This window comes from Nuphar pumila, chromosome 1, assembly GCF_984573655.1.
Source record: "Nuphar pumila chromosome 1, dmNupPumi1.hap1.1, whole genome shotgun sequence".
NCBI lineage: Eukaryota > Viridiplantae > Streptophyta > Magnoliopsida > Nymphaeales > Nymphaeaceae > Nuphar > Nuphar pumila.
The window spans coordinates 149613852-149758030 of NC_143249.1; positions in this window are offsets into that span (position 1 = coordinate 149613852).

A 144179-nucleotide genomic window follows, 5' to 3' on the forward strand; every position below is an offset into this window, starting at 1 on the left:
ATCCAATTTTCTTAGGATCCGGAATCCAACCTCATATTGGATCTTAGACTTCAAGATCCAAGATTCCCTTTAGGATCCAGAATCCAATTTCACCTTGGATCTCAGACTTCAGATCCAAAATTTCCTTTAGGATCTAGAATCCTATTCTACTTTTGGATCTTAGACTTCAGATCCAATTCCACTTTAGGATCTAGAATCCAATTCTACTTTGGATCTCAGGATTCAGATCCACAATCCATTTAGGGTCCAGAACCCAATTCCACTTTGGATCTCAGACTTCAGATCCAATTTCATTTTAGGATCCAGAATCCAATTTCACTTTGGATCTCAGACTCCGGATCCAATCCCACTTTAGGACCTAGGATCCAATTCTACTTTGGATCTTAGACTTCAAATCAAAATCCATCTTAGGATCCAGAACCCAGTTTTATATCGGGCCTTAGATCCCAGATCTTAAATCCATTTTTAGATCCAATTCAATTTCAAAACCTGAATTTCAAATCCAAGTCCATTTCCAGATCTCATTGGAACTCCCCAAATCCATTTCTATTCTTAAATACCATTTGATTTTCTCAGGTTCATTCTAAGATTCAAATTCAATATCACTTCAAAGAACTTCATCTTCTTCTCCCAAATCCATGATTAAATTCAAAGTCCATTTCTGACTTTAAAACTTCATTTCCTTTCATTTTTAAAAACTTCAAGTCATTCTTTTTTATTTTCCCAACTCTGATTTATTTCAAAGACTTAGAACTTCTCTGATCTATCTCAAAGTTCTAAATTAGATTCAACATTTCTTCACTCCCTTATCAAGTTCATCTCAGAATACTTGGAAATTTTCAAAATATCTTTCAAAAAGAGCAGACATTCTTGCATTGCACAAGTATGATTCTTTGTGCATTTAGAGTTAGAATAAATTCTTAGATTATATTTAGGCAAAGCGAAAGGCATATATTCGATCATTGGTTCGATTACCCCTGGTAAAGGCGCCAGGAACGGTCGAACCTCGTACCGACGAGCGAATCCCGTCTCTCCATTTTTCCCGCAATATTTTCAAAATGGAGGCGAGTTAAATTTCTAAATATTTTCAAATCAAGGTCAAGTGAGACCGCGCAAAAGATTTCCTCTTCTCTCTTTCTTTCTCTTCTTTTCTCTTCTCTTTTTTCTTTCTTTTATTCTTCTCCCTTCAAAAAGGAGGAAAATAGAGGCTGGAAAAGGAAAAGAGAAGGAAGAGAGAGAAAACCACAAGAGAGGAAAAATTTTGCGATGATCACACCCCCCTCTAGTGCTCGTTGCCTCGATCCTACTGCACTTTCATTTGGTATCAGAGCAGGTTTACATTTATTTTGATTTGATCATCTTCTAGCATGGCAACTACAACATCTCAACACAAAGAAGGAAGCTCCTCTGTTCGTCCTCCTCTTTTCGACGGAACAAACTATGGATACTGGAAAGTGAGAATGACAATATTCTTGCAATTCATGGATCTCGATATTTGGAGAGTTGTTTCAGAAAAATACCAAACTCCATCAACTGATTTCAGTTAATGGACCGATGAAGAAAAGAAAACTGCTTCACTGAATGCCAAGGCGATGAATGCATTATATTGTGCCGTTGACAAGGTAGAGTTCAATCGCATTTCTCAATGCTCTACAACAAATGAAATCTAGCATACTCTTCTCGTGACTCACGAAGGTACATCAAAGGTAAAGGAATCCAAAATTGCTTCTTTGGTTCATAAATTTGAATTGTTTAAAATGAAGCAAAATGAATCTATATCGGACATGGTAACAAGAATGACCGATATAACTAACACTCTGAAATCCCTTGGAAAAGAATATTCACAAGTGGATTTAGTCAGAAAGATCCTAAGGTGTTTAACTCCTGAATGAGAGAGAAAAACCACTGCTATTAAAGAGGCAAATGATTTAAACACTCTCACTCTTGAAGATTTGGTTGGTAACCTTATGGCATATGAAGTCCAACTTCAAGACAGACAAGAAGAAGAGCCCAAGAAGAAATCTCTTGCTTTTAAGGCTACTTCTGACTCAGAAAATTCAGAAAAAGATGAAGATATTGCCCTCATTACAAGGCAATTCAGAAGATTCATCAAAAAGGAAAGATTTCAAAGAAAGGTAAAGAAAGCGAATTCTTCCAATCCAAATGAAGTCAATTGCTTTGACTGCAAAAAGGCAGGACATATCAAGAAAGATTGTCATCTTCTCAAAATTAAGCCCAAGGACCAATTCAAGAAGAAAAAGGCATTTCAAGCATGTTGGGATGATAGTGACTCATCTTCCGATGAAAAATCAAATGAAGAAGTCGCCAACATGTGTTTTGTAGCACAAAAAGATTCGGTAAGTCAATTCGATTATGATGAGTTATTAGAAGCATTTAATGATTTATATGATAAATTTCAAAGTTCTAAAAACAAGGAGTTAAAAACTGAAAAATTAACTCTTGACTCTCAAAACAAAGTGTTACTTCAAGAGATAGAAGATCTCAAGAAGGAAAACTCTTGTCAAGCATTTGAGATAAAATAAATTGGAATTAGAACCAATCTCTTACAAAAAGAAATAATTAGTCTAAAAGAAAAATCAAATGATCTTCTTTCTATTGTAACCAAATTCACAAATGGAAAAGAGAATCTAGAAATACTTCTTGGTTCTCAAAGATGCATGGTTAATAAAACCGGATTGGGATATAGCTTCTTTGATACTCAAAATAGACCAAACTATGTGGTGAAAAATCAAAGACAATATTCTCAACCATTTGTTCAAAGAGCTAAATTTTCTAGAAATGCATCTAATCATGGAACTTATAAAGCTTATAATGCTAGACATAATTACTCTAGAAATGCTAAATCTTTTTATAGAAAGAATATTTATTATCAAAGGAAACCAAAATCCAAATGGATATGGGTTCCTAAGACTAACTCTCATGGACCCGAAAATAAAAAGTGGTCAAATGATTTGTCTTCTAATTTTGTTGTAGGTACACAAAATAAAGAGAAAATGGATATTGGATAGCGGTTGTTCCAAACATATGACTGGAAGGCCGAAGTTATTTTCCACCCTCCAAAATAAGGATGGAGGAACCGTCACCTTTGGTGACAATAACAAGGAAAAAGTAATAGGTATTGGTAATATTGGTAATGCAAAATTTTCCTTGATAGAAAATGTTCTTTTAGTAGATGGTTTAATGCATAATTTATTATCTATTAGTCAATTATGTGATAAAGGTTTTCATGTTTCTTTTGAAAATGATTTATGCTTAATTTCTGATTTTCAATCTAAAAAGATCATTTTTAAAGGTAAAAGAAGGAACAATGTGTATGAACTATATCTAGATGAGTTACCCACTTTTAATGAAAAATGTCTTATTGTTTCAAATAAAATTCAATGGTTATGGCACAAGAGACTTGGACATGTTAACTTTAAAATAATTTCCAAGTTATCCAAGAATGATCTTGTAAGAGTTCTACCTAGAATACCATATAAGAAAGATCACTTATGTGATCCTTGCCAAAGGGGTAAACAAATCAAGAGTTCTTTTAAAGCAAAAGATATATTTTCAACAAAACGTCCTCTTGAACTTTTACATTTAGATCTATTTGGATCATCTAGAATTCAAAGTTTGAATGGTAGCAAGTATGCTTTTGTTATAGTAGATGATTATTCTCGATTTACATGGGTGATTTTTCTAAAAGGAAAAAATGATGCTTTTTCGGAATTTTCTAAACTTTGTAGAAGAATTACAAATGAAAAATCTACATCTATAATTAAAATTCGTAGTGATCATGGTGGTGAATTTGAAAATGAATCTTTTCAAAAGTTTTGTGATTTACATGGTACATCTCACAACTTTGCTTTTCCTAGAGCGGCTCTACAAAATGGAGTTGTTGAAAGAAAGAATAGAACTTTGCAAGAATGTGCTAGAACCATGCTTCAAGATAAAAATTTACCAAAATACTTTTGGGCTGAAGCAATAAATACATCATGTTATGTTTTAAACCGTGTTCTTATTCGACCAATCGTACATAAAACATGTTTTGAATTGTATTATGATCGTATACCAAAGATCTCATATTTCAAAATTTTTGGTAGTAAATGTTTCTTGTTAAATACCAAAGATAATCTTGATAAGTTTGATTCAAAATCAGATGAATCAATATTTCTTGGATATTCTTCTAGAAGTAAAGCTTATCGTATTTTCAATAAAAGAACATCTTGTATTGAAGAATCTTTACATGTTGCATTTGATGAGAATTGTGAGCAGGTTATACCTCTAAGCGAAGAAGAAGAAGTAATACTTCAAGAAGAACCCTTGATAGAGAATACTTCTCAACAAAATATTCATTTTCAACCGGTTTGGAAAGAAGTTCCTAATCATCCACATGAACAAGTTATTGGTGAAATAAAGAGTGGTGTCCAAACCAGAAGGCAATTAGAAAAATATATTGCAAATGTTGCTTTCATATCTAAATTAGAACCAAAGAATATCAATGAGGCTTGTGTTGATGAATTTTGGCTTTTGTCCATGTCTGAAGAACTTAACCAATTTACTAGGAATGATGTTTGGGATCTAGTTGATAGACCAAAGGATCATCCGGTAATTGGAACAAGATGGGTCTTCCGAAATAAGCTGGATGAAAATGGTGAAGTCATTCGTAACAAAGCAAGGCTAGTAGCACAAGGCTATAATCAAGAAAAAGGCATAGATTTTGATGAAACCTATGCACCAGTGGCTCGATTAGAGTCAATTCGAATGATGCTTGCATTTGCTAGTTACATGAACTTCAAGTTATATCAAATTGATGTTAAGAGTGCATTATTAAATGGACACATCAATGAAGAAGTTTATGTAGAGCAACCTCCAGGCTTTGAAAATGAGAAATGTCCAGAAAAAGTCTACAAATTGAAAAGAGCTTTGTATGGACTCAAACAAGCACCTAGAGCGTGGTATGAAAGACTACAAAATTTTCTAGAACAATCTGGTTTTTTCATTGGTCGGGTAGACTCCACTTTATTTATTAAAAATCTTAATTCAGATATTCTTATTGTGCAAATTTATGTTGATGACATAATATTTGGTTCTACTAATGATTCTCTTTGTAAAGAATTTGCTAAAGCTATGCAGGAAGAGTTTGAAATGAGCTTGATGGGCGAATTAAACTACTTCCTTGGACTTCAAATAAAGCAAACTGAAGAAGGAATCTTCATCAATCAGGCTAAGTATACAAAAGAACTTCTCAAGAGATTTGGCATGGACTCATCGAAATCAATAAGGAATCCTATGAGTACAACTACTTCTCTTGATAAAGATGAAAATAGTAAAAGTGTAGATACTAAGCTCTACAGAGGTATGATCGGATCTTTATTATACTTAACTGCTAGTCGACCTGATATTATGTTTAGTGCTTGTATGTGTGCAAGATTTCAAGCTAATCCAAAGGAATCTCATTTAACTGCAGTAAAACAAATTCTTCGTTATTTGAAAGGTACTTCAGATTTCAGTTTGTTTTACCCAAAATCATCTTCCTTTGATTTAGTTTCATATAGTGATGCAGATTTTGCAGGAAGTAAATCTGATCGCAAGAGTACTAGTGGAACTTGTCATTTCTTAGGAAATTCCTTAGTCTCTTGGTTTAGTAAAAAACAAAATTCAGTGTCACTCTCAACAACTGAAGCAAAATATATAGCAGCTAGTTTAACGTGTTCACAAGTACTATGGATGAAACAGACCTTAAAAGATTTTGGTTTGAATTACTCAACAACAACTATTTATTGTGATAACACTAGTGCTATAAATCTTTCGAAAAATCCTGTTCAGCACTCAAGAACTAAGCATATTGAAGTTAGACATCATTTCTTAAGAGATCATGTGTTAAAAGGAGATATTTCGTTAAATTTTATTTCCACTAAAGAACAACATGCCGATATCTTCACTAAACCTCTTAAAAATGAAGATTTTATGAGAATTAGGAGAGAACTAGGTATTTGCTCATTTTTTGATTTATAAAAATGTTGATTTTTGAACAAAATCTCAAAATAGCACTATATTAGTCGACCGATAAAATTTTAGTCGACTGATGCTTTAAATTTTTAGAATGAATCGCACCATATTAGTCGACCGATATATTTCTAGTCGACTGATGTTTAGAATGAGTCGCACATTCTTAGTCGACCAATAAAGTTTTAGTCGACTAAATTTTTTTTTAAAATTTTAACTGAAGGGACCCGATACCCCTTGGATTTTTTTAACACCCATTTTTTTTTTTAAAAAGGCATCGTTTCATTTTGTTTTCACACCTTTTTGTTTTTCTAAAAAATGAAACCCTTAAAACGAAAACCCTCTTTCTCTTTCCTCTCTCTCTTCCGAAAAACCCTCGGAGTACCGTTCGATCCTATCCTCGCCAAAATCTTCTGGCCGTGACCAGGAAACGTCGGAATCCTCTTGCAGTAACTGGCGCATCTTCAAAACACGCCAGAACCCTCTTGCCGTGATGGTGTATCTTCAGCCATTGCCGGAATCCCCTTGTGGCAGCCTTCACACTCGCTGTCAGCCACCGTATCTTCCTTTGTTTCTGTTTCACAACGCGGGACAACATTTTCCTTCTGCCGAACATCGTTTGGAAGCCGACATTTTTTTTTTTGGTAAATCTGTTCTGTTTTTTAACCATGCCTCATTCAAAGTCTGCATCTGCAAACGGTTTAGGTTCTCCTCCTCCTACACCTTCTTCAAGACATGGATTTTCACTCAGATTACTCTGAAATCCTCTTTCATATGATACTTTTGGATCAATTTATGCACTGCCTATTTTACCAGGCTGAAATGTCCTGTTTCACATGTTTTCTCGTTACAAAATCAGAGAATTATTTCCAGGAAATTCACATCTTTTTGATGCCTGTGCAGATACCCTTCATTATCCTTTTCTGATTCACTTATTTTATACGAATTTACATTTTGATCATGAAACTGGAGTTCTGTCATCTCTTGTTCGTGATGTTGAAATCGAATTTGATTCTAAACTACTTGGAGAAATTCTAAAAATTCCATATTCAGACACTCTTTTCAACACTGTTGAACTGAACGATGAGAGAATTTTTGAACAAATTCTTCTTCCAGGTGCACCTCACTGCCCTCCTTTCAAAAATACTAATCTTCAAACTCGTGCACGCATTGCTGGACGAATCTTTGCCCACAATGTTCTACCTAAAACTGGTTCTTTTGATTACTATTTCACAGATCTTTCTACGGCTCTTTATGTTTTATTTGGAAATATTTTTGTAAATTGGGACAATGTGTATTTTACAAATTTGTGAAAACACAAACCATTTCTTCCTTATGGTTGTCTTCTAACTCGTATTTTCAGACATTTCAAAGTTCCTTTAACAAATGAAAAATATATTGAGCAAAAAGAGTTCTTTAATCAAACTATTTTTAAAAGAATGAAAATTAAATATCTGTCTCCTTTAAATATTGATCAAACTGAACCATCTGATCCTACTGAACCATCAATTTCTGAACCTTCACCTTCTGCGACACCTTCATCTCATGCAAAAAGAAAGAAATTTTCTACAAGTCAAGACAATGATGAAGTTTTGTAGCGACTGGAAGCATTGGAGCTGCATCAATGCACTTTTTGTGAAGATGTGACTCAACAACTTTCTTCGATTCAGAAAGATGTGACTGCAATTAAGGATTTGCTCAACCAGCTTTTCTGATCTTTATGATCTGTCTTTACTAAACTTTAATACTTTATGGGTTGTAATATTTTTAAACTTGTATTTACATTTTGCTTATGCTATTTCTGCCCTTATTCTTTTTTATTATGACAAAGGGGGAGAAAAAAATAAAAGATAGCATTTCTGCCCTTATTCTTGCATTAGAATTGCGAAATAAAGAGAAAAAGAAAGCATTGAAATTGCATTTATGAAAAAGTTTTTAAATGCATGAAGTAATGATGAATGGAAATGCAAACCAATCAATATGTGATTTAAATGTGCTAACTTTTAATGTTTTGCAGCATATTGATAGGGGAAGTAAAATCTTCATCTATGCATTTAAATGCTTCATCTTTGATTAAGTTTGTCATCATAAAAAAGGGGGAGATTGTTACGACAATGAAGCCATACATGATACTTCAAGTACAAGGTTTTGATGATGAGCAAGAGAAATAAACTACATTTCAGCTAAGGCAATGAAGACATTGAAGAATTTGATGAAGAATCTTTGAAGACTAGTGTGCAAATGTTAAATTCATTAAAAGTCTTAGATTCTTGTAAGAGCCTTACTTAAAGTGCATATTTAGGTTGCATTTTACCTAAAAAGTCTTTAGAAAAACTTTTCTAAAAGAACCCCTCTTAAAAATCTTTTTAGAAAACTCTTTTCTTAAATTTTTATGTTTATTAGTCGACCAATAGACTTACCAGTCGACTAATCCTTTCGCGCCATATTTTCTAAAAAGTCATTTTTGTCAAGTTAGTCGACCAAAGTTTTTATCAGTCGACTGGACAAAATGTCTGTTTTCTGGAAAATTAGCAGCAGTCGACTAACGGTTTTATCAGTCGACTGAACAGAACATGTGTTTTTTGAAAAATTAGCAGCAGTCGACTAATGCTTTTATCAGTCGACCGGACAGAAAGTTTGTTTTTCAGAAGATTTTAGCAACAGTCGATTGAAAGGTTTTTCAGTCTACTGATGATATTATCAGTCGACTAATTTTATCTCTAGTTGACTAAGTTTCAAAAGTTTAGATTTTCAAACAGCTCGATTAACAGATCAGTCGACCGACGATAACTGTCAGTCTACTAATAACTAACTATTAGTCGACTAACTATTGTTTCAGTCAACTAATTTTGTCATTTTTCCTGAAACTTCAAAAAGGCGTGTCTTTTCATTTTTCAAATGTTTTGATCATTCAAAATGGACTGTTTTGACACCCTTTCATACTCTCAACGTATGAAAACTTTCAACTATAAATATGAGTGCATTTTACACTCAAAAGCACTTCAATTCAATCAATTTGAATCAATTACTCTTTATTTTTCACTCATATTCATTTTCTCACTCACGTGATATTTTCACTTCAGTTTTTCACTCAAATTCCTTTGAGAGATAGTGAATTCGTGAGTAGAGTATTTCAACAACCTCAAAAGCCAATTGCATTTTATTTGCATTCAAAAGAAGAACTCATAAGTTGTATTGTAAGTTGTTACTTATTTTCTGTAAAAGGAAGGACTCCTTGGTTTAAAGGAGTTGTTTGCTTTCAGTAGGAGTGTTACTGGAAGTGGGACCGGATTTGGTATGTATGATCTTGTAGTTACACAAGGTTGATAGTGGAAATCTCAAGCGGGTTTTGCTTGGGGACTGGATGTAGGTCGGGAAAGACCGAACCAGGATAAAATCTTGTGTTCCTTTGTGTGATTGCTTTTCAAATTGCAAAATACGTTTATATTCCGCAGACAATTTTTAAAAGCACTATTCACCCCCCTCTAGTGCTCGTTGCCTCGATCATACTGCACTTTCAGGATCTGAAATCTGAGTTCCAAGATTGGATTGGGTTCTAACTTTGGATTTGGTTTTTGAAAGTCCAAATGGGACTTTTGAAGATGGGTCTGGGTTTTGAAAACCCAAATTGAATTTAAAATTTAGGAAGAGTCAAATTTTGAGATTCATAATCGATCTCGATCTTTGATTTTGATTTTGAAGATAAGAAAATAAACTTGATTTTGAATTTGAAATTGGAAGATGAATCAGAAGCTTCAAAGTTAGATTGAACTTTGAAATTGAATTTTGAATTTGAATCTTGAAAAAGTGAATTTGGAATTTCAAGGTTGATTTGAACTTTGAAATTTGACTTGAATTGGAAATTGAAATTTTTGAATATAAAATGAATTTGAAATTTCAAAGTCAAATTGGACTTTGAAATTGAATGTTGAATCTTGAAATGAAATAGAATTGAGTTTGAATTTATAAATAAAGATTGATTTGAGAAATGAAAAAGATATTCAAAAGATCACTTGGGTTTTTTAAGAAGAATTTTGGAAACGTGATGCAATTCTGCCTTAGATGATGAATGAATCTAAAGAATGTGAAATTGGATTTGAAAATCATATTTCATTCTTTAAGTGAATTAAAATAAGATTGAAGATATAATACATTCCTGACTATGGTCATTGAATGTATTATATAACAATCGTATTTAAAATCAAATGGAGAATAAAATACATTTTGGTGCCTTTATGAAGTTTAAAATGAAAATAACCCTCAATATATTCTAACTATGGCCATTGATATATATCTTGAGTTAATTTCTAGATTAAACTCTAATAGAGGAGGAAAATATTTGAAAATATGATGATTTTGAAAAGGATCCAGTGGGGATCCAATGTTATTCCATAAAAGATGAAAACCATAAGTTTTGTTCACATCCTGACTATGGCCATTGATGCAAATCATCAACTTAGGGTTTAATCACCTCTTATTAGAATGGTGCATGTGCCATTCGTGTTCCCATTTGTGAATTTTCGGAAATAAAGGAGAATAATGAAGCATATGTTATTTACATGCTCATCCATTCTAATCTAATGCAGAAAATGTAAAATTTTCATTAACATCTAACTATTACAATGTTGAGTTTAAATCAAAATTACAAGAGTTACTAATTCTAGGCAAGGAAATAGCGATTCTTATGAGTTTTCCTGAAAAAGAAAGTGAATTAGCATGATATGATGGAAATACAAAGCATAGAAAGACCCATTAAGACTGCCTAAGCTCATGCCTATAAGTGGCCATGCTTATGATGAAATGTATATATACACACCCTGTGAGAACATATGAGTACATATATACATATACATGATATCTGAGGTTAGTGAAAATTTACATATGAGAAGGCATTCAAAATTGCCTTAAATGGATGATAAGATGCACATTTACACAGCGATTTGTTGTATAGTGAATGATTCAGCAGGTATGTGGGTGTAGCAATAGGTATGCAGGTGCTAGTGAAGTGTTTAGCAACCTTTGTGGTGCTTTTCAGGGGTGAGGGCTGGGAATGTAGTGTTGTTGAAGGTAACAGCAGGGTGCTTCAGCAGTGTAGAGATGCTGTCAGGTGTGCAGGAAATAATGAATACGCATACCCAATGATGAAATAAAATCATTGTTAATAAAATACTATGTAGATATCATCAAGCTAGATCACCATTCACTCATATGCAAAACCAATGTATACCAGAAGGTAACGAAATGTAAAAAAGATCGATGAATCTATGCACAGTGTATTTCACAGAGAATGCTTAAATGTATAGATAAAGAAAAAAATGGAAAATTTTGCCAGTAATGCATGTTGAAACGCATAAGGGCAGGCTGAGATATGAAACAATGACAACACACAATATATTGTATGAAAACTCGGGTATATGTATAATATAATGAAAATCAGATCATTCAATGCCGAAATATGATGCTGAAAATGTGATGAGTGCAGATGTTTGTGGATAATCATATATATGAAGGTGGGTGAAGTGATGGTTTTTACACTGTGGTGCAACATATATGACAAGTAATAGGAAAAGGAAGGCAAGGGACGTACCTGAGGATGTAATTTTGAAACTAGTGGTCTGGGAATGGCTAAGAGACAAATCACATACCATAATGTATTTGAACTATAATACACAACTTGTGTAAAAAAAAAAAGGAAATGCATAATACACAGTGTATATATGTTGTTTCTGCACCCAACTTTGCCAGGTTATATCTCTCGGCACATGAAGCGTTTTCTCAGTGAAATACAACACATAGGTTCATTATATATCAGCAAATGGACCCACAGAGGGTGACCCCAAAATCGCGAACAACCACCGTCACATTCAAATGAGGATATGGCTTAAAATCGCTATGGCACACTTGCAGCTGGAACAGTTTGTCACATCCTGCAAACTTCTAATAAGTTGTCCATCAACATACTCAAATATCTGAGGATCACAAATCAAACCTTGAACATGCATGGGTCTGCAAAATGGTCCAGCAAAAGTAATGATTCTCAAAATGCGCAGGTGCACAATGGTATGGAGATGATGATGTGAGGGGTACTAACCAATGGTAATTGTGACCGGTGCCATCTGCAGTATGTGAAGTAGAGGGGTGATATCGTAACCAATAGAATCAACTTCAACAGATTTTGGCAACATAGACTCTTATGGTTTAGCTGGAGATCAACTGATTCCAATGGTTTCAGCATTTTGAATTTAGCCTGATTCTCTTGGCAGCAAACCATGCCATCGCAACTTGTGTTTTTAGATGGATGATTCTGGATTCAGGCCTAAAGAGGCCCAATCAAAAGCTTCACACACAATATGGTTACCTCTTAACTTTGAGATGACACACTCCTTTGACTTAGACGAGTCATTGCATCTGTCACACCAGAGATTACTATGTTCATTAGTTATAGTAATGAAGACGCCTGAAGAAGGATTTATCCTTACTCGTCAATCTAAGGATATCAAGGAAATCTGGCCAGGCACCTGTAGACATTGCAACCTATAACCTGCTGGAGAAAAGAGTGCTAGACCCTTGGCGCTGGATAAAGATTCTAGACAAGATTTTGATGGACTATTGTTATCCAATCGCAGACAATTCAAATTCCCCAATTCTACTAAACCAATTACTTGAGAGATTTGGAATTTGTAACTTTGTAATTTTCCAATGTTGGCTGGAATGGGTACTGCAATAGCATTGTCTTGCAACAACACAAACCGCAGTTAATGAGGTTTCCAAAATACCTTAAGGCTAATAGTGGGCTTACCCTGCGATAATTGAAAATTCCTATTCTTCCCATGTTAGGCCTTTTCAAAAACCTACACTCCTCACTATTCTTCTCACAATTCAGAAGAACAGGGGAAAATAAGCAGAATAAACTTTATGAACCCATCATCTTCGTTCTGGCTCCTTCCTCAAAACGCACACTACCTCCCCTATCATCTCCATGATATCATTAGGCCAGCTGACTCGTAGTGGGATGAAGGTTCTGTAAAGGGAAAGTTCAGTACTAAACATTCCTAGGGTTGCCTAAACAACTTGCTAGTTACTCCCCCACGCTTTCAGCCTATACTCTACAAGGTAAGTAATGCCTAAGTTTTTACAGGATTAAGGCAGAAAATTGTACAAACCCGAATCAAAATATCAAAAGGATGCTTTAAACCAAGATCTTGAAACGAACTAGATGCATGTCAACCCTAGGATGAAAAATGATAAACTATCATACAATACTGTAGTAAGGTTCAAAACTTTGTTAAAAGCAAATCAGGACGAAACATCCAGAAATGAGGTTCGATATGAACCCCATTTTAATTCAGAGAGGCCAACTCTATTATTACTGATATAGACTTTTGCAGGATGTTAAAACATGAATGGTAAACAAAGGAAGCAGAAGAAAAAAATGATTATCTGATATAATGATGGGGTAAGAAGTAATGCTTGATGAAGCTGGATGCTCAACAATAACACTACCAACACCGTCAATGGAATAGAATATACAGAAACTAACAGAATATCAACAGGTAATTGAAAAAAAAATGCTGGAATACCAAGAAAATGATGATATGATGCATGCAAGGCGCACAAACGTCCCTGGAGGGGTTAGAAAGAAAGCAAAATGACAATAATATTATGCGATGCAAAAGCATAAACCATGAAATCTCACACAGATCGATGCCTAATAACTGCAAAATGTTGTGGCATTTAAGCAAAGATGTAATCCAACACTACAGAGTTGAACCAAATGCTAATGTATGCAAGAACATGAACCACGAAATGTCAAACAGATTGATGAGAGAACTAAATTGAAACAGAACAATAATGAGTCGCAATGTGCAAAATAAAATAATAAAAAAAATAACGAAATCAAGAAGGAATTGTAGGAACATCCTGCCCAATGAAGGAAATGTGTCGTTGATGTTGCATAGGGTAGATCATTATTGCATAGGCAACCCAACACTACCTGATATGCAGCTATGGGACCAAAAACAACAAAAAAAAAGGAAGAAGGGAAAGAAAATAGAACAAACAAATAAAAGGGGGGGGGGTACTCATCGTACTTCTCCGGAAACTCTGAAGGATGGATTAAGTTTTTCTTTCGTTTTCTTTCGAAATTCTCTCTTCAACGGGGAGAGTGGATTGCAAGATTTATGGACCGAATCGTTTTGAGTTTCTGAAGGAGGGAATGGAGCTTTTCTTCTCTACTGCAGAGATCAGTTGTTGTATTTCTGTCAAAGGGGGGGGGGGGATTGGGAGGCAAGAAGTTGGATGCTAATGACGATGGTGCTCGACAAGGGATGGAGTTACAAAGGAAATCGATGGATGGCTCGTTCACCTCATGCCCCATTTATAGCAGGGGAGGAAAGCGATAGAAGGATCTGGAGGAAGTTGGGGATCAAGGGCGGAGAAGAAGGTTGTTGGCGATGGAGGGTTCGCTATGGAGAATCCCATGGAGGAGCTTCCAGAGGGTTTGGTGATGGTAGCACCATAGAGAGAGAAGAGAGAGGGAGGGTCTGAAGAAAACCCTCACTCAATCTTCTAAAACCAAGGGTTGTAAAGGGGCCTTTTTCAAAATTTTCTAAAAAGGGGATCTTTTTAAAAAAATGTTTTTCTCAAAACGGGTTTTTAAAACCATTTTTTTTGTAATTTTCTTTATTATTTTGATTTTTTTGTTCTTTTCTCAGTATTTTCTGATTTTTTTTGTTATTTTTGAAATAAAACCCTAAAACCTAAGCAATACGAGAGACAAAACTATTTTTTGTATTTTTGAGAAATATTTACAAAAAGAGGGGTTTTCTGAAAATTTGGGTTTGATTTCTTCAGAAAATGAGTTTGGATTCAAAATTTGAGAAGATTTTTGAGTTTTTAACCTTGAATTGAGGAATACCGAGCAATGAATTAAACGGATGCCAGATGGACTGTCTGAGCCATTCAAAAACTATTTTTGGTATTTTTGTAATCTCAATTTGAAAATTGGACAACGAGGCTCAGATTTGGATTTTGGCAAAGGATCCGGATCCGAAACTGAGTCAGATGTATAAAAAAATGAATTTAATTCCAATAAAATCTGAGAAATAACTGGAATTTAGATTTAAAACTGACTCGATTACTCAGAAATGGGGTCAGGGGCAAAAAGGGAATATTTACAACATTTTGAAAAATTTTGGAGTGTTCACAGATGCCCCTCTTTGCTACTAAGCCGGTTGAAAGCCGAACTTAGTGGCAAAGAAACACTCCAAATTTTGAAAAATGCCCCAGTGAGCAGATCTGAGTTGGGTGTGGAAGAATTACTTCGAAAACATGGCTTTTCAGGTTTAAAACCTTATCCTGAATGGTTCTGGGGGGATGAAATCCTCGAAAATGATATGACTGAATAATAGAAATGAGGAAATCGTGATGGGACTTTGTTATCATCGCAAAATTTTTCCCCTCGCGAGAGAGAAATGAATTTCGCGAGTCAAACTCGACCAAAGTTTTAAAAATGGTTTTTGAAAATTAACTCGCCTCCGTTTTGAAAATTTGCGAGAAAATTCCGTGGAATGGGATCCGCCTGTCGGTACGAGGTTCAACCGTTCCTGGCGCCTTTACCAGGGGTAATTAAACCAAGGATCAATTATGTGCTTTAACTTGACTCAAATATTTAAATTATGCTCTATTTTTCCTAGAATGCACAGAGAATCAGTCTTGTGCTATGAAATTTTGAAAATAATGCAAGTTTGAGAAAATATGATGTTTGCTTTGTAAAATTGAAATGCATTTGGAAAATGATTGGAAAAGTGCTTGAAATTGGAGTTTCTGGGAAAATCATTGAATTTCATTGGAAATCAGAAATTTGCATTGGAAAGTGATTTCTCAGGAAAACTTGAAAATCTGAGAAAATTGGTTTTGAGATTGGAAACTTGGAATTGATTTTATGAGAAAATGGATTTGAGAATTCTGAGAAAATCAAGAAATTCATTGGAAATGACTTTTGAAATGGAAAATGGATTCTTAGGAAAATGAGAACTCTGAGAAAATCGATTTCTGAAAACTTGGGATTTTTGAAATTTGAGAATGTTAACATTGGAAAATCTTGATTTGAACTTGGGAAATACTTTGAAATCTCATTTGAAAATTTAGAATTCTGGGAAAATCCAATCCTGAGAAACTTGGAAATTTTTGGGAAAACTGATTTATCTGAAATTGAAATTGGAAAATGAATTTGAAAATGATGCAATTTGAATGATATGAATGAATGAATATGAATTTGAAAAGGGAATTTCATTGAGGAATTGGGAAATCCTTTTAAAACTTTGAGAAATGCAGTGCATTTTAAAGTTAGCCTAAGAGTGTAGGCTGAATGTGACTGATATAAAGATCATAAATCTTGGTTTTTTTCGAATTCTGACTATGGTCAAAAATACAAATCCCACCGAGTTTATAAACTCCATAAAAGCTTGTGCACGTGCCATTCGTGTAAACCATAGTGGATTTGAAATAAATGCACATGGATCATACATCAGATATTGGAATTTTGCAGAAATTAAACTATATGCAATGCAGCCCTATTCTAAGCAGAAAAGTAACTCTTATTCCAAATATTACATTGATTTTTACATTGAATTGAAATAAAAGAAGTAAAAGCCAAATTTTCTTCTTGAATGTTCCTGCAAAACTAGAAAACAAGGTTAGCACAAAAATGTAGGTTTTTCTGAATTTTTCCGAAAATATGGGAAATTATCAGATATTATTCAGATATAAACCCAAAATCATACCCCCTTTGATATAAACATAATAAATAATGAATACATTTCGAAAATAAACTTGAAAATTCGAAATTGGGGTCAAAATGACCAAAATACCCCGGATGACCTTGAAATCAGGTTTTTCTGAAAGAATTTTTGTAAATTTTGGAATTTTGAAAATCAAATTAAATAAATCAAACATAATAGGATAAAATATGATGATACGCATGAAATGGAGAATTAGAAATTGAAATTTCAAAATTTAGGTCAAAATGACCAAAATACCCCCGATAACAAGACTATGGCCTTGAAACCAGGGTTTTCTGAAATAAATTTTGCAAAAATGAAAAATGTGAAATGAAAATGACATTGAAATTAACCCTAATATAATTATATATGCTCATGTACATGATAAAAACCTTAAAATGACGAAAATATCATAAAGTATCAAATTTAACCTGATTTTCGCCTGATTTTCGCTTCTGAACTTAAAGATAAACTAACAGATGGAGCAAATGAACTTGGAATTAAGCCAAATTTGGCATGGACACTTAAATTATCCCTAAAAACAGAATGGAGCTCGAAAATCTAATTTTTTTGTATTTTTAAATATGGAAATTCAAGTAAACACCCTAAATTTTGTGATTTTTGCCTAAAATGTTGATTCTAAAGGGAATTTAGGATATCAAACTTCCATAAAAATTTCCCAAATTTTATAGGGTGACAGAGAACAGTAAGTCAAGGATTTTTTTCTTTTACACCTTTTGGTTTTTACCTATTGTCGGAGCTGTGCCACTCCGGCAAGTCGGATCAGAATCCGGCGACTCCAGTAAATGAAGGAAACAGACAGGTTTCGGTAGAAAATGTGGGAAAACTAGTAAACAGATGGGAAAAAGTCTGAAATTGTGGGACAATGTCCCTTACAAACAGATGGAAATTTTGTTTTTTTACAGAACTGGGATTCGGGTTACAGTTTGGAAAAGGCCACATTGTTATTAGAGACCTAAATCTCTGGAATTTCTGGACATTGGAATATGTTAGACAGAAAAAGAAAATCCGAGAAAAATACTGAAACAGATCCAAAAATTCCCAAATTTTGGGAAATGACAGGAAATAATGTTAGAAAGAACTTTTGTGTTAAATGTTTTCACAGACGAGCTATGGATTTGGCGGAATCGGTGCATTAGGGTCTGTCTATACCCTGACAAAGGAAAATCGAGATTTTCTCAGAGGTCTGGGAAATCAGATTTTTGAGAGAGATCAAAACTATTTGGAAAAACCTCAAAATCTCTAGATCTTTAGTAGATTCAATCATGAATCTACTGTGATTTTTTTAGGACAATTCGAATCCACCACAGGGATGATTTTGGGCCCTAAATTCTGCTAAAAGAGAATTTGGATTTTCCATGGGGTTCAAAACCCAATTTGGGTTTTAGATTTATTCAGTGGGGTTCAAGAATCCAAATTGATCTGTTTTTTTTTTATAGAAACAAAGATTAAATGCCAACATCCACTATAAAAATTTTAGGATTTATAAATGGGAAATCATGCATGAAATAATGATGATACTTGACACATAAATCGAAGTTAAGCAAAAGCTACATTACATGAACAAAATAATTAAGAAGTAATAAAATGAGTCTAAATGCAACTACGAAATTATGAAACATATATGAAACTAGTAAAAAGGAAAATAAGTACTCAAGGAGGCATGACCTTCATTTAATATTAGCTTTTGATAAGAGGGGGTCTGATCCATCCATCGGACGGATCCCTTTCTCATATGTAGCTTCAAAAATAAGAGACATAGTCACTTTTCTTCATTTTGCAATATGGATTCAGTCCCAAACTGATCCTTTTTTTTTATAGGATTCATCAAAAGCAAGAAATAAAACAGATCTTACCTTGGTCTCACTTGGATTGACAGGAGGAGGAGGTAGAGTTGAGGAGGGTGCAATGGTTGGGCCGGCTGGAGCTTGATGGAGGGCGTGCAGTTATGGTTGAAAGGTTGATGCTGATTGCAATGGAGCAAGGAAGCTTGCTTCTTTGTTGAGGCTGTAGCGCCGGTTGGAGGGGACTGGCTGCACCAAATGGAGCAGCTGCACCTATTGTCTGAAGTCTACACCAGGTTGAGGGTGTGCTTCAAAGGGGCTGGAGCCGTTGGTGGAGAGTCCAGCTGCAATCAGAGGTGGCTGCAATGAAAGGGAAGGTTGTTGTGGCTGCTGAAACAGAGGAGGTTGCACTGCTGGAGGTGGCTGTCTTGCTGCAATCAGAGGTGAGTTGTTGTGTAATGAGAGAGAGAGAGAGAGACGTGAGATGAGTTCTTGGGCAGCCGTAGCCTTCTTTTTCTTTTTCTTGTTTTTTTTTTTGTTTCTAACTTAGGTTTTTATTGCCTTCTAACCTAGGTCTTAATGACCTAATGAAAAAGGAGATCCCCCCTTTACGTGAATGGGTTGGAGGTTGGGGAAAAAGAAAGAAAGAAGGAAGGGAAGAAGGAAAAGGGAAAGAAGAGGAAGAAGAAAAGGAAGAAAAAGAAAGAAAAGGGAAAAAGAAAGGAAAGAAAGAAAAGGAGGGAAAAAGGAAAAGGGAAAGAAAAATGAGGGAAAAAAATGGAAAGTGGGGCTGGAGGCTTGGGCGACCACCTTGTGGGTCCCACCTCTCTAAAACGCAAAATAAATAAAAAAAACAAAAATGAACAAATAAAAAGAAAATTGAAAGGAATAAAAGAATTTTTTTTTTAATAAAACGAAAATGTAAATGAGTGGGCCATCTCAGAGCGGGTTCAAATTCCACTTTTGAAATTCATTTTGACGATTAGAGGGGTAAAATAGTCTTTTCAAAAAATTTCCAGATGAAATGAGCTATTTTTGGCTGTTTTTGAAACGAGCTAAGATTTTGAAGTTCAATACCCCGTTGCGAAGCAAATCCAATGTAGAATTTAAAAATGTGATTTTGAAAGAAATCCAGATTGTTTTTCTTGAGAAAATACTTCCAAATTTATTTCTAGACGAAACGAGCTATTTTTGGCAATTTTTGAAACGAGCTCGGATTTTGAAGTTCAATACCTCGTTGCGAAGCAAATCCAGTGTAGAATTCAAAAATTTGAGTTTGAAATAAATCCAGATTATTTTTCTTGAGAAAATATTTCCAAATTTAGACTCCCAGGGGTAAAAATGTCAATTTTGAAAACCCAGGGTTTGAAATTAATTTCTGAAAGCTTTTAAAACTCGATCTGGATTGAAATTTATAAAAATGAAGTTCTGGACTTCGAAAATGAAATGAAATGTGATGAAATGTTATGAAATGCTGAGAAATGATATGAAATGATGAGAAATGACATGAAATGCTATGCGAAATGCTAACCTTGAATAAAGAATTTTGGATGTCAGACCCCGATTGACACTTCTATCAGTTTAAAAAGCATTAAAATTGATAAAATTTGCAAAATAGCTCAAGAAATGGTTTTCAGGACTCTACTGGGTCAAAGTGACACTGAAAATTGGGGTTCGAGCTGGATTGAACTGATATGAGCTAGATTGAGCTGGGTTTTAGAGTTTCAGAACTCAAATGAACTCACCAGACACAGACTCAACTGACCTTTTCGACTAAATTTTTAAGAAAAATTGTCATTTTTAGAGAAATGGTATGGAATGATCACTGGAGCGAAGTGAATTACGAACTTGAGCTGGCTTTGAGCTTAAACAGAGGTTAGTAATACTGACATGAACTACAATCAAAGCTTGAACACTAGCTCAATTGACTGAACTCAGCTCAATTTCAGCTGAAATGGACTAAAATGGGCTCCTAGACACTTAGAAATGGTTTTGAACAGAAACTGGAGCACTTGAACTCCTGGTGAGCTCAAGTTAGACTCTGGGGAACCTGACTGACTGAGAATGACTGACTCAGAGACAATTGGTTTGGATTTGAGTGAGAAATGAGCTCATTTCTGAAGAAATGATCTCATTTTGGCAGGAATTGTCATAAATGAAAATGGTCTGTTCATTATGAGCTTAGATGAGCTTGAGATAAGTGATATTCTAAATGTTCTGAACTGACCAGTGAGCTTTGTTGACTCCAACTGACTGAGGTCCGGGATGACCTAGGGGTAAAATGGTAATTTTCTAAATGAAAGTTGGTAAAATAATGATTTTCTGAAACTGACTCAGGGTTTGACTCCTACACTGACCTAACAGGGTTGGCACTACACGAGGAGGGTTGTTTGAGAATGGATGTGGAAAATTTGGGGTGTTTACAGACTTTGGGTAAAGGTCCCAAAATGGTGGAAAATCAGAATTTTGATCAAGTCTCATGGGTGAGACAAAATCAACCTTTGGAATAACTCAGGTTTAGCCCTTAACCTGGATGAGACGAAGATAGGTCAAGATGAATTGAATGAGGAGAGGAATATAAGTGGACCTCGATGGGACATTTTTGAGAGAAATGCCTCGTGAGATGAAACTCAAGTATGATTCTTTCCTAAATGGGTATATATAGAGCATGGATTCCTTTATAGGGGAAAACCATGATGAGACCGAAAGGATTACCTTGTCGAAACGAGGCTCAGGTTTAACCCAAACTTGAACGGAAGATACTTTGTGGAGCGAGTTTCAGGCTTAACCCTTATCCTGAAAGGGACGACCATACAGAATCCTCGAACAAGGAATCCATGATGGGACAACGAAATGCATCGCCAAAGCAAGATTCAGGTTTAACCCTTGACCTGAGTGGGGGACCGTACAGAATCCTTGGATGAAGAAATCGTGATGGGACTAGAAAGGATATCTAGCCAAAACGAGATCCAGGTTTAACCCTAACCTGAACGGAAGATACCTCGCAGAGCGAGGTTCAGACTTAACCCTTAACCTGAAAGGGGCGACCATACGGAATCCTCAGATGAAGAAACGATGATGGGACCTTCGGAGTTTGGACGAACAAATCCGAAAGGGGTTTGCGAGAAGAGAAAAACAAGGGATTTCCTAAAGCTTGGAAAATGGATGATCGGGGGCGTCTCATTGTTGAGACTAAATCAGCTTTCTAAAAACAGACGACCTCTCGCAGAAGGTTTGGGTGATTCCTAGAGGAGCGAGGTAACAGGTTTAATCCTTAGCCTGAATGGATACAGAATCCTCGAAGAGCGAGAAAAAACTGTGATGGGACCTCTAGACTTTGCACAAGAAGTCTAAGAGGGGTTTGCAAAAGGATGAAAATGGGGGTCTCTAAAGCTTGAAAAGGGGTTATTCTTGGGAGCCTCATTGTTGAGACTGAAAATAGCTTTTGATAATAACAGACCTTTTATAGAAAGTTCAGGTTTAACCCTTATCCTTAGCGGAAACTGTCTATGGCGGGACAGTAGGGAATGTAGGGAAGCGTGCAAATCTGAGAGCGCTTAGATCAGACGAAAGGAAAGGACTTTCCAGTCCTAGCGAGGGATGACATCAGGATACGTCAAAACGAACGTCAAGTTCTTACTTCATGTTGAGGAAACAAGAAAATATTGCCAATAAGATGCCAAAATTTGTAGTTGATTCAGAATGATTGAATTGTGCATCTATGTGTGAAAATATCACATCTTTCTACCTAGAGTATTAACTCCAATTGGGCTAACTCTGTAGGATCAAGAATCAAACTCAAATTTGTCGTTGTTGAGTTTCTTCAAGGAAGACATCAATTTCCTTGATATGAAAAGAGAGGAAATATTCTTAGCTTCATAAAAGCAATTGGGTGAAAAGATATTGATAAAAGAATTTTACATAGATAAAGGTGATTCCTGGCAGTTTTGGGCAGTTTGATATCCTGGGGCTTGTCCCATGATGATTTGTTTGCACTTTTTTGAATCATGGAGCTTTCTTGGGCTTTTACATGATCCTTCATTTTGGAGATGTCCTGACTTTTCTCTCTTTTTCGGGGAAGGGTACGTTACAAACTCCTTCATCTTGGAGATGCTCTGATCCTTCTTTTTCTTTCTCAAAAATTAGGCTTGATGATATTGGTCCATTGGTCAAAAACTCTCTAGATGATAGCAGAAATCAAATATCTTTTAGGGTTTGTCAGGAGGCTGATCGCAGTCGCCTTCATCTTGACGGTGCTCTAAACATTCTGTGGAAGGATCCATCACAAACTCTTTCATCTCGAAGATGATCCAAATCTTCTTTGGCCCCGGGGGTCTAGCTCGCATATTCGTCTTCATCTTAACGACAATTGAGAGATCTCTTTTGCGGATATTTGATTGCAGCTTAGATGACTGAAGAGATATGGATTGGGTAGGTTCTTTTTACTACCCAGGATATTTCCATTGTCTTACTGCCAAAAGAATGATCTTTAAGAATGCGCCATAGTTATGATCGATATTAATTTCACTTATGGCTTTTCAACATCATCGAATTTTTCCTTTGCCGGTCATATCGAAGATTTTTTTCTTCATCCTCTTGGTTGACCAACAGAAAAAGCTTGAATTTAGTTCTTATTTCGCGAAAGTGTTGCTCTTTTGGAAATAATACTAAAGGTAGTTGGAGGTAATTCTTTTATGTGATGAAAGCTTTGAGATCAACACTGGTTTTTTATAGCAAATTGGCAAAGTATTCTAGAAATCCTCGATGAAAGAGATTGCTTGACATCGAATCGACACGTCCGTGACAAAATTCTCCTCTCTTTTTCCCCAAAAAGAGAGACTCAGGCTTAGCCCTTACCTGAATGGGAAGTTGGAAATACTCCTCTCTTCCCCAAAGAAGAGGTGTTTGCAAAATGGAACTTTCGAAGAGAAATTAAGTTTTCATCAAAACTCTCTATCTCTAGGCTTCTCTTATGGAAAGGCGGCCGAAAACAAAGTTGAGAAAGTATCACAGAGGAACGAGTCCATCACACTCTCCCTAGAAGAGGGTCCTCTGTGAAGGGGTTGGCCAAAGATGCGAAAAACGGGGGCCACAAAAAGAAATGAGCTTCCGTCGAAGCTTTCCCTAGAAAAAGGGTTCTTTTGTGTAAAGTTGGTTGTTTGTTTTGCAAACTTTTCACGAAGAAAATGAGTCCCTTCAAACTCTCCTTGGATAAAGGTTCTTGCGAACGAAAGATGGTTGCATACGAAAGGAACGAGCTCCCTCGAACTCTCCCTGAAGAGGGTCCTTTGTAAGAAAAAAAGATTGATTTTTTGAAAAAATGATAACTCGAATGTTGAATTTGAGAATTTAGAGCTTGAATTGTTGATGATTGGTTAGTACAAAGACTGAACCTGGAGGGCTAACTTGATTATTCAGCCAGACACTAGCACAAGCGCTAGATGTACCAGCCCGAGCGCTGGATTTGAAGATATACCAGTACGAGCACTGAGTTTTGAAAAACACACCAGTACGAGCACTGGATTTCGAAATTGCACACCAGTACGAGCCCTGAGTTTTCGAAAGTGCACACTAGTACGAGCAGTGTGTTTCAAAATTGCACACCAGTACGAGCACTGGGTTTTGGAAAATGCACACCAGCATGAGCACTGGGTTTTTCGAAAATGCACACCAGCACGAGCACTGGGTTTTCGAAAGTGCACACCAGCACGAGAACTGGATTTTCGAAAATGCACACCGGCACAAGCACTGGGTTTTGAAGATGCACCAGTACGAGCACCAGTTTTTCAAGAAATATACCAGCACGAATACTGGGTTTTGAAAATGCATCAATACGAGCACTGGTTTCTCAATGGAGAGTTTGAGGAAGAGACCGACATTCAAAGATACTTGAGAATTAAGCGAGAATGATTGTCGGTGCTTCAGGATTATCCCTTATCTTGAAGGGGAAGTTCAGGTTTGTCCCTTAATCTGAAAGGGAAGTGTAGGGAAGACTTTGGTCAAATACGAGCATCGGATCAACAAAAGGGAAATTCGAGTCGGAACTCAAAAATCGCAAAAATGGAAGATAAAAGGGGAAAACCCGAGTCAGAACCCGATTTTTTGAAATAAAAGAATGAATGAGAAAAATCAAGTTTTGAGAACTCGAATTTTCACAGGAACGATCGGTTCCAACACGAGCATTGAATCCGATAGGAAGTCCGAGTCAGAACTCAGAATTTCGAAAATAAGAAATATATATAAAAGGGAAAACCCGAGTCGGAACCCGGTTTTTCAAAATAGAGATAAAAGAGAAAATCAAATTTTTGAAAACTCGAATTTTCAAAGGAATGATTGGCTCTAACATGAGCGTTGAATCTGATAGGAAGTCTGAGTCAGAACTCGAAACTTCAAAAATCAGAATATATACAAAAAGGAAAAACTTGAGTCAGAACCCATTTTTTTTTCAAAATAAAAAAATGGATGAGGAAATCGAGTTTGAGAACTCAAATCCTTGACGTAACAATTGGTCCAATGCGAACATCAAAACCAAAAGGAAGCCCGAGTCAGAACTCGCAACTCCAAAAATAAGAATATATACAAAAGAGGAAACCTGAGTCAGAACCCGGTTTTTCAAAATAAAAGAATGAATGAGAAAATTGAGTTTGAGAACTCGAATCCTTGACGTAACAATTGGTTCAATGCAAACATCGGAACCAAAAGGAAGCCCGAGTCGGAACTCGCAACTCCGGAAATGAAAATATATATATAAAAAAGGAGAAAACTCGAGTCAGAACCCGGTCTTTCAAAATAAAAGAATGGATGAGGAGATCGAGTTTGAGAACTCAAATCCTCGATGTAACAATTGGCCCAATGCGAACATCGGATCCAAAAGAAAGCCCGAGTGGGAACTCAAAACTATGTAAACAAGAATATATAAAAAAAAGGAGAAAACTCGAGTCGGAACCCAGATCTTTAAAATAATAAAAATGGAATGAAAACAAAAACATGAGTCGGAACTCAGATGGGAAGGAAATAATTCCTACCCGAGAGTCGGATTCTGGAAAAATCAAGAATAGATTCCGACGATGAAGATGAGAAACTTATTCAAGATCATCGACCCAAGATGACCTAAGATTTGAGTTTTATTTATGATGGTCTCCAGGATTATCCCTTATCCTGAAGAGAATTTGACAAAATCGAAAAAGATTGATAGAGATTGATAAAGGATAAAAAGAATTGATAAAAGAAAAAGAATAAAAAATTGATGAGATTGACAATAGAACAAGGATTGGTAGAATTTTGAGGAAAATTTGATGATAAAAGATCTCAGGACTATCCCTTATCCTGAAAGTGGAAGGACCTCGCGGGACGAGGTTCAGGGTTATCCCTTAACCTGAAAGGGAAAAAAAATAATAAAATTTATAAAAATTGAGAAGAATTTAAAGAAATTTATTGAAAATTTATTTTGGAAAAGAATTCTCATGGGTAGCATCAGTGCTCCTATGAGGGGTATCAGGATTATCCCTTGTCCTGAATGGGAACACCTCGGAGAACGAGGGTCAGGTTTTTCTCTTAACCTGAGCGGGTAAAAGAATACCTCGAAGGCCGAGGTTCAGGTTTATCCCTTAATCTGAAAGGGGAAAATAAAGAATACCTCATGGGAAAGAGGCATCAGGTTTATCCCTTAACCTGAAAGGACAATAAGAATAAAAATTGATAGAATTTAATAAAATTGATGAAAAATTGATAAAACTTGACAAAACTGATAAAATGGATAATAAATTGATGAAAAAATGATTAAATTGAAAATGAAATAAAGTGAATGTAATTAATAAAAATAACAAGATTAACTGAAAATTGACGAGGTTTGAGAAAATGAGTTTTTGTCTGATCCTGCCTGCATATGATGAAGGAAGACAAGTATAGATCAAAATAAAATGCCCCAGTATCACGGAGAAGAATGTGAGAATTTGATAAAAGATTATTGTTTTATTGCAAAAGGCATTTTGAAGAGTACAAAAAGGCTAGGATGAACAATTCAAGTGTAAAATCTCTTCAAATGCAGAGCATTGATAGGATCTGGCAGTTCCACCCTATTTGCGTTGATCAAACGATAGGAATTGCGAGGCAGTGCTTCCTTCACCACATAAGGGCCTTTCCAATTGGGTGACCACTTGTCCCGTGGTCGATGCTTGAGAGTTGTCGATCTGAGCACCAAATCGTTATCTCGAAATCTTCTCTCAATAACTGACTTGGCATAGTTCCTATCTATCCTCTGGCGATAAGCTTGAGCGTGCTCTATTGCCTTGAGTCTTTTCTCGTCTAACAGATCAAGTTGTACCAACCTCTGCTGATACTGATCAAGCAGGAGTTCTATAAGCAACACGAATTTGAACGCGGGCTTTTGAACATGAAGAGGTAATACCACCTCGGTTCCATAAACAAGCTCCGAAGGAGTAGCATTGGTTGGGGTCCGAATGGTGGTTTGGTACGCCCAGAGTGCATCATGCATCTTCTCGTGCCAATCGCGGCCTGTTTCCACAGTTCTTTCTAGAATGCGGATCAAAATATTATTGGTGGCCTCTGCCTGGCCATTCCCTTGAGGATAATAAGGAGCTGAGAAGTGATGATGAATCCTGAACTTCAAGCAGAAGGTCTTCATCATCTCATTCTTGAAGTGACTTCCATTGTCTGACACAATATCATGTGGGACGCCAAAGCGGCAAAGAAGATTTTTATGAATAAAAGAAACTACATGTCGGCCTTCTACCATTCGCAGAGTTACAACTTCAACCCATTTGGTGAAGTATTCTGTAGCTGCGAGGAAATATCTGTTGCCATTAGAAGTTGAAGGAGTGATTGGACCTAACACGTCGAAGGCCCACGTTGAAAAAGGCCAAAGAGAAACCACGGACTGCAAATACGAGGTTGGCGCATGAATAGAAGGTGCGTGCATCTGACATTTGATGCACTTTCTCACAAATCGGTGGCAATCCTGCTGCATGGTTTTCCAATAATACCCTGCACAGATAATTTGCTTGACGAGTGTTTGGTAGCTGACGTGGCCACCACAAATTCCCTCGTGCGCCTCTCGGACAACTTCCATGGCTTCGTATCTGTCTAAGCATCTAGTGTACTCAGAACTGAACTCACGACGGTAAAGAGTATTGGCAAGGATAAAATAACGGGCTGACATGCGCTGAATCGCACGTTGCTCCTTTCTTGGCATTTTTTATGGAAATTCACCAGTTTCGATAAAGTTTTTGATGTCTTGATACCAAGGCTTCTCTTTCTGAGTGGCTTGATTCACTTGCTCAGCTGGGATGAAGGCAGGTTGATCAAGTCTGTCAATCTTGAAGGAACGACAGGATTCACTGTTTTTGAACGACAAGATAGAGCCTAAACAGGCTAGGCCATCTGCTATGTGATTGTATTCCCTCTTGACATGATTGAGCTGAAATTCTTCAAAGTTGCCTATGAGAGCTAAGGCAATCTTCTGATAGGGAATTAATTTTGAATCCTTGACTTTTCATTCAGCATTAACTTGGCTAACAAGTAAAGAATCGTCGAAGACATGTACTCTCTTGACATTGAAGTCTTGCAAAATTTTGAGGCCTTGTATTAGAGCTTCATACTCGGCCATGTTGTGAGTACATTGAAAGCTGAGCTTGAGGGAATAAGGGAGCATCTCCTTTTCGGGAGTGATTAATAAGATCTCAATCCCTATACCAGACATGTTTCTTGGCTCCATCAAAGAAAAGGGTCCAAACTGGGGACTCCTGAATACTGCAGATGCGATCATCGGGAAAATCATCTTCCGCCTTGATCTCTTCTGTCAATGGGAAATCTGTCAACTGATCTGCGATAGATTGACCCTTGACTTACTTATGAGAAACATACTCTAAGTCATATTGTATCAAGAGGGCTTGCCATTTTGCAATCCGTCCAGTAAGGAAAGGCTGCTCAAGGATGTACTTAAGGGGATTGAGCCTCGACAAGATTTTGATTTCTGATGCCAATAGATAATGTCTCAACTTCTGACACATCCACACTAAGGCTAGACATGTCTTTTCTATCTGAGAGTATCTTTTCTCATAGTCGATGAAAGTTTTGCTTATGTAGTAGATGGCGTGCTCTATCTGGCTGCCTTCCTCATACTGTGCAAGAAATCCACCACAAGCATTCTGGTTGACAGAAATATACAAGAGAAGTGGCTTGAACCTCTTTCTAAAAAAAATCGCATTTTCGTTTAAGAGCTCTGTTACGTTTTTGAAACTTTTGAAACTGAAATTTTGAAAATCCGCCATTTTGGAGGGGGACGAAATCTTAGGTTTTAAAAAAAAAATTGGTTCATTTACCTAAGGTTTAGTTAAAATGATTTTTTTTTAGGAAAGTATGGTTGTGTCGCCATCTTAGGCTGCTCTTTTTAAAAAAAAAATGAGTAATGAAACGAGATAAATAGGAGATTTTAAAAAAATGCCACATCAGCCAGTTTTAAAATCCTTTTGAATTAAAGTTTATTTTTTTTTGTTTGGTTTCTTCTGCAGAGAGCTTAGTGGGCGCCACATGTGTGTTGGCCCACTAACATATTTTAGAAGATAAATAAAAAAATTTACAAAGATGAATTTGCCACATTGGTGCCATCTCCGGGTGGGTCCTGCTTGAAAATAAGAAACTTACTTGAGAATCTAAGCGTGATGCTAGTTCAAAGGCGGTCCCACACCATTTATTTGAAAATAAAAAAAAAAGCAGAAGAAATAACTTCTTTTTAGAATTTTTATAATACGAGATAAAACTTTGTTTTTTTTCAAGAGTTTGGAAGAAAAAGAATGGTTTTTCAAGGCAAAAATATGGATAACGGAGATACAGAAATTTTGTAAAGAGATTTAAAGTCTTTTTGTAAGAAAAGTTTTGAGATAAAATCAATATCCAAATTGTTATGACAATGAAGCCATACATGATACTTCAAGTACAAGGTTTTGATGATGAGCAAGTGGAATCAACTGCATTTCAGCTAAGGCTATGAAGAAATTGAAGAATTCAGTGAAGAATCTTTGAAGACTAGTGTGCAAATGTTTAATTCATTAAAAGTCTTAGATTCTTGTAAGAGCCTTACTTAGAGTGCATATTTAGGTTGCATTTCACCTTAAAAGTCTTTAGAAAAACTTTTCTAAAAAGAACCCTCATGAAAATCTTTTTAGAAAACTCTTTTCTTAAATTTTCATGTTTATTAGTCGACCAATAGACTTACCAGTCGACTAATCCTTTCGCGTCATATTTTCTAAAAAGTCATTTTTGTCAAATTAATCGACCGAAGGTTTTATCAGTCGACTGGACAGAATGTATGTTTTCTGGAAAATTAGCAGCAGTCGACTAATGGTTTTATCAATCGACTGAACAGAACATGTGTTTTCTGAAAAATTTAGCAGCAGTCGACTAATGCTTTTTATCAGTCGACCGAACAGAATGTTTGTTTTTCAGAAGATTTTAGCAGCAGTCGACTAAAAGATTTTTCAGTCTACTGATGATATTATCAGTCGACTAACTTTTCTCAAGTTGACTAAGTTTCAAAAGTTCAGATTTTCAAACGGCTCGATTAATAGATCAGTCGACTGACGATAACTGTCAGTCTACTAATAACTAACTATTAGTCGACTAACTGATGTTTCAGTCGACTAATTTTGCCGTTTTCCTGAAACTTCAAAAAGGCGTGTGTTTTCATTTTTCAAACGTTTTGATCGTTCAAAATGGACAGTTTTGACACCCTTTCATACTCTCAACGTATGGAATCTTTCAACTATAAATATGAGTGCATTTTACACTAAAAAACAACAATAGAAACAAGAATTCAATCGATTTGAATCATTTACTTATTGCTTTTCACTCCTATTCATTCAAATATTTGTTTTCTCACTCACGTGATATTTTCACTTCAGTTTTTATCTCAAATCACTTTGAGAGATAGTGAATTCATGAGTAGAGTGTTTCAACAACCTCAAAAGTCAATTGCATCTCATTTGCATTCAAAAAGAAGGCTCATAGGTTGTATTGTAAGTTGATATTTCTTTTCTGTAAAAAGAAGGACTCCTTGGTTTAAAGGAGTTGTTTGCTTTCAGTAGGGTTGTTACTGAAAGTGGGACCAGTTATGGTCTGTGTGATCTTGTAGTTTACAAGGTTGATAGTGGATAATCTCAAGCGGGTTTTGCTTGGGGACTGGATGTAGGTCGGGTTAGACCGAACCAGGATAAAATCTTGTGTTCTTTGTGTGTTTTCTTTGAGATTTGCAAAATCATTCTATATTCCACAGAAAATTTTAAAAGCACTATTCACCCCCCCCCTCTAGTGCTCGTTGCCTCAATCCTAGTGCGCTTTCATTTGGTATCAAAGCACAGGTTTGTTATTACTTTGATTTGACCATCATCTAGCATGGCAACTACAACATCTCAGCACAAAGAAGGAAGCTCCTCTGTTCGTCCTCCTCTCTTCGACGGAACAAACTATGGATACTGGAAAGTAAAAATGACAATATTCTTGCAATCCATGGATCTCGATATCTGGAGAGTTGTTTCAGAAAAGTACCAAACTCCATCAACTGATTTTAGCCGATTGACCGATGATGAAAAGAAGACTGCCTCACTAAATGCCAAAGCCATGAATGCATTATACTGTGGCATTGACAAGGTAGAATTCAATCGCATCTCTCAATGCTCTACAACAAATGAAATTTGGCATACTCTTCTAGTAACTCACGAAGGTACGTCAAAGATAAAGGAATCTAAAATTGCTTCTTTAGTTCATAACTTTGAATTGTTCAAAATGAAGCAAAATGAATCTATATCGGACATGGTAACTAGAATGACCGATATAACTAACACTTTGAAATCCCTTGGAAAAGAATATTCACAAGTGGATTTAGTCAGAAAGATTCTAAGGTGTTTAACTCCTGAATGGGAGAGAAAAACCACTGCTATTGAAGAAGCAAATGATCTCAATACTCTCACTCTTGAAGACTTAGTTGGTAACCTAATGGCATATGAGGTTCAACTTCAAGACAGACAAGAAGAAGAGCCTAAGAAGAAATCTCTTGCTTTTAAGGCTACTTCTGACTCAGAAAATTCAGAAGAAGATGAAGATGAAGATATTGCCCTCATCACAAGGCAATTCAGAAGATTCATCAAAAAGGGAAGATTTCAAAGAAAGGCAAAGAAAGCAGATTCTTCCATTCCCAATGAAGTAAAGTGCTTTAACTGCAAAAAGGCAGGACATATCAAGAAAAATTGTCCTCTTCTCAAAATCAAGCCCAAGGACCAATTCAAAAAGAAAAAGGCATTTCAAGCATGTTGGGATGATAGTGACTCCTCTTCCGATAAAGAATCAAATGAAGAAGTCGCCAACATGTGTTTTGTAGCACAAGAAGATTCGGTAAGTCAATTTGACTATGATGAGTTTTTTGAAGCATCTAATGATTTATATGCTAAATTTAAGAGTCTTAGTTCTAAAAATAAAGAGTTAAAACTGAAAATTTAATTCTTGACTCTCAAAATAAAGTGTTACTTCAAGAAATAGAAGATCTCAAGAAGGAAAATTCTTGCCAAGCACTTGAGATAAAAGAAATTGGAGTTAGAACCAATCTCTTACAAAAAGAAATATCTAGTCTTAAAGAAAAGTCAAATGATCTTCTTTCTATAGTGACCAAATTCACAAATGGTCAAGAGAATCTAGAAAAACTTCTTGGTTCTCAAAGATGCTCGGTTAATAAAACCGGATTGGGATATAGCTTCTTTGATACTCAAAATAGACCAAACTATGTGGTGAAAAATCAAAGACATTATTCTCAACCTTTTGTTTATAAAACTAAACTTTCTAGTTCTAATAGAAATGCATCTAGATATGATTATTCTAGACATGTTTATTCTAAATCCTTTTATAGAAAGAATATTTATTATCAAAGGAAACCAAAATCCAAATGGATATGGGTTCCTAAGACTAACTCTCATGGACCCGAAAATAGAAAGGGGTCAAATGCTCTGTTTTCTGATTTTGTTGTAGGTACACAACGTAAGGAGCAAATGGATATTGGACAGCGGCTGTTCCAAATATATGACTGGAAGGCCGGAGTTATTTTCCACCCTCCAAAATAAGGATGGAGGAACTGTCACCTTTGGTGACAATAACAAGGGAAAAGTGATAGGTATTGGTAATATTGGTAATCCAAAATTTCCCTTGATAGAAAATGTTCTTGTAGTAGATGGTTTAATGCATAATTTAATATCTATCAGTCAATTATGTGATAAAGGTTTTCATGTTTCTTTTGAAAATGATTTATGCTTAATTTCTGATTTTCAATCTAAAAAGATCATTTTTAAAGGTAAAAGAAGAAACAATGTGTATGAACTATATCTAGATGAATTACCCTCTTTTAATGAAAAATGTCTTATTGTTTCAAATGAAAATCAATGGTTATGGCACAAGCGACTTGGACATGTTAACTTTAAAATTATTTCAAAATTATCCAAGAATGATCTTGTAAGAGGCCTACCTAGAATACCATATAAAAAGGATCACTTATGTGATGCTTGTCAAAGAGGTAAACAAATCAAGAGTTCTTTTAAAGCTAAAGAAATAGTTTCAACAAAACGTCCTCTTGAACTTTTACATTTAGATCTATTTGGACCATCTAGAATTCAAAGTTTGAATGGTAGCAAGTATGCTTTTGTTATAGTAGATGATTATTCTCGGTTTACATGGGTGATTTTTCTAAAAAGCAAAAATGATGCTTTTTCAGAATTTTCTAAACTTTGTAGAAGAATTACAAATGAAAAATCTACATCTATTATTAAAATTCGTAGTGATCATGGTGGTGAATTTGAAAATGAATATTTTCTAAAGTTTTGTGATTTACTTTGATTTTCCTAGAGCGGCTCCACAAAATGGAATTGTTGAAAGAAAGAATAGAACTTTGCAAGAATGTGCTAGAACCATGCTTCAAGATAAAAATTTACCAAAATACTTTTGGGCTGAAGCAATTAATACAGCATGTTATGTTCTAAACCGTGTTCTTATTCGACCAATTTTACATAAAATATGTTTTGAATTGTATTATGATCGTATACCAAAGATCTCATATTTCAAAATTTTTTGTAGTAAATGTTTCTTGTTAAATACCAAAGATAATCTTGATAAGTTTGATTCAAAATCAGATGAATCAATATTTCTTGGATATTCTTCTAGAAGTAAAGCATATCGTATTTTCAATAAAAGAACATCTTGTATTGAAGAATCTTTACATGTTGCATTTGATGAGAATTGTGAGCAGGTTATACCTCTAAGCGAAGAAGAAGAAGTAATACTTCAAGAAGAACCCTTGATAGAGAATACTTCTCAACAAAATATTCATTTTCAACCGGTTTGGAAAGAAGTTCCTAATCATCCACATGAACAAGTTATTGGTGAAATAAAGAGTGGTGTCCAAACCAGAAGGCAATTAGAAAAATATATTGCAAATGTTGCTTTCATATCTAAATTAGAACCAAAGAATATCAATGAGGCTTGTGTTGATGAATTTTGGCTTTTGTCCATGTCTGAAGAACTTAACCAATTTACTAGGAATGATGTTTGGGATCTAGTTGATAGACCAAAGGATCATCCGGTAATTGGAACAAGATGGGTCTTCCGAAATAAGCTGGATGAAAATGGTGAAGTCATTCGTAACAAAGCAAGGCTAGTAGCACAAGGCTATAATCAAGAAAAAGGCATAGATTTTGATGAAACCTATGCACCAGTGGCTCGATTAGAGTCAATTCGAATGATGCTTGCATTTGCTAGTTACATGAACTTCAAGTTATATCAAATTGATGTTAAGAGTGCATTCTTAAATGGACACATCAATGAAGAAGTTTATGTAGAGCAACCTCCAGGCTTTGAAAATGAGAAATGTCCAGAAAAAGTCTACAAATTGAAAAGAGCTTTGTATGGACTCAAACAAGCACCTAGAGCGTGGTATGAAAGACTACAAAATTTTCTAGAACAATCTGGTTTTTTCATTGGTCGGGTAGACTCCACTTTATTTATTAAAAATCTTAATTCAGATATTCTTATTGTGCAAATTTATGTTGATGACATAATATTTGGTTCTACTAATGATTCTCTTTGTAAAGAATTTGCTAAAGCTATGCAGGAAGAGTTTGAAATGAGCTTGATGGGCGAATTAAACTACTTCCTTGGACTTCAAATAAAGCAAACTGAAGAAGGAATCTTCATCAATCAGGCTAAGTATACAAAAGAACTTCTCAAGAGATTTGGCATGGACTCATCGAAATCAATAAGGAATCCTATGAGTACAACTACTTCTCTTGATAAAGATGAAAATGGTAAAAGTGTAGATACTAAGCTCTACAGAGCTATGATCGGATCTCTATTATACTTAACTGCTAGTCGACCTGATATTATGTTTAGTGTTTGTATGTGTGCAAGATTTCAAGCTAATCCAAAGGAATCTCATTTAACTGCAGTAAAACAAATTCTTCGTTACTTGAAAGATACTTCAGATTTCGGTTTGTTTTACCCAAAATCATCTTCCTTTGATTTAGTTTCATATAGTGATGCAGATTTTGCAGGAAGTAAATCTGATCGCAAGAGTACTAGTGGAACTTGTCATTTTTTAGGAAATTCCTTAGTCTCTTGGTTTAGTAAAAAGCAAAATTCAGTATCACTCTCAACAACTGAAGCAGAATATATAGCGGCTAGTTTAGCATGTTCACAAGTACTTTGGATGAAACAGACCTTAAAAGATTTTGGTTTGAATTACTCCATAACAACTATTTATTGTGATAACACTAGTGCTATAAATCTTTCGAAAAATCCTATTCAGCACTCAAGAACTAAGCATATTGAAGTTAGACATCATTTTTTAAGAGATCGTGTGTTAAAAGGAGACATTTCGTTAAATTTTATTTCCACTAAAGAACAACATGACAATATCTTCACTAAACCTCTTAAAAATGAAGATTTTATGAGAATTAGGAGAGAACTAGGTATTTGCTCGTTTTTGGATTTAGAAAAATGTTGATTTTTTGAACAAAATCTCAAAATCGCACTATATTAGTCGACCAATAAAATTCTAGTTGACTGGTGTTTTAAATTTTGGAATGTATCGCACCATATTAGTCGACCGATATACTTCTAGTCGACTGATGATATTTTTAGAATAAGTCGCACTTTTTAGTCGACCGATAAAGTTTTAGTCGACTAAATTTTTTTTTAAAAATTTTAAATGAAGGGACCCGACACCCCTTGGATTTGTTTTAAAAACCGTTTTTTTTTTTGGCATCGTTTCACTTCGTACCTTTTCATTTTTTTTCTCTTAAAAAAAAATGAAACCCTTAAACCGAAAACCCCTCTTTCTCTTTTGCCTCTCTCTCTTCCGAAAAACCCTCGGAGTGTCGTTCGATTCCATCTTCACCGGGATTTTCTTGCCGTGACAAGGAGACGCCAGAATCTTCTGGCCGTGATCTTGAAAACACGCCGGAACCCTCTTGTGTGACAGTGCATTGCCGGAATCCCCTTGTGGCCGACTTCTCACTCACCGTCAGCCATTGTATCCTCCTCTGGTTCTGTTTTCACATCGCCGGACAGCGTTCTACTTCTGCCGGAAATCATTTGGAAGTCGTCATTGTTTTTGGTAACTCTATTTTTTTACCATGCCTCGTACGAAGTCTGCATCTGCAAAAGGTTTAGGTTTTCCTTCTCCTACACCTACTTCAAGACATGGTTTTTCACTAAGATTACTTCAATCAAGGATTTGCTCAACTCACTTTTCTAATCTTTGATGTCTGAACTTTCATACTTTATGGGTTGTAATATTTTAAACTTGTATCTCTATTTTGCTTATGCTATTTCTGCCCTTACTCTTTTTTATTCTGACAAAAGGGGAGAAAAAGATGATAGCAATTACATTACAGGAGATCTTGCATGAGAAATGCAAAATTAAGAGAAAAAGAAAGCTTTGAATGAATGTATTTCTAAATGCATGAAGAAATGATGAATGGAAATGCAAACCAATCAATATGTGATATATGTGCTTTAAATGTGCTAACTTTTAATGTTTTGCAGCATATTGATAGGGGGAGTAAAATCTCCATCTATGCATCTAAATGCTTCATATATGATTAAGTTTGTCATCATCAAAAAGGGGGAGATTGTTACGACAATGAAGCCATACATGATACTTCAAGTACAAGGTTTTGATGATGAGCAAGTGGAATCAACTGCATTTCAGCTAAGGCTATGAAGAAATTGAAGAATTCAGTGAAGAATCTTTGAAGACTAGTGTGCAAATGTTTAATTCATTAAAAGTCTTAGATTCTTGTAAGAGCCGTACTTAGAGTGCATATTTAGGTTGTATTTCACCTTAAAAGTCTTTAGAAAAACTTTTCTAAAAAGAACCCTCATGAAAATCTTTTTAGAAAACTCTTTTTTTAAATTTTCATGTTTATTAGTCGACCAATAGACTTAGCAGTCGACTAATTCTTTTGCGTCATATTTTCTAAAAAGTCATTTTTGTCAAATTAGTCGACCGAAGGTTTTATCAGTCGACTGGACAGAATGTATGTTTTCTGGAAAATTAGCAGCAGTCGACTAATGGTTTTATCAGTCGACTGAATAAAACATGTGTTTTCTGAAAAATTTAGCAGCAGTCGACTAATGCTTTTTATCAGTCGACCAAACAGAATGTTTGTTTTTCAGAAGATTTTAGCAGCAGTCGACTAAAAGAGTTTTTAGTCTACTGATGATATTATCAGTCGACTAACTTTTCTCAAGTCGACTAAGTTTCAAAAGTTCAGATTTTCAAACGGCTCGATTAACAGATCAGTCGACCGACGATAACTGTCAGTCTACTAATAACTAACTATTAGTCGACTAACTGATGTTTCAGTCGACTAATTTTGTCGTTTTCCTGAAACTTCAAAAAGGCGTGTGTTTTCATTTTTCAAACATTTTGATCGTTCAAAATGGACAGTTTTGACACCCTTTCATACTCTCAACGTATGGAATCTTTCAACTATAAATATGAGTGCATTTTACACTCAAAAACAACAATAGAAACAAGAATTCAATCGATTTGAATCATTTACTTATTGCTTTTCACTCCTATTCATTCAAGTATTTGTTTTCTCACTCACGTGATATTTTCACTTCAGTTTTTCACTCAAATCACTTTGAGAGATAGTGAATTCGTGAGTAGAGTGTTTCAACAACCTCAAAAGCCAATTGCATCTCATTTGCATTCAAAAGGAAGGCTCATAGGTTGTATTGTAAGTTGTTATTTCTTTTCTGTAAAAAGAAGGACTCCTTGGTTTAAAGGAGTTGTTTGCTTTCAGTAGGGTTGTTACTGAAAGTGGGACCAGTTATGGTCTGTGTGATCTTGTAGTTTACAAGGTTGATAGTGGATAATCTCAAGCGGGTTTTGCTTGGGGACTGGATGTAGGTCGGGTTAGACCGAACCAGGATAAAATCTTGTGTTCTTTGTGTGTTTTCTTTGAGATTTGCAAAATCATTCTATATTCCGCAAAAAATTTTAAAAGCATTATTCACCCCCCCACCCTCTAGTGCTCGTTGCCTCGATCCTAGTGCACTTTCACAAATATCCAGATTGTTTTCCTGAGAAAAACTTTTGCAATTCAAAGTCCTGGGGTAAAATGGGAAGAATTGGTAATTTTGAAGACCCAGGGTTTTGAAAATCAATTTTAAAAAGTTTAAAAATCAAATCTGGATTGACAGTTTTGAAAATCAGGAGTTCTGAATCTCAAAATGACATGATGTGCAGTGCGGTGATATGAAATGCTCATGCAATGCTATGCAAAGACATGTTTCAAGAAATGCCACTCTAAATTTAAAATTGGAAACTCTGACTTCTTGTCAAGCATGAGATTTTGAAAATTTGCAGTTTGAAGATGTTTCTGAACCGAAATATAGAAATTTTGAGGGTCAAGAATGAAATTTTAGACTTTCTGCAAGGTTGAATCTCAGAAAATGACTATTTTGCCCTTCATTGCTTCCGAAGAACTGAAATATGATAATTGGTAGAGATGTCAGGAAGGTGAGTGAAAATTTGGGGTGTTTACAATCATGGGCTACGAGAGCCTTTCTTCTGGGTCTTCTCCCAATACAGTTGTGATCATCCCACCTTTGGACCACTTTATGCATTGATAAAGAGTGGAAGGCACTGCATTTGTATGGTGAATCCAGGGTCTTCCGAGAAGCAGATTATAGGTGGGTGGCACATTGACCACATGAAAGAGCATTGAATGCACTGAGTAATTGATAAACACTTCTAAGAAGATCTTTCCTTTTTTCGTTTGACCATGGTTGTCAAATCCAAAATTGGTAATTGGATCTGGAATATACTCTTCTTCTTTGATGCCTAGTGCATTTACTGTCATCTCGGGACATATATTGAGGTTGTTGCCTCCATCGAACAACACATGGGGTACTATCATTCCCCTTGCTCGAACGACGATGTACAAAGCATTGTTATGGAAAGTGTGAGGCTTTGGAAGGTATTTATCTGAGAAGGTGATTGGCGCGTTCGTCATGGCCGAATTCACAATTTGTGCCATGTCTTCAGGTGTGGTACTGGGCTTAACTTTAATCTTTCTAAGTAAATCGTCAAGTACTTGTTGGTGCTTGCAAGAGGCTTTAGCTAAGTCCAAAATTGAAACATTGGACAAAGCAGTTAATGGCGTTTGAGTTGACTTTTCTCCCTTTTTCCAGCATGGGCTTGATGAACTGATTAAGGAATTTGGGAATTTTGTTTACTTTCTTAGGGGAAGTCCTTATAGGTTCTTCAGATACTTTCAACTTGCCAAATGCTGAAATTATATCAATCTTCTTAGTAGTTGGGGGTGCTTTCCATAGCACCAAAACCTGATGTTGAATTTGTAGATCTTAAATGGAACACGACTTGATGTGTTCTTGAGGCTGGAATGGTTGTTCAGTGATCACTGCCGTGGTGTGCGGAGGAAATAGTTGATTTAGAATGTCCATCTTCTCATCTTATTCTCCTTCCACCAAGAGATTCTTGTCGATGTAGTCCTGGACAATATATTTTAGAACGAAGCAGTTCTTAGTGTTGTGTCCCACCGTTCGGTGGAATTTACAGAACTGGTCTTTCATTCTCTCCATGGGCACAGGGGAATCAACTAGTCTAGGCAACTTGATCTTGTCTAGTCCTGTCTCGAGCCACTCCGCTCTCTCAATTAACTTAATAAATGACTTGGTTGGGGATGTGGAAATGAGATTCCTTAGAGTCTGGGCAAAGTTATTCAGAATAATTTGCAGCGCGTTCTCCTGTGGGATGGGAACCTTCATTTTGTTACAGGTGCTCCTCCACCTGTGGATGAATTCGCCAGCTCTCTCGTTCTCATTTTGTTTCAAATTGTACATATGGTTGAGAGTTGGTGAGGCCTCAATGTTGAACATGAAGCGCTCAATGAAAAGGTTCATGACTTTATCGAACTCTCATAGTTTGATAGGGTTAATGTGGTCTGCATACCACCTGGCCGTTGTTCCCTCTAGGCTGCAAGGAAAGCAGATGAATAATGCCCTGTTGTCTTTTCTGAAACGGTCTCACTCTGCATAGAACGTGGCCAAATGAGCCTTGGGATTGCCCGTTCCATCAAACTTGAGGAACTTGCGAGGAAGATTTTTCAGATTGTCATCCTCGTCTAGGCCGTTATAGAAATCTTCACCAGAATAGGTTTGTTTACCCTTGCTCTTGGCCTGGATGTCCTTAATTGCCCGAGTCATTTCTCTCATTTGCTCATGCATTGGATCCTCAACTGGAATAGGTTTGTTCATAGATTCGGGCTCTACGGTGATCTTCACAAACTGTCGTGGAGGATTCTGATTGTAGACAAACTGCTCTTCCTTATCTGACTCTTCATCGGTTGATTCTGATTCCTTAGAAGTGGTGTCAGGCTGGATCTTCTTTCTGACAATCCTGACTTGCTTTTTCACAACTTTCTTTTTCAGTTTGCTTTTCGGAATAGCCTTCTTCTGACTGGCCTCAATTTGCCACGAGCATAAGAGTAGCGAGGAATTGACTCTTGCATGTCAAAGTAATCCCAAAGGATCTCCTCCTGATGCAGACTCTCGATCGAAGCTCGATACTGAATGGCAAACTTTGGCTTCTTGCTGTTGAACCTAAAGGAACTGGCTTTTGATGGTACATGTTGCAGGAACCAAGACTGCAAAGCATAAGTGCATCCTTCCACCAGAATGGTCTCCCCTAGGGCGAAACGAGCTAAGCCTCGACAGAGAAAGGCTAGAGCGGCCATGGACACTGAAAGTTGACGTGTTTGCCTGCTTTCCCATCTTCGAAAGAGTTGGGCAACTCTGACATCAATGAAATTCTAACCGTCTTGAAAGAATGCTAATCATAATGTGCATAGGACCATGGCATGCTGGATTCTTTCTTTTGCTGCTCGAGACAAGGTGTAAACTTCCTCGTAGGCTCCATACTTGCGATAGAGTCCGAATAGATCGATGAACTGACTTTCGTTGACCTCAGTGAGAGGCCAAGATCTGCTCCCTGTAGCCCTGGATAATGCTTCTTGAATGTCTATCTGTGATCATCGCAAAAATTTTCCTCTCTCTCTTGTGGTTTCTCTCTCTTCATTCTCTTTCCCTTTTCTAACCTCTATTTTCCTCCTTTTTGAAGGGAGAAGAATAAAAGAAAGAAAAGAAAGAGAGAAGAGAAAAGAAGAGAAAGAAAGAGAGAAGATGAACTCTTTTGCGCGGTCTCACTTGACCTTGATTTGAAAATATTTAGAAATTTAACTCGCCGCCGTTTTGAAAATATTGCAGAAAAAATGGAGAGACGGGATTCGCTCGTCGGTACGAGGTTCGACCGTTCCTGGCGCCTTTACCAGGGGTAATCGAACCAAGGATCGAATCTATGCCTTTTGCTTTGCCTAAATATAATCTAAGAATTTATTCTAACTCTAAATGCACAAAGAATCATACTTGTGTAATGCAAGGATGTATGCTCTTTTGAAAATTGATTTAGAAATTTCTAAGTATTCTGAGATGAATTTGATAAGGGAGTGAAGAAATATTTGAATCTAACTTAGAACTTTGAGATAGATCAGAGAAGTTCTAAGTCTTTGAAGTAAATCAGAGTTGGGAAAATAAATGATTTGAAGCTTTAAAAATGAAAGGAGATGAAGTTTCAAAGTCAGAAATGGGTTTTGAATTTAATCATAGATTTGGGAGAAGAAGATGAAATTCTTTGAAGTGATATCTTAGAGTGAACCTGAGAAAATCAAATGGTATTTAAGAATAGAAATGGATTTAGGGAGTTCAGATGAGATCTGAAAATGGAATTTGGATTTGAAATCTAGAATTGGGAATGGAATTGGATCTCAAGATCCGATGTAGAATTTCGGTTTTGGATTCTAGGATAGATTTGGATCAGAAGTCTGAGATCCAACATGTGATTGAATTCTGGATCCTAAAATGGAACTGGATCTGAAGTCAGAGATCCAAATGTAGAATTGGGCTCTTGATCCTAGGATGGATTTCGGATCTGAAGTCTGAGATCCAAATGTGAAATTGGATTCTGGATCCTATAAAGAAATTGGATCTGAAGTCTGAGATCCAAAAGTGGAATTGTATTTAGAAGACTAGATCCAAATTGATCCGATTTTGGATTTGGAATTTCCAAACTTGATTTGAGAATTTTGATTTTTGAATATGCAAATGAATTTCAAAGTCAAATTGGACTTTGAAGCTTGAATCTGGAATTTAGAAGATGAATCCATATTTCCAAGTTTGAATGAAATTTAGGAATTTGAATCTTGAATATACAAATGAATTTCAAAGTCAAGTTAGACTTTGAATTTTGAATTTGAAATTTAGAAGATGAAGAGAATCTCAAAGTTAATTTGAACTTTGGATTTGGTTGGAGTTTTGAATATAAAATGAATTTCAAAGTCAATTTGGACTTTGAATTTGAAGTTAGAATTTGAATATTGGATATAAGTTAATTCTAAAGTTTTCAAAGTCAAATGGGACCTTGAAATTGAATTCTTGAATCCTTTTGAGAAATAGAGTTGAATTTGAATTTATGAATACGATTTGATCTGAGAAATGAAGGAAAGAATCACTTGGATTTATGAAAAAGAATTTTTAAAAATATGATGAACTTCTATCCTAAATGATGAATGAACTTAAATTTTTGAAATTGGATTTTGAAAGGCTATCCCATTCTTTAAATGAATTAAAATAAGATTGAAGATATAATACATCCTTGACTATGGTCATTGAATGTATTATATAATAATCTATATTTAAATTCAGGTGAAGAATGAAACACATTTGGTGCTTTTATAGAATTTAAAATGAAATTAACTCTCAATATACCCTGACTATGGCCATTGGTATATATTTTGAATTAATTTTAAGTTAAATTCTGATAAAAGAAGAAAATATTTGAGAAAATATGATGAATTTTGAAAACGGATCCAGTGTGGATCCAGTGTTATTTCGTAAAAGATAAAAATGCTAAGTTTTGTCCACACCCTGGCTATGGCCATTGATATGGATCATCAACTTAGGATTAATTTACCTCTTACGAAATGGTGTACATGCCATTCGTGTTTCACCAATGTGAGATTTTGAAAAATAAAGGAAGAAAATGATATGAAAACAAGTAATTCATGCTTTTTACAATGCTCATTCATTCTATCTAAGACAGGAAAATGTAAATTCTCATTTAGCATCTGGTTATTACATCAATTGCAATTACGAGGCTTCTAATCTCAGGAGGAGGATAACCTCACGTATTTCCAAAACAAAGTTAATACCAAGCAGGATATGAACATGAAAAAGAAGTCATATTGAAAGATTGTAATGTGATGATACTAAAAAGCGAAAATATATGTGCAACGATTATACTAATGAGCAAATCCACACAAAGATATATATTTGATACATTATATTGAGGGAAACAAACATGTCAATGTACTAAGCTACAAGTCATCAAGATTAATCATTAAGGTATTGCACATTGGTAAAAGATAAGATACACATGACAGTGCTGTGGTAACAGCGAACTAAAGAAGGTTTTTAAGTGCAAGTAAATGCTGCAGGAAAATTTTACATTGTGACTAATATACAAGGTGGGCATAAACATGGTCCATAATGAAAGCATGCAGTGAGATGGTGTGTGTGCTGAAGAGTATCATGAATATGCCATGGGAATACATTCATTATCAACAGGAGGATGAAAATATTGGGATATATGGCTATAGCAATATATGGGATATGACTTACAGCAGAGTAGACCTGCAGTTGTAAGGGTTGAAGACAGCAAGTGGCTGGAGCCTTGCTTAGCAAAATATGTAGTAGGTATTGCGGTGGTTACACAGCAAATGGCTAGAATATCACACAAAGAATACTAAGGCAAAACTGGGGTATATATCCTACTTTGAATGTTCTGGAGCTACTCACTACACAAACATATGAGTCAAAGAGCTTCTAATAACAGCTCCTGTTAAATATGGCTGCAAATTGATTTCTGCCAACAGAACCGCCCATGATGAGTGACCTTAGGGGTTGTAGCAACATTATCAAGATAAATGACACAGGCCTGGTGATGACAAACTACGGGATTCAATACCTGATGAGTTGTGATGGTCCAGTCAGTTTGTGTGTGGCTGCAACATAGTTATAGAGAACGAATGATGGGTTGATCTGTCTCTTCAGAGAGAGCCTAGTAGCATGCATGTTCATCAATACCACAGTTTCACAGCTCCCCAACTTTTTACACTGAAACCAAAATTTTTGTTGTTTTGGCATTTTCCACTATTAAGAATTTGAAAAGGTTCATCACTAGGATGACTGAAAGTTGGCATCATATCATCAAGATGATTTATTGGAGTGGAAAATAATGAAGCATGTGTTTCATGAAAAAGAAATACCCTGTGCATGAAACCCTAGCAGATTCCACAAGAACATGTGCATGCTGTTTGAAAATTAGCTATATTTCATGACTGAAACAGAATGTATATATCGGATAGAATGGTACGTACCTGTAACTCCCGTGTGTGAATAGTAATGCAACAAGATGAAGGGTGCTGTACTAATGTGATGACAATGCTGTGTGTTGCAGCAATTAGTTCATAAAACAATTATCAGCATAATCCATGATTCCCAATCGGTGAAATCTTCAGCACCACCTGTCTTTATTTGCCGACTTCTGTAAGACCCAAAAGATGGGTTTTAGCACTTTAGGTAATGAACTTCAATATTTGATTCTGCAAGGAAAATAATTTCTTCAGAAAAGGGAAGCAATTCTAGGTTTTTGATTAGGCGATGCTGAAAACAACAATGTCAGGCCTAACTCCTCTCTAGTATTGACCAGAAGTCTCAAACAAGAATATCATTCCATCCAATCTGTATCTCAGAAAGGTACATGCAACAACTGGTATCCCCAACAAAATAACTTCAATTGATGCTGATAACATATTTCAGGTTTTGTCCACACTGAAGATATCAAGGGGACTGTCAAATAAACAGTTTGTAAGTCAGTCCACGTCAATCTGTAATTACAACTGGTTATGGGTAATTCACAATGTGCGCTGGCAGATCAGGTTAGCAGCTGCTATGCCATTTTCCATGGATGCATCAACCTGAAAATGTCTTGAAGGGCATATTTCATGAGCCAATTGAACCTAAGCTCACAACAAGCAAGGAGTTCATTCTAGCTACATTCAGCAACTGGTTGTATGTTCAAAATTTCTGCACTATATTCTTGCTGGTATGATCCTTCTTTTACATAGTCGTTGACCAACACAGACCATGTCACAGTATTGGGAGAGATTCTATTATCAATACCTCTACCTAGAAGCCAGAAGGCATCTTCAAACATTCCATTCTTGCAGTGCTAGCTAATGATTGTATTATAAGGGATTGCATCAGGAAAATTTGAATGAAACAAAAGAAATAAACATACTGATAAATTAGAAAATTCCAAAAGGATGCTTTAAGATGACTGCAAATGCTGGAAAATATACTGTGAGATGCTGTTAAAGAAATTATGATGAGAATGGGATGCTGAGGTAAAGTTAAAATGAACCCTGCTGCGAAAATGATATTGACAACTATAAACCAAAAACATGTAATATATTAGGCTATGCTTATGATGAAGTAAAAGAAATATAACTGCTCAGCTGAATATATTGATCTGATGTTATGAATATATATATATGAAGAGAGTAATTCATTGCACAGCAGGTGTATATATCATTAAAATGAGTATACCATGCACACAAGTACTTGATAAAAACTAATAACAAAAAAAAAAAAATTATGTAACTAACGATGGTGAATGTGGCCGAAAACACGATTCTGATGCTTACACTTATCAAATGAAACCCAGGTTCTCTCAATCGTCAAGTAGAAATTGAAACATAATGACAATAAAAGGGGAAACAGAGGTATTACTAAACAGAATGAAAGCACACCTTACAGCCAAAAATCGGCCTGACTTTGCAACCTGAACAAAGCATTGCTGCATCAAAAACAAAAACATAACCCACAATTTTTGCAATGAAACCCACCGAGGATTGCAATTTCACTGTGGGATTAGATGTAGAGAAAACGTCAGGACTCCCAACATATGGGTTTTACAAATAATGAATGACGAAGTAAATGAAATAAAACAAAACAAAAAAATTAAATCGAATGTAAAGAGATATTCGAACAGGAGAACATGATGCTCAGATATTAAGCCTGGCAATCGGAACTAAATTGAGAAGTCAGCATGAACAGCGAAGAAACGAAATGCAAATAAGATATCAAATGCGAAATGGGACAGGAAGTATATGCCTGTGATGCTGAAGTGCAAGGTGGACATTGAAAATGCATGGGAATCGGGGGAAAGAATGTAGGAATGGCAATATTCCATTAATGTTGCATAGGATGGGTCGATCCTGCTATAGGCAGATCGACCTCACCATTATGCCTAAAAAAAAATGATAACAAATGAAAAGAAAGAAAGAAAGAAAAAAAAAAAAACGAAAATCCAAAGAAGATAAGATGATATTACGAAGGGAAAAGGAGATTTCTAAAGGAGTCAGTGAGAGAAGAGTCACTTTACCTATAACCTTTGGGGATCGATCGACTCCCTTTAGTCAATTTGGGGAAAGAATCAGAAGACCTGCGCAACCAATTGATGCAAGTGACACTCTAGACGAAATAGAGTCGAGGGTAGCCAGATATCGGACTTGCTTGCAGAGATTTTGAGGGAGGGAGCTCTTCCTTGATTCAATCGGCTGAAGATTTCCTCATTGGTTGCTGAAGAAGAAGTGGTTGTTTGATATCCTTGGAGGTACCTTTGTAATGAAGCTGACTTACCTCAATCGGTGGAGAAAGCCAGAGGAAGAAACAAGAAGGGGATGGTGCAGAAGAGAAGAATCGTAAAGGGGAAAGATGGGACCGAGTGTGAAGAGGGAAAAAGAAGTGGGGAGGTGAAGAAGATGGATCCCGATGCATGAAGAATAGAAGGATGCTGGGGTGAAAACGGGTGAGGAAAAGAGGTCTTTCATGACCCTTTTTAAAGAGGAAAGAGAGATCTCTAGAAGGGGAGGCTGTTAGGCATCGATGGTGGAGGAGGAAGATGGGTTCGGAGATGAAGGGTGATGGCATCGAGCGTTTGGGCGAGAGAGGGAAAAGGAGGAGAGAATGCAGGGAGGCGCCAGCCAGCCCATGCCCTACGAAAACTCTCAAAACCCTAAAAGAAATCCGTAACGGGGGCCCTCGGGTCTTTTTATGAGTTTTTCAAAAAGGTGCTCTTTCAAGAAAATTTTGCTAAAAAGAGTTTTTAAAAAAGGCTTACTCCATTTTTTTTTCTTCTTTTTGACTTTTTTTTTTCTTTTTCCTTCAATTTAGTATATAAAGTTATGAAATTAAGAAAAACGAGAGGTTTAAAAGTCATGTTATAATTTTTCAGAAATATTAACAAAGAGAAGAGTTTTATGAGAGATTTGGGTTTTTATTTTTGAAACTTTTCTTGGAGAGGGGTTCGGATCCGATTCGGATCAAAACTGGGTCAAAGATAAGACTTTGGGTCTGAATTCTAACGACTCCAAGGAATGAATGGAGTTTTTGGTTAAAAATTGACCCGATTACTCAGATGACGGAGGTTTAGGGCAAAGAGGGAATTTTCGGATTTTTTAGAAAATTTGGGGTGTTCACAGATGCCCCTCTTTGCTGCTAAGTCGGTTGTAAGCTGAGCTTAGCGGCAAAGAAGACACGCCAAATTTTCTTTAAAAATGCCCCAGTCAAATGGTCTGAACTGGGTATGGAAGAATTGGCTTTAAAAAGCTTTATTTTTTAGGTTTTGTACCTTACTCTGAAAGGGTTTTGGGAAGAGAACTAAATCCTTGAGAACGAAAATAATCTGGAAAGAAGAAAATGAGAAAATTGTGATGGGACTCTTGGGATGAATGTCCCAAAATGATAAAAGGAGAAATTTTGAAGAAGTCTCAAGGTTGAGACGAAGATAAGGATCTTTGTAATGACACAGGCTTAGCCCTTAACCTGGATGGGACATTTTTGAAAAATACCTCGTGGGACGAGGTTCAGGTATAATCCTTTATTTGAAATGGATATACAAAGCATGGCTTCCTTGACCGGGAAAACCATGATGGGACTGGAAGAAATACCTCACCGGAATGAAACAATTCTCTTTGAAAAATATAAAGAATGCTAGGTTGTATTAAAATATATATTGAGCATTTATTTCATTTTTGAATAACCAGAAAATTTTGCCAATAAGATGAAATTGCAATTGATTCAAATGCTTGAAGTGTGCAAGTATGTGCGAAAGATGTTCCCTCTTTTACCTAGAGTATTTCCTCCAAAATGAGGTTAACTCCTTGGATTCTAGAGTTAGATTCAAATCTTAAAGCTGTTGAGTTTCTTTAAGGAAGTTATCCATTTTCTTGACATGAATAAAGAAGAAATACTCTTAATTTCATAAAAGCAAGCAGTGAAAAGACATTGATGAAAGGATTTCGCATAAGAAAAGATGATTCTTGGCAATTTTGGCAAGTTTGATATCCTGAGGCTTTTCCCATAATGATCTTTTGGTACTCTTTTTGGGACATTGAGCTTTCTTGAGTTTCTACATCATCCTTTATTTGGATGTCTCCTGATTTTTCTCTCTTTTTCGGGGAAGGGTACGTCACAAACTCCGTCATCTTGGAGATGCTTCGATCCTTCTTTTTCTTAGGGATTATATAGGCTCATTGGTTAAAAATGATAGCAGCAATCAAATATCTTTTAGGGTTTGTCAGGAGGCTCAGCGCAGTCGCCTTCATCTTGGCGGTGATCTGAACGTTCCCTGGAAGGATCCGTCACAAACTTTGTCATCTTGGAGATGTTTCAAATCTTCTTTGGCCCCGGGGGTCTACTCGCTTAATTCGCCTTCATCTTGACGACAATTGAGAGATCCCTTTTGTGGATATTTGATTAAAGCTTGAATGAATGAATGAGGAGATATGGATTGAGTGGATTCTTTTTAACGCTCAGGATATTTCCACTGCCTGATTGCCAGAAAGTTGTCTTAAAGCATGCATCATAGCTATGATCAACATCGATTCGCTTCTAGCTTTTCCACATCATTGAATATTTCTTTCGCTAATCATACCAAGGATCTTTCTTGCATCCTCTTGGTCGACCAACAGAGAGAAGATTTGAATTTTCACTCCTTTTCGTAAAAAGCTTCACCCTTTTGAAAAGAATACTAGAGGTAATATGAGGTGATTCTTTTTGTGCAGTAAAATATTGGAATCAAGACATATTTTAGCAAATTGGCAAAATTTTCGAGAATCCTTTGTGAAATAATCACTCAATATAGATTTTGATAGGACCCCGGGCTGAACATCTTTTATTTTGGCAATCTTGATCAGTAAAACTGGTTTTTACGAGACCAACTTAAAGAATGAGGTTAGGTAAAGAATTTTGGTAGAGAATCTTGGTAAAACTTTGCAAAGGATTTTTTTTTTTTTTTGGTAAAAAGACTTTGGTAAAGGAAGATTTTGGTAAAAGACTTTGGTAAAGGATTTTGGTAAAAAGACTTTGGTAAGGACCAGTGCTAAACTGGAATTTGGAAGGATCAATTTTTGGGAAAATTAAAATTTTGAAGGACCAATATATACATTGGAATTTTGAAAGACTGATTGAGATTTTGAAGGACTGATTGAAATTTTTGAAGGACTAGCATAAAACTGGAATTTTGAAGGACCAATTTGTGAAAATTGGAATTTTGAAGGACCAATGTAAACATTGGAATTTTGGAAGGATCGATTCATAGAATCGGAATTTGGAAGGACCAATGTAAACATTGGTATTTGATGACGGACCAATTTGGAATTTTGAAGGACCAGCGTGAAACTAAAATTTTGAAGGACCAATTTGTGAAAATTGGAATTTTGAAGGACCAACGTAAACATTGGAATTTTGGAAGGATCGATTCATAGAATCGGAATTCGGAAGGACCAATGTAAACATTGGTATTTGATGAAGGACCAATTTGGAATTTTGAAAGACCAGCGTGAAACTGGAATTTTGAAGGACCAATTTGTGAAAATTGGGAATTTTGAAGGACCAATTTGTGAAAATTGGAAATTTTTGAGGAACCAATTGGGATTTTGAAGGACCAGCATGAAACTGGAATTTTGAAGGACCAATTTGTGAAAATTGGGAATTTTGAACGACCAATGTAAACATTGGATTTTGATGATGGACCAGTGTTAAACTGGATTTGGAAGGATGAATGTGAGAATTGGATTTTAATGAAGGATTTTGTGATGAAGGACCAATGTTAGACTGGATTTGGAAGGACCAATACGAGAATTGGATTTGGTGAAGGATTCTGATGAAGGACCAGTGTTAGACTGGATTTGGAAGGATCATTATAGAAGGCTGCGCTGCTTCTATGAATGGTTTCAGGATTATCCCTTATCCTGAACGGGTAATGAAGGGATTTTAAAGAGAATAAAACTCAATTTGGATATTCAAGGAGATGGAATATATAAAAGAGAAAAACCCGAGTCGGAACCCAGATTTTCAAGATGAAAGATGAAAGAGAAAATTGAGTTTTGAAAACTTAAATTTTTAAAGAAACAATTGTTTTCCAATGCGAGGATTGGATTCAAAAGGAAGTCCGAGTCGGAACTCGGAACTTCGAACGAAAAATAATAGAAGAAAAACCCGAGTTGAAACTCGGTTTTCTAAAGAAATGATTGATTTCCAATGCGAGGATTGGATTCAAAAGGAAGACTGGGTCGGAACTCGAAACTTCGAACGAAAGATAAAAAGGAAGATCTGAGTCGGAACCCGAATCTTTAAAAGGAAAAGATAAAAGAAAACAATTGGTTCAATCAGAACCAAAGGGAAACCCGAGTCGGAACTCGAAACTTCAAAAGAAAAGATAAAAGGAAGACCCGAGTCGGAACCCGAATCTTTAAAAGGAAGAGATAAAAGATAATTAAAAATTTGATGAAAATGAAAGATGATTCAGGTTTATCCCTTAACCTGAGAGGGAAATGAGAATTGACAAATTTGACAAAATTGATAAAAGGGTTGGTAAAGGATTGAAAGAATTGATAAAGAATGACAAAGGATCAATAAACTTGATAAAACTTGATGAAAAATAAGAATTAATAAAGAATTGACAAAAATCTAGTACAAATTGGTAAGATTTGAAGGAGAATTGATAATGCTTGAAAGATGATAAAAGACTTCAGGACTATCCCTTACCCTGAAGGAAGAAGGACCTCGTAGGCCAAGGTTCAGGTTTATCCCTTAACCTGAGAGGGAAAATTCAGGTTTATCCCTTAACCTGAGTGGGTAATTGAATAAAATTTATAAAAATGGGGAAGAATTTAAAGGAATTTATTTTGAACAAGAATTTTCACAGGTAGCATTGGTGCTCCTATGAGGGGTCTCAGGATTATCCCTTATCCTGAATGGGAAAGAAGAAGGAAAAAGGAATACCTCATGGGAAAGAGGCATCAGGTTTATCCCTTAACCTGAAAGGGTAACTTTTGAAAATGAGAATTTTGACGAGAAAAATTAACAAAATCAATGAAGGATCAATAAAATTTACAAAATTAATAAAAAATTGATAAGACTGATAAAATTGCCAAACAAATAATAAAAAGAAAGAGTTGATTGAGAAGAAAAAGAATTTTGTTTGATCCTGCCTGCAGGTGGGATCTTTTAAGAAGTAGGAAAAGAATACAAGGAAATCATTTTTGAAAAGAGGATCAACTGCGAGAGCTTGATTTCAGAAGGGGGATCATTCACGAGAGATCATCATGAAGGTTAATTTTTGAAGCAACGATTTTAAAACCAATTTTTAGAAAATATGACCAACGCAAGGGTTGATCTTTGAATGTAATGATTCGAAACCAATTTTTAGAAAATATGATCAACATGAGGGTTGATATTTGAATGAAATGATTCGAAATTAATTTTTTTAGAAAATATGATCAACACAAGAGTTGACGCTTGAATGTAATGAAATCAATTTTTTGAAAATGAGATCAACACAGGGGTTGATCTTTGGAATGCAATGATTCGAAATCGATTTGTAGAAAGATATGATCAACACGAGGGTTGATCTTTTGAATGCAATGTCTCGAAACCAATCTTGGAAGATAAGACCAACACAAGGGTTGATCTTTTGAACATAAATGATTTGAAACCCATTTTGGAAGATAAGACCAACACAAGGGTTGATCTTTAGGTATAAATATTTCGGAATCAATCTTGGAAGGTAAGACCAACACAAGGGTTGACCTTTTAATGCGATGGTTCGAAAACTTATTTTTGAAAACATGATCAACTCGAGGGTTGATTTTTCAATGCCACGGTTCGAAAACCTATTTTCGTCAATATGATCAACACGAGGGTTGATTTTGACAAAGGTTGGACCAAAGAGTATTTGAACTCTTTGGTCATCATAATGAAGACTTTCAAAATTTCATGATTTTTGGAAAAACCCTCATAGGTAATATCATTTCTCTCATGAATAGTGTTAGGATTTTGCCCCATATTCTGAAAAAGAACAGGAATTTAATGACAAGAAAATATTTTAAAGTGTAAATATAATTTTTAACAAAAAATGCCCCAATATGGCGAAGGAAGTAAGAATTGAACACAAAGGTATGAAGGAAATTGATATTTCATTTATAAGTAACTACTGAAAACAAGAACTTGACTATTTACAAGCATATGACCAAAAAGATCACAAAAGACTAGGGTTGACTCGCCCCTACAAGACGACGGGAAAAAGCAAAAGAAAGAAAGCAAGAAAAACTTTGATATCATCAGTTCTTTGAGTGATCTGGGAAAGGCTTGGTCAGGACAGCGGGCTGCTCTTCTTTTTCGTCCTCTATCAGAAGATTTTTATCAATGCAATCCTGGATGATGTTCTTTAGGACGAAGCAGTGCTCGGTGTTGTGCCCCACTGCCCGGTGGAACTTGCAGAACTTGTCCTTCCATTTTCCCAGGGAGACCGGAGGATCAGCAACTCTCGGGAGTTTAATCATATCTTTGCTCAACATATACTCCAGAACTTGCTCGAGGGACTGTTCCAGAGCAGTGAATTGGTGGTCATAACCCCAACCTTCACGTTTTATCTTTTCCTTCTGCTTGGCAAGAACTGGCTTGTCAATCTGCTTGAAGGGTTCCTTTTGCTGACCCATCTGTTTGGTCTTGTTATCTTTGTTGTCGCTGCCCCCAGAGTTAGCTGAAAAGGTATAATTCACTTTCTTTTTGAGGTCTTGGCCGCCCTTGATGAGAGTGATGCCTTCATAATTCTCATTGTCCATCCCCATCTCGAGCCACTCAGCTCGTTCGATAAGCTCTATCAATGATTTAGAGGGGTAAGTGGAAATGAGGCTTCTAAGAGGTTGAGAAAAATTGTTCAGGATAATTTAGAGTGCGTGCTCCTCTGAAATGGGGGTTCTCATCTTGTTGCAGGTATCTCTCCACCTTCGAATGAAATCTACAGCTTTTTCCTTATCTCCTTGTTTCAGGTTATACAGGTGATTGAGGGTTGGAAGTGCCTCAGTGTTGAACATGAATCTTTCTACAAACAGATTAACGACCTTGTCAAAATTTTGCAGCTCAACGGAGTTGATATGCTCTGCGTACCATTTTGCGGCTATGCCTTCTAAGCTGCGAGGAAAGCACAAGAAGAGGGCCCGATTGTCTTCACTGAATCTGGCACATTCGGCAAAGAACATCGCGAGATGGGCCTTTGGGTTGCCGGACCCATCGAACTTAATAAACTTTCGGGGGAGATCTTCCAAGCTGTTGTCCCCATCTAAACCAAGGTAGAAGTCCTGTCTGGTATATACCCTCTTTCCCTTATCTCGGATCTGTAGGTCTTTGACCATCTTCGTCAATATTTGAACTGAGTCTTCTGCCGGGACTCCATCTTTAGGTTTGTTGACTGATTCAGGTTCTTCTGCCACTTTCTTGACTTGTCGCAGATGTTTCGGGATGAACACAAATTGTTCTTCCTCGGAATCCTCATCTCCTGACTCTGTACCTTCAGAGGTGCTGTCTTGTTGAACCTTCTTCTTGCTGATCCTGACATGCTTCTTCACTGGCTTCCTTTTGACCTTGGTTTTAGAGGATGTTTTCTTTGAACCTGCCCCAGCTTGCTCAGACATCATTTTTGCCATCATCTTTTGAAAGACTTTATACATCGCTGGATCGACACCATCCTCATCCGAATCATGTTTTCGGGACAACCTCGAAGAGTTCATCTCTTCCATTTCGCTGTTATCGCGCTGCTGAGTTGCCCTTCTTTCTGCTCTCGTTTGAACCGTGATTGGAACTGTTGGTGTTTTCTGCCGAATAAATGAAAGGTTCAGATCAAAGAAATTTTGGAAGGAAAAGAGATAATGAAAGAGAATTTTAAAGAGATCTCTCGATAAAAAGGATTTTATATGAAGAAGATGGAATATACGAGGAAGAGTATTTTTGAAGATGACAAGACCTTGAATATTTTTGAAAATTGCAGGCAGGATCAAAAGAATTTAAATAAATCAGAAGAAAAAGAATATGCCTGGACTTTTGAGAGATAAGGGAAAGAATTTAAAAGAATGTCCAGGGTTTAAGAAATTTATAGGAGAATAAAGAAATAAGAAATATACCATCCTGGATTTTGAGAAAATAAAAGAATTTTTATGAAATAAATATCCAGGGTTTTGAAAGATAAGAATTTTCAAGATAATATCTACAAAAGAATCAATTTATACAAGCAATGATGCACAGAATAGCACTCCCTAGAAGCTAACTCTAAATGTAAATTTTGAAAAGGCTCGTAGGACCTTAAACCTAACTCTAAGGCTTAGATCATCTTATTCCAATCAAGGTACGCCGATATACCCAAGCCGAAGCTCGAAGTACGTGGCATAAGAATTATTTCTCCGGTTCTAAGGTAATGGCTTCCCAACATCCTTGAGCACCTACCGATATACCTCGGACTATGGCCCTTAGGTACGTGGTAGGGGGGCGCGAACCCAAATAAGTGGTCCAGTTGTGAGGCTCTCTCCCGAACTATGGTTCAGTGAGATAGCCCAGCAACGTGAAGACCGGGACAATATAGGTAAGGAGGTTTTCAAAATATGCTCAACATGCAAGAAATCAGATGGCTCTAATGCAAGTCCTAAAGAGATAGATTAAAATAAAGAGAAGCATACACTTGCATACATTGTTTTGCATTCAATCCCTAAAATTGAGGAGAGTTGCATTTCAAACCTAAGTCTAATGTGAGCATGGAATAATCTCCTCAATATGGTCCTACCAAACCATACTTAGATCCTATATGCAATGTTGTCAGCTTTAGGATAGAGTCTAGGCTCCTAAGGTTTGCATGAAAATGAAGCTGACATAGAAGAATAAAGACTTAGAGAATATCAAAGCAAAGCAAAAGGCAAAAATTCAACCAGACGGAGACGAGTCCCATCACGGTCGCCAAAACTGTGATCATCGCAAAAATTTTCCTCTCTCTCTTGTGGTTTCTCTCTCTTCATTCTCTTTCCCTTTTCTAACCTCTATTTTCCTCCTTTTTGAAGGGATAAGAATAAAAGAAAGAAAAGAAAGAGAGAAGAGAAAAGAAGAGAAAGAAAGAGAGAAGATGAACTCTTTTGCGCGGTCTCACTTGACCTTGATTTGAAAATATTTAGAAATTTAACTCGCCTCCGTTTTGAAAATATTGCGGGAAAAATGGAGAGACGGGATTCGCTCGTCGGTACGAGGTTCGACCGTTCCTAGCGCCTTTACGATGGGTAATCAAACCAAGGATCGAATCTATGCCTTTTGCTTTGCCTAAATATAATCTAAGAATTTATTCTAACTCTAAATGAACAAAGAATCATACTTGTGTAATGCAAGGATGTATGCTCTTTTGAAAATTGATTTAGAAATTTCCAAGTATTCTGAGATGAATTTGATAAGGGAGTGAAGAAATATTTGAATCTAACTTAGAACTTTGAGATAGATCAGAGAAGTTCTAAGTCTTTGAAGTAAATCTGAGTTGGGAAAATAAATGATTTGAAGCTTTAAAAATGAAAGGAGATGAAGTTTCAAAGTCAGAAATGGGTTTTGAATTTAATCATAGATTTGGGAGAAGAAGATGAAATTCTTTGAAGTGATATCTTAGAGTGAACCTGGGAAAATCAAATGGTATTTAAGAATAGAAATGGATTTAGGGAGTTCAGATGAGATCTGAAAATGGAATTTGGATTTGAAATCTAGAATTGGGAATGGAATTGGATCTCAAGATCCAATGTAGAATTTGGGTTTTGGATTCTAAGATGGATTTGGATCAGAAGTCTGAGATCCAACATGTGATTGAATTCTGGATCCTAAAATGGAACTGGATCTGAAGTCAGAGATCCAAATGTAGAATTGGGCTCTTGATCCTAGGATGGATTTCGGATCTGAAGTCTGAGATCCAAATGTGAAATTGGATTCTGGATCCTATAAAGAAATTGGATCTGAAGTCTGAGATCCAAAAGTGGAATTGTATTTAGAAGACTAGATCCAAATTGATCCGATTTTGGATTTGGAATTTCCAAACTTGATTTGAGAATTTTGATTTTTGAATATGCAAATGAATTTCAAAGTCAAATTGGACTTTGAAGCTTGAATCTGGAATTTAGAAGATGAATCCATATTTCCAAGTTTGAATGAAATTTAGGAATTTGAATCTTGAATATACAAATGAATTTCAAAGTCAAGTTAGACTTTGAATTTTGAATTTGAAATTTAGAAGATGAAGAGAATCTCAAAGTTAATTTGAACTTTGGATTTGGTTGGAGTTTTGAATATAAAATGAATTTCAAAGTCAATTTGGACTTTGAATTTGAAGTTAGAATTTGAATATTGGATATAAGTTGATTCTAAAGTTTTCAAAGTCAAATGGGACCTTGAAATTGAATTCTTGAATCCTTTTGAGAAATAGAGTTGAATTTGAATTTATGAATAGGATTTGATCTGAGAAATGAAGCATAGAATCACTTGGAATTATGAAAAAGAATTTTTAAAAATATGATGCAATTCTATCCTAAATGATGAATGAACTTAAATTTTTGAAATTGGATTTTGAAAGGCTATCCCATTCTTTAAATGAATTAAAATAAGATTGAAGATATAATACATCCTTGACTATGGTCATTGAATGTATTATATAATAATCTATATTTAAATTCAGGTGAAGAATGAAACACATTTGGTGCTTTTATAGAATATAAAATGAAATTAACTCTCAATATACCCTGACTATGGCCATTGGTATATATTTTGAATTAATTTTAAGTTAAATTCTGATAAAAGAAGAAAATATTTGAGAAAATATGATGAATTTTGAAAACGGATCCAGTGTGGATCCAGTGTTATTTCGTAAAAGATAAAAATGCTAAGTTTTGTCCACACCCTGGCTATGGCCATTGATATGGATCATCAACTTAGGATTAATTTACCTCTTACGAAATGGTGTACATGCCATTCGTGTTTCACCAATGTGAGATTTTGAGAAATAAAGGAAGAAAATGATATGAAAACAAGTAATTCATGCTTTTTACAATGCTCATTCATTCTATCTAAGACAGGAAAATGTAAATTCTCATTTAGCATCTGGTTATTACATCAATTGCAATTACGAGGCTTCTAATCTCAGGAGGAGGATAACCTCACGTATTTCCAAAACAAAGTTAATACCAAGCAGGATATGAACATGAAAAAGAAGTCATATTGAAAGATTATAATGTGATGATACTAAAAAGCGAAAATATATGTGCAACGATTATACTAATGAGCAAATCCACACAAAGATATATATTTGATACATTATATTGAGGGAAACAAACATGTCAATGTACTAAGCTACAAGTCATCAAGATTAATCATTAAGGTATTGCACATTGGTAAAAGATAAGATACACATGACAGTGCTGTGGTAACAGCGAACTAAAGAAGGTTTTTAAGTGCAAGTAAATGCTGCAGGAAAATTTTACATTGTGACTAATATACAAGGTGGGCATAAACATGGTCCATAATGAAAGCATGCAGTGAGATGGTGTGTGTGCTGAAGAGTATCATGAATATGCCATGGGAATACATTCATTATCAACAGGAGGATGAAAATATTGGGATATATGGCTATAGCAATATATGGGATATGACTTACAGCAGAGTAGACCTGCAGTTGTAAGGGTTGAAGACAGCAAGTGGTTGGAGCCTTGCTTAGCAAAATATGTAGTAGGTATTGCGGTGGTTACACAGCAAATGGCTAGAATATCACACAAAGAATACTAAGGCAAAACTGGGGTATATATCCTACTTTGAATGTTCTGGAGCTACTCACTACACAAACATATGAGTCAAAGAGCTTCTAATAACAGCTCCTGTTAAATATGGCTGCAAATTGATTTCTGCCAACAGAACCGCCCCATGATGAGTGACCTTAGGGGTTGTAGCAACATTATCAAGATAAATGACACAGGCCTGGTGATGACAAACTACGGGATTCAATACCTGATGAGTTGTGATGGTCCAGTCAGTTTGTGTGTGGCTGCAACATAGTTATAGAGAACGAATGATGGGTTGATCTGTCTCTTCAGAGAGAGCCTAGTAGCATGCATGTTCATCAATACCACAGTTTCACAGCTCCCCAACTTTTTACACTGAAACCAAAATTTTTGTTGTTTTGGCATTTTCCACTATTAAGAATTTGAAAAGGTTCATCACTAGGATGACTGAAAGTTGGCATCATATCATCAAGATGATTTATTGGAGTGGAAAATAATGAAGCATGTGTTTCATGAAAAAGAAATACCCTGTGCATGAAACCCTAGCAGATTCCACAAGAACATGTGCATGTTGTTTGAAAATTAGCTATATTTCATGACTGAAACATAATGTATATATCGGATAGAATGGTACGTACCTGTAACTCCCGTGTGTGAATAGTAACGCAACAAGATGAAGGGTGTTGTACTAATGTGATGACAACGCTGCGTGTTGCAGCAATTAGTTCATAAAACAATTATCAGCATAATCCATTATTCCCAATCGGTGAAATCTTCAGCACCACCTGTCTTTATTTGCCGACTTCTGTAAGACCCAAAAGATGGGTTTTAGCACTTTAGGTAATGAACTTCAATATTTGATTCTGCAAGGAAAATAATTTCTTCAGAAAAAGGGAAGCAATTCTGGGTTTTTGATTAGGCGATGCTGAAAACAACAATGTCAGGCCTAACTCCTCTCTAGTATTGACCAGAAGTCTCAAACAAGAATATCATTCCATCCAATCTGTATCTCAGAAAGGTACACGCAACAACTGGTATCCCCAACAAAATAACTTCAATTGATGTTGATAACATATTTCAGGTTTTGTCCACACTGAAGATATCAAGGGGACTGTCAAATAAACAGTTTGTAAGTCAGTCCACGTCAATCTGTAATTACAACTGGTTATGGGTAATTCACAATGTGCGCTGGCAGATCAGGTTAGCAGCTGCTATGCCATTTTCCATGGATGCATCAACCTGAAAATGTCTTGAAGGGCATATTTCATGAGCCAAGTGAACCTAAGCTCACAACAAGCAAGGAGGTCATTCTAGCTACATTCAGCAACTGGTTGTATGTTCAGAATTTCTGCACTATATTCTTGCCGGTATGATCCTTCTTTTACATAGCCGTTGACCAACACAGACCATGTCACAGTATTGGGAGAGATTCTATTATCAATACCTCTACCTAGAAGCCAGAAGGCAACTTCAAACATTCCATTCTTGTAGTGCCAGCTAATGATTGTATTATAAGGGATTGCATCAGGAAAATTTGAATGAAACAAAAGAAATAAACATACTGATAAATTAGAAAATTCCAAAAGGATGCTTTAAGATGACTGCAAATGCTGGAAAATATACCGTGAGATGCTGTTAAAGAAATTATGATGAGAATGGGATGCTAAGGTAAAGTTAAAATGAACCCTGCTGCGAAAATGATATTGACAACTATAAACCAAAAACATGTAATATATTAGGCTATGCTTATGATGAAGTAAAAGAAATATAACTGCCCAGCTGAATATATTGATCTGATGTTATGAATATATATATGAAGAGAGTAATTCATTGCACGACAGGTGTATATATTATTAAAATGAGTATACCATGCACACAAGTACTTGATAAAAACTAATAACAACAAAAAAAAATAATGTAACTAACGATGGTGAATGTGGCCGAAAACACGATTCTGATGCTTACACTTATCAAATGAAACCCAGGTTCTCTCAATCGTCAAGTAGAAATTGAAACATAATGATAATAAAAGGGGAAACAGAGGTATTACTAAACAGAATGAAAGCACACCTTACAGCCAAAATCGGCCTGACTTTGCAACCTGAACAAAGCATTGCTGCATCAAAAACAAAAACATAACCCACAATTTTTGCAATGAAACCCACCGAGGATTGCAATTTCACTGTGGGATTAGATGTAGAGAAAACGTCAGGACTCCCAACATATGGATTTTACAAATAATGAATGCGAAGTAAATGAAATAAAACAAAACAAAAAAATTAAATCGAATGTAAAGAGATATTCGAACAGGAGAACATGATGCTCAGATATTAAGCCTGGCAATCGGAACTAAATTGAGAAGTCAGCATGAACAGCGAAGAAACAAAATGCAAATAAGATATCAAATGTGAAATGGGACAGGAAGTATATGCCTGTGATGCTGAAGTGCAAGGTGGACATTCAAAATGCATGGGAATCGGGGGAAAGAATGTAGGAATGGCAATATTCCATTAATGTTGCATAGGATGGGTCGATCCTGCTATAGGCAGATCGACCTCACCATTATGCCTAAAAAAAAATGATAACAAATGAAAAGAAAGAAAAAAAAAAAACGAAAATCCAAAGAAGATAAGATGATATTACGAAGGGAAAAGGAGATTTCTAAAGGAGTCAGTGAGAGAAGAGTCACTTTACCTATAACCTTTGGGGATCGATCGACTCCCCTTAGTCGATTTGGGGAAAGAATCAGAAGACCTGCGCAACCAATTGATGCAAGTGACACTCTAGACGAAATAGAGCCGAGGGTAGCCAGATATCGGACTTGCTTGCAGAGATTTTGAGGGAGGGAGCTCTTCCTTGATTCAATCGGCTGAAGATTTCCTCATTGGTTGCTGAAGAAAAAGTGGTTGTTTGATATCCTTGGAGGTACCTTTGTAATGAAGCTGACTTACCTCAATCGGTGGAGAAAGCCAGAGGAAGAAACAAGAAGGGGATGGTGCAGAAGAGAAGAATCGTAAAGGGGAAAGATGGGACCGAGTGTGAAGAGGGAAAAAGAAGTGGGGAGGTGAAGAAGATGGATCCCGATGCATGAAGAATAGAAGGATGCTGGGGTGAAAACGGGTGAGGAAAAGAGGTCTTTCGTGACCCTTTTTAAAGTGGAAAGAGAGATCTCTAGAAGGGGAGGCTGTTAGGCATCGATGGTGGAGGAGGAAGATGGGTTCGGAGATGAAGGGTGATGGCATCGAGCGTTTGGGCGAGAGAGGGAAAAGGAGGAGAGAATGCAGGGAGGCGCCAGCCAGCCCATGCCCTACGAAAACTCTCAAAACCCTAAAAGAAATCCGTAACGGGGGCCCTCGGGTCTTTTTATGAGTTTTTCAAAAAGGTGCTCTTTCAAGAAAATTTTGCTAAAAAGAGTTTTTAAAAAAGGCTTACTCCATTTTTTTTTCTTCTTTTTGACTTTTTTTTTTCTTTTTCCTTCAATTTAGTATATAAAGTTATGAAATTAAGAAAAACGAGAGGTTTAAAAGTCATGTTATAATTTTTCAGAAATATTAACAAAGAGAAGAGTTTTATGAGAGATTTGGGTTTTTATTTTTGAAACTTTTCTTGGAGAGGGGTTCGGATCCGATTCGGATCAAAACTGGGTCAAAGATAAGACTTTGGGTCTGAATTCTAACGACTCCAAGGAATGAATGGAGTTTTTGGTTAAAAATTGACCCGATTACTCAGATGACGGAGGTTTAGGGCAAAGAGGGAATTTTCGGATTTTTCGGAAAATTTGGGGTGTTCACAGATGCCCCTCTTTGCTGCTAAGTCGGTTGTAAGCCGAGCTTAGCGGCAAAGAAGACACGCCAAATTTTCTTTAAAAATGCCCCAGTCAAATGGTCTGAACTGGGTATGGAAGAATTGGCTTTAAAAAGCTTTATTTTTCAGATTTTGTACCTTACTCTGAAAGGGTTTTGGGAAGAGAACGAAATCCTTGAGAACGAAAATAATCTGGACAGAAGAAAATGAGAAAATCGTGATGGGACTCTTGGGATGAATGTCCCAAAATGATAAAAGGAGAAATTTTGAAGAAGTCTCAAGGTTGAGACGAAGATAAGGATCTTTGAAATGACACAGGCTTAGCCCTTAACCTGGATGGGACATTTTTGAAAAATACCTCGTGAGACGAGGTTCAGGTATAATCCTTTATTTGAAATGGATATACAAAGCATGGCTTCCTTGACGGGGAAAACCATGATGGGACTGGAAGAAATACCTCACCAAAATGAAACAATTCTCTTTGAAAAATATAAAGAATGCTAGGTTGTATTAAAATATATATTGAGCATTTATTTCATTTTTGAATAACCAGAAAATTTTGCCAATAAGATGAAATTGCAATTGATTCAAATGCTTGAAATGTGCAAGTATGTGCGAAAGATGTTCCCTCTTTTACCTAGAGTATTTCCTCCAAAATGAGGTTAACTCCTTGGATTCTAGAGTTAGATTCAAATCTTAAAGTTGTTGAGTTTCTTTAAGGAAGTTATCCATTTCCTTGACATGAATAGAGAAGAAATACTCTTAATTTCATAAAAGCAAGCAATGAAAAGACATTAATGAAAGGATTTTGCATAAGAAAAGATGATTCTTGGCAATTTTGGCAGTTTGATATCCTGAGGCTTTTCCCATAATGATCTTTTGGTACTCTTTTTGGGACATTGAGCTTTCTTGAGTTTCTACATCATCCTTCATTTGGATGTCTCCTGATTTTTCTCTCTTTTTCGGGGAAGGGTACGTCACAAACTCCGTCATCTTGGAGATGCTTCGATCCTTCTTTTTCTTAGGGATTATATAGGCTCATTGGTTAAAAATGATAGCAGCAATCAAATATCTTTTAGGGTTTGTCGGGAGGCTCAGCGCAGTCGCCTTCATCTTGGCGGTGATCTGAACGTTCCCTGGAAGGATCCGTCACAAACTCCGCCATCTTGGAGATGTTTCAAATCTTCTTTGGCCCCGGGGGTCTACTCGCTTAATTTGCCTTCATCTTCACGACAATTGAGAGATCCCTTTTGTGGATATTTGATTAAAGCTTGAATGAATGAATGAGGAGATATGGATTGAGTGGATTCTTTTTAACGCTCAGGATATTTCCACTGTCTGATTGCCAGAAAGTTGTCTTAAAGCATGCGTCATAGCTATGATCAACATCGATTCGCTTCTAGCTTTTCCACATCATTGAATATTTCTTTTGCTAATCATACCAAGGATCTTTCTTGCATCCTCTTGGTCGACCAACAGAGAGAAGATTTGAATTTCCACTCCTTTTCGTAAAAAGCTTCACCCTTTTGAAAAGAATACTAGAGGTAATATGAGGTGATTCTTTTTGTGCAGTAAAATATTGGAATCAAGACATATTTTAGCAAATTGGCAAAGTTTTCGAGAATCCTTTGTAAAATAATCACTCAATATAGATTTTGATAGGACCCCGGGCTGAACATCTTTTATTTTTGACAATCTTGATCAGTAAAACTGGTTTTTACGAGACCAACTTAAAGAATGAGGTTAGGTAAAGAATTTTGGTAGAGAATCTTGGTAAAACTTTGCAAAGGATTTTTTTTTTTTTGGTAAAAAGACTTTGGTAAAGGAAGATTTTGGTAAAAGACTTTGGTAAAGGATTTTGGTAAAAAGACTTTGGTAAGGACCAGTGCTAAACTGGAATTTTGAAGGATCAATTTTTGGGAAAATTAGAATTTTGAAGGACCAATATACACATTGGAATTTTGAAAGACTGATTGAGATTTTGAAGGACTGATTGAAATTTTTGAAGGACTAGCATAAAACTGGAATTTTGAAGGACCAATTTGTGAAAATTGGAATTTTAAAGGACCAATGTAAACATTGGAATTTTGGAAGGATCGATTCATAGAATCGGAATTTGGAAGGACCAATGTAAACATTGGTATTTGATGAAGGACCAATTTGGAATTTTGAAGGACCAGCGTGAAACTAAAATTTTGAAGGAAGGACCAATTTGTGAAAATTGGAATTTTGAAGGACCAATGTAAACATTGGAATTTTGGAAGGATCGATTCATAGAATCGGAATTCGGAAGGACCAATGTAAACATTGGTATTTGATGAAGGACCAATTTGGAATTTTGAAGGACCAGCGTGAAACTGGAATTTTGAAGGACCAATTTATGAAAATTGGGAATTTTGAAGGACCAATTTGTGAAAATTGGAAATTTTTGAGGGACCAATTGGAATTTTGAAGGACCAGCGTGAAACTAGAATTTTGAAGGACCAATTTGTGAAAATTGGGAATTTTGAACGACCAATGTAAACATTGGATTTTGATGAAGGACCAGTGTTAAACTGGATTTGGAAGGACGAATGTGAGAATTGGATTTTAATGAAGGATTTTGTGATGAAGGACCAATGTTAGACTGGATTTGGAAGGACCAATACGAGAATTGGATTTGGTGAAGGATTCTGATGAAGGACCAGTGTTAGACTGGATTTGGAAGGATCATTATAGAAGGCTGCGCTGCTTCTATGAATGGTTTCAGGATTATCCCTTATCCTGAACGGGTAATGAAGGGATTTTAAAGAGAATAAAACTCAATTTGGATATTCAAGGAGATGGAATATATAAAAGGGAAAAACCCGAGTCGGAACCCAGATTTTCAAGATGAAAGAGAAAATTGAGTTTTGAAAACTTAAATTTCTAAAGAAACAATTGTTTTCCAATGCGAGGATTGGATTCGAAAGGAAGTCTGAGTCGGAACTCAGAACTTCGAACGAAAAATAATAGAAGAAAAACCCGAGTTGAAACTCGGTTTTCTAAAGAAATGATTGATTTCCAATGCGAGGATTGGATTCAAAAGGAAGTCTGGGTCGGAACTCGGAACTTCGAACGAAAGATAAAAAGGAAGATCGGAGTCGGAACCCGAATCTTTAAAAGGAAAAGATAAAAGATAAAAGAAAACAATTGGTTCAATCAGAACCAAAGGGAAACCCGAGTCGGAACTCGAAACTTCAAAAGAAAAGATAAAAGGAAGACCCGAGTCGGAACCCGAATCTTTAAAAGGAAGAGACAAAAGATAATTAAAAATTTGATGAAAATGAAAGATGATTCAGGTTTATCCCTTAACCTGAAAGGGAAATGAGAATTGACAAATTTGACAAAATTGATAAAAGGGTTGGTAAAGGATTGAAAGAATTGATAAAGAATGACAAAGGATCAATAAACTTGATAAAACTTGATGAAGAATAAGAATTAATAAAGAATTGACAAAAATCTGGTACAAATTGGTAAGATTTGAAGGAGAATTGATAATGCTTGAAAGATGATAAAAGACTTTAGGACTATCCCTTACCCTGAAGGAAGAAGGACCTCGTAGGCCGAGGTTCAGGTTTATCCCTTAACCTGAGAGAGAAAATTCAGGTTTATCCCTTAACTTGAGTGGGTAATTGAATAAAATTTATAAAAATGGGAAAGAATTTAAAGAAATTTATTTTGAACAAGAATTTTCACAGGTAGCATTGGTGCTCCTATGAGGGGTCTCAGGATTATCCCTTATCCTGAATGGGAAAGAAGAAGGAAAAAGGAATACCTCATGGGAAAGAGGCATCAGGTTTATCCCTTAACCTGAAAGGGTAACTTTTGAAAATAAGAATTTTGACGAGAAAAATTAACAAAATCAATTAAGGATCAATAAAATTGACAAAATTAATAAAAAATTGATAAGACTAATAAAATTGCCAAACAAATAATAAAAAGAAAGAGTTGATTGAGAAGAAAAAGAATTTTGTTTGATCCTGCCTGCAGGTGGGATCTTTTAAGAAGTAGGAAAAGAATATAGGTAAGGAGGTTTTCAAAATATGCTCAACATGCAAGAAATCAGATGGCTCTAATGCAAGTCCTAAAGAGATAGATTAAAATAAAGAGAAGCATACACTTGCATACATTGTTTTGCATTCAATCCCTAAAATTGAGGAGAGTTGCATTTCAAACCTAAGTCTAATGTGAGCATGGAATAATCTCCTCAATATGGTCCTACCAAACCATACTTAGATCCTATATGCAGTGTTGTCAGCTTTAGGATAGAGTCTAGGCTCCTAAGGTTTGCATGAAAATGAAGCTGACATAGAAGAATAAAGACTTAGAGAATATCAAAGCAAAGCAAAAGGCAAAAATTCAACCAGACGGAGACGAGTCCCATCACGGTCGCCAAAATTGTGATCATCGCAAAAATTTTCCTCTCTCTCTTGTGGTTTCTCTCTCTTCATTCTCTTTCCCTTTTCTAACCTCTATTTTCTTCCTTTTTGAAGGGAGAAGAATAAAAGAAAGAAAAGAAAGAGAGAAGAGAAAGAAAGAGAGAAGATGAACTCTTTTGCGCGGTCTCACTTGACCTTGATTTGAAAATATTTAGAAATTTAACTCGCCTCCGTTTTGAAAATATTGCAGAAAAAATGGAGAGACGGGATTCGCTCGTCGGTACGAGGTTCGACCGTTCCTGGCGCCTTTACGAGGGGTAATCGAACCAAGGATCGAATCTATGCCTTTTGCTTTGCCTAAATATAATCTAAGAATTTATTCTAACTCTAAATGCACAAAGAATCATACTTGTGTAATGCAAGGATGTATGCTCTTTTGAAAATTGATTTAGAAATTTCTAAGTATTCTGAGATGAATTTGATAAGGGAGTTTAGAAATATTTGAATCTAACTTAGAACTTTGAGATAGATCAGAGAAGTTCTAAGTCTTTGAAGTAAATCATAGTTGGGAAAATAAATGATTTGAAGCTTTAAAAATGAAAGGAGATGAAGTTTCAAAGTCAGAAATGGGTTTTGAATTTAATCATAGATTTGGGAGAAGAAGATGAAATTCTTTGAAGTGATATCTTAGAGTGAACCTGGGAAAATCAAATGGTATTTAAGAATAGAAATGGATTTAGGGAGTTCAGATGAGATCTGAAAATGGAATTTGGATTTGAAATCTAGAATTGGGAACGGAATTAGATCTCAAGATCCGATGTAGAATTTGGTTTTTGGATTCTAAGATGGATTTGGATCAGAAGTCTGAGATCCAACATGTGATTGAATTCTGGATCCTAAAATGGAACTGGATCTGAAGTCAGAGATCCAAATGTAGAATTGGGCTCTGGATCCTAGGATGGATTTCGGATCTGAAGTCTGAGATCCAAATGTGAAATTGGATTCTGGATCCTATAAGGAAATTGGATCTGAAGTCTGAGATCCAAAAGTGGAATTGTATTTAGAAGACTAGATCCAAATTGATCCGATTTTGGATTTGGAATTTTCAAAATTGATTTGAGAATTTTGATTTTTGAATATGCAAATGAATTTCAAAGTAAAATTGGACTTTGAAGCTTGAATCTGGAATTTAGAAGATGAATCCATATTTCCAAGTTTGAATGAAATTTAGGAATTTGAATCTTGAATATACAAATGAATTTCAAAGTCAAGTTAGACTTTGAATTTTGAATTTGAAATTTAGAAGATGAAGAGAATCTCAAAGTTAATTTGAACTTTGGATTTGGTTGGAGTTTTGAATATAAAATGAATTTCAAAGTCAATTTGGACTTTGAATTTGAAGTTAGAATTTGAATATTGGATATAAGTTGATTCTAAAGTTTTCAAAGTCAAATGGGACCTTGAAATTGAATTCTTGAATCCTTTTGAGAAATAGAGTTGAATTTGAATTTATGAATAGGATTTGATCTGAGAAATGAAGCATAGAATCACTTGGAATTATGAAAAAGAATTTTTAAAAATATGATGCAATTCTATCCTAAATGATGAATGAACTTAAATTTTTGAAATTGGATTTTGAAAGGCTATCCCATTCTTTAAATGAATTAAAATAAGATTGAAGATATAATACATCCTTGACTATGGTCATTGAATGTATTATATAATAATCTATATTTAAATTCAGGTGAAGAATGAAACACAATTGGTGCTTTTATAGAATATAAAATGAAATTAACTCTCAATATACCCTGACTATGGCCATTGGTATATATTTTGAATTAATTTTAAGTTAAATTCTGATAAAAGAAGAAAATATTTGAGAAAATATGATGAATTTTGAAAACGGATCCAGTGTGGATCCAGTGTTATTTCGTAAAAGATAAAAATGCTAAGTTTTGTCCACACCCTGGCTATGGCTATTGATATGGATCATCGACTTAGGATTAATTTACCTCTTACGAAATGGTGTACATGCCATTCGTGTTTCACCAATGTGAGATTTTGAGAAATAAAGGAAGAAAATGATATGAAAACAAGTAATTCATGCTTTTTACAATGCTCATTCATTCTATCTAAGATAGGAAAATGTAAATTCTCATTTAGCATCTGGTTATTACATCAATTGCAATTACGAGGCTTCTAATCTCAGGAGGAGGATAACCTCACGTATTTCCAAAACAAAGTTAATACCAAGCAGGATATGAACATGAAAAAGAAGTCATATTGAAAGATTGTAATGTGATGATACTAAAAAGCGAAAATATATGTGCAACGATTATACTAATGAGCAAATCCACACAAAGATATATATTTGATACATTATATTAAGGGAAACAAACATGTCAATGTACTAAGCTACGAGTCATCAAGATTAATCATTAAGGTATTGCACATTGGTAAAAGATAAGATACACATGACAGTGTTGTGGTAAGAGCGAACTAAAGAAGGTTTTTAAGTGCAAGTAAATGCTGCAGGAAAATTTTACATTGTGACTAATATACAAGGTGGGCATAAACATGGTCCATAATGAAAGCATGCAGTGAGATGGTGTGTGTGCTGAAGAGTATCATGAATATGCCATGGGAATACATTCATTATCAACAGGAGGATGAAAATATTGGGATATATGGCTATAGCAATATATGGGATATGACTTACAGCAGGGTAGACCTGCAGTTGTAAGGGGTGAAGACAGCAAGTGGTTGGAGCCTTGCTTAGCAAAATATGTAGTAGGTATTGCGGTGGTTACACAGCAAATGGCTAGAATATCACACAAAGAATACTAAGGCAAAACTGGGGTATATATCCTACTTTGAATGTTCTGGAGCTACTCACTACACAAACATATGAGTCAAAGAGCATCTAATAACAACTCCTGTTAAATATGGCTGCAAATTGATTTCTGTCAACAGAACCGCCCCATGATGAGTGACCTTAGGGGTTGTAGCAACATTATCAAGATAAATGACACAGGCCTGGTGATGACAAACTACGGGATTCAATACCTGATGAGTTGTGATGGTCCAGTCAGTTTGTTGGTGGCTGCAACATAGTTATTGGGAACGAATGATGGGTTGATCTGTCTCTTCAGAGACAGCCTAGTATCATGCATGTTCATCAATACCACAGTTTCACAGCTCCCCAACTTTTCACACTGAAACCAAAATTTTTGTTGTTTTGGCATTTTCCACTATTAAGAATTTGAAAAGGTTCATCACTAGGATGACTGAAAGTTGGCACCATATCATCAAGATGATTTATTGGAGTGGAAAATAATGAAGCATGTGTTTCATGAAAAAGAAATACCTTGTGCATGAAACCCTAGCAGATTCCACAAGAACATGTGCATGTTGTTTGAAAATTAGCTATATTTCATGACTGAAACAGAATGTATATATCGGATAGAATGGTACGTACCTGTAACTCCCGTGTGTGAATAGTAACGCAACAAGATGAAGGGTGTTGTACTAATGTGATGACAATGCTGCGTGTTGCAGCAATTAGTTCATAAAACAATTATCAGCATAATCCATGATTCCCAATCGGTGAAATCTTCAGCACCACCTGTCTTTATTTGCCGACTTCTGTAAGACCCAAAAGATGGGTTTTAGCACTTTAGGTAATGAACTTCAATATTTGATTCTGCAAGGAAAATAATTTCTTCAGAAAAAGGGAAGCAATTCTGGGTTTTTGATTAGGCGATGTTGAAAACATCAATGTCAGGCCTAACTCCTCTCAAGTATTGACCAGAAGTCTCAAACAAGAATATCATTCCATCCAATCTGTATCTCAGAAAGGTACACGCAACAACTGGTATCCCCAACAAAATAACTTCAATTGATGCTGATAACATATTTCAGGTTTTGTCCACACTGAAGACAACAAGGGGACTGTCAAATAAACAGTTTGTAAGTCAGTCCACGTCAATCTGTAATTACAACTGGTTATGGGTAATTCACAATGTGCGCTGGCAGATCAGGTTAGCAGTTGCTATGCCATTTTCCATGGATGCATCAACCTGAAAATGTCTTGAAGGGCATATTTCATGAGCCAAGTGAACCTAAGCTCACAATAAGCAAGGAGTTCATTCTAGCCACATTCAGCAACTGGTTGTATGTTCAGAATTTCTGCACTATATTCTTGCCGGTATGATCCTTCTTTTACATAGCCGTTGACCAACACAGACCATGTCACAGTATTGGGAGAGATTCTATTATCAATACCTCTACCTAGAAGCCAGAAGGCATCTTCAAACATTCTATTCTTGCAGTGCCAGCTAATGATTGTATTATAAGGGATTGCATCAGGAAAATTTGAATGAAACAAAAGAAATAAACATACTGATAAATTAGAAAATTCCAAAAGAATGCTTTAAGATGACTGCAAATGCTGGAAATATACCGTGAGATGTTGTTAAAGAAATTATGATGAGAATGGGATGCTGAGGTAAAGTTAAAATGAACCTTGCTGCGAAAATGATATTGACAACTATAAACCAAAAACATGTAATATATTAGGCTATGCTTATGATGAAGTAAAAGAAATATAACTGCCCAGCTGAATATATTGATCTGATGTTATGAATATATATATATATATGAAGAGAGTAATTCATTGCACGGCAGGTGTATATATCATTAAAATGAGTATACCATGCACACAAGTACTTGATAAAAACTAATAACAACAAAAAAAATAATGTAACTAACGATGGTAAATGTGGCGGAAAACACGATTCTGATGCTTACACTTATCAAATGAAACCCAGGTTCTTTCAATCGTCAAGTAGAAATTGAAACATAATGATAATAAAAGGGGAAACAGAGGTATTACTAAACAGAATGAAAGCACACCTTACAGCCAAAATCAGCCTGACTTTGCAACCTGAACAAAGCATTGCTGCATCAAAAACAAAAACATAACCCACAATTTTTGCAATGAAACCCACCGAGGATTGCAATTTCACTGTGGGATTAGATGTAGAGAAAACGTCAGGACTCCCAACATATGGGTTTTACAAATAATGAATGCGAAGTAAATGAAATAAAACAAAACAAAAAAATTAAATCGAATGTAAAGAGATATTCGAACAGGAGAACATGATGCTCAGATATTAAGCCTGGCAATCGGAACTAAATTGAGAAGTCAGCATGAACAGCGAAGAAACAAAATGCAAATAAGATATCAAATGTGAAATGGGACAGGAAGTATATGCCTGTGATGCTGAAGTGCAAGGTGGACATTCAAAATGCATGGGAATCGGGGGAAAGAATGTAGGAATGGCAATATTCCATTAATGTTGCATAGGATGGGTTGAACCTGCTATAGGCAGATCGACCTCACCATTATGCCTAAAAAAAATGATAACAAATGAAAGAAAGAAAGAAAAAAAAACGAAAATCCAAAGAAGATAAGATGATATTATGAAGGGAAAAGGAGATTTCTAAAGGAGTCAGTGAGAGAAGAGTCACTTTACCTATAACCTTTGGGGATCGATCGACTCCCTTCAGTCGATTTGGGGAAAGAATCAGAAGACCTCCGCAACCAATTGATGCAAGCGACACTCTAGACGAAATAGAGCCGAGGGTAGCCAGATATCGGACTTGCTTGCAGAGATTTTGAGGGAGGGAGCTCTTCCTTGATTCAATCGGCTGAAGATTTCCTCACTGGTTGCTGAAGAAGAAGTGGTTCGTTGATATCCTTGGAGGTACCTTTGTAATGAAGCCGACTTACCTCAATCGGTGGAGAAAGCCAGAGGAAGAAACAAGAAGGGGATGGTGCAGAAGAGAAGAATCGTAAAGGGGAAAGATGGGACTGAGTGTGAAGAGGGAAGAAGAAGTGGGGAGGTGAAGAAGATGGATCCGGATGCATGAAGAATAGAAGGATGCTGGGGTGAAAACGGGTGAGGAAAAGAGGTCTTTCGTGACCCTTTTTAAAGAGGAAAGAGAGATCTCTAGAAGGGGAGGTTGCTAGGCATCGATGGTGGAGGAGGAAGATGGGTTCGGAGATGGAGGGTGATGGCATCGAGCGTTTGGGCGAGAGAGGGAGAAGGAGGAGAGAATGCAGGGAGGCGCAAGCCAGCCCATGCTCTGCGAAAACTCTCAAAACCCTAAAAGAAATCCGTAACGGGGGCCCTCGGGTCTTTTTATGAGTTTTTCAAAAAGGTGCTCTTTCAAGAAAATTTTGCTAAAAAGAGTTTTTAAAAAAGGCTTACTCCATTTTTTTTCTTCTTTTTGACTTTTTTTTTTCTTTTTCCTTCAATTTAGTATATAAAGTTATGAAATTAAGAAAAACGAGGGGTTTAAAAGTCATGTTATAATTTTTCAGATATATTTACAAAGAGAATAGTTTTATGAGAGATTTGGGTTTTTATTTTTGAAACTTTTCTCGGAGAGGGGTTCGGATCTGATTCGGATCAAAACTGGGTCAGAGATAAGACTTTGGGTCTGAATTCTAACGACTCCAAGGAATGAATAGAGTTTTTGGTTAAAAATTGACCCGATTACTCAGATGACGAAGGTTTAGGGCAAAGAGGGATTTTTTGGAAACTTTGGGGTGTTCACACTATCCCCTTGACATTGATCAGGAACTGTTGCTCGATCGGATCAACTGACTGACCAGCTGGCTCTGGCAATCCCATGATGTCGCTGAATTCGTCCATCAACAGAGTCATTTCTCCCAATGGAAACCAAAAGGTGCAGGAACGTGGATTTCACCGTTCTGCCATAGCTTGAATAAGACTGTCGTTGATGGTTCGCTTGCCCACTGTTGATGCCATCTCCAATCCACAATCATCCAAGTGGTCTGGGAACATACGCGAGAAGGTGGCAAACCAAGAATAATACCACCAAGGGAAGTAGGAATGAGACTGGATAACCCGATGATCCGGGGTTTCATCCCTCATTTGATAGAAGACATGATCTCTGGGAAAGATAGCATTGAGGGAATCGGACGCCATCGGAATGATACTGAGGCAAAGAATGAGGAGAATTATATAGAATGTAGGACTTACGGACAGACTTTTGAAGAAAAAAGAGGGTAGACCCAAATCCTGGAAATTTTGAAAGATCAAGGAAATTTAGAAAAAGGGATTTCCAGGGTTTTTTAAAGAAAATTTGACACAAAAGAGAAAAGAATGTAGGTAAAGTAAAAATATACACCTAGGGTTTTTGAAAATAAGAGGAAATTTTGAATAATATACCCAGGGTTTTGAGAAGGTTTGATATATACAGGAGAATACAAGGAAACATCGCATAATCAGAGCTGCACAAACAAGGATGCGCACACAACACTCCCTAAAGGGTGACTCTAAATGCAATATTTGAAATGGCTTGTAGGACCTTAATCCTAATTCTATGGTTTAGATTACCTGATTCCAATCAAGGTATGTCGATATACTCAAGCCGAAGCTCGAGGTACGTGGCATAGAAATAATTCTCTGGTTCTAAGGTAATGGCTTCCCAACATCCTTGAGTGCCTACCGATATACCTCGAACTATGGCCCTTAGGTACGTGGTAGGGGGGCGCGAACCCAAATAAGTGGTCCAGTTGTGAGGCTCTCTACCGAACTATGGCTCAGTGAGACAGTCCAGCAACGTGAAGACCAGGACAATATAGGTAGGGATGTTTTCGAAAACATGTTCAACATGCAAATAAAACCAGAAAGCTCTAATGAAAGTCCTAAAAGAGATAGGATTTTAAATGAATAGAAGCATACACTTGCATACATTGTTTACATTCAATCCCTAGAATTGAGGAGAGTTGTATTTCAGACCTAAGTCTAATGTGAACATGGAATAATCTCCTCAATATGGTCCTACCAAACCATACTTAGATCTTATATGCAATGTTGTCAGCTTAGGACAGAGTCTAGGCTCCTAAGGTTTGCATGGAAATGAAGCTGACAAAAAACTTAGAGAATATCAAAGCAAAAGGCAAAGATTCGACCAGACGGAGACGGGTCCCATCATGGTCGCCAACTTCTGTGATCATGCAAAATTTTTCCTCTCGTTCCTCTTTTCCTTTTTCTTCGCCTTTCTAGCCTCTATTCCCTTTTGAAGAGGAATAAAAAGGTAGAAAAGAAGAGAGAATGAGAAAAGAAAGAAGAGGGAGGAATTCTTTTGCAAGGTCTCATCTGACCAAAATTTTTGAAAAATGTTTTAAAATCACTCGCCTTCATTTTGAAAATTTACGGGAAAATTGAGAGACAGGATTCCCTCCTCGGTACAAGGTTCGACCATTCCTGGCGCATTTACCAGGGGTAATCAAACCAAGGATCGAACTTATGCATTTTGCTTTGCTAAGATATCATCTAAGAATTTATCCTAAGTCTGAATGCACAAAGAATCATGCTTGTGTGAATGCAAAGATGTATGCTCTTTTGAGAAAAATATTTTGAAAATTTCCAAGTTTGCTGAGATGAACTTGATGATGGAGTGAAGAGATGATTCAAAGGATTGAATCTGATTTTAGATTTTGAATTCAGCTCAAGTTTTGAAATAGATCTGGAAAAAGAGACTTGAATTTCCAAGTTTTTTGGAATGATCAGGATTTAGAGAGGTAAGTCTCTGGATGAAGAGAAGAAGAGTTTATAATTGGCATTTTGAAATAAGAATGATTTTTTTCAAAGTCATAATGAACTTTGAATTGGGATCGATTTTCAAGAAATGATTTTGAATTCAATATCTAAACAGGAATTTGAATTGGAATTTTGAAATAAGAATAATTTTTCAAAGTCATAATGGACTTTGAATTAGGATCAATTTTCAAGAATCGATTTTGAATTCAATATCAAAACAGGAATTTGAATTTGAATTTAATTTTAGACTTTGAGAAATAAGTTTGAAGTTGGCTTCGAAAATTGGAACTGGAATTGGATTTAAAAATCTAGAATAAAATTTTGATCTGAAGTCTAATATCCAAGATGGAACTAGATCTGAGATCCGAGATGGGATTGGATCTGGATTCTGAATTTCTAGATAGAATCAGATCTGAAATCTAAGATCCAAGATAAAGTTGAATTTTGGAGTCCTAAATGGAATTGGATCTGAAGTCTGAGATCCAAGATTAGATTGGATCCAGAATCTGGAACCTAAAATGGAATTTGAATCTCAAGTCTGAGATCCAAGATAAAATTGAATTCTGGATCCTAAATGGAATTGGATCCGATGTCTGAGATCCAAGATAAAATTGAATTCTGGATCCTAGATGGAATTGGATCCGAAGTTTGACATCCAAGGTTGGATTGGATCTAGAATCTGGAACTTAAAAGGAAGTTGGATCTGTTACGACAATGAAGCCATACATGATACTTCAAGTACAAGGTTTTGATGATAAGCAAGAGAAATCAACTGCATTTCAGGTAAGGCAATGAAGACATTGAAGAATTCGATGAAGAATCTTTGAAGACTAGTGTGCAAATGTTAAATTCATTAAAAGTCTTAGATTCTTGTAAGAGCCTTACTTAGATTGCATATTTAGGTTGCATTTTACCTAAAAAGTCTTTAGAAAAACTTTTCTAAAAGAACCCCTCTTGAAAATCTTTTTAGAAAACTCTTTTCTTAAATTTTCGTGTTTATTAGTCGACCAATAGACTTACCAGTCGACTAATCCTTTCGCGCCATATTTTCTAAAAAGTCATTTTTTTCAAGTTAGTCGACCGAAGTTTTTATCAGTCGACTGGACAGAATGTCTGTTTTCTGGAAAATTAGCAGTAGTCGACTAATGGTTTTATCACTCGACTGAATAGAACATGTGTTTTCTGAAAAATTAGCAGCAGTCGACTAATGCTTTTATTAATCGACCAGACAGAAAGTTTGTTTTTCAGAAGATTTTAGCAGCAGTCGATTGAAAGGTTTTTCAGTCTACTGATGATATTATCAGTCGACTGATTTTATTTTTAGTCGACTAAGTTTCAAAAGTTCAGATTTTCAAATGGCTCGATTAACAGATCAGTCGACCGACGATAACTGTCAGTCTACTAATAACTAACTATTAGTCGACTAACTACTGTTCGAGTCAACTAATTTTGTCGTTTTTCCTGAAACTTCAAAAAGGCATGTCTTTTCATTTTTCAAACGTTTTGATCGTTCAAAGTGGACTGTTTTGACACCCTTTCATACTCTCAACGTATGGAAACTTTCAACTATAAATATGAGTGCATTTTACACTCAAAAGCACTTCAATTTAATCAATTTGAATCAATTACTCTTTGCTTTTCACTCATATTCATTTTCTTACTCACGTGATATTTTCACTTCAGTTTTTCACTCAAATTCCTTTGAGAGATAGTGAATTTGTGAGTAGAGTATTTCAACAACCTCAAAAGCCAATTGCATCTTATTTGCATTCAAAAGAAGGGCTCATAGGTTGTATTGTAAGTTGTTACTTATTTTCTGTAAAAGGGAGGACTCCTTGGTTTAAAGGAGTTGTTTGCTTTCAGTAGGAGTGTTACTGGAAATCAGATAGGATTTGGTCTGTATGATCTTGTAGTTACACAAGGTTGATAGTGGAAATCTCAAACGTGTTTTGCTTGGGGACTAGATGTAGGTCGGGAAAGACCGAATCAGGATAAAATCGTGTGTTCCTTTGTGTGATTGCTTTTCAAATTGCAAAATACGTTTATATTCCGCAGACAATTTTTAAAAGTACTATTCACCCCCCGCTCTAGTGCTCGTTGCCTCGATCCTACTGCACTTTCATTTGGTATCAGAGCAGGTTTGCTATTATTTTGATTTGATCATCTTCTAGCATGGCAACTACAACATCTCAGCATAAAGAAGGAAGCTCCTCTGTTCGTCCTCCTCTTTTTGACGGAACAAACTATGGATACTGGAAAGTGAGAATGACAATATTCTTGCAATCCATGGATCTCGATATTTGGAGAGTTGTTTCGGAAAAATACCAAACTTCATCAACTGATTTCAGCCGATGGACCGATGAAAAAAGAAAACCGCTTCACTGAATGCCAAGGCGATGAATGCATTATATTGTGCCGTTGACAAGGTAGAGTTCAATTGCATTTTTCAATGCTCTACAGCAAATAAAATCTAGCATATTCTTCTTGTGACTCACGAATGTACGTCAAAGGTAAAGGAATCCAAAATTGCTTCTTTGGTTCATAAATTTGAATTGTTTAAAATGAAGCAAAATGAATCTATATCGGACATGGTAACAAGAATGACCGATATAACTAACACTCTGAAATCCCTTGGAAAAGAATATTCACAAGTGGATTTAGTCAGAAAGATCCTAAGGTGTTTAACTCCTGAATGGGAGAGAAAAACCACTGTTATTGAAGAGGCAAATGATTTAAACACTCTCACTCTTGAAGATTTGGTTGGTAACCTTATGGCATATGAAGTCCAACTTCAAGATAGACAAGAAGAATAGCCTAAGAAGAAATCTCTTGCTTTTAAGGCTACTTCTGACTCAAAAAATTCAGAAGAAGATGAAGATGAAGATATTGCCCTCATTACAAGGCAATTCAGAAAATTCATCAAAAAGGAAAGATTTCAAAGAAAGGTAAAGAAAGTGGATTCTTCTAATTCAAATGAAGTCAAGTGCTTTAACTGCAAAAAGGCAGGACATATCAAGAAAGATTGTCCTCTTCTCAAAATCAAGCCCAAGGGCCAATTCAAGAAGAAAAAGGCATTTCAAGCATGTTGGGATGATAGTGACTCCTCTTCCGATGAAGAATCAAATGAAGAAGTCGCCAACATGTGTTTTGTAGCACAAGAAGATTCGGTAAGTCAATTCGACTATGATGAGTTATTAGAAGCATTTAATGATTTATATGCTAAATTTAAAAGTCTAAGTTCTAAAAACAAGGAGTTAAAAACTGAAAATTTAACTCTTGACTCTCAAAACAAAGTGTTACTTCAAGATATAGAATATCTCAAGAAGGAAAACTCTTGTCAAGCATTTGAGATAAAAGAAATTGGAATTAGAACCAATCTCTTACAAAAAGAAATAATTAGTCTAAAAGAAAAATCAAATGATCTTCTTTCTATTGTAACCAAATTCACAAATGGAAAAGAGAATCTAGAAATACTTCTTGGTTCTCAAAGATGCACGGTTAATAAAACCGGATTGGAATATAGCTTCTTTGATACTCAAAATAGACCAGACTATGTGGTGAAAAATCAAAGACAATATTCTCAACCATTTGTTCAAAGAGCTAAATTTTCTAGAAATGCATCTAATCATGGAACTTATAAAGCTTATAATGCTAGACATGATTACTCTAGAAATGCTAAATCTTTTTATAGAAAGAATATTTATTATCAAAGGAAACCAAAATCCAAATGGATATGGGTTCCTAAGACTAACTCTCATGGACCCGAAAATAGAAAGGGGTCAAATGCTTTGTCTTCTAATTTTGTTGTAGGTACACAAAATAAAGATCAAATGGATATTGGACAACGGTTGTTCCAAACATATGACTGGAAGGCCGGAGTTATTTTTCACCCTCCAAAATAAGGATGGAGGAACTGTCACCTTTGGTGACAATAACAAGGAAAAAGTAATAGGTATTGATAATATTGGTAATGCAAAATTTCCCTTGATAGAAAATGTTCTTTTAGTAGATGGTTTAATGCATAATTTATTATCTATTAGTCAATTATGTGATAAAGGTTTACATGTTTCTTTTGAAAATGATTTATGCTTAATTTCTGATTTTCAATCTAAAAAGATCATTTTTAAAGGTAAAAGAAGGAACAATGTGTATAAACTATATCTAGATGAGTTACCCACTTTTAATGAAAAATGTCTTATTGTTTCAAATGAAATTCAATGGTTATGGCACAAGAGACTTGGATATGTTAACTTTAAAATAATTTCCAAGTTATCCAAGAATGATCTTGTAAGAGGCCTACCTAGAATACCATATAAGAAAGATCACTTCTGTGATGCTTGCCAAAGGGGTAAACAAATCAAGAGTTCTTTTAAAGCAAAAGATATAGTTTCAACAAAATGTCCTCTTGAACTTTTACATTTAGATCTATTTGGACCATCTAGAATTCAAAGTTTGAATGGTAGCAAGTATGCTTTTGTTATAGTAGATGATTATTCTCGATTTAAATGGGTGATTTTTCTAAAAAGCAAAAATGATGCTTTTTCGGAATTTTCTAAACTTTGTAGAAGAATTACAAATGAAAAATCTACATTTATAATTAAAATTTGTAGTGATCATGGTGGTGAATTTGAATTTGAATCAATTACTCTTTGCTTTTCACTCATATTCATTTTCTCACTCACGTGATATTTTCACTTCAGTTTTTCACTCAAATTCCTTTGGGAGATAGTGAATTCGTGAGTAGAGTATTTCAACAACCTCAAAATCCAATTGCATCTTATTTGCATTCAAAAGAAGGGCTCATAGGTTGTATTGTAAGTTGTTACTTATTTTCTGTAAAAGGAAGGACTCCTTAGTTTAAAGGAGTTGTTTGCTTTCAGTAGGAGTGTACTGGAAGTGGGACCGGATTTGGTATGTATGATCTTGTAGTTACACAAGGTTGATAGTGGAAATCTCAAGCGGGTTTTGCTTGGGGACTGGATGTAGGTCGGGAAAGACCGAACCAGGATAAAATCTTGTGTTCCTTTGTGTGATTGCTTTTCAAATTGCAAAATACGTTTATATTCCGTAGACAATTTTTAAAAGCACTATTCACCCCCCCTCTAGTGCTCGTTGCCTCGATCCTACTGCACTTTCAGGATCTGAAATCTGAGTTCCAAGATTGGATTGGGTTCTAACTTTGGATTTGGTTTTTGAAAGTCCAAATGGGACTTTTGAAGATGGGTCTGGGTTTTGAAAACCCAAATTGAATTTAAAATTTAGGAAGAGTCAAATTTTGAGATTCATAATCGATCTTGAGCTTTGATTTTGATTTTGATTTTGAAGATAAGAAAATAAACTTGATTTTGAATTTGAAATTGGAAGATGAATCAGAAGCTTCAAAGTTAGATTGAACTTTGAAATTGAATTTTGAATTTGAATCTTGAAAAAGTGAATTTGGAATTTCAAGGTTGATTTGAACTTTGAAATTTGACTTGAATTGGAAATTGAAATTTTTGAATATAAAATGAATTTGAAATTTCAAAGTCAAATTGGACTTTGAAATTGAATGTTGAATCTTGAAATGAAATAGAATTGAGTTTGAATTTATAAATAAAGATTGATTTGAGAAATAAAAAAGATATTCAAAAGATCGCTTGGGTTTTTTAAGAAGAATTTTGGAAACGTGATGCAATTCTGCCCTAGATGATGAATGAATCTAAAGAATGTGAAATTGGATTTGAAAATCATATTTCATTCTTTAAGTGAATTAAAATAAGATTGAAGATATAATACATTCCTGACTATGGTCATTGAATGTATTATATAACAATCGTATTTAAAATCAAATGCAGAATAAAATACATTTTGATGCCTTTATGGAGTTTAAAATAAAAATAACCCTCAATATATTCTGACTATGGCCATTGATATATATCTTGAGTTAATTTCTAGATTAAACTCTAATAGAGGAGGTAAATATTTGAAAATATGATGATTTTGAAAAGGATCCAGTGGGGATCCAATGTTATTCCATAAAAGATGAAAACCATAAGTTTTGTTCACATCCTGACTATGGCCATTGATGCAAATCATCAACTTAGGGTTTAATCACCTCTTATTAGAATGGTGCACGTGCCATTCGTGTTCCCATTTGTGAATTTTCGGAAATAAAGGAGAATAATGAAACATATGTTATTTACATGCTCATCCATTCTAATCTAATGCAGAAAATGTAAAATTTTCATTAACATCTAACTATTACAATGTTGAGTTTAAATCAAAATTACAAGAGTTACTAATTCTAGGCAAGGAAATAGCGATTCTTATGAGTTTTCCTGAAAAAGAAAGTGAATTAGCATGATATGATGGAAATACAAAGCATAGAAAGACCCATTAAGACTGCCTAAGCTCATGCCTATAAGTGGCCATGCTTATAATGAAATGTATATATACACACCCTGTGAGAACATATGAGTACATATATACATATACATGATATCTGAGGTTAGTGAAAATTTACATATGAGAAGGCATTCAAAATTGCCTTAAATGGATGATAAGATGCGCATTTACACAGCGATTTGTTGTATAGTGAATGATTCAGCAGGTATGTGGGTGTAGCAATAGGTATGCAGGTGCTAGTGAAGTGTTTAGCAACCTTTGTGGTGCTTTTCAGGGGTGAGGGCTGGAAATGTAGTGCTGTTGAAGGTAACAGCAGGGTGCTTCAGCAGTGTAGAGATGTTGTCAGGTGTGCAGGAAATAATGAATACGCATACCCAATGATGAAATAAAATCATTGTTAATAAAATACTATGTAGATATCATCAAGCTAGATCATCATTCACTCATATGCAAAACCAATGTATACCGGAAGGTAATGAAATGTAAAAAAAATCGATGAATATATGCACAGTGTATTTCACAGAGAATGCTCAAATGTACAGATAAAGAAAAAAATGGAAAATTTTGCCAGTAATGCATGTTGAAACGCATAGGGGCAAGCTGAGATATGAAACAATGACAACGCACAATATATTGTATGAAAACTCGGGTATATATACAATATAATGAAAATCAAATCATTCAATGCTAAAATGTAATGCTGAAAATGTGATGAGTGCAGATGTTTGTGGATAATCATATATATGAAGGTGGGTGAAGTGATGGTTTTTACACTGTGGTGCAACATATATGACAAGTAATAGGATAAGGAAGGCAAGGGACGTACCTGAGGATGTAATTTTGAAACTAATGGTCTGGGAATGGCTAAGAGACAAATCACATACCATAATGTATTTGAACTATAATACACAACTTGTGTAATCGGTTGATTTGCATGTAGAGATTGAAGATCCAACACCCAAAAAAAAAAAGGAAATGCATAATACACAATATATATACGTTGTTTATGCACCCAACTTTGCCAGGTTATATCTCTTGGCACATGAAGCGTTTTCTCAGTGAAATACATCACAGAGGTTCATTATATATCAGCAAATGGACCCACAGAGGGTGACCCCAAAATCGTGAACAACCACCGTCACATTCAAATGAGGATATGGCTTAAAATCGCAATGTCACACTTGCAGCAGGAACAGTTTGTCACATCCATGGGTCTGCAAAACGGTCCTCCAAAAGTAATGATTCTCGAAATGCGTAGGTGCACAGTGGTATGGAGATAATGATGTGAGGGGTACTAACCAATGGTAATTGTGACTGGTGCCATCTGCAGTATGTGAAGTGGAGGGGAGATATCGTAACCACTAGAATCAACTTCAACAGATTTTGGCAACATAGACTCTTATGGTTTAGCTAGAGATCAACTGATTCCAATGGTTTCAGCATTTTGAATTTAGCCTGATTCTCTTGGCAGCAAGCCATGCCATCGCAACTTGTGTTTTTAGATGGATGATTCCGGATTCAGACCTGAAGAGGCCCAATCAAAAGCTTCACACACAATATGGTTACCTCTTAACTTTGAGAAGACACGCTCCTTTTACTCAGACGAGTCATTGCATCTGTCACACCAGAGATTACTATGTTCATTAGTTATAGTAATGAAGACGCCTGAAGAAGGATGTATCCTTACTTGTCAATCTGAGGATATCAAGGAAATTTGGCCAGGAACCTGTAGACATTGCAACCAATAACTTGTTGGAGAAAAGAGTGCTAGACCCCTGGCGCTGGATAAAGATTCTAGGCAAGATTTTGATGGACTATTGTTATCCAATCGCAGACAATTCAAATTCCCCAATTCTACTAAACCAATTACATGAGAGATTTGGAATTTGTAACTTTGTAATTTTCCAATGTTGGCTGGAATGGGTACTACAATAGCATTGCCTTGCAACAACACAAACCGCAGTTAATGAGGTTTCCAAAATACCTTAAGGCTAACAGTGGGCTTACCCTGCGATAATTGAAAATTCCTATTCTTCCCATGTTAGGCCTTTTCAAAAACCTACACTCCTCACTATTCTTCTCACAATTCAGAAGAACAGGGGAAAATAAGCAGAATAAACTTTATGAACCCATCATCTTTGTTCTGGCTCCTTCCCCAAAACGCATACTGCCTCCCTTATCATCTCTATGATATCATTCGGCCAGCTGACTCATAGTGGGATGAAGGTTCTGTAAAGGGAAAGTTCAGTACTAAACATTCCTAGGGTTGCCTAAACAGCTTGCTAGTTACTCCCCCACGCTTTCGGCATGTACTCTACAAGGTAAGTAATGCCTAAGTTTTTAAAGGATTAAGGCAGGAAATCGTACAAACCTGAATCAAAATATCAAAAGGATGCTTTAAACCAAGATCTTGAAACAAACTAGATTCATGTCAACCCTAGGATGAAAAGTGATAAACTATCATACAATACTGTAGTAAGGTTCAAAACTTTGTTAAAAGCAAATAAGGACGAAACACCTAGAAATGAGGTTTGATATGAACCCTATTTTAATTCAGAGTGGCCAACTCTATTATCATTGATATAGACTTTTGCATGATGTTAAAACATGAATGGTAAACAAAGGAAGCAGAAGAAAAAAATGATTATATGATGTAATGATGGGGTAAGAAGTAATGCTTGGTGAAGCCGGATGCCCAACAATAACACTACCAACACCGTCAATGGAATAGAATATACAGAAACTAACAAAATATCAAGAACGTAATATGGTGAACCAACAGGTAATTGGGAAAAAAATGTTGGAATACCAAGAAAATGATGATATGATGCATGCAAGGCGCACAAACGTCTCTGGAGGGGTTAGAAAGAAAGCAAAACGACAATAATATTGTGTGATGCAAAAGCATAAACCATGAAATCTCACACAGATTGATGCCTAATAACTGCAAAATGATGTGGCATTTAAGCAAAGGTGTAATCCAACACTACAGAGTTGAACCAAATGCTAATGTATGCAAGAACATGAACCACGAAATCTCAAACAGATTGATGAGAGAACTAAATTGAAACAGAACAATAATGAGTCGCAAAGTGCAGAATAAAATAAAAAAAAATAACGAAATCAGAAAGGAATTGTAGGAACATCCTGCCCTATGAAAGAAAATGTTTTGTTGATGTTGCATAGGGTATATCAGTATTGCACAGGCAACCCAACACTACCTGATATGCAGCTATGGGACCAAAAACAACAAAAAAAAGGAAGAAGGGAAAGAAAATAGAACAAACAAATAAAGGGGGGGGGGGGGGGGGGGTACTCACCGTACTTCTCCGGAAACTCTGAAGGATGGATTAAGTTTTTCCTTCGTTTTCTTTCGAAATTCTCTCTTCAACGGGGAGAGTGGATTGCAGGATTTATGGACCGAATCGTTTTGGGTTTTTTAAGGAGGGAATGGAGCTTTTCTTCCCTACTGCAGAGATCAGTTGTTGTATTTCTGGGGGGGGGGGGGCGATCGAGAGGCAAGAAGTTGGATGCTAATGACGATGGTGCTCGACAAGGGATGAAGTTACAAAGGAAATCGATGGATGGCTCGTTCACCTCATGCCCAAATTATAGCAGGGGAGGAGAGCGATAGAAGGATCTCGAGGAAGTTGGGGATCAAGGGCGGAGAAGAAGGTTGTTGGCGATGGAGTGTTCGCTATGGAGAAGCCCATGGAGGAGCTTCCAGAGGGTTCGGTGATGGTAGCGCCATGGAGAGAGAAGAGAGAGAGAGGGTCTGAAGAAAACCCTCACTCGATCTTCTGAAACTGAGGGTTGTAAAGGGGCCTTTTCCAAAATTTTCCAAAAAGGGGATCTTTTTAAAAAAAAAGTTTTTCTCAAAACGGGTTTTTAAAACCATTTTTTTGTAATTTTTTTTATTATTTTGATTTTTTTGTTCTTTTCTCGGTATTTTCTGATTTTTTTTTTGTTATTTTGGAAATAAAACCCTAAAACCTAAGCAAAATGAGAGACAAAACAATTTTTTGTATTTTTTAGAAATATTTACAAAAAGAGGGGTTTTTTGAAAATTTGGGTTTGAATTCTTCAGAAAATGAGTTTGGATTCAAAATTTGAGAAGATTTTCAAGTTTTTAACCTCGAATTGAGGAATACCGAGCAATGAATCCAAACAGATGCCGGATGGACTGTCTGAGCCATTCAAAAACTATTTTTGGTATTTTTGTAATCTCAATTTGAAAATTAGACAACGAGGCTCAGATTTGGATTTTGGCAATGGATCCGGAACTGAGTCAGATGTATAAAAAAATGAATTTAATTTCAATAAAATCTGAGAAATAACTGGAATTTAGATTTAAAACTGACTCGATTACTCAGAAAATGGGGTCAGGGGCAAAAAGGGAATATTTACAACATTTTGAAAATTTTGGGGTGTTCACAAAGGGTAGAGAGACTCGACTATAGGAGGACACGATATTACCTAAAAGAATAGAGAAATGAAGGACCTACCTCAAGGGCGATCCGACGAAGGTGGGGGTAGAGGTGAGCGGCTGATGCTCGGGGTTCACGCTGCTGAACTCATTTATGGGTTGCTTTCAAGACCACGTGACTGCTCCAAGTGCAAGATTTACACCCAATAGAGGCGCCGAAGGGTGGAAGGTGAAGCGAACCGCACTCAGGTGGAAAAGAAGATCAGGGAGGTAGAGTCGATCCTTCCTAGTGTCGTAGACAGCACTCCAGCTAGGAATAGCTCCTCTTTGATCTGCAAAACCTGCAAAAATAGCTAGAACACGTTAATCTATGAAGGCACTATGAAGGTGAAGAAAATGAAGGAGTTAGAAAATAGAATGCATAAGGAAAAAGATGGCATGAAGAGGGAGGGGTGGAGGAGGAAGAAAGCTTCAGCTTGGCGCAAATCCCTAGGCAAAAACGTCTAAGGTTTTCAGAGAAAGACGTTTTTATATTTTGGTTCAAGTTTCCAAAATTTCAAAAGAGGTTTAAAATAAAAAAATTTGCTCTTCGCCTCTTTTAGAAGGGGTTTTCTGAAAACTTTTTCTAAATGGGTTTTGGATCACATGTGAGATTGATTATGATGTTTTAAGAACTGATCCAAGGCCCAAGATGATCTATTTGGGTCAGATCTTGATCCGAATTACCTTGAAATTTGTGCCCAAGCACTAAAATTGCAATATCTCACTCAATTTAACTCCGATTTACTTGAAATTTGAACCAAGACTCCATTATGTCAAAATACATCCAATCATGGGTTCTAAATCTTAAAATCACATAAAATGCATGAATATAGTAGTAAATTGATGTGCATTTCATGCATCATCAAATACTCCCATGCTTGAATGTTTGTTAGTCCCTTAACAAACAACTAACTGAGTTATGAACTTGGAAAATAGACAAATATGCACTAAACAATTAAAATCCTAACTCACTTTCGTAGGAATCATGATTGCATTTAGCTCATGCAACAAGCCCTTTAAACCCCTGGGTTACCCCAGTGGACGAATAAGGTCTAGTGAGGGTTTACAGTGATGCTACCCACAAACATCAATGTCATGCCAGAATGATTTTTCAGAAATATTAGGCAATTAAGAAATCTGTTTAAGCAAATATTTCATGTAATGCACATTCTCATAAAAAATTTAGAATTCTTATGCCACCACAGTAAAACCTTGTTCTTTCACTTTTCTAAACTTGTAATTATTCATGATTTTCCTCAGAAAGTCAAGTATTATCATGTTATTATTCATTTATCCTCACTTGTATATTTTCTGCACAATACTTCACAATTATTTCTAAGCAATTTTTTTTTTCATTAAGCTCACTCTTTTGATTTTCAATTTTTCACCATTTTTCAATTCCTCTCACTTGAGCATTCTTCTCACTTGAGCACTATTCAAATGTCCAGTTTCGTGACCCATGTAGCTAGCTTTAGGTCAGTGACTCCCAGGCCAGACGACCTTAGGGCACCAGATACAGAGTATCCCTCAGACTTAATTGTTTGAGTCACTAGACCTTCTATTTTAATAGTTTACGTATAGTCTTCTTCTCATCATGTGCAATGTCTCTATCTCTTAGGCTTTCTATGAAGTTCATGTAATAAGCTTTTGAATCGGTGGCTCCCAAACCAGATGGCTTTAGGGCACTAGGTGTAAAACACCCTTCAGACTCTACTTGCTCGAACCAAATAGGCCACAGATATCGACTAGACAAGAAGATGATCTCCTTCGTTATCTTTTTCGTCAAGAGGCCTCAAACACTTCAACTTGTGTTTGAACTCAACTACTGGGAATCGCGAAGACATCAACAACTAAACGTATCTCTTTTCTTTTAAGCTCATATTTCTAAACATCTTTCAATTGCTTAGTTTTTCCACAAAACATATTGTGCATACTTATACTAAAGTGATTCAAAACATTCTAACATTCAAATACTATCTTTTCTTTGAACAGTTTCATAAATAACTACTCTATTTGGATCAGATCAGAAAAAAAATTTATATGGGGCTTAAAAATTCTAAATTGTTAGATTATGCCAAAAACAAACATATATGCTACAAACTTGTTCTTAATGACCTAATTTTATGAGTTTTTAGCTACCTGACATAAAAAAAATTTAGTGTGCATCTAAACCACCCCCCCCCCCCCAATGCTTGAATGACATTGTCCCTAGTGGCATACAAAATATGTAAACATGCAATGCAAATGCACACTAAAGATCAATAAACTAAATGTGGGAGAAAGGATAGATACAACCTGATATGTGTCGGGCTTCTAAAGTTGATTTGGTCTGCTCTGAAAGTTGTGTCCTGTACCTGGTAACTAATCCTCACACGTTGAATATTAGATAAACCTGCATGAATCAGAACAAGTGTAAGTTCATATGAAATACAATGACTGAACAAAAGCAAATGCTAAAACTAAAAAACAAAACTAATTCTACTATCTACATATGATACATTTCTCTGCTCAAATCCTATTCCTTTGTGAGATCCCAGACCTCACACTCACCGGCCTGTAGGGTATCTGATATGTAGGGCTTCAGTCTTTGCCCATTTACCTTGAATGTGTCGCTGGTTTGTGGGTCAAATAATGTCATTGCCCCGTGCGGGAATACTTCTCTCACGATGTAAGGTCCATCCCATCTTGACTTTAATTTACCTGAGAATAGACGCAAATGAGAATTGAACAACCAAACTTTCTGATCTGGCTTAAACACTTTTCTGATAATGTGTTTACCATGAAAGGCCTTAGTGCGAGCTTTATATAACTTGGCATTCTCATATGCATCATTTCTGAGCTCTTCTAACTCGGTGAGCTGCAATGATCGCTCTTTGCCAGCCTGGGTGAGGTCGAAATTAAACTTCTTGATTGCCCAATATGCTCTGTGTTTCAGCTCGACAGGGAGGTGGCACTCTTTCCCAAAAATAAGTTGCTACGGGGACATGCCAATGGGAGTTTTAAATACAGTCCTATATGCCCAAAGAGCATCATCTAAGTGTTGGGACCAATCCTTGCTATCCAGACGAACTATCTTTTCTAAAATCCGCTTAATTTCCCTATTAGAAACCTCGACCTGTCCACTGGTCTGCGGATGATAAGGGGTGGTGAACCGATGATTGACAGAATACTTTCTCAAAAGAGAAGCTACTTGTACATTCCTGAAATGCTTGCCACCATCACTTATCATCGCATGTGGCACACCAAAATAACTGAAAATATTATGCTTAATGAACTTAAGCACAACTCTATGATCATTGGTCTTGGTTGCCACAGCCTCGACTCATTTGGACACATAATCAACCACCACTAAGATATACAAATTGCCGAATGATGGTGGAAATGGGCCCATAAAATCTATGCCCCAAACATCAAAATTCTCAATAATCAGAATCAGGAGCAAGGGCATCATGTCCCTCTTAGACATATTCTCAGTCTGCTGACAACGAATACATTTCCTGCAGAACTCATGCGCATCTCTGTGGAGTGTGGGCCAAAAAAATTCAGACTGCAAAACCTTTGCAGCTGTCTTCCTACTACTAAAATGCCCTCCACAGGCTAATGAATGACAAAAACTGAGAATGGACTCATACTCCTCCTCTGGGACGCATCTTCTGATGATCTGGTCTGCATAATATCTGAACTCTGGCTCATCCCAATAATATTGTCTCACCTGTGATAAGAATCACTCTCGCTCATTCTTATTCCAATGCTCAGGGATCTTCCTCGAAACCAGATAGTTCACAATATCTGCAAACCAGGGTAAATACGATGTTTCAACTGACATAATCTGCTCATCGGGGAAAGAATCACTGATCGGTTTCTTATCCTGAGTGGTCTCCACGATCAATCTAAATAGATGGTCTGCTACTACGTTCTCACTTCCCTTCTTATCTCGAATCTCGAGATCAAACTCCTATAGTAGCAAGACCCATCGGATGAGTCTCGGTTTGGTGTCTTTCTTGCTAAGAAGGTACTTCAATGCAGCGTAATCAGAATAGACAACCACTTTCGAACCGAGAAGATAGGACCTAAATGTATCCAAAGCGAATACTACTGCAAGTAGTTCCTTCTCTGTCGTGGTATAGTTCATTTGAGCATCGGACAGAGTTCTGCTTGCATAGTATATCACATAGGGCTTCTTATCAATCCTTTGTCCTAAAATGGCCCCCATAGCATAGTCGGAAGCATCACACATAATCTCGAATGGAAGCATCCAATTCGGAGGTCTCAAAATGGGTGCAGTGGTCAAGGCTTCTTTGAGTATCTCAAAAGCCTTCATGCAATCATCACCAAACTCAAAGGGTTTATCCTTTTCCAATAATGAGCATAGTGGTCGAGAGATTTTGCTAAAATCTTTGATGAACCACCTGTAAAATCCGGCATGCCCTAGGAATGACCATACCTGCCTAACAGTGGTGGGTGGAGTCAATCGTGAATTAGACTCAACCTTCGCTCTATCAACCTCTATCCCTCTTTTGGACATAATGTGTCCAAGCACAATCCTCTCTTGGACCATAAAATGACTCTTCTCCCAACTCAAAACCAGGTTTGTCTCCATACACCTACTTAGTACTCGAGTAAGTTTCTGGAGGCAATCCTCAAAGGAAGAGTCATACACAGAAAAATCGTCCATGAAAACTTCCATGACATCATCCACCATGTCAGAGAAGATAGCTAGCATGCACCTCTAAAATATTGTCGGGCATTGCAGAGCCCAAACGGTATATGTCTGAACGCAAAAGTGCCATATGGACAGATAAATGTGGTTTTCTCCTGGTCGTCAGGATGGACAGCTACTTGATTATATCCAGAATATACGTCCAAGAAACAGTAGTAGCTCTGCCCTGCGAGTCTTTCCAAAATCTGATCAATGAATGGCAACGGGAAGTGATCCTTCTGTGTTGCTGCATTCAGCTTCCTGTAATCAATACAGACTCGCCACCCTGTGGTGGTCCTCATCGGAATGCTCTCCCGCTTTTTGTTCTCCACAACAGTGAGTCCAGATTTCTTCGGCACAACCTGAATTGAACTGACCCACTGGCTATCAAAAATGGGGTATATGATCCCAGCATCCAACCACTTGACCACCTCATTTTTTACCACCTCTTTCATGTTAGGATTTAATCTTCTCTGCATGTCACGCACCGACTTGGCTTCTTTGTCACAATGAATCTGATGCATGCAGAATGAAGGATCAATCCCTTTCAAATCAGCAACCCCCAGCCAATCGTTGCCTTGTGCTCTCATAAAATGTATAGCAGTCTTTGCTCCTGCTCCTCTATGAGCAGTGACGAGATTATCACAGGTAGAGTCTCATCAACTCCGAGATATGCATACTTGAGTGAATTCGGCAAGATTTTCAACTCAAGTTGTGGTGGAGACTCCATCGAAGATTTGGCTGGGGTCTCAGCAAGTGGTGGGAGAGGCTCAATGCTCCCTCTCCAAGGAGGGAATTCTGATGAAACTAATGACACACCTACACTAACTCTACAACTATCATCTCTTGTATTATACATATCTAGGGAATTCTCTGTCATATACAACTTTGGTTGTGCTTCCACTAAATCTTGTGCTATATTAACCTGGAAGCACTCCATATCTCCCACTGGACCCATTGCGGCATTGAAAATGTTCAGCTGTGATCATTGCAAAAATTTTCCTCTCTTGTGGTTTCTCTCTCTTCCTTCTCTTTTCCTTTTCCAACCTCTATTTTTCTCCTTTTTGAAGGGAGAAATGGAAAGACAGAAAAAAAGAGAAAAGAGAAAAGAAAAGAAGAGAGAAGAGGAACTCTTTTGTGGGGTCTCACTTGACCTTGATTTGAAAATATTTAGAAAATTACTTGCCTCCGTTTTGAAAATATCTTGCGGGAAAATGGAGAGACGGGATTCGCTCGTCGATACGAGGTTCGACCGTTCTTGGCGCTTTTACCAGGGGTAATCAAACCAAGGATCAAATTTATGCCTTTTGCTTTGCCTAAATATTATCTAAGAATTTATTCTAGATCTAAATGCACAAAGAATCATGTTTGTGCAATGCAAGGATGTATGCTCTTTTGGGAAAATGTTTTGAAAATTTCCAAGTTTTTCTGAGATAGACTTGATAATAGAGTGAAGAAATGATTTCTGAATGATTGAATCTAACTTAGAACTTGAGATAGATCAGAAAAGATATATGAAGTTCTAAGTCTTTAAAATAATGAGAGTTGGAAGAATAAATCTTGATTTTGAAAAAAAAATGATTTAAAGCTAAGGTAAAAGGAAAAGGAATGAATTTTTAAAGTCAGAAATTGACTTTGAATTTGGATTTTGAACCTGGTTTTAAGAGAAGGAGATGAAATTTGAAGTGATATTGAATTTTGAAATTTAGGATGGATTTGAGAAATCTAAATGATATTTAAAATTTGAGATGGATTTAGGAAGTTCAGATGAGACCTAAAAATGGAATTGGATTTAAAATCTGGATTTAAAGATGGAATTTGAATCCAAAGTCTGGATCCTAAAATGGAGTTCGAATCTGAAATCTGAGATCCAAGATAGAATTTGATTCGAAATGGAATTTGGATCTGAAGTCTGAGATCCAAAGTGAAATTTGGATTCTGGATCCTAAAATGGAATTGGATCTGAAGTCTGAGATCCAAAGTGGAACTGAGTTCTGGATCCTAGAATTGATTCAGATCTGAAGTCTGAGATCCAAAATGGAAGTTGAATTCTGGACCCTAAAATGGAATTGGATCTAAAGTCTAAGATCCAAAGTGAGGATTGTATTTAGAAATCTGGATCCAAGTTGATCTAACTTTGGATTTGGACTATGAAAAAGTCTGAATGGGACTTTTGAAGATGGATCTGGGTTTTGAAATCCCAGATTGAATTTAAAACTTAGAAAAAGACTTGTACTTTGAGATTCAGAATCAATCTCAGACTTTGATTTTGATTTTGAAGATGAGAAAAATAACTTGATTTTGAAACAAAAGATAACTTCAAAGCTAAATTGAACTTTGAAGTTTGGATATTTGATTTGGAAATAGAATTTTGAATAAAGATTGAATTTTGAAATTTCAAAGTTAAATTGGACTTTGAAATTGAAATTTAAATCTTTGAAATAAGATAGAAGAATGAATTAAAATAGAGATTGAAGAGAGATATTTGAGATCACTTGGATTTTAGAAGAGAATTTTGAAAATATGATGATGTTCTATCTTAAATGATGAATGAATTTAAAGAATCTTTGGATTTTGAAAAGCTATTACATTCTTTAAATGAATTAAAAATGAGATTGAAGATATAATACATCACTGACTATGGTCATTGAATGTATTATATAATAACCACATTTAAATTCAAATGAAGAATAAAATACATTTTTGGTGCTTTTATAGAGTTTAAAATGAAATTAACTCTCAATATACCCTGACTATGGCCATTGATATATATTTTGAGTTAATTTTAAATTAAACTCTAATAAAAGAAGAAAATATTTGAAAATATGATGATTTTTTGAAGAGGATCCAGTGTGGATCTAATGTTATTTTATAAAAGATAAAAATCCTAAGTTTTGTTTACATCCTGACTATGGCCATTGATATAAATCAACAACTTAGGATTAATTACCTTTTACAAAATGGTGCACGTGTCATTCGTGGTCCCATTGTAAAATTTTTGAAAAATAAAGGTAGAAAGCATGAAAACCAGCAATTTATGACATTTACAATGCTCATTTATTCTATCTGAGACTGAAAATGTAAATTTCTCATTTATACCTAATTTATTACAACTTTGATTTGCAAATATCAAAAATTTTTAGTTCGAGAGAGAAATTCAAACTCCTTATATATTCCTGCAAGATTTGAGTTAGTACAAAATGAAAATGTATACAGAAAGTAATGACTTCATATTGAATCCTAAGATGTAACTAATGAAATGCTCGGGCACATGCATTTTATTAAGAGGGGATGCCACGCAAATGACTATACCTTGAGATGATGGATCGAATGAATATCAGAACATACATGTGATATCCTAAACTTATAGAAAGGTGAATACATTTTACATGAGAAAGATAGATATTGTACCTTAGGCAAAATTTGCAAATGTATCTACTTTGGCCTAAGGGGTTACATCTAATACTAATGAAATGTCCATATGCCAAACACAACTATACATGTCGGAATAAGAATATAATTATTGTATATCGAATGTCAATGAAGACTACATATAGTAGTGTCATAGGGGCAGACTTCAGTAGTGATTGTTAGAAGGCGAAGCAGGTGATATATATGAAAATAATTAGAATGGGGGTAATCGGATGTAAGCATAGTTGCAGGTGTGCTGCGAGTGATTGCAGTGAGAGTGTTGGGGTGTGAAGACATTGTAGATGGAGATGCTATAAGACATACAGAAAATGGAGAAATAGTGTACAGGGGGTAATATGTGGTGATGCACTACATACAGGGGAATGCAGGAGGTTTAAAACTAAGCAAAGTGCGACAACATGTATACAGATTGACATAGTACAGGTGGTAGAGTGATTACTTAGGTACCTGGTACCCAACTCTACTATATCTACCAATTTTCAGAGCTAGGTGTTCCATTATACAAGCCTTTTCTTATGGCACCCACTGGCTTCCACAAAGTCAGGGGTGTGTAGCTGAGTGTAGAACAAATGACCAGGCTAGTGGTGAGTGGGATGGATATACAACAAAATACATGGATCAACATCTGTGAACATATACTTTACCTTAGTTCAAGAAATTTAGACAAATGAATCAGAGCCTTTCTTGGGTTTCCTTACATGATGTATCAACACATTTTAGCAAGCATAGCTCTATTCAATCGTCCTTAATATATTTAAATATATTGTAAAGGAAGGTTTTCAATTTCACACAGTACGATACACATGGATAGAACATGGCTAGTATATTACACTGCATGACTATAGTATTTTAAACAGATGGTGGCTTACCTGTCAGGCTGCTGAAGGGGATAATGTCTATATTATGAGTTGTTATGTGTACAGAGGAGGGAAAGGAAGTGAATCAGATAATGAAGATGATGAATGTTGGGTGCTCAGAATGACGATCTCCTTCAGTCCATTCCAGAATATTGCGACTTTATACATCAGCTTGATCTTGGATCAGTAGTTATGAAGGTTAGATGCTGGTGCTACCTCTTCCAAACCAAAAACTTAGCATACTACCATTGGGATCGATGGACTAGGCTAGACTCCATTGTATTCTTGCACAGCGTCACTCATATATCTGGTATAATGGAAAGCTTCGACAAACGGCTGCATCTCAATATCCACAGAGGATTGTGAACGCTTGAAAGTTTGTCCTAAAAGGTAATTATGATAGAATTAGTAGAGAAAAAATTGTCTATTTTGACAAGGTTAAAAATGGTGTATCATAAAATACAGTGAAGACATACTTCTCTATACACGAATGAAAGATTTAACATCAAAACCCATACCTTCAGTGGTGACAATTATCAATGAACAACAAGACGAACTACTAACAAAAAGCCTCTGATGTGTCTCTGGCATAAGCTGTTAATTCTCAACATGAGATAACATAAATCCAATGTACAACAGGAAAATGTAGAAGAGACTGTATAGTATTCGTATGAAAAACTAATTTCCTCATTTTGTATTTCGATTCCTGTAAAGCACTTGAACCCATGCTTATATAACCGATTAATGGCAAGTGAGATCTTAGTAATAAAATGGAATCATACATGATTTCATAACTAATTAGAAAAATTAAATGATGGAAATGGAAGAGTGAGAAGCTGGATATTGTTGTTATTGATGATGGAACGTCCTGGTTAATGGACTCGCGGCTCTGTAATGAAAACCCGCAGATGGAACAGAAGTTGCAGCATCGCTTAAATGCACATAATCCTTTTCCTTGATGACTGCTTGAAGGTCCACAACGTTCTGGTAGGGGTCTGATGATCGAGCCATGAATTCTATTTTTGATTTGTCTTTACCCACTTTTTCCGACGTGGCCAGCCCGTTCTCTGCAGTGGATTCGCATGCTGATAGCTCCCCAAACACGATCTGATAACTTCAATCTTTGCTTGAGTCCAATTATTCTCTGAGTAAGTGCCTATTTTTCAATTTACACAGTTATATTGTACCTGGAATTCAGCTAAATCAGAAAACAAGCTTAGTAACAGTTAGGAAAAGCTAAATCGAAAGATGAGTTAGGTCAATATACTGAGAATTTACATTTTGATGTCTCCCTGATTACCCCAATGAATCACTTGAACCCACATACCTGAAATATGAAGAGGCTCTGGTATATTTCATCTCAGGGTCATGTTACTACTGAGATGCACAGATGCTAGATAACTTGAAAGTCATAAAACGTGAGATGCAATGGAATCATCGATGTATTATAAGATCAACTAATAGCAAATGATGCAGGGTGAAAGCAAATGTACAGTGCTAAATGACATCAAGCCATGGATGAGGTAAACTGAACAAAAACTTTCATGAACTGACATCATGTAGTTGCAAATATTAAGAGAAGGGCGGAGAATAGGTTTAGAAATAGAATTTACAAGCTTATCATTAACTAAGAGAGACAAACAAAAGGCTGCTGGAATTTTGAATGAGATTAAATTGACTTTCACCTTTTCCTGCTAAGTACTTGGTTAACATCCCTATATTCCAAACTAAAACAGGATTTTCAAACTAAAATAGTTTTTTTTTCAACCATATTACCTTGATGTTCTTCTTCAGATTCATCTTTTGTAATCCGACTCTCACATGATTTTCCAGTGGGATCATGTCGACTTACCATAATGTTGTCAGATTACTTTTTGCAGCTCCTGAAGAATGAATGATCAGACTCCCAAAACTCACCTGTGGGATTAGGCATCAGAACCTCTGCACCCTGAACCATGGCTATTGATTTGTACCTTTTATTCTTAGCAAACCTTGCATTGCAATATTAAACAGGGAGCTCACCAGATGTTGTTATGAGACAGATGTGATTTTATTCTAAAGTGGGATGCTGCTAACAGGAATTTCAATGAGTATATCAAGCGGTACAAGGGATGTGGAAGAATTAAATTCAAAGCAACCTCTCTCAAGCCATGAAAAGACTTAAAATCCTTATTGAATGGTGTCACATGATACAGAGAACTAAAAAAAAGGGGGCCATTATAGACATAATCTGATGCCACAGTTAATAATTACAGATATATTTATATGAAGGTTGACATAAAAAAAAAGAATAGACAGATTGGATTGAATTTTCAGCAAATTGGCATATCTCCACTCGACCGAACGAGGTCACCCATATCCAAGATTTTACAATTGGGGATCGACTTTTCATGCTTCTGGGACAACACAGATCACGAGCCTAAATCTCAGGCAAAAGAGGTACCGACCTCCAGATCATTATTTCAGGTGTCCACTGATCTTCAATCCTCGGAAAATACAAATGCCCCTATTCTAAACACATAGGCGAGGATGTAAACAAAAGAGATGGGCAACATGGTATTTTTTTTTAAAGCAAAAACTAAAAAAAGGAAAAGAACAAGAAAACGAAATGAAAGAAATATCTAAATCAACGAAATGCTAAACTGTAACCAACATCTTAGGAGTCGAACGCAGGGATCCTCGATCAAATCAATTTTGGATGGTTTTCATAGCAAACGAATAAACGAGAAAGAGGATGGGGCGAAATAAAACCATGAGAAAACCAGAATTAGACAAAGAAAAACGAACAGAATCAGTCGATGAAATGGCTTAGTCGGATTAAACAAACTACTATTCAACTTGCCTAAACTAAAGAAATTTTGAAATAAGAAAGGAAAATGTCAGAATCAGATTAACCTGTTGATGTTGCATAGGGTGGGTCGATTTTGCTGATCATGCATAATATTTGCATTTTATTAATCATTATTTATGCATGATCCGTGTTAAAAATCGCTCTAAAAACCCATTTTTATTGTTAGTTCTGAGAAATCGCATTGAATCAAATTTTATCAGAAAATCGAGTTTTCAACGCTTTCTCTACGGTTTTAGTATTTTTATTAGATTTAGATTTTATTAATGGTAGTTTAGTTAGCTTAGGTTTGTATTAGCTAATTTGTAATTTTTAATTAGTTTAGGAAGTTTTCTTTTTAGTCAATAAAATATGTTTTGCTAAAAGTGAGTCTTTTAAAAACTATTGAAAAGTGTGGGACTAGTTTTGAAAAAATTTGCTTTACCCTAATTTAATATTATAAGTAGTCTTCTATAGCAAAAAAAAGGGGCTCTCCCCCACTTTGAAGCTCACGCCTCTCTCTCTCTCTCTCTCTCTCTCTCTACCAGCCGGTTCTTCTTCTTCTCCTCTCTTCTACTTCTTCTCTTTTTCCCTTTCATCTTGCCGGTGGTTTCGTCTTCTTTCATCAAAGGGTGCAGCATGACAAGTTCACATCGTGGAGAGGCCACTCTTTTCTCAACCCTTCCATCGAAGGCGATCCATGATGGTTTGTTCTTCGATCTTGTTTTTCTATAGATGTAGTTGCATAGCATGGTATATTAAATTAGTTCATCATATCACCATCAACATATTCATTTAGTATAATTTAGCATCTGAAAAGAGAAAAGGAAAAAAAAAATTATGTGTCGTAATCTTCTTGACTTGCATGTAGATCGTTAGATTCATATAGGGTTTTTGTTCGTTCATCGTGTTGATTCGTAGTTAGCATTAACGTTTTTATAGATTATTTGATATTTATATAGGTTAGGTTGTTGATTTTAGTGCAGGTTAACCAAGCGACGTTTCAATTGTTTTCAGTTCCGTTTTGTTTTTTTGTTGTTGTTTTTGTTTCAGTCGGTTAAGTCCATTAGTGTAGCTGTGTTTTATAAAATTTTATTCAGTCATTTTTTTTTTACATTTTATTTATGTTTCTTGTCACTGCATGTTAATTTGAGTTCATTCGTTTTTTTCCTAAGCTCAGTTGTCAATGGTTTTAGCAGTTTTGTTAATTAATCAGGAACAAAAAGACTCGGTGAAGTGTAGTGCCTTTTGTTTTGTTTTTTTTTAGCGTCTTTTGTTTTGTTTTCTTGTCAGCGTGTTCTAATTACTTACGTTCAACAATTTGTGTTACTTAGGGCATTGTTTATTCAGCATTATATAGTTCCTTAGAGTACATATTATGCTTTGATATTTCCTTATTAATAGTCAACCCCATCTCACATTTTTAAGTTATTATAATACAGGTAGGTAACATTAGCAAAGTTCTAGTACTGTAGCTAGATTAATTTGAGGATGTTTATTTTTGGAAACATTAGTATTGCATGTTCATTAGAATTCAGTCAATAGCTAAATAGAATAGTTTAGTCGTGATGTATTTCTCTAATAATTAGTTGTGCAGTTAGATAATGATTTTCAATAGAGTGTGATAGATGGTGTACATCAGACTTAATGTTGGGGCTAATGTTTCTCATAGATTGGTTTAGTTAATATAATGTGTCTCATAGATTAGTAAATCAGATTTAAATTATTCCATAGTATTATATTGTCTGGTTAAGTTAAAATTCCATTAGTCTGTTATATAGTTGATTCTTAAATTGTTAGTAGATTTTGTCTTCTATTGTAGTTAGTGTGTAGTCTAATTTCAATTCTTTTGCTGTTTTTTGTGTGAATTAACTTTAGATTTCGTTTAGTTTTGTATTGTTTCTGCTGTGTTTGTATTTTTGTGTTTTGTAGGGAAGCGGGTAAACGTGCAAGAAAAGTGATTTTGACCCTCAGAAGAGCCCCTCAGGGAGTCCTCAGAAAAGCAAAAGTTCAAGAAAACATACATTACCTCAAGAAGGGACAAAAGGACTCGAAGCACTGAAGCCTTTCTTTTTTTTTAGACTAGGCTTTTATTTTATTTTATTCAATTCATTGGGTTGTAATAAAACCATTTATTTATTTTGTTTAAGCCCTCTGCGTAGGGCCGTACTCTCGTAGTTAATTCTTTAATTAATTCTTTTTATTTTGGCAATAAAGAGTAGTTAGATTGTGTGTTTGAATACGAAGTATTTTCCGTTCCCTGAGATCAACCCGGACTCCACCACTTGTGCGAGCCGGTTTTTATATTTTTGGTGTCTGGCTTTCACTGGATTTTCATTAAAAATATTGTTTTAAAAAGGGTTTTCATAAAACTCACACCAAATTTTGGCGCCGTTGCCGGGGAACGGCGAAATACTAGTATTCACTTTATTGCCTTGTGTTTGTTCTCGTATTTATAGGTTGTTAGTTTAATTCAGTTCTTTAATTAGGATTTTTAGTTTGCTTTTCGCATTTAGGCTTAGAACCACGTGTGTGCATACCGTAGAGACAAGCTTACTTTTCTGGACAGCTCACCCATTAGGATCCCCTTAGAAGTGACTGTGTACGATTGGTACCGTGCACATAGATTTCATTTTCATAAATTCTCTACTGAGTGCAACTGCGTGGTGCTTGTTATTTCTTGTTTTCAGTAATTGTTTTTGTTACTCGTTTTGTGGTTTGTGTGGTTTGGCCGCTAGCGCGTTAGTTAGGTAGAAAACCCCAATTTAGGACGGTTGCTGCACTGGTCTACCCTTTGGTGCATGCACGGGCGACGTTCGCTTGAACCTGAGCTTGCCGAATTTGTTGAGGATCCTGAATCTTTCTTTAGGAGAGCCCATCAATCCAGCCCCATGGCTGAAGATCAGCAGTTGATCCGTCCTCTTAGGGAGTACTTCATGCCCAACACATACACTCCTGCCTCCTGCATCACAAGACCTGATGTAGGAGCGAACCATTTTGAAATCAAGGCCAATGTCATCTAGATGTTACCCTCCTTTTATGGCCTTAGCAACGAAGACCCATACCGTCATCTTGACGAATTTCTCGAGATCTGCTCTACGGTGCGAATCAACAATTTTGGAGATGACGCGTTAAGGTTGACGTTATTCCCCTTCTCCCTTAAGGATAAAGCCAAGCATTGGTTGAAGGCCCTCGATACAGTTCAAATTACCACTTGGGAACATATGCAAAGGGAGTTTTTAAAGAAATACTTCCCAATTGGTAAGACGAACCAGTATCGAAAAGCCATCACTAGCTTTTCACAGATCGAGGGAGAAATGTTTCATGAAACGTGGGAGAGGATGAAAGATCTTCTTCGCAAGTGTCCCCACCACCAGGTGCCCCGCTGGCAACTGGTGCAATATTTTTATGATGGTCTCACTGAGAAGAACCGTCAAATGGTTGACGCTGCCTGTGGGGGCACTTTTATGCTCAAAAGTGAAGATGAAGCATGGGCCCTTTTTGAGACCTTAAGTGAGAACTCCATGCACCATGCTTCTGCTTCACGATCTGAGAGGGCCACACCTGTGCAAGATGGCGCGAAGAAGGCTGGTATATTCGAGATAGGGATGCACCTTGAGTTGCAAAACAAGGTCGACCAACTGTCTCAGAAATTAGATCAGTTGTTATCGGGTCCTTCTCCAGTCCTACAGGTGTGTGCGTTGTGTGCTAGCCCTGCACACCATGTTGTTGATTGCCCCGTTGCGCCACAGTACCCTGAGTTTGTCCAGGAGCAAGCTCAGATGGCGCAAAGTTTCGCTAGGCCCGCACCCAATCCATATTCCAGTACATATCACCCGGGCTGGCGGAACCATCCTAATTTTTCATGGAGAAATCCACAAGCCCAATCTCTCAACCCTTCCCAAAGCCAACCCAGGCAAGGCGGTTATGCGCCTGGATTTCAGAGAACTAGCTACCCTTCAGCTCAGCCTACTTATAATCAATCCCAGTCTCAGGAGCCTTCATCGAGCCAGTCCTTTGAGGACAAGATGCTGCAAGCCTTCTCGGATATCAAGGCAAATCTGAGCTCCCATACACATTCTATTGCGAAGCTTGAGACGCAGATGGGACAACTCGCCGAGGCGCTTAGCAGGCGGAGTGAGGGGGCTTTACCTAGCCAACCGGTGGTGAACCCTAGGGGTAAGGAGCCGATGCATGGCTTGCACATGACAGATGCCCATCAAGAGCAAGCTCAAGCGGTAATAACCCTTAGGAATGGGAAGCAATACCAGGCGAGGGAGGCTGCAGAAGAAAGAGAGAGAACGAGTGAGAAGCAGCATGTCCCTACCATCCCACCTCAGGAAAGCGAAAGGGCTCTACCAACTGAGCCTTCAAAGTCCTATACTCCCAAAGCCCCCTTTCCTGAGGTGCTAGAGAGACCGAAGTCATTAGGCAAGCATGGAGTGAACATGCAGGAGATGCTTGAGATATTCAAGCACGTCCAGATAAACCTCCCCTTGCTTGATGCCATTCAACAAGTCCCTGCATACGCAAAGTTTCTAAAGGAGCTTTGTACGCAGAAAAGAAAGTTGAAGTCACAAGTGTCGAAGAAGATATACTTGACTGAGCAGGTGAGTGCGGTGCTGCAACACCAAACCCCACCAAAGCTTAAGGACCCAGGGACTCCAATTATTTCGTGTGTCATAGGAGACATCACTGTCGAGCGTGCATTGCTCGACCTTGGGGCAAGTGTCAATATCTTATCGGGTTTCTTTTATGACAAATTTGGATTAAAGGAGATGAAGCCAACACCTATGACCCTGCAGCTTACAGATAGATCAATCAAGGTCCCGCAAGGGATTTTGGAAGATGTTTTAGTCAAGGTAGAGGACTTCTACTTCCCTGTCGACTTCATCATTTTAGATATGGAGGGAGTTAATGATATGCGACAGACCCCCATTATTCTTGGATGCCCCTTTCTGGCCACTGCCAATGCGTGCATTAATTGCCGCACAGGTGCGATGGATGTCTCATTTGGCAACAGGAAGATGAGGCTGAACATTTTTCATGCGGCGATGGGACCTGCCGGCGATGAGGCTTCTTTCGAGGTCGACTTCATTCAGGACCTGGTAGAAGCAGAGCATACTTGGTTATTGAGTGAACCACCTCAGGAGGAGGTTGATGAATCACTCGAAGAAGATTTCCATGGGTCAATAGAGAGTCAGACAAGTGAGCTGAGTTGGACCTGGCACTTCGAGCCGCTTCCTGAATTGGCAGAAAAGCCGGCCCGACCATCCATAGAGAGTCCGCCTGAGCTTGAGTTGAAGCCCTTACCGGCCACACTCAAGTATGCCTTCCTAGGCAAGGACCAGACTCTCCCCGTCATTATTTTTGCAGACCTGACTGACACACAGGAGTGACAGCTTTTACAAGTCTTGCACGAGCATAAAGAGGCGATTGGATGGTCGGTGGCAGATCTGAAGGGGATAGACCCCTCCTTTTGCATGCATCGGATTATCATGGATGAGGGGGCTAAACCCTCAAGAGAGGCGCAAAGGAGACTAAATCCCCATATGAAGGAGGTGGTAAAGAAGGAAGTAGTCAAATGGTTGGATGCTGGGATCATTTATCCCATCTCCGACAGCCAGTGGGTGAGCCCTACCCAGGTTGTCCCCAAGAAGTCTGGGCTCACTGTAGAGATGAATGAAAAAGGAGAGAGTGTCCCCATGAGGACTACCACGGGATGGCGAGTATGCATAGATTATAGAAAGTTGAACAATGCAACTAGGAAGGATCACTTCCCTCTGCCGTTCATCGACCAGATCTTGGAGAAACTCGCGGGTCAGCAGTATTTTTGTTTCTTGGATGGTTATTCAGGATACAACCAGGTGGCCGTTCATCCCAAGGACCAGGAGAAAACGACGTTCACCTGTCCATATGGCACTTTTGCTTATAGGAGAATGTCGTTCGGGCTCTGTAATGCCCCGGCTACATTTCAGCGGTGCATGATGGCAATCTTCTCACATATGATGGACGATGTCCTGGAGATTTTCATGGACGATTTCTCGGTCTATGGCTCTTCATTTGACGATTGTCTCCAAAAGTTATCTCGTGTGCTTCAACGTTGTAGGGAGACAAATCTGATTCTTAGTTGGGAAAAGAGTCATTTCATGGTGAGACAGGGGATTGTTCTTGGACATATTGTGTCTGAGAAAGGAATCGAGGTTGATAAGGCCATAGTGGAGACCATTGCTAGATTAGCTCCACCGACCTCTGTGCGGCAGGTGCGATCATTTCTAGGGCACGCAGGTTTTTATAGAAGGTTCATTAAGGACTTTAGCAAGATTTCTCGACCATTGTGCAACCTGCTAACAAAAGATCAGTCGTTTGTGTTTGATGATGCCTGTCTGAAGGCATTCTTGGCCCTGAAGGAAGCTCTGACTACTGCTCCTATTCTTCGATCTCCTGAGTGGTTAGTGCCATTTGAGATTATGTGTGACGCGTCAGATTACGCGGTTGGAGCGATTCTCGGTCAGAAGATTGAGCGACGATCTCATGTGATTTATTATGCTAGTAGGACCCTCTCTGATGCACAAATGCATTATACCACCACAGAGAAGGAATTACTAGCCGTAGTTTTTGCTCTTGAGAAGTTTCGCTCATATTTGTTAGGCTCCAAGGTCATCATTTACTAAGATCATGCAGCATTGCGATATTTGATGAGTAAAAAGGATGCCAAACCATGTCTCATTCGATGGATCCTTCTGTTACAAGAATTTGATCTCGAGATTCGAGATAAGAGTGGATGTGAGAATCTTGTAGCAGATCATTTATCCAGACTGACAGTGGGGACATCCACTGATCAGGGGCAGATTGATGATTCATTTCCGGATGAGCAGCTCTTTCATGTCAAGCATATGCCTTGGTTCGCGCATATCATCAACTTTTTGGTGACTGGAGAGTACCCTTCGCAATGGAACCGCAATGAGAGAGATCGATTTTTCTCGCAGGTAAAGCACTATTTTTGGGAGGAACCAGAATTGTTTCGATTATGCCCGGATCAAATGATTCGGAGGTGTGTTCCTGAGGAGGAGTAAGACTCCATTCTATCATTCTATCATTCTATCATTCTGTCATTCCTTGGCTTGTGGAGGTCATTTTTCTAGTCGAAAGACAGCCGCAAAGGTCCTCTAGTCAGGATTTTGGTGGCCGACATTGCATAGAGATGCTCACGATTTTTGTAGGAGGTGCTTGCGCTGTCAGCAGACGGGACGCATCGCCAAGCGTGATATGATGCCCCTCCTTCCTATTTTGATTGTTGAGATTTTTGATGTGTGGGGCATTGATTTTATGGGTCCTTTCTCGCCTTCGTTCGGATTTATTTATATTCTAGTGGCGGTTGATTATGTCTCCAAATGGGTCGAGGCCGTGGCCACCCGAACCAATGATCATAAGGAAGTGCTCTGATTTATCAAGCACAACATTTTTAGTCGGTTCGGAGTCCCTAGAGCGATCATTAGTGATGGTGGTACGCACTTTTGTAATGTACAAGTAGCTTCCTTACTTAGGAAATACTCGGTACATCATCGGATTGCCACACCGTACCACCCACAGACTAGTGGCCAAGTCGAGGTCTCTAATAGGGAGATCAAGCGGATTCTTGAAAAAACAGTCCGGCCAGACCGCAAGGACTGGTCTCAGCGCCTTGATGATGCCCTTTGGGCCTATAGGACTGCTTTCAAGACTCCGATTGGCATGTCCCCATACCGATTGGTTTTTGGGAAACCATGCCACCTTCCTGTTGAATTGGAGCATAGGGCATATTGGGCTATCAAGAAGTTCAATTTTGATATGGTCCAAGCTGGAGCTGGGAGAAAGTTGCAGTTGAGTGAGCTTGAGGAGTTGCGCAATGAAGCCTACGAGAGTGCCAAAATATACAAGGCTCGAACCAAGCATTTCCATGATCAACATATTGTGAGGAAGCAGTTCGAGCCTGGTCAAAAGGTGTGGCTTTATCATTCACGTCTCCATCTTTTTCCAGGGAAGCTGAAGTCCAGATGGGATGGACCATTCATAGTCCATAGAGTTTTTCCACATGGAGCGGTAGATCTTTTGGACCCTCGAACGGGTAGCATTTTCAAAGTTAATGGGCAGCGACTGAAGCCCTACATTTCTGATATGGTGGTGCAGCAAGACATTGAGGCTATTAACCTCGTGGATGCATGAGGGGGAGCACGGGTTTGTATGTTGTATTTTTAGTAGGATCTAGTAAATATCATAGATGGTTTTTCGTTATTTTGCTTTGCTTTCTTGTATCTCATGAGTGTTTTGTTAGATCAGGTATGCATTCTTGTGTAATTGTAGGACATGCATTCATATGTCATCTCAAGTGACTTCTGCTCTTTTCTCCCAATTATTTTGTTCTCAAGTGCAGCCTCTTAGTTTCATACAAGCATGGGGGAGTGCCACTGAGGACAGTGTCATTCAAGCATGGGGGAGGGTGTAGTTTGCACACCTAAACTTTTCATGTCTTTGTACTTGCATTTTTTATGTCAACTCATTAAAATTAGGCTCTTAGGGAACGAGTTTGAACTTATATGACTGCTTTGCAACATCTAATATTTTTAGAGAATTTTTAAGCCCCACGAAAATTTTTTTCTAACACGAATCTAGAAAACCATGGTTGTTTATGTGGATTTCAAAGAAATGATTATGGATGCATGTTAGAGTTTATTTTGAATCACAAGTATGAATATGCACAGTTTTATTTTTGAAAACTAAGCAAATGAACAACATTGCAAAAGAGCTCAAAAAGTGAAACGAGCATACGTTTAGTTGTTTGATATCTTCGTACTCCCTAGTAGCTGGGCTTAGACACAAGTTGAAGTATTTGAGTCCATGTTGAAAAGGATAACGAAGGAAGTCAATTCTTTGTCTACGTTAATATCTGTGGCCTATTTTGTTCGAGCAAGTAGAGTCTGAGGGGTGTTTACACCTGGTGCCCTAAAGCCATCTGGTTTTGGAGTCATCGGCCCGAAAGCTCGTTACATGGACTTTATAGAGAGCCTAATAGATATTGACATTGCACATGACAGAGAAGTAGACTATACGTAAACTATAGAAAATTGAAGGTCTAGTGACTCGAGCAATTAAGTCTGAGGGATACTTTGTATCTGGTGCCCTAAGGTCGTCTGGCCTGGGAGTCACTGACTCAAAGCTCGCTACACGGGTCACAAAAACTGGAAATTGGGTATAGTGCTCAGAAAAAAAATTGATTGAAAATGTGGAAAATTGAAAAAAAAAAAAAGAGCGTAAAAGAGAAAAGTTCATTGCTTAAAAGCAAATATTGAGAAAACCTGTGCAGAACACATATAAGTGAGGATAAGTAAATAATGATATGTATGTATTTGAATTTCTGAGGATGAAACATAAATGATTATGCTATTTAGAAAAGTGAAAGAAAATATTTTATTCTGTGGTGGCAAGTAGAAGACTCTAATCCTGTTTTGATGATGCAATGGCATGAAATATTTGTGGAAACGAACTCCTTAACTGCCTAATGCTTTGTGTTTTAAAATTCTTATGCATACTTGACACAGATGTTTGTGGGTAGCATCACTGCAAACCCTCACGAGACCTTACTCATCCACTGGGGTAACTCAGGGGTTGAAAGGGCTTGTTGCATATGCTAAATGCAACCGTGATTCCTACGAAAGTGAGTTAGGTATCTATTATGTGTCTAGTTTAGTATTTTTGTTTTTGCTTCAGTTTGCTCAAGGACTAGCAAACGATAAGCATGGGGGTATTTGATCATGCATAATATTTGCATTTTATTAATCATTATTTATGCATGATCCGTGTTAAAAACCACTCTAAAAACCCATTTTTATTGTTAGTTCTGAGAAATCGCATTGAATCAAATTTTATCAGAAAATCGAGTTTTCAACGCTTTCTCTACGGTTTTAGTATTTTTATTAGATTTAGATTTTATTAATGGTAGTTTAGTTAGCTTAGGTTTGTATTAGCTAATTTGTAATTTTTAATTAGTTTAGGAAGTTTTCTTTTTAGTCAATAAAATATGTTTTGCTAAAAGTGAGTCTTTTGAAAACTATTGAAAAGTGTGGGACTGGTTTTGAAAAAATTTGCTTTACCCTAATTTAATATTATAAGTAGTCTTCTACAGCAAAAAAAAAGGGCTCTCCCTCACTTTGAAGCTCACGCCTCTCTCTCTCTCTCTCTCTCTCTCTCTCTCTCTCTCTCTCTCTCTACCAGCCGGTTCTTCTTCCTTCTTCTCCTCTCTTCTACTTCTTCTCTTTTTCCCTTTCATCTTGCCGGTGGTTTCGTCTTCTTTCATCAAAGGGTGCAGCATGACAAGTTCACATCGTGGAGAGGCCACTCTTTTCTCAACCCTTCCATCGAAGGCGATCCACGATGGTTTGTTCTTCGATCTTGTTTTTCTATAGATGTAGTTGCATATCATGGTATATTAAATTAGTTCATCATATCACCATCAACATATTCATTTAGTATAATTTAGCATCTGAAAAGAGAAAAGGAAAAAAAAATTATGTGTCTTAATCTTCTTGACTTGCATGTAGATCGTTAGATTCATATAGGGTTTTTGTTCGTTCATCGTGTTGATTCGTAGTTAGCATTAACGTTTTTATAGATTATTTGATATTTATATAGGTTAGGTTGTTGATTTTAGTGCAGGTTAACCAAGCGACGTTTCAATTGTTTTCAGTTCCGTTTTGTTTTTTTGTTGTTGTTTTTGTTTCAGTCGGTTAAGTCCATTAGTGTCGCTGTGTTTTATAAAATTTTATTCAGTCATTTTTTTTTTACATTTTATTTCTGTTTCTTGTCACTGCATGTTAATTTGAGTTCATTCATTTTTTTTATAAGCTCAGTTGTCAATGGTTTTAGCAGTTTTGTTAATTAATCAGGAACAAAAAGACTCGGTGAAGTGTAGTGCCTTTTGTTTTTGTTTTTTTAGCGTCTTTTGTTTTGTTTTCTTGTCAACGTGTTCTAATTACTTATGTTCAACAATTTGTGTTACTTAGGGCATTGTTTATTCAGCATTATATAGTTCCTTAGAGTACATATTATGCTTTGATATTTCCTTATTAATAGTCAGCCCCATCTCACGTTTTTAAGTTATTATAATACAGGTAGGTAACATTAGCAAAGTTCTAGTACTGTAGCTAGATTAATTTGAGGATGTTTGTTTTTGGAAACATTAGTATTGCATGTTCATTAGAATTCAGTCAATAGCTAAATAGAATAGTTTAATCGTGATGTATTTCTCTAATAATTAGTTGTGCAGTTAGATAATGATTTTCAGAGTGTGATAGATGGTGTACATCAGACTTAATGTTGGGGCTAGTGTTTCTCATAGATTGGTTTAGTTAATATAATGTGTCTCATAGATTAGTAAATCAGATTTAAATTATTCCATAGTATTATATTGTCTGGTTAAGTTAAAATTCCATTAGTCTGTTATATAGTTGATTCTTAAATTGTTAGTAGATTTTGTCTTCTATTGTAGTTAGTGTGTAGTCTAATTTCAATTCTTTTGCTATTTTTTTGTGTGAATTAACTTTAGATTTCGTTTAGTTTTGTATTGTTTCTGCTATGTTTGTATTTTTGTGTTTTGTAGGGAAGCGGGTAAACGTGCAAGAAAAGTGATTTTGACCCTCAGAAGAGCCCCTCAGGGAGTCCTCAGAAAAGCAAAAGTTCAAGAAAACATACATTACCTCAAGAAGGGACAAAAGGACTCGAAGCACTGAAGCCTTTCTTTTTTTTTAGACTAGGCTTTTATTTTATTTTATTCAATTCATTGGGTTGTAATAAAACCATTTATTTATTTTGTTTAAGCCCTCTGCGTAGGGCCGTACTCTCGTAGTTAATTCTTTAATTAATTCTTTTTATTTTGGCAATAAAGAGTAGTTAGATTGTGTGTTTGAATACGAAGTATTTTCCGTTCCCTGAGATCGACCCGGACTCCACCACTTGTGCGAGCCGGTTTTTATATTTTTGGTGTCTGGCTTTCACTGGATTTTCATTAAAAATATTGTTTTAAAAAGGGTTTTCATAAAACTCACACCACCTGCTACAGGCAGGTCGATCGCACCATTTTGTGTTTACAAAGAAAAGGAGAAAATGAAGAAGAACAAAATCAAAACAAAAAAAAGCGATTCTATGAAAGGGAAAGGGAGTTTGTGAAAATGATCAAAGAGGAAGGAGTTATTTACCTGATTGATGCAGGGATCTAAACCGAGGATGGATGGAGCCGATCGAGCTCCTTGGCGGTACCTTTATAATGGAGCCGACTTACCTCGGTTGGTGGAGAAAGCCAGGGGAAGAAGCAAAAAGGGGATGATGCAGTAGAGAAGAATCTTCAAGGGGAAGGATAGAAACCGATTGTGAAGAGGGGTGCGGGGGTGATAGCGGATCGAGAAGAAGGAAGAAGGAGGATGCTGTGGTGAAGACGGATCCTTTGCTTCCTCTGTGTGTTCCCCTTTTAAAGAGGAAGAGGAGGGTTCGGTTGGGGGATGAACGGGAGATGGAGGAGCGTTGTTGGTGATGAGGGGTTGAGGAAGGAAGGTCGCACATGGAGGGTTTTGCCATGGAGAGTTTGGGTGAGAGGGAGAAGGAGAATGTGATGGACAGCGAGAGAGAGGGTTTTTGAAACCCTAAAGAAATTTTTGTTTAAAAAGGGCTTTTACCAAAAGGCGGTTCCCTGTGAAAAAGTTTTTAAAACGGTGGTCTTTTCAAAAGTTTTTGCAAAAGAATGGTTTTAGTTAAAAATGTTTGTTTTTTTTCAAAAGGAGGTCTTTAAAAAATTATATTTCTCTTTTCTATATATAATTTTTTGTTCTTTTCTTCATTTTCTGCATTTTTTATATTTTTTTGAATGAAATTCTAAAAACTAAGGAGTTTAAAATAATTTTGCAAAATTTTCAAAAATATTTACAAAGGAAAGGTTTTCTTAGCAATTTTGGAAGGAAATGGGTTTGGACCTGAGTTTTGTGAAAATATTTGAGTTTTAAACCTCGAATCGAGGAATATAACACGATGGATCCAAACGGATATCGGGCGAAGTGTCTGAGCTTTTCAAAAGTTATTTTGGTAATTTTGAGAATTTAATTAAAAATTGGATGACAATGCTCAGATTTGGATTCTGATATCGGATCCAGAACCGAAATCGAGTCAGATATATAAAAATGAATTTAATTTCAGTAAAACTTTGGGAAATGTACTGGAATTTAGGTTTGAAAGTGACTCAACTGCTCATAAAATGAAATCAGGTGCAAAAAGGGAATATTTTAAAAGATTTTGAAAATTTTGGGGTGTTCACAGATGCCTCTCTTTTCTACTAAGCCGGTTGAAAGTCGAGCTTAGTGGCAAAGAAAACACTCAAGTTTTTGAAAAAAAATGCCCCAGTTTAGCAAACCTGAACTGGGTGTGGAAGAATTATTTTGAAAAGACATGTTTTTCATACTTAAAATCTTATCTTGAATGGCCTTGGGGAGATGAAATCCTCGAAAATGATATGATTGAGTAGAAAATGAGGAAATCATGATAGGATTTTGGGCGAAGATCCCAAAAATGGTGAAAGATAAGAATTTTGATCAAGCCTCATGTATGAGACAAGATCAGCCTTTTGAAATGACTCAGGTTTAGCCCTTAATCTGGATGAGATGAAGATATATCAGGATAATTTGAATGGGGAAAGGAATATATGAGGACCTTGATGGGACATTTTTGAGAAAATGCCTCATGAGATGAAGCTCAAGTGGAAATCCTATCCTGGATGGATATACAAAGCATGGATTCCTCGATGGGAAGAACCATAATGGGATTGGAAGAAAACACCTCGTCGAAACGAGGGAAACTCGTTGGAAGGAGATTCAGGTTTAACCAAAACCTAAAAAAGGAAGATACCTTGATGGGCGAGGTTCGGGATTAACCCTTAACCTGAAGGGGACGGCCAACTGGAATCCTCGGACGAAGAAACCATAATGGGACCTTCGAAGTTTGGACGAAAAAATCCGAAAGGGGTTTGCGAAAGGAGGAAGATATGGAGTTCCCTAAAGCTTTGAAAAAGGGATGATCTTGGGTGTCTCATGGCTGAGACTGAAATAGGTTTTGAATTTAATGACCTCTCGCAGAAAGTACAGGTTTTTACCCTTAAACTGCATAGGAACAACCATACAGATTTATCGAATGAAGAAACTGTGATGGGACAGGTGAGATACTTCAACTGAATGAGGCAACTCTTCTGAAAGATATAAACAATGCTAGGTTGCATCAAAAATGGATATTGAATATTTATTTCATTCTTGGAATATCTAGAAAATTTTGCCAATAAGATAAATTTATAGTTGACTCAAACGCTTGAAAATGTACACGTATGTGCCAAAGACATTCCCTCTTTTACCTAGAGTATTTCCTCCAATGAGGTTAGCTCCTCAGCTTTATGAGTCAAATTCAAAATTTTAGCGCTGATGACTTTCTTCAAGGAAGCTATCCATTTCCCTGATATGAGAAGAGAAGAAATATTCTTAATTTCATAAAAGCAAATAGCGAAAAGATATTTGATAAAAGAATTTTGCATGAGAAAAGATGACTTCTGGCAATTTTGACAGTTTGATATCTGGGTGTTTTCTCATGATGATCTTCTTGCACTCTTTTTGAGTCATTGAGTTTTTTCGGGCTTTTACATCATCCTTCATTTTGGAGATGTCATGACTTTTCTCTCTTTTTCAGGGAAGGGCACGTCACAAACTCTTTCATCTTGGAGATGTTCTGATCCTTCATTTATTTCAGGAATTATATTGAGGATATTGGCTCAAAAAGGTCTTTAGAGGATAGCAGAAATCAAATATCTTTTAGGGTTTTTCAGTAGGTCCATCACACTTGCCTTCATCTCGACGGTGATCTGAACTTTCCCTGGAAGGATCCTTCACAAAACTCCTTCATCTTGGAGATGATCCAAATCTTCTTTAGCCCCGGGGGTCTGCTCGCATATTCGTCTTCATCTTGACGATAATTGAGAGATCATGTTTGCAGATATTTCATTGCAACTTAACTGGATTGAGGAGACATTGGTCGAGTGGATTCTTTTTATCGCTCCAGATATTTCCACTGCCTGATTGCCAGAAAAATTGTCTTTAAACATGCGTCATAGCCATGATCAATATCAATTCGCTTCCGATGTTTCAATATCATTGAATATTTCTTTTGCTAATCATACCAAGGATATTTCTTTCATCCTTTTGGTTGATCAACAGGAAAAAAGATCTGAATTTTACCTCTTTTTGCAAAAAGTTTCACCTTTTTTGAAAGAATACTAGAGTTAATCTAAGATGATTCTTCTGTGTAGTAAAATGTTTGGAATCAACAAATTTTTTTAGCAAATTGACAAAGTTTTCGAGAATTCTTTGTGAAATAAACACTCAATATAGATTTTGATGCGACCTTGAGGTGAATTTATGATTTTGGACATTCTGACCAGTAAAACCGAGACCTTTCATTTAACGACCAGCGAAGGAGCTGGAACCTTTCATTTAATGACCAGTGAAAACTGGGACATTTCATTTAACGACCAGCGAAGTAACTGGGACCTTTCATTTAACGACCAGTGAAATTGGGACATTTCATTTAACGACCAGTGAAATTGGGACATTTCATTTAACGACCAGCGAAGTAGCTGAGACCTTTCATTTAACGAGCAACGAAGTAGCTGGGGCATTTCATTTAATGACCAGCGAAGGAGCTGGGACATTTCATTTAACGACCAGCGAAGTAGCTGGGACATTTCATTTAACGACCAGCGAAGTAGCTGGGACATTTCATTTAACGACCAGCGAAGTAGCTGGGACATTTCATTTAACGACCAGCGAAGTAGCTGGGACATTTCATTTAACGACCAACGAAGTAGCTGGGACATTTCATTTAACGACCAGCGAAGTAGCTTGGACATTTCATTTAACGACCAGCGAAGTAGCTGGGACATTTCATTTAACGACGAGCGAAGTAGCTGGGACATTTTATTTAACGACGAGCGAAGTAGCTGGGACATTTCATTTAACGACCAGCGAAGTAGTTGGGACATTTCATTTAACGACCAGCGAAGTAGCTGGGACATTTCATTTAACGACCAGCGAAGTAGCTGGGACATTTCATTTAACGACCAGTGAAGTAGCTTGGACATTTCATTTAACGACCAGCGAAGTAGCTAGGACATTTCATTTAACGACCTGATCTAAGATTAAGACTTTCTGAGAGACAAACAGTACGAGGACTAATGAACTTGATCTTTAGATTTGAAAACTTAGCAAAATAACCAGTGCAAACACCAGATTTTCCAACTAAGAGTTGGGAAGGAGACCGGCATTCTTAAGACATTTAGGGATTGAAGCAGGAATGATTGCCGGGGTTTTCAGGATTATCCCTTATCCTGAAGGGGAAAGAAAATTTTGTGAAGAGATAGCTTGAGACTTGAATTTAGAAGGGATATGACAAGATTTATGATTTTATGATCTATGATTTATGATTTATGATTTATGATTTAGATGGACCAGGTATGCGGTCCAATTTTCAGGATTAACCCCTTATTTTAAACGGGGAAAAGAAGGAATAAAATTTTGAGAAGATAGAAGAATATAGAATTTAATGAAAGATTTAAAAAAAATGGAGAAAAATTGAAGAAATTTATTTAAAAAAGAATTCTCACAAGTAGCGTTGCTGCTCCTATGAGTGATCTCAGGATCATCCTTTATCCTGAGAAAGAAAGAATACCTCGAATGTCGAGGTTCAGGTTTGTCCCTTAACCTGAAAGGGGAAAAGAATAGAATTTAAGGAGATTCAAATGAAGAGAAATTGATATAAATTTAGAAAAACAATAAAGGTTGACGAAACTTGTATATACAAAAGAATCCTCATAGGTAGCGTTATTGCTTCTACGAGGGGTCTCAGGATTATCCCTTATCTTGAATGGGAAAAGAAATAGAATTTAAGGAAAATTAATGAAGAGAAATTGATATAAATTTAGAAAATCAATAAAGATTGATAAAACTTGTATTTGCAAAAGAATTCTCATAGGTAGCATTATCGCTTCTATGAGGGGTTTTCATGATTATCCCTTATCCTAAATGGGAAAAGAAATAGAATTTAAGAAAAATTAATGAAGAGAAATTGATATAAATTTAGAAAATCAATAAAGATTGATGAAACTTGTATTTGCAAAAGAATTCTCGTAGGTAGCATTATCGCTTCTACGAGGGGTTTCAGGATTATCCCTTATTCTGAATGAGAACACCTCGGATAACAAGGGTCAGGTTTATCCCTTAACCTGAGCGGGAAAATACCTCGAACAACGAGGGTCAGGTTTATCCCTTAACCTGAAAGGGAAACACCTCGGACAACGAGGGTCAGGTTTATCCCTTAATCTGAGGGGAAAGGAGATTAAAAGAATACCTCATTGAAAAGAGGCATCAGGTTCACCCCTTAACCTGAAAGGGTTCAGATTCGATAAAATTTAATAAAATTGAGGAAAATTTGATAAAATTTGATAAAACTTGATAAAATTCGATAAAATTGATATAAACTTGATAAAAATATGAATAAAATGAATGAAATTGATAAAGATAACAAAATTAGCTGAAAATTTATAAGATTTGAGAAAAATGAGTGTTTCTGATCCTGCCTGCACATGGGATCTTGAAAGGAAGATGTTTATTTAAAAAGATAAGTGAGAAATCATTTTTGGAAGAAAAATCAACCACGAGAAGAATGATTTAGCATGAGAGTTGATCCTTAAAAAGGGGAATCATCATGAGAGATCATCATGAGGTTTGGTTTTGAAGATAGTGGTTCGAAACAAATTTTTGAAAAAGAAAACCAACACGAGGGATGATTTTGAAGACAAATGGTTTTAAAACCCAATTTGGAAAAGGAAAATCAATGTGATAGTTTATTTTGAAAAAGATTTAGATCAAAATATTGAACTTTTGGTGATCATGAAGAAGTTTTTGCAGAAATTTTCAAGATTTTATGATTTTGAAAATCCTCATAGGTAATATCATCTCTCTTATGATCGAGGAAAACGAATTTTTGAAAATAAATGACAAGGTTTTAAAATTTTGAAAAATAGCAAGCAAGATCAAAATATTTGAATAAATCAGGAGAAGAAAAGGAAAAATACCCCTGGTTTCTTGAAAACAAAGAAAAAACTTTGAATAATATATACCCAGGGTTTTGGAAAATATAAGGAATATAAAATATCACAGATATACACACAAGGATGCGCAAACAGCACTCCCTAAAGCTGACTCTAAATACAATATTTGAAATGGCTGATAGGACCTTAATCCTAACTCTAAGATTTAGATCATCTGATTCCAATCAAGGTATGCCGATATACTCAAGCCGAAGCTCGAAGTACGTGGCATAGAAATATTTCTCTGGTTCTAAGGTAATGGCTTTCCAACATCCTTGAGCACCTACCGATATACCTCGGACTATGGCCCTTAGGTACGTGGTAGGGGGTGCGAACCCAAACAAGTGGTCCAGTTGTGAGGCTCTCTCCCAAACTATGGTTGAGTGAGACAACCCAGCAACGTGAAGACTAGGACAATATAGGTAGGGATGTTTTTCAAAAACATGCTCAACATACAATAAAACCAGAAAGCTCTAATGCAAGTCCTAAAGAGATAGAATTTAAATGAAAAAGAAGCATACACTTGCATACATTGTTTACATTCAATCCCTAGAATTGAGGAGAGTTGTATTTCAGACCTAAGTCTAATGTGAACATGGAATAATCTCCACAATATGGTCCTACGAAACCATACTTAGATCCTATATGCAATGATGTCAGCTTAGGACAGAATCTAGGCTCCTAAGGTTTGCTGGAAATGAAGCTGACATTTGAAGAATAAAGACTTAGATGATATGAAAGTGAAGCAAAGGCATAGATCCGACCAGACAGAGACGTGTCCCATCACAGTCGCCAAAACTGTGATCATCGCAAAATTTTTCCTCTCTTGTGGTTTCTCTCTCTTCCTTCTCTTTTCCTTTTCCAACCTGTATTTTCCTCCTTTTTGAAGGGAGAAATGGAAAGACCGAAACGAAGAGAGAAGAGAAAAGAAAAGAAGAGAGAAGCGGAACTCTTTTGTGGGGTCTCACTTGACCTTGATTTGAAAATATTTAGAAAATTACTCGCCTCCATTTTGAAAATATCTTGCGGGAAAATGGAGAGACGGGATTCGCTCGTCGGTACGAGGATCAACCGTTCCTGGTGCCTTTACCAGGGGTAATCAAACCAAGGATTGAATTTATGCCTTTTGCTTTGCCTAAATATTATCTAAGAATTTATTCTAGATCTAAATGCACAAAGAATCATGTTTGTGCAATGCAAGAATATATGCTCTTTTGGGAAAATGTTTTGAAAATTTCCAAGTTTTTCTGAGATAGACTTCATAATAGAGTGAAGAAATGATTTCTGAATGATTGAATCTAACTTAGAACTTGAGATAGATCAGAAAAGATATATGAAGTTCTAAGTCTTTAAAATAATGAGAGTTGGAAGAATAAATCTTGATTTTGAAAAAGAATGATTTAAAGCTGAGGTAAAAGGAAAGGGAATGAATTTTCAAAGTCAGAAATTGACTTTGAATTTGGATTTTGAACCTGGTTTTAAGAGAAGGAGATGAAATTTGAAGTGATATTGAATTTTGAAATTTAGGATGGATTTGAGAAATCCAAATGGTATTTAAAATTTGTGATGGATTTAGGAAGTTCAGATGAGACCTGAAAATGGAATTGGATTTAAAATATGGATTTAAAGATGGAATTTGAATCCAAAGTCTGGATCCTAAAATGGAGTTTGGATCTGAAATCTGAGATCCAAGATAGAATTTGATCTGAAATGGAATTTGGATCAGAAGTCTAAGATCCAAAGTGAAATTTGGATTCTGGATCCTAAAATGGAATTGGATCTGAAGTCTGAGATCCAAAGTGGAACTGAGTTCTGGATCCTATAATTGATTCGGATCTGAAGTCTAAGATTCAAAATGGAAGTTGAATTTTGGACCCTAAAATGGAATTGGATCTGAAGTTTGAGATCCGAAGTGAGGATTGTATTTAGAAATCTGGATCCAAGTAGAACTAACTTTGGATTTGGACTTTGAAAAAGTCTGAATGGGACTTTTGAAGATGGATCTGGGTTTTGAAATCCCAGATTGAGTTTAAAACTTAGAAAAAGACTTATATTTTGAGATTCAGAATCAATCTCAGACTTTGATTTTGATTTTGAAGATGAGAAAAATAACTTGATTTTGAAACAAAAGATAACTTCAAAGCTAAATTAAACTTTGAAGTTTGGATATTTGATTTGGAAATAGAATTTTTAATAAAGATTGAATTTTAAAATTTCAAAGTTAAATTGGACTTTGAAATTGAAATTTAAATCTTTGAAATAAGATAGAAGAATGAATTAAAATAGAGATTGAAGAGAGATATTTGAGATCACTTGGATTTTGGAAGAGAATTTTAAAAATATGATGATGTTCTATCTTAAATGATGAATGAATTTAAAGAATCTTTGGATTTTGAAAAGCTATTTCATTCTTTAAATGAATTAAAAATGAGATTGAAGATATAATACATCTCTGACTATGGTCATTCAATGTATTATATAATAACCACATTTAAATTCAAGTGAAGAATAAAATACATTTTTGGTGCTTTTATAGAGTTTAAAATGAAATTAACTCTCAATATACCCTGACTATGGCCATTGATATATATTTTGAGTTAATTTTAAATTAAACTCTGATAAAAGAAGAAAATATTTGAAAATATGATGATTTTTTTAAGAGGATCCAGTGTGGATCTAATGTTATTTTATAAAAGATAAAAATCCTAAGTTTTGTTTACATCCTGACTATGGCCATTGATATAAATCAACAACTTAGGATTAATTACCTTTTACAAAATGGTGCATGTGCCATTCGTGGTCCCATTGTGAGATTTTTGAAAAATAAAGGTAGAAAGCATGAAAACCAGCAATTTGTGACATTTATAATGCTCATTCATTCTATCTAAGACTGAAAATGTAAATTTCTCATTTATACCTAATTTATTACAACTTTGATTTGCAAATATCAGAAATTTTTAGTTCGAGAGAGAAATTCAAACTCCTTATATATTCCTGCAAGATTTGAGTTAGTACAAAATGAAAATGTATACAGAAAGTAATGACTTCACATTGAATCCTAAGATGTAACTAATGAAATGCTCGGGCACATGCATTTTATTAAGAGGGGATGCCACGCAAATGACTATACCTTGAGATGATGGATCGATAGAATATGAGAACATACATGTGATATCCTAAACTAATAGAAAGGTGAATACATTTTACATGAGAAAGATAGATATAGTACCTTAGGCAAAATTTGCAAATGTATCTACTTTGGCCTAAGGGGTTACATCTAATACTAATGAAATGTCCATATGCCAAACACAACTATACATGCCAGAATAAGAATATAATTACTGTATATCGAATGTCAATGAAGACTACATATAGTAGTGTCATAGGGAAAGACTTCAGTAGTGATTGTTAGAAGGCGCAACAGGTGATATATATGAAAATAATTGGAATGGGGGTAATCGGATGTAAGCATAGTTGCAGGTGTGCTGCGAGTGATTGCAGTGAGAGTGCTGGGGTGTGAAGACATTGTAGATGGAGATGCTATAAGACATACAGAAAAATGGAGAAATAGTGTACAGGGGGTAATAAGTGGTGATGCACTACATACAGGGGAATGCAGGAGGTTTAAAACTAAGCAAAGTGCGACAACATGTATACAGATGGACATAGTACAAATGGTAGAGTGATTACTTAGGTACCCGGTACCCAACTCTACTATATCTACCAATTTTCAGAGCTAGGTGTTCCATTATACAAGCCTTTTCTTATGGCACCCACTGGCTTCCACAAAGTCAGGAGTGTGTAGTTGAGTGTAGAACAAATGACCAGGCTAGTGGTTAGTGGGATGGATATACAACAAAATACATGGATCAACATCTGTGAACATATATTTTACCTTAGTTCAAGAAATTTAGACAAATGAATCAGAGCCTTTCCTGGGTTTCCTTACATGATGTATCAACACACTTTAGCAAGCATAGCTCTATTCAATCGTCCTTAATATATTTAAATATATTGTAAAGGAAGGTTTTCAATTTCACACAGTACGATACACATGGATAGAACATGGCTAGTATAATACACTGCATGACTATAGTATTTTAAACAGATGGTGGCTTACCTGTCAGGCTGCTGAAGGGGATAATATCTATACTATGAGTTGTTATGTGTACAGAGGAGTGCAAGGAAGTGAATCAGATAATGAAGATGATGAATGTTGGGTGCTCAGAATGACAATCTCCTTTAGTCCATTCCAGAATATTGCGAATTTATACATCAGCTTGATCTTGGATCAGTAGTTATGAAGGCCAGATGTTGGTGCTACATCTTCCAAACAGAAAACTTAGCATACTACCATCGGGATCGATGGACTAGGCTAGACTCCATTGTATACTTGCACAGCGTCACTCATATATCCAGTATAATGGAAAGCTTCGACAAACGGCTGCATCTCAATATCCACAGAGGACTGTGAATGCTTGAAAGTTTGTTCTAAAAGGTAATTATGATAGAATTAGTAGAGAGAAAATTGTCTATTTTGACAAGGTTAAAAATGGTGTATCATAAAATACAGTGAAGACATATTTCTCTATACACGAATGAAAGATTTAACATCAAAACCCATACCTTCGGTGGTGACAATTATCAATGAACAACAAGACGAGCTACTAACAAAAAGCCTCTGATGTGTCTCTGGCATAAGCTGTTAATTCTCAACATGAGATAACATAAATCCAATGTACAGCAGGAAAATGTAGAAGAGACTGTATAGTATTCGTATGAAAAACTAATTTCCTCATTTTGTATTTCGATTCATGTAAAGCACTTGAACCCATCCTTATATAACTGATTAATGGCAAGTGAGATCTTAGTAATAAAATGGAATCATACATGATTTCATAACTAATTAGAAAAATTAAATAATGGAAATGGAAGAGTGAGAAGCGGACACTGCTGTTATTGATGATGGAACGTCCTGGTTAATGGACTCGCGGTTATGTAATGAAAACCCGCAGATGGAAGAGAAGTTGCAGCATCCCTTAAATGCACATAATCCTTTTCCTTGATGACTGCTTGAAGGTCCACAACGTTCTGGTAGGGGTCTGATGATCGAGCCATGAATTCCATTTTTGATTTGTCTTTACCCACTTTTTTCGACGTGGCCAGCCTGTTCTCTGTTGTGGATTCGCATGCTGATAGCTCCCCAAACATGATCTGATAACCCCAATCTTGGCTTGAGTCCAATTATTCTCTAAGTAGGTGCCTATTTTCCAATTTACACAGTTATATTGTACCTGGAATTCAGCTAAATTAGAAAACAAGCTTAGTAACAGTTAGGCAAAGCTAAATTGGAAGATGAGTTAGGCCAATATACTGAGAATTTACATTTTGATGTCTCCCTGATTACCCCAATGGATCACTTGAACCCACATACCTGAAATATAAAGAGGCTCTGGTATATTTCATCTCAGGGTCACGTTACTGCTGGGATGCAGAGATGCTAGATAACTTGAAAGTGATAAAACGAGAGATGCAGTGGAATCATCGATGTATTATAAGATCAACTAATAGCAAATGATGCACGGTGAAAGCAAATGTACAGTGCTAAATGACATCAAGCCATGGATGAGGTAAACTGAACAAAAACTTTCATGAACTGACATCATGTAGTTGCAAATATTAAGAGAAGGGCTGAGAACAGGTTCAGAAAAAGAATTTACAAGCTTATCATTAACTAAGAGAGACAAATGAAAGGCTGCTGGAATTTTGAATGAGATTAAATTGACTTTCACCTTTTCCTGCTAAGTACTTGGTTAACATCCCTATATTTCAAACTAAAACAGGATTTTCAAACTAAAATAGTTTTTTTTTCAACCATATTACCTTGATGTTCTTCTTCAGATTCATCTTTTGTAATCCGACTCTCACATGATTTTCCAGTGGGATCATGTCGACTTACCATAATGTTGTCAGATTACTTTTTGCAGCTCCTGAAGAATGAATGATCAGACTCCCAAAACTCACCTGTGGGATTAGGCATCAGAACCTCTGCACCCTGAACCATGGCTATTGATTTGTACCTTTTATTCTTAGCAAACCTTGCATTGCAATATTAAACAGGGAGCTCACCAGATGTTGTTATGAGACAGATGTGATTTTATTCTAAAGTGGGATGCTGCTAACAGGAATTTCAATGAGTATATCAAGCGGTACAAGGGATGTGGAAGGATTAAATTCAAAGCAACCTCTTTCAAGCCATGAAAAGACTTAAAATCCTTATTGAATGGCGTCACATGATACAGAGAACTAAAAAAAAGGGGGCCATTACAGACATAATCTGATGCCACAGTTAATAATTACAGATATATTTGTACGAAGGTTGACATAAAAAAAAAGAATAGACAGATTGCATTGTATTTTCAGCAAATTGGCATATCTCCACTCGACCGAACGAGGTCACCCATATCCAAGATTTTACAATTGGGGATCGACTTTTCATGCTTCTGGGACAACACAGATCACGAGCCTAAATCTCAGGCAAAAGAGGTACCGACCTCCATATCATTATTTCAGGTGTCCACTGATCTTCAATCCTCGAAAAATACAAATGACCCTATTCTAAACACATAGGCGAGGATATAAACAAAAGAGATGTGCAACATGGTATTTTTTTTTAAAGCAAAAACTAAAAAAAGGAAAAGAACAAGAAAACGAAATGAAAGAAATTGCTAAATCAACGAAATGCTAAACTATAACCAACATCTTAGGAGTCGAACGCAGGGATCCTCGATCAAATCAATTCTGGATGGTTTTCATAGCAAACGAATAAACGAGAAAGAGGATGGGGTGAAATAAAACCATGAGAAAACCAGTATCAGGCAAAGCAAAACGAACAGAATCAGTCGATGAAATGGCTTAGTCGGATTAAACAAACTACTATTCAACTTGCCTAAACTAAAGAAATTTTGAAATAAGAAAGGAAAATGTCAGAATCAGATTATCCTGTTGATGTTGCATAGGGTGGGTTGATCCTGCTACAGGCAGGTCGATCGCATCATTTTGCGTTTATAAAGAAAAGGAGAAAATGAAGAACAAAATAAAAAAAAAATAAAAAAGTGATTCTATGAAAGGGAAAGGGAGTTTCTGAAAATGATCAAAGAGGAAGGAGTTATTTACCTGATTGATGCAGGGATCTAAACCGAGGATGGCTGGAGCCGATCGAGCTCCTTGGCGGTACCTTTATAATGGAGCCGACTTACCTCAGTTGGTGGAGAAAGCTAGGGGAAGAAGCAAGAAGGGGATGATGCAGTAGAGAAGAATCGTCAAGGGGAAGGATAGAAACCGATTGTGAAGAGGGGTGCGGGGGTGATAGCGGATCGAGAAGAAGGAAGAAGGAGGATGATGTGGTGAAGACGGATCCTTTGCTTCCTCTGTGTGTTCCCCTTTTAAAGAGGAAGAGGAGGGTTCGGTTGGGGGATGAACGGGAGATGGAGGAGCGTTGTTGGTGATGAGGGGTTGAGGAAGGAAGGTCGCACATGGAGGGTTTTGCCATGGAGAGTTTGGGTGAGAGGGAGAAGGAGAATGCAATGGACAGCGAGAGAGATGGTTTTTGAAACCCTAAAGAAATTTTTGTTTAAAAAGGGCTTTTACCAAAAGGCGGTTCCCTGTGAAAAAGTTTTCAAAATGGTGGTCTTTTCAAAAGTTTTTGCAAAAGAATGATTTTAGTTAAAAAGGTTTGTTTTTTTCAAAAGGAGGTCTTTAAAAAATTATATTTCTCTTTTCTATATATAATTTTTTGTTTTTTTCTTCATTTTCTGCATTTTTTATATTTTTTTGAATGAAATTCTAAAAACTAAGGAGTTTAAAATAATTTTGCAAAATTTTCAAAAATATTTACAAAGGAAAGGTTTTCTGAGAAATTTTGGAAGGAAATGAGTTTGGACCTGAGTTTTGAGAAAATATTCGAGTTTTAAACCTCGAATCGAGGAATATAACACGATGGATCCAAACGGATACCGGGCGAAGTGTCTGTGCTTTTCAAAAGTTATTTTGGTAATTTTGAGAATTTAATTAAAAATTGGATGACAATGCTCAGATTTGGATTCTGATATCGGATCCGGATCCGAAATCGAGTCAGATATATAAAAATGAATTTAATTTCAGTAAAACTTTGGGAAATATACTGAAATTTAGGTTTGAAAGTGACTCAACTGCTCATAAAATGAAATCAGGGGCAAAAAGGGAATATTTTAAAAGATTTTAAAAATTTTGGGGTGTTCACATCAGCCTGACTTTTCGATTGCCGGATGATAAGTCCATAGCTCCGGTTCTGCAATTGATGCATACATTGGCAGTCGCCAAGAATGGTCTCCTCAAAATTATCGGAGTCTGGTGCTGGCTATCAACTCCTTCCATGTCAAGGATAATGAAATTGACTGGAAAGTAGAACTCATCCACTTTAACTAGCACATCTTCCAAGACACCTCTCGGTACCTTGACGGAACGATCTGCTAGCTGAAGTGTAATCGGGGTCGATCGCATTTTTCCTAGCCCAAATGAATCATAGAAATATCCAGGCAAAATGTTCACGCTTGCTCCAAGGTCAAGCAAAGCGTGTTCTATGTGGATGTTTCCTATGGTACATGCAATGATCAGGGCTCCGGGGTCCTTGAGCTTTGGTGGAGTCTAGTGTTGAATCATTGAACTCACCTGCTCAGTCAGATGGACCTTGGTAGGAACTCTTCTTCTAGATTTCCTCTTCTGGGTACATATTTCCTTAAGGAATTTAGCATAAGTCGGCACCTGCTGAATGGTATCTAGCAAAGGCAGGTTGATCTGTACATGCTTGAAGCTCTCGAGCATGTCCTGGACCTTCGTGCTTTGCTTTCCTCTGCCCATGGGAGATTCTAATGCTTTGGGATAGGGTGGTTTTGGGATATACATCTGGGTGTCCTCCTCTTTGTGAGAAGGCTCACTTCTATCCTGCTCCTGAACTGAGGTGGAGGACTGAGCCGCAGAAGATGGTATGCTCAATTCTGGCATATGTCCTCTCTCTACTCTCGACGTGATACTCACATCCACTCCTAAGGGTCATAACAGATTTGGCCTGTTTTTGTGACTCTGTGATGTACAGGCTTCCTGTCATTGATTCCTTGCCCTTCGGGTTCATCACTGCCTGACTCGGCAAACTACCCTCAGGTCTCCGACTGATAGCTTGTGCCAACTGTCCCATCTGTGCCTCTAACTTCGCAATGGACTGAGTATGTGAGCTCAAGATCTGACTGCACTTCTCAAAGGCATTCTGATTAGAAGTTTTCACCTCTTGGAACGCTTGGAGAAGACTCTCCTCGAAAGAAGTCTGTTAAGTAGACTCTTGTGAGAGCTGAGAAGAAAAAGAAGGGGTGTTTTGAGGATAGCTCGGCCTCTGAAATGTTTGATTGAATGGTGGCGGCCGAGCCGACTGCGAGGGGGAAATCTGAGAAGAAGGCTGGAGATTCTTCCATGAAAAGTTAGGATGGTTACGCCACCCTGAGTTATATGTAGGTAAATATGGATTGTTCGGGGGTCTGGCATAACCCTGAGCAGCCTGAACTTGCTCTTGCACAAATTTAGGGTATTGGGTTGCCGAAGGGCACTCAGTGATCGAATGTGCCAGACTGGCACAGAGAGTACACACCTGCTGACTGGTAGATGGGCCCGCGAGAAGTTGATCCAACTTCTGTGCGATCATATCCACTTTGCATTGTAATGCAGTAGATGGACCAATTTCGAGAACGCCATCTTTCTTAGGAATGCTAGGTGTGGTTCTATCGAACTGAGAGCTAGAAGCATGATGGAGGGAATTTTCTGCTAATGTGTCAAACAGTCTCCATGCTTCATCTTCACTCTTCAACATGAAGGCCCCTCCGCAAGAAGAATCAATCATCTGACGGTTCCTGTCAGACAATCCATCGTAAAAACTCTGCACCAGTTGTCATCTCAGCACCTGATGATGGGGACATTTTCTAAGGAGATACTTCATTCTCTCCCAGGTATCATGAAACTGCTCACCATCTAGCTCTGAAAAGCTAGTGATGGCTCGCCTATACTGGTTCGTCCTACCTATGGGAAAGTATTTCCTCAGGAACTCCTATTGTAACTGATCCCAAGACCCTATTTCTATGGAATCTAAGGACTTTAGCCAATACTTGGCCTTATCCTTCAATGAGAACGGGAACAGGGTCAATCTTAAAGCATCATCATCGAAATTCTGTATCTTCACTGTAGAACAGATTTCGAGGAATTCATCTAAGTGCCTATAGGGATCCTCATGACTAAGGTCGTAAAATGATGGGAGCATATGAATGATATTGGCCTTAATCTCGTAATGAGATGCTCCTACATTGGGTCTCCGAATGCAGGATGCCTGAACATAGTCTGTGGGAGTGAAGTACTCCCTCAGAGCGCGGAGAGGAACTGGAGCTGGAGGATCCATATCACCCACTGTTGTCAAACTTTGAGGAGAATGTAAAATTCTCTCTGGGTTGTCAACAAATGGATGCAATGGAATACCCAAAGCTCTTTGCCCCTGCATACACTGGTGCTAAGACCAGATGTATGAAACTACCTAAATCTATTTAAACTAAACTAATCTAAGTACTGTAATTCAAATTACAAAAGTAAATACTAACTAACAATGCTATGCTAACTATGTCAAAATTAACTATATGAATAATAAAACAAAACCTAATCTAAATTACCAAAATAAAGAAATGCAGGAAATCACAAACTATGCTTTCTAAAACCCACTTGTCTAATTGCTTATTGAAGAATGTATTTCAGTGAATCCTAGGAAAACAGTAAGTGAATCATATATTTACTAACTATGTTAATCCTACTAACTAGAGAAATAAGAACAACTAACTAACTAAACACGGATTAATAAACTGAAATCTCATAAATAACAAAATATATTCGCCGTTCCCCGGCAACGACGCCAAAATTTGGTTGAACTTTTGCAGTGGTTATTTTTAAACAATATTTTTCAAAAAAACAGTTGGAAAATCGTCAACCAAAGATAATAAAAACTGACTTTCCACAGATGTGGCGAGTACGGGTCGAATCCACAGGGAACGGGAACCATCCAAAATACTTCTAAAAAATTCAATTTATTAATATCAAACTCTTAATCTGAATTAATAAATACAACTCTAAAGAAATTACAAACTAAAATTTACAATTAACTAGAAACAAAAATTCTAAATTCTTCTCTAGATCACCAAGGGCAATTTCATCCTTTAACTAAGTATAATTTTTTTGCACTTGACAAGATTAACCTTGTAATCTGCAGTAAGCTTATCAGCCTAACACAAAGAAAAGAACAAATCAGTACACAATTATGATAATTAAATCTAAAATTATACTAAACCTAATTCTACAAAGAATTGGTACAATAAAAAATTCAAAATTAACTAAGATATCAATTCTAAGTATATCAACTAATTATTCTATGTCTAACTAAGTTAATTATTGCAAATATACTAGCTAACATGCAGAAAAACAGTAAAACTACCGAAAATCACAAAACTAAGAAAATAACGGTTTTACCCTCAACTAGTGCAAAAGTGGATTCTGACAGCTTTTCGCAAACAGAGAGTTTAAAGGGGCAAACAAAGTTTGATTTTTACGAAATTTCTTTTGTTCTGTTTCTGACAGATTCAAGAATCTTTCAGACTTTACGGATTTGAAAAATTCTTCAGGAATCTTCAGATATAAGTGTTTCAAATTCGTAAAAAATCTGGAAATCGTATGTCCCGAAATTGAAAAACCCGAAAAAGCTGATTTTGAAAAACGCTTAAAAGTCAGACCAAATCAACTCGAAATGAGCTGATTTTTGGTCTTCTGACAGTGAACATACAGATGAAAAGAATGGAAGAAAAAATCTGGAAAAACTCAGAAAATTTTTACATAAAATGACGAGTGCAAGTTGCGGTAAAATTTTGGTTTTTAAATCAATGCACTATTCATTTGAAAGAATCCACTAATGACACTATGGCAGTAAATTATATGCAAAAACACTGCTAATCTACTATTAAACTATAGAAAATAACAGCAATTAAATTAACTACACGAACATGTAAATGAACTAAACAAGTTAATAATAAATCTAATCTAAACAAACCGCCAAGCTTAAACTATCATGAACTAATATGTAATATTACTTGGAACACCTATATTAATGAATGTAGTTAGTTCTAATTGACTCTCTCTAATGTGAAATAACTAATTAACTAAGGACCCGACGATTGATTATAAAACCAAATTGAACCAATAATATCAATCTAATATCAATGCATAAACTTATCTAAAATTAACTTACTAACTAGGGTTAGTAAAGGGGACAATTTGGAATATAACTCTGACCTAGATTCATGTCACCCTATATGGACTAAAATACACCTAAGAAAGAGAATCTACTTACTAAAAACGAAAATGGAAGAAAGAAATAAAACTACTAATTAGTCTATCTAATTTAAACTCCTAAATGGAATGCAACTAACATTAATGAAGACCTAACACACTTACTAAGTTAGTATTCACGATTTTTGAAAACCTAAATCTAAGTTAATACTTACTAAAATTATTGATATTCTACCTACACTATGTCAAGATAGGAAGTTAGTAAAAAGGCTCATAAATGAGAAGCAACGAAATTGGAAAGGAGATCATCCTCCATAATTGCCTTAGTAACCCAATTGGAAGGCTTGGAATTGCAAAACTGTCCAGCTTTATGGACCCACACAGTTTCAAATTGTCATTAAAAGAAAATAGAGAATTTAAACTCTTTCCCAAAACCGTGCATAGAATTTTTAGAAAGTGATTTAAAAATCAAACTTTGTTTCCAAAATTTAGAAGATAAATCTTTCTATCTTGGCTGAATAACAAGAGGTCAAAGCTTGCCTTAATTGAGCCCCACGAATTTGGATATATGATAACTCCTACCAAAATCGTTTTTTGAATAAAACTACCACTATGCCCTTTATATTAAACTGCAAGACTAATTAATTAGCTAATCTAATCTAACATTAACCTAACTAAATTAACCTATACACAAATCACTCAAAGGGTAAGAATGGCATGTAAAACATGAGTTGGAAGGAAATTAACTATTTTAAATGCTACACACAAATCGGCATTACTAAATTAATCCTAAAATGACTAAAACGAATTACAATGAACCTGGACACTACACTCATTACCTAAAACCTTTAAAACCCTTCCTAAATTATCAAATTCGAATTTAGACAACTACCACACAATTCAAAAATTACCTAAACAAAAATTCTAAAAACATTTTTACACTAACAAACCATACATTGTATCTAGACACTCTAAGTAACCTACCTAATTCTAATAGACTTACCAAACAAAATCTAAGACCAAGCTGGAACTCTAATGGCAGACTTCTCTTTGGAGAAGACAACCACTCTAACCCGTTAAAAATCAAAGTTACTAAAGGACACACTAAAACCCAATTTGAAACGACTAAATCCTACAACAAGAAAATCTAATTTTATGTAGATTAACCTATAACTAATCCCAACTCTAGACTACACACAGACCCTATTTATCATGTTGTTACCTCTAAAGAATGACAGAAAATACTATGGACTTACACCACAATCGGCTAAGCTAGGCTTAGCCGATTTTCACACTTGTATAAAATACCCAATATGACCACTATTAAACCCTATAACTAAACTCAAATGCAGTCTTAGATATTCGAAAAACCCACATTCAACCTACCAAATGCCAACAAAAAAAATCAGAAAACGAAACCAACTAAAATGATAGAATCGACTAGATTAGACCTAGCTGATTTTTGAACTTTGACAAAAACTAACTATGGCAAAGGGTGGACGTCTCACCTAAGACTAGACCCAACGTTCAAACCCAACAAAGACTCAATTAATGACAGTGGTTTTACTGTCAAAATAAATAGAAAATAAGAATGGGTTAAGGGTAGAGAGACTCGACTATAGGAGGACACGATATTACCTAAAAGAATAGAGAAAGGAAGGACCTACCTCAAGGGAGATCCGACGAAGGTGGGGGTAGAGGTGAGCGGCTGATGCTCGGGGTTCACGCTGATGAACTCGTTTATGGGCTGCTTTCAAGACCACGTGACTGCTCCAAGTGCAAGATTTACACCCAATAGAGGTGTCAAAGGGTGGAAGGTGAACCGAACCGTGCTCGTGTGGAAAAGAAGATCGGGGAGGTAGAGTCGATCCTTCCTAGTGTCGTAGACAGGACTCCAGCTAGGAATAGCTCCTCTTTGATCTGCAAAACCTGAAAAAATAGCTAGAACATGTTAATCTATGAAGGCACTATGAAGGGGAAGAAAATGAAGGAGTTAGAAAATGGAATGCATAAGGAAAAAGATGGCATGAAGAGGGAGGCGTAGAGGAGGAAGAAAGCTTCAGCTGGGTGCAAATTCCTAGGCAAAAATGTCTAGGGTTTTCAGAAAAGACGTTTTTATATTTTGGTTCAAGTTTCCAAAATTTCAAAAGAGGTTTAAAATAAAAAAATTTGCTCTGCGCCTTTTTTGGAAGGGGTTTTCTGAAAACTTTTTCTAAATGGGTTTTGGATCACATGTGATATGGATTATGATGTTTCAAGAACTGATCCAAGGCCCAAGATGATCTATTTGGGTTGGATCTTGATCCAAATTACCTTGAAATTTGTGCTCAAGCACTAAAATTGCAATATCTCACTCAATTTAACTCTAATTTACTTGGAATTCGAACCAAGACTCCATTATGTCAAAATACATCCAATCATGGGTTCTAAACCTTAAAATCACATAAAAATGCATGAATATAGTAGTAAAATGATGTGCATTTCATGCATCATCACTTCCCTTTCAGGTTAAGGGATAAACTTGAACCTCGTCCTTCGAGGTATTTCCTTTTTTCTTTCTCAGGTTAAGGGATAAACCTGAACCTCATTCGTTGAGGTATTTCTTATTTTCCATTCAGGATAAGGGATAAATCTTGAAATCTTTTTATCATTTTCCAAGCATCATCATTTTTTTATCAATTTTTATTCTTTGTTAATTTTTAACAATTTTATTGTTTCTTTATCATTTTTTATCAATTTTATTGATTCTTTGTTAATCTTTATCAATTTTTATTCTTTGTTAATTTTTATCAATTTTATTAATTCTTTGTCAATCTTTATCAATTTTTATTCTTTGTTAATTTTTATCAATTTTATTGATTCTTCATCAACTTTTTATCAATTTTTTCAAATTTTTATTTCTGCCCCCTCCCCCTTCAGGTTAAGGGTTAAACCTAAATCTCGTTCTCCGAGGTATTTTCCTTTCAGGTTAAGGGATAAAACCTGAATCATTTTTCATAATTTCTTCAAAAAATCTCATCAATTTTTATTCTTTCTCCTTCAGGATAAGGGATAATCCTGAAAACCCGGCAATCATTCCGGCTTTGATTTCCAAATATCTTGAGAATGTTGGTCTCCTTTTCAACTTTCAGTTGGAAAATCTAGTGCTCGTACTGATGTCTTTTCAAAATTCAGTGTTCGTACTGGTACATTTTTGAAACCCAATGCTCGTACTAGTGTATTTTCAAAAATCTCGTCCTCCTATTAGTATATATTTTCAAAAACCTAGTGCTCGTACTGGTATATATTTTCAAAAACCAGTGCTCATACTGGTGCATTTTCAAAATCCAGTGCTCGTACTGGTGCATTTCAAAACCTAGCGCTCATACTGGTGTATTTTCAAAAATCCAGTGCTTGTACTGGTATATATTTTCAAAATCCAGTACTTGTACTGGTACATTTTAAAAAATCTAGTGCTCGTACTGGTATGCTTTCCAAAAATTCAGTGCTCGTACTGGTATACTTTCAAAAATCCAGTGCATGTACTAGCATATCTTCAAAATCCGGTACTCGTACTAGTGCATTTTTTAAAATCCAGTGCTCGTACTAGTGCATTTTCAAAATCCAGTGCTCGTACTGGTGCAATTTCAAAACCCAATGCTCATACTGGGGCATTTTTCAAAAACCTAGTACTCGTACTGGTGCATCTTCAAAAATCCAGTGCTCGTACTTGTATGTTTTCAAAAACCAGCGCTTGTGCTGGTATGTCTAGCACTCGTGCTAGTGTCTGGCTGATTGATCAGTTCCCCCCCCCCCCCCAGGTTCAGTCTTTGCACTAACCATTCATCAAAATTCAAAGCTCTAATTCCAATTTCGACCTTCGGGTCATCCAATTCTCAATTTCAAGCCTTCGAGTTACAATCTTTCCTCAATTTTCCCCAATTTTTGTCAATCTTTTATCAATTTTTATCCATTTTCATCAATTCCCCTCAATTTTATTCGTTCCCTGTTCAGGATAAGGGGATAATCCTGAAATCATACCACGTACAATTAACTATGATGGTCTTCTTCATTGCAAGTCAAATAATCCAGTCCTCGAACTGGTCATTCTCAAAAATTTCAATCTCAGTTTTTGCAGTGGTGATTTTCAAAATTCAATCTTCTGATTAAAGATTCTCCTTTAAGATTCGAGTTTTGACTCGAACATTCAACTCTCCTCTAAGATTCGAGCTCGACTCAAACTTTCAATTTTCCTTTGAGATTCGAGTTCTGACTCGAACTTCTAATTCTCCTTTAAGATTCGAGTTTCGACTCGAACTTCCAACTCTCCTTTGAGATTCGAGTTTTGACTCAAACTTTCCAAATTCCCTTTAAGATTCGAGCCCTGACTCAAACTTTTCAGCTTTCCTTTGAAGATTTGAGTTTTAACTCGAGTTTTTTTTCCTTAAAAAAATCTGAACTTTCCAATTTTTCTTTGAGATTCGAGCTCCGACTGAAACCTTCCAACTTTCTTTTGAAGATTTGAGTTTTGACTCGAATTTTCTTTCCTTCAAAATCTTAGTTGGTCAAGTTTTTCTTTGAAGATTTCAGTTTTCGACCCAAATTTTCTCTCCACAAAAACCAAACTTCCTAGTTTTCCTTTGAAGGCTCAAGTTTCGACTTGAATTTTCCAGCTTTTCTTGCAAAATTCGAGTTCTGATTCGAATATTCTTTCAAAACCAACTTCTGAGTTGGGCTTACCTTCAAAATCCAGTATTGTGCCAGAACTTACCTTCAGAATTCCAATTTCGTATTGGATTTACCTTCAGAGTTCAGCTTCATGTTGGACTTTCCTCCAGAATCCCACTAATGTGTTAAACTCGATGTTAAGCAATTCTCGTCATCAAGGATTTCAGGAATATTTGGCTAAATTTCCATAAAAAAATAGTTGTTGATCTCAAGCTTTTATTGCATAAAGAATTACCTCAAATCTCCTTTAGTATTCTTTCCAAAAGGGTGAAGCTTTTGTGAAGAAAGACTCAAAATTCAGATTTTATGTTGGTCAACCAAGAGGATGAAGAAAAATCTTTGATATGACTGGTGAAGGAAAATTCAATGATGTTGAAAAGCCATAAGTGAACTAATATTGATCATAGCTATGGCACATTCTTAAAGAACATTCTTCTGGCAGTAAGGTAGCAAAAATATCCTGAGTGATAAAAAGAATTCACTCAATCCATATCTCCTTGGTCATTTAAGTTGCAATCAAATATCTGCAAAAGGGATCTCTCAATTGTCATCAAGTTCAAGATAAATATGTGAGCTAGACTTCTAGGGCCAAAGAAGATTTGGATCGTCTCCGAGATGAAAAAGTTTGTGATGTATCCTTTCTGGGAAAGTTCAGATCACCGTCAAGATTAAGGCGGATGCGATGAACCTCCGAATAAACTCTAAAAGATATTTGATTTCTGCTATCATCAAGAGATTCTCAACCCAAGAAACAATATCATCAATGTAATTTCTGAGAAAAAGAAGGATCGAAGCATCTCCAAGATAAAGGAGTTTGTGACGTACCCTTCCCAAAAAAAAAGAAAAGTTAGGACATCTCCAAAATGAAGGATGATGTAATAAACTTCTCCTCAAAAACCCAAGAAAGCTCAATATCTCAAAAAGAGTGCAAAAAAGATCATCGTGGGCAAAGCTCAGATATCAAACTGCCAAGAATCTTTTTTATTTATGTAAGATTATTTTATCAATATCTTTTCATAAATTGCTTTTACGATACTAAAAGTATCTTTCCTTTCTTTTCATATCGAGGAAATGGATAGCTTCCTTGAAGAAACCCAACAGCAATAATTTGACCTTGATTCTGGATTCTACAAAGTTAGCCCAGTTGGAGGTAATACTCTAGGTAGAAGAGGGAATATCTTTCAAATAAATGTGCTTGCTTTCAATTACCTTGAATCAACTACAATTTTTATCATTTTGGCAATATTTTCTAGCTTTCTTGATAAGAAATAAAAATTTGATGTCCGTTTTGATACATCTTGGTGTTGCATTTTTCTTCTTTTGCATAGTCAAAAGAGTTGCATTCCCCTCTTTCATAGAGTTGCCTTATTCATCTTTCACTTTGATTGAAAGATTTGCCTTTCTCCTTTCAAAAAAAATCGACTTACTCATCTTTCGCCTTGTCAAAATAATTGCCTTGCTCCTGTCGAAATGATTGCCTTATTCATTTTTTGCTTTGATTGAAAGATTTGTCTTTCTCCTGTTAAAAGGATTGCCTTATTCATCTTCCACATTTGTCAAAAGATTTGCCTTTTTCCTTTAAAAAAGGATTGACTTATCCATCTTTCGCTTTGTCGAAAGAATTGCCTTGCTCCTGTCGAAAGGATCGCCTTACTCATCTTTCGCGTTGTCGAAAGAAATGCCTTACTTCTGTCGAAAGGATCACCTTACTCATCTTTCGCTTTGTCGAAAGAATTGCCTTGCTCCTGTCGAAAGGATTGTCTTACTCATCTTTCGCGTTGTCGAAAGAATTGCCTTACTCCTATCGAAAGGATCGCCTTACTCATCTTTCGCATTGTCAAAAGAATTGTCTTGCTCCTGTCGAAAGGATTGCCTTACTCATCTTTCGCTTCGCTGAAGGATTTTCCCTTCTCCTTTCAAAAAGGATTGCCTTATTCGTCTTTTGCATTGTCGAAAGAATCTCCCTACTCCTTTTGGATTGCCTTATCTATCTTTCGCATTGTCGAGAGAATTGTCTCATGTTATCTTATTCATCTTTCGCATTGTTGAAAGAGTTGCCTCATATTTCCTTGTTCATCTTTCGCATTGTCGAAAGAATTGTCTCATGTTTCCTTATTTTATCTTTCACATTGTTGAAAGAATTGCCTCATGTTGCCTTATTCATCTGTCCACACTGATAAATTTTCATCTTATCCTTCTTCAAAAGAATTGCCCTATTCATCGCACTTTCCTTTCATTCCCGCTCAGGATAAGGGCTAAAACCTTAATCGCAAAAGGTCACCTATTTTAAAAGCTATTTCAGTCTCAGCAATGAGACGCCAAGATCAATCCTTTTTCCAGCTTTAGGGACCCCCATTTTTGTCCTTTTGCAAACCCCTCTCGGATTTGTTCGTCCAAACTCCGAAGGTCCCATCATGGTTTCTTTATTCGCAGATTCTGTATGGTCTACCCCTTCAGGATAAGGGTTAAGCCTGAACGTCACTCCTCGAGGTATCATCCCTTTCAGGTTAAGGGTTAAGCCTGAACCTCGCCCCATGAGATATCTTCCGTTCAAGTTTGGATTAAACATGAGCCTCATTCCGACGAGGTTCCTCGTTTCGACAAGGTTCCTTGTTTTGACGAGGTTCCTCGTTTCGACGAGGTTCCTCGTTTCGACGAGGTTCCTCATTTCGACGAGGTAGTTCTCTCAGTCCCATCATGGTTTTTCCCGTCATGAAATCCATGCTCTTCGTATCCATCCAAGAAAGGATCATATTTGAGCTTCATCTCACGAGGCATTTTTCTCAAAAATGTCTCATCAAGGTCTTCGTGTATTCCTTTCCCATTCAGGTAAAGGTAGAACCAGAAATTCATCTTGATATATCTTTGTCCCATCCAGGTTAAGGGCTAAACCTGATTCATTCCAAAAAGCTGATATTGTCTCACCCATGTGACATGACCAAAATTCTTATTTTCCACCATTCCGGGATATCCACTCAAAGTTCCATCACGATTTCCTCATCTCTATTATCCAGTCATATCATTTTTGAGGATTTCGTCTCCTTGAAGCCATTCAGGATAAGGAGTCAAGCCTGAGAAACCATGTTTTTTCTTTCAAAAATAAATTCTTCCACACCCAGTTCAGATCTGCTGACTGGGGCATTTTTCAAATTTTGGAGTGTTTTCTTTGCCACTAAGCTCGGCTTTCAACCAGCTTAGTTGCAAAGAGGGGCATCTCTGAACACCCTAAATTTTTCAAAATTTTATAAATATTCCCTTTTTTCCTCTGGCTCCATTATCTGAATAAGTTGAGTCAATTTTGAGCAAAATTCCAGTTTATTCCTCGGATTTTACTGGAATCAAATCCATTTTCTATATCTGACTCGATTTTGAATCTGGATCCAGTGTCAAAACCTGAATCTTAGCCTCTTTATCCAATCTGCAAATTGAATTTACAAAAATACCAAAAATAATTTTTGAAAGGTTAAGACAGTCCATCCGGTATCCATTTGGATCCACTGTCCTATATTCCTCAATTTGAGGTCCAAAAACTCGAATATTTCCTCAAAATCTGGATCTAAACCTGTTTTCTGATGAAATTTCTGAAGATCAAACCCGAATTCTCAGAAAAAAATCCTTCTTTTGTAAATATTTTTGAATTTTGCAAAATTAGTTTAAAATCCTTTAGTTTTCAGAGTTTTTACTTCAAAAACACCAAAAAATATATAGAAATTACAAAGAAAAAGAACAAAAAAATAAAAAATAGAAAAGAAAACACAAAAGATAGTTTTAAAACCTCTTTTTGAAAATATCTTTTTGCTAAAACCCTCTTTTAGAAAAACTTCTTGAAAGGGACATTATTTTGAAAGCTTTCAAAAAATTTCGACCCAAATGGTAAGACCCCTAATGACTTCTCGTTATAAAAGAAGTTGTAGGGGTCGAGACCAAGCATCCAGCTTCTGCCTATCCATTTTTCACGATATTGCATTAGTCCTATCGCCCATCCAATCCTCCTCTTGATCAAGCCTCCTCCCCTCTCCTTCTTTTCCTCCATCAGAAGAAGAGTTTAAGAAGAAGACAGAAGGGCAGCTTATTTGATCCCCTTGCAACTCGAAGCAATCCGGTAAGTCACCATCTCCCTCCCCTCTTCCATCGAAAAATTTTCCTTTCTCCTTCATTTTCTGAATTTTGCTTGTCCCTTAACTTATTAAAAGCACGCTCGGAGGTCTTGAGTTTGCTCATAGTAATTTCAGTCCACCCTTGTGCAACAACAATGGAGCAATCATGCTCCAACATTTTCTTTTTATTTTTTATTTTATTCACGCTGCGATTTTTGGGCTCAGGATATCGGATTCAATAATCCGACAGGATTCATCCGAATCCCAGACCGAATTTTTTGCTAAAATTTGCTTTCATTCAAATCTTCTATTGAATTTTGGCATTTTCTGTATGATATTTGTTTCGATGTCTGATTTTTTTCCCTTGTTGACGATGATATTTCGATTTTCATTGATGTTACTGTTGCTTGGTATCACTTAAATTCGATATTCATTGCAACTCGTTTTAGCAGTTTCTGTAATTTTACGTTTATATGTTGTCTTTCCCTTTCACCCATGTAATTTCGATTTAAATTCATTTTTATCTTACATCTAGAAATGGCTTTCGCAAAGGATATCTGATCTGATTCGGAATCAGATCGAGTTCATCTTGTAGAAAGCTTCAGTCAGTCTCCTAATTTCTTGTTTTCTGGTGATTATAAACACCTTGCCGGTTTTGTGTTTCCTCAAAGCGGCATACTCTGTCCCCCTTTAGTTATCATCATTTATACTCCCTGACTTTTCTCCTGAGTCATTTCATTCCTTTTAGCATCTTATTAATAAATATCCTGTCGTTACCAAAGATCGATGTGTTGATGATAATATTGCTCGTTTGTCCACTCAAATTTCTGTGACTCAGAGGACTGATCTGATGGCCTCTGGTTTTAGCGAAAGTATAAGTATAAGCATCATCGGTTGAGCATTGGATTTTGGGCAATCTTATGAATCTTTTCTCGAAGATGTTTACTCTTATTCAGTTATGAACTTGTTCGTACGGATCTTATCGGTAATCTTCGTTGGGTTTGATATGCTCGATTCTGGCGGTTTTTATGTTGAAAGCCCACTAGATGCAATCAAACATATTATGCTTTGAGGCAGCATTGGTATTTCTTGAAGGGATCCCTATTGATGACAGAAAGGTTTTTACGCTCCTCCTATTTATCAGGTTTGGAAGTTGCAGAAAGTTCAGTTTGTTGAACATGTTCAAACATATACCCTGAAGGCTATATGTTGAAATAAATCCACTGTTATTTTATTTTGGATATCAATATTGTGGCAGGTTGATCGGGTTTGAAGTCTCATATTAATTCTCTGTTAAACATGCTTAATACATGTTTCAAGTGAAAGCTGATGTGCCTTCTATTAATCTCCATTCTCGTGTTTTTGGATAGCTATAGGGTAGTCTATCGATTGTTTGAATTCTCACATCTGGGCAAACAACTTGCCCGCAAACTGAACTATCCATCACAACACATCACCACTGTGATCTCAACAGTAATGCCTATGTACAACACTACAGGCTCACCTCCAGCATCATATAGCATTAATTCTCATGGCTTTGTACCTTATTGAAATTTTCCTGTAAGTATTTCGGTTTACCCTAGACTGTCGTTTGCATGACTTCCATGTCTTCATTTTTGTAAGGTCTATGTTTTCCTTATATTCTTTTCACTTGTTTTCTCAGCATCATATCATTGTTTATGATTGTCATTTACATTAATCGGTTCCATCATAACATGATATGTATTGATTTGGTATCCCTTGATTAGCATCTCTGATTTCATTATTGCAAATGGCACTTATTGATTCAGAATTCATCATATAGTATCTCGTCTCAATTTTGCCTCGATGTCTTAAGTCTTAATTTCATTTTACACATTACCTTGTGTACGTTTAGCCCACATTCATTTCTTTCCTATTGAAAGCACTGTTCACTCATATTGATGCCCCCATTGCATTTCTACACTACACCAATTGTCACTTCTGTTACCCCCTTCCCCATGTCATAAATAACATTTGTTTGTGCACCCTCATGCTTTTCATCGTCCTACAACATGTATTTCATACACCCTCTCTGTTGTTGCTACTTGTTACATCATCACCCCATGGTGTATGCACTTGCCCTTCTCACTGCCCAAACGGTTTGCCCATTGCTACTGCATAGCACTGCATCATCCGTTTCAGCCCACATATTCACCTCCAACCCCAATATCATCATTTCCTTCTGAACATATTCATCATCGTAAGAGTCTTGAGATCGTTGCCTTGGCTTCTGCAAAGGGCAAATGATGAGAGTGAAAAGTATTTTCCTTGGATGGACCTTGTCATTACTTTCAAAAGTGCAGATGCAGAAAGTGTTAAGGATATTGCACTTAATCCACATAATCTTTTCTAGCAGAAACACCATCCCTAGCAGTTCTTAGTGTAGCTTACCATGAATATCTAGAGCCTTGTAGTGCATCTGTTGATTTGATCAGAAATTGCCTTATCAACCAATGCAGATGTTGAGAATGACGGAACAAATGATGAATGCCTTTCTTCAAAAATTCTATCTCAAGTTCCAAAATCCTTTCTTTCTGTTCATTTCTTCAAATCCAAGAGCTATTTTCAAATCTTTGACTATTCCAAGACTTAGAATTTCAAATCTTCATGGTCCATTTCAAGTCTTAAGTTTGATTCAAAAATCTAACTTTTCTAAGTCAATCTTCAACTTTCAAAAATCATTTTTTCACCATATTCTCAAATTTATTTCAAAATCACTTGGAAAATCCCAAAATTTCTGAATTATTATTCTCAAAAGCACACATCTCTGTATTTGCATTACACAAACATGATTCTTTGTGCATTCTAGACTTAGAATAAATTCTTAGACAATATTTAGGCAAAGCAAAAGGCATAAGTTTGATCATTGGTTCAATTACCTCTGGTAAAGGTGTCAGGAACGGTTGAGCCTCATACCGACGAGTGAATCCTGTTGCTCCATGTTTCTGCAATATTTTAAAAACAGAGGCAAGTAATTTCAAAATATTTTCAAAATATTTTCAAAATATTTTCAAAATCTAGGTCAAGTGAGACCTTTGCAAAAGAGTTCCTCTCTCTTTCTTTCTTTTCTCATTCTCTCTTCTTTTCTATTTTTGATTCCCCTTCAAAAAAGGAAAAGAGGCTAGATAGGCAAAGAGAAGGAAAAGAGGAAACCAGAGGAAAAATTTTCAATGATCACAAGTTTGAATCATAAATGAACTAACATTGCATGCCATATCTAACCTAGTGTGAAATGCAAGTGGCTAACATGCAATACCTGCAAGTATACAGAACAGACACAAGATGCAAGTGTGATATGTCATATATACAAGTGAGAAAGAAAGAAAATGCTGAATATATATTGTGCAACTATGCAAGTCAGTAGTGTATTTCAGAGAGATGGATAAGTGGGCAAGAGACGAAATGTAATAGACACTAACAGGTGTACAGGAGGTGAAAGTGGAGATGTGTTGTGAAAGTGCAGCAAGTTAGAGTGAGTGTTGGGTGGTTTAACCGGTGATAAGTGTATTGTTGAGTGTAAGGTGTAGCAAAAAAATGTACATGCAGCAGGTAAATGGTATAATGGCAGGTGATGTATTGGGAAAGAGGAGGGTGACACAGACTAATATAACATCTTATTATCGAAGATCGGATCATACATGTACGTTGGACGTGCTTACTAGCAAAGTTGATGTGTTGCAAACATATCAACTGATATGTGATGGGCATATTCTCTGTATTTCCCAAAGTTGTCATCAAGGATAACCAGAATCCAAGAACATCTCTTAGAGGCAAGGTTAGTGATATTGTCATTGATACCTTAAATTGGACCCTTAAAGTACTCAAAAGACCCATTTGTATGATTGGATCAACAGGAATCGTTGTACCCTGGGCAGCCACAATGCTGTCATGGTTGATTTTCTGGAACATTGCATAAAGGCGCCATAAAATAAGTTCATGGATTTTGACAAAAAGAATGGGGTATCTTGATGACCTGAGGACCCTGGAGACTAATATAGGGGTAAATACAAAATTCAGACGAGCCATCTGATTGAGCTGTTACAGATAACTTCAAAGTGTAGTCGAGTTGATCAGTGATCTCTTGAAACCCAAACAGGACAGACATCGGGATCAAGACCATCTGATCACTAACTTGGATTCCATCCATACGTAGCTTGAATCTGCGGATTCTAGATCCCATGCCAGTAGAATAAGTTAGCAGAAGATTTTGAACTGATAAGTAAACAATTTCCTCTGGGGTATGATCAATAACAGACAAACCCAATTCAGCAAGCTCAATAACAACATGACACACAAAAGATGAATATGACTGGCCCCAGAAGACTAAGGCAGATTATCAACTTTTCTAGGTAAATAGAGGGTTACTGTGCATCTAATTACTAAATTTAATGATATTTGTTGATCCTCCCCTTGGAACAACAACACGTGGAACTCTTGAAGTTCCAGAAGAGATGTACAATGGTTGAGGTTCACTTTCACGCTGCTGATGGGATGCAGGGATACTAGAGAAGGGATTATGGTGATGATGCAATGCTACGGTGCACTCGGTACACACCGATCCACGATCCAAGATCCAAACGCATGTGGAAACTGAAATGATGCAGAGTCTGAACAGAACTCTGGAAAACAGATTTTCGAGATTTGTGCACTCTGTTTCAATAGAGGAGATCCAAATAAAAGTTGTGTGTGATTCGCACAGCTTTCCAACAAATCCAGAAATACTAGATTCGGAGTAGGATCGACCACTCCACAGACTAGACACCGGGACTGCTAAACAAGTCCAACACAGATTATTGAAATTCTGGGGTAGACTGTTTGAAGGGATTTATGACCCTTCAAACCTTAGGGTTTAGACAAACTCACAACTGACGAAATGAAGGTCAGATCTAGACCTTTCCAGAACACTAAAGATCACAATTTTCTGATATTTCTACAATCCCCTACAAATTTTTGAATATCCAAAATGATATAAAAATATTGTTGCAGGAATAAAAATTTAAATATTGGATAACATCAGAAATTGATATTTTTGGAGCACAACAACAATGCATTAGCAAAATCTTCAAACATGAAAGTTGTAGGTTACAATCATAGATTTTCACAAAATAGAAAAATTCTAAATTTCATGCAGAGAATCTTCAGATAACGACAAAATACCCAAAACTACTAGGAGTGTTCTGAACCAAATTAATCATAGTGGGTCACTATCAGTCTGAGACTTTGACAATAATTTTTAGGGGCTTAATGACCGAATAATGAAATAGTCTCAACTACAAAGTTGGACACAATCTTCCTAGCTTTTGTGAAGCTAAAGAACGTCCAACTTGAATCAGTATCGAGACCGATACGACCATTTCTTTGAAGGTGTCTCTGACGAACTGAGACAGCGATTTTACAAAATTTGTTGAAATAACGAGTTTCAAATCACACTGAATATTCCAGGAATTGACTTGATTGAGCAATCCAATTTTTAACATAAAAATGATCTAATCATGCATTCAAAAGAGTCAATGAACTAATCACACTTTCAACAAGATGAAACGATCAACATAAGTTTCATATGATCAAAGTAAACAAACAAAATGAAGAACCCGTGATTATCCGATTTGAAGTTACAATGGACGTCGTTGGGAAGCAACCGATGCCACAACAAATGAGCCACAAAAGGAGGTGCCAAATTCCAGCCACCAAAAACTAGTTTAGATCAACCTCAATGAATGAAACCACCCACGAGTTCCACTTCCACACTCACAAGGTGATACACGGTTTCACCTTCTTTTCCAAGCAACCTTCCACCAAACATCTACACTCAAAAGCTTTTCTCAAGTACCAACCACACCAATAACTTGATTTTTCTCACTCTAGCACCAGCCACACAACCAAAAATAAAAATGAAAAATCCCCCAACCCCTTGAACGACCTCAGCTAATTAAGGGCTTTGCTTGCTTGGGAATGGCCACATTAAAGAGGCCATGGGCCTTCCCAAGCCTTACGCCAAAAATGAGTGTGCCAGACTCATTCTTGCCAAGAGCCATTAACTCCATCAACAGTCTAAATTGACTTTGGACTGGTCAACATAAATTCAAATGAGGTCTAAGATGGACCACACTAAAGTGGCGCCACCTAGGACCCCCCTCATGAAGACGGATCAAGATTTGGATCCAAATAGGCTGCGAATTGGATCTTGCACCAACACCAAGAGAGAAGAGAATCTACAAAAAAATAAAACCTACCCTTGAACCCCATACACCCTTTAGTACCACAAAAAGATCCTACAGGGTACCAGAACTATCCGGATCCGTATAATTCGTCTCTTAAAAAAAAGATTACATGAAATAATTATTGCTAAAACAAAGTCCAAAGTATGATTCCACAATGGAATCAAAACAACAAAATGAGCACGATGAGCATCGCCTAACTGAGAGATCCACTAGGACCAGGGATGTCCTGCAAGCATGTGGATCGCCTTGGGTAGCGATGTCCGGAATGGGTCTAGATATTTGGATTGGGATCCAAATCTGCTTCTGTCTCTGGATGCTCTGCATCAGGTGGCCTTGTCAACTGGGTGATGAATCTAAGGCAATAAGTAGCAGGGTACAACAAATGGGGTGTGATTTGGTTTAACTTAATTCTGAAGAGGCAGCTCAGTGGGAGCACTAAGGGCTATGACTGATGAAACAACATCCCTCTCGAGAATCACATCCATCTCCAGTATAGCTCAAAAAGTTATCATAGGGCTACTTGCAGCTGGGGAGGCCCAT